Here is a 144,179-nt window from a genome sequence, read left to right on the forward strand (position 1 = left end):
GACGAATTTGCATGTGGATCAGTGTAAGGGCTCAAAGGGTTAGGACAGTTTTTTGATCTCCCTTGTCCCTGTGCTGCAATGTGTGTATTAATGACTAAAAAACCGTGCATATCAAAATTCCTCTCTTTTTTGTCGTCCTCCTTAGTTCTATAACATTTCAAAAGTCAGTGTTTTCACTGGGCGACTGCACGATGTTGTATCATTCTATCGACGTATGGATGTTTGCGTGTAGGCTAAAGGTCATATTTAGTCAGCTTTCTCAGCGTGGTGATTGTCTGTCGTCGTGTTTTTAAAAATTCATGGTGAATTTAAAAATTCAACTTGATAGCAAGGGCAAACAGAAACGGAAAACAAATAGGCATGTTTACTCATTCTTAGAGCCAAGTGGACGAGCAAAACATGTCTGGCAAAAGTATAAAATCGTCTCTATGAGAGCGATAGACATTTAGCCCGATATTCAGCAAGATTCTAGACTTACTAAGGCCCCTGTTATTTGTAATACATAACTCCGCCTATCCAAGTTCCTCTATTGATTGATCCTCTTGTCACAGGCGCGTCCACATCCTGGCCCGCCATGGCAGCGGCCTTTTTTTCAGGAGTTAGAATCATGTCTCCTTCAAACAGATTGGGGTCCGTTGATCCTATGTTCTCTGTTCGTTGAAAAGTCCATGAACATTTCACAAAGAAAACAAAAAATAAATTACACTGAAACCGATAAAAAACGTATAAGGTTCTAGCTAAATGTTTCTCGGGAAAATTAATATAAAAATAATAACGATGAAGATTCTAGACTTAATAAGGCCCCCGTCTATTCTGTAATACATAACTCCGCCTTTCCAAGTTCCTCTATTGATTGACCCTCTTGTCACAGGCGCGTCCACATCCTGGCCCGCCATGGCGGCGGCCTTTTGTTCAGGAGTTAGAATCATGTCTCCTTAAAAAAGATTGGGGTCCGTTGATCCTACGTTCTCTGTTCGTTGAAAAGTCCATGAACATTTCACAAAGAAAACAAAAAATAAATTACTCTGAAACCCATAAAAAACGCATAAGGTTCTAGCTAAATGTTTCTCGGGAAAATTAATATAAAATAATAACGATGAATAATGAAAGAACGGATCTAAAGAAAAGATTTCAAGCCTTTTTATTCAAGCCTAAAACATTCGCGCCTCGTGTTTTAAAATTGATAAGACATTCCTACTCGTTACATATTAACCTATCCTTAAAACTGGCTCTAATGCGAGACCACCGGGTGTGAGTTTTCCTAATGGAAAAAGAACATTTGTTTTTCACTGCTTATCCTGTATCAATAGATAGACGTTTATTTTTGCGGTCAGCTCAATGACTTAAAAGATCATCCATTCTCTCTATTAATCCATCTTCAACAGCTTCAAAAGTAATAGGACATCCAATATGAAACGTTAAGAAAATATCCAGAGGGCGGTTCATGACACTGTAGAGCTGAGTGTAAAGGCCAGGGTGCCAGTTCAATGAACTGGTAGAAGAGGAAAAAGGGAATCAGAAACTAGTTCTTAAAGGCACAGTTTGTTGACTCAAGTTCTTGAAAAACTCCAATAGAAATTCTTGTATCAATGGAAATCCACCATCTGTCGCTGGATGCTCGTTGAAGGTACTACTAAGATTGTCTAGAAGCCATACTGATGGGAACTTAAGCAGCGACGATGAGGACAAAAACGATAACGGGAAGAAAAAAAGAAACTTTGCGCGTCCATCACGCTTTTTTGCATACTTCTTTGCCGTTTACGACCATGCACAACGTGAGACTGCCTAATTTTACTCTTTGTGGAGGATGTGAACCCAAGGCAACGATTTTCCTTTCTTTTAAACTGAATTAGATACAGAACACAGAAAAATTCACCAACAGTTGACAAATTGAACGACGTGGAGTCAAGAAGAGTGTGGTTGATTTTGACAGAGACAGAAGAGAGTGAATTCACTTTTCGTCGCCGTTGCTCAAGCTTCCTGGTAATATTTGATTAATTATAGGAGAGGGAAAGGGAAAGGCAAGGAATTAGCTCTAACTTGAAATTATTGGGCCGATGTTTTTTCAAGTTTGATTAACAACGAGTTAGTTGGGAAAATTGGCCGAAAAACCATTGACAGATCTTGTTTGTTTAAACCTTGCTTGGAGGAATGAATTGATTTCTTCAGCTTACTGAGACTGTTTCGAGGGTCAGTGAGTGAACCTTCTTTATAGAACGATTCTCATGCCTGTGAGCAAGCCCCTGTGATTATTTTTGTGATGATTCTCCCTTTACAACCTGGCCTTTTTTGAAATACCTTCTGGGTTGCTGGAGAATGTCGCCCCTAGAATGGCTACAGCAACAACGAGTGCAGTTGCCCACATCTTGATACCGTCTTCAGGAAATATTATCTTGTTACCGCAAAAGTTTCTTTTTTTTGCCTAGTACAACACCTTCAGCTGCTTTTCTCTATATGATTAGCTGATAAGACGTTTTGATTCTGTGCTATTCAAAAGCGGAAAATATGACACAAGTGAAAAGTTGCATTTACCTTCACGAGGCTTATATAAAGAAAAATCCTTAAGAACAATATTTCTGCCTCTCTTTACTCTACTGAGCTAAACAATATTCTTATTCTAAGTGTAAGAACGTTATCAAGTCAAAACTTACATTTATGGCAATGAACGGAACAAGGACTGGATGATTTCTACTTAAGACACAGCTAGCTAGACTATCGAAATCTCTTCCTCTTTTTCTCTTTCAAATAGTCTATCAGTGCCAGTATCTTGGAAAATATTTCACATCGTCTGGTCTAGCTTATCAAGTACAATGTAACAAAGCGGGAGGACCATAGAGAAATAACCTTGGCAGTCTTTGCATCCCATTGCAGCTTTATATGGAGGATGAAGTGCCATTTATAGGGAAGAACATTGTTTATATGCAAAGGCTCTTTTAACAAAACGTTTAATAACTAACAGAACTACATATTGATCTAAGAGAAATAGAGTGAGCTAATGTGAAGTTAAAGACCTCTCGGACTGATTAGGCTTGTCATTCAGTGATATGCATGACAAAGCACATGATACAGCATCTCATGACAGAATATCAGAAACTACTGAGACACAAATTCAGTATCTCACTAGTATATCTGAAACAACCTCAGATCTCACAGTATCTTTAGAAAAGTCATTTTCCGTTTGGAATAGAAATATATTTATCTTCAAGCCTGATATGAAACAAGCAACTTGTTCTTCTTGTTGGCTGCTTTTGGAAGTCTGTGAACTGGACATCCTGCCGTTCGTTCTTTTTCCTCTTTGGCGGTTGCAAAAATGTCCTGTCTTGCTTGCTTGATGAGTAAGCCGCAGAGGACGACATAGATGATGAAATTGAAAACGTAAATAATGTAGTCCATATGAATAACCATCGCCTGCATGAAACGAGGACAGCCAAAAATAAAAGCAATGAGCAGGAGGAAATGGACAAATACTGTCTATCCTCTTGGACATTAAATAAGATAAAAAACACAAGCTACCCACGGTAATGTTATTTGCTCCTTAGCTCCGCGTTTGTTCGCAACTACTTCATGAAGCTGTGTCCAGCTGTAATTGAGTACATTAAAATTCAAGAAAAGAAAATGAAGCTAAAAAAAAGGTTGGATATTGGTTACTAATTATACTAACAGTTTGCGAACTTAATCATTAAGGTTTATGTTTTCAGTAATAATTATTTATTTGAGAAGACATATCAAATACTATACTTATAGAGTTTTTCATAAGATATTCAGTCGGCTAGAAGTCTGTGTTAAATAAAACACTGCCTCTCCTGTTTGATATATTACCCTGTGGAAATCTAGCGTTTTGTCAACGTCAAATCAATGTCTCACTGGGTGGAAAAGTTGACTGACCAGTCGAAATTATCATACAAATTATTTTTTTCCGCGAAGTTTTGATTGGCCTTACCTTATGCAGATAATTGCGAAAGAACATTTAAGTACAAGCATGCGCAGTAGAAAACAGTTGTTTTGCAATTAACTCCATCAGTGTTCATGGTTCGTGGAAAATGGCGGTTTCTCTTTTCTACATTAAGTTACATAAAAACACAAGCATTCTTATTGCATGATAACACAACTCTCGCAATATTTACCTATGCAATATCACTTTTGCTCAACTTCGAGAAACTGCTTTACAACATCAGCAAATACACTCGGCACCACATTTCCGAGTAGTCTGGAGAAACTTTATTACGTTTTCATTTTTCGTGGATTACCATAATAAAAAAAAAATTCTTCACACATAAAGAAACGAACAAAAAAGTGAAACAAAGTGTCAGATCGAGCTTCCGTTATCCGAATAGCTTGACATTTCTCGTTGTTTTTGTCTTATGTTTTCTTGATATTAACCCTTTCGGGTATCAAGCTTCTTTCATCATTAAATTTTTCTTACAAACCAGCCAGTTTAAATTTAACCCTAAAGGCTGTTTTGGAAGTTTTTTCTTCAAGCCTGATATTTTTGAATTAATGACTTATTAAACCAAAGGAAGAAAAAAATTCCAGTGAAAAAAAATAAACACGTACAATTTTGATGACATTTTATCTTGTTCAAGCGAAGGCCACTGAGAAGTAAAGATACTAGAGTTAAATGAATTTATTATCCTATATGTAAAATGTATGGCTAAGAGTTCCAGTTCAGTTCTTTGGCAGTTTCATCTTGTTTGTAGTATAGTCCTAGATGCACATCAGTTCCAATCGGATCCCCACTAAATAAATCTATTAAAATATAAGACGACGTCTACTCTGTCTTCTTTTCCATCGGAGTTTTGGGCTTCTCAGTCTCCGGATAATAAGATCGCCAAATATCTTTGATCATCGGCCATAAATGATAACACAAGAATATACCGCCTATTCCATAAGAGATAATGATGAAATAAACAAACAGGTCGAGTTTCCAATCCACTTTGTCTTTTTCGCTAGTAGACATGGTCCGGCTGCCAGTTGTCCACGGTTCGAAATGTGCCACGCAACAGCCTTAAATTTGTGCGAAAACTTCACGATAGAACGTTAACTTGATACAATTAAGATACTCTACAAGTTTAACAGTTGTCAAAGCTAGCCTTTTGCAAACTCATCTGTTTTTACATATTGCTCGGCAATAAATTTACTTGTTTAATCTTAATTGAGGACACGCGTGCTATCATGATGTCATACATATCAAACCAATCAGAACCGAATATTCTTACCTTGCCAGCCAGCTGCAGTTACCCTTTTTAGAACGAAAACATTTAAATAAAGTGTTCAAATATAAATTACCCTTCTCGGATAAATAACCTTCGCAGGAGACTGCCTATTTATTTCCTGCATGCTGCCTAAATTTTTTTTATATTTATTTTATTAAACGCTTAAAAAAGTCTGGCGTTGGGAAATAGAACGTTTTTGATCGTTTTTGTTTTTTATTTTCTTTCGTTCTTCTTATAAGAACCTTATTCACTGAATACCGAAAAAGTTTTCTATTTGTGTTATAGCTAAAGAAAATGTACCTGCTACAACAGGGGCATCTGGCATGTATGCAACGTTAACCGGGCTTGGTTAAAACAAGCGTCGACAGCGATATGGTCGCGGCATCAGTTTCCCACTGTGTTGACTGTATTTTTGGGACGAGGAATTTGCATTTTATTGGACACATTAGCAAGTAATTGTAAGACATCTTGCCATTTTTTTAACCTGAATTTTCCAGTTGGAAGAAGTCATATGGAAATGAATGACGGTCACTGGCGTGATAAACACAAGCAGGAAATTCTAACGCGCATGCGAAATATGAATTTTGTTCTCTTCCGTTGCCCATCAAAGCCAATCTCGTCCCCAGAGCCTCCTTTACTTTTGTCCAGCGGATGGGGCAACGTACATCCCCGTCGCTGTACAAAAGGATCGCGGCCTCTGGGAACAAGATTGCACCAAAGCATATTTTAATCATGGAAAAATCTTCCCCTCCCCTCACCAAATTTTCTTCTTCCAAGACATGTCAGAAAGGAGGGCTTAATTTAAATATGAAGCGAAGAACATCGCCCTTCTATGCAGGAACCTAAGGCCTTTTTCCGTCAGAGTCATACGGCTGTAAATTTAGATAGCTATTAAAAGTAATCCGGTCAAAAAAGTGACTAGTTATCCGGACTGCAGCTTTGGATTGTCGTCATAAAAATGACTTGGGGCTTCTACGATGATGACCCCCAATCGCAATGTAAACAGAAATGCTGAGCGTTGTGGATCAGTTTAGGTTTCTAGGAAACTGCCTACCTACCCCACCCCTAACTCAACGTTAACATTTGCGTCTCACTTGGTTCAAAATGTTGGGTTAGGGGAGGGGTAGGTAGGCAGTTTCCCCGAAACCTAAATTGATTTAGCGTTCTCAAACAAAAAGCAAGGCACGCTCCATGTAAGGTTATCCAAGACAGTCGATCTTGGATTCTGTATTCCACGCTTTGGATTCCTCATTCCAGATTCCTGATTTTTGTCAGTGGGACTTGAATTCCAGATTCCAGTCGTTAGCAAGACTCCAGATTGACCGGATTCCTTGAGCTGTATTCTGGATTCCAAAGCCAAGGATTCCGGAATCCATAAGAAAAGATTTTCCGAACTCCAGAATCCGGGTCAACGTCAAATGAGGCGAGAAGGTCCTTTCCTTTGAAATTGCAGGTCTCTGAGAGCTAGGTGTTCATTCCTGCTATTGCTTCTATAATAACCCAACTTATACTCAGTTTGTTTCGCTGCGAAAAGATGTAGCTCGACGAATAAATAATAAATTGCAATCTTTGAGAAATTTATGTGCCAATTAAAGATTCATAAGTTTTGCTGGTGGCTGTTCTTATTTGGCAGCGATAGATACGTAATTACTGCCGAATAAATGTTGTGGGAAAATAGTCTAATGACAGGTCTAAGGAACAGTTCAAAGTATATTTTCTCCAAACTGTGTAAGCTATTTCTTTCATTGGCAATCGTACATATTTTCTGGTATCGTTATGAAAGGTACATCTAAAGACTTATTAAATGTAAATTTTTTTGGAAAAAAGGGCAGAAACTTAGAGTTTTCCTGTCCAAGAGAATTTGTGAAATTCTTAGAAGATAACTTTCAGACATGATTATTCCAGTTTTAAATATGGATGTCACTCCAGCTGTACAACTGATGATTGTTATTTCGTATATTGCACTTGTTTATGGGCTCTCTGTTGAAATAATTGGGGCCCATCCATTTGGCCGTACGATAAAACCAAAAGATGTTGATGTCAAAATTGAGAATCCTGCGACAGAGACTGCAACAAAACAAAGGAATACAATTTCTCGGGAAGGTAGGTTTCTGAGCATTAAAAATGTTCGTGAATATTTTGAAGGAAAAAGGAAATAAGAGAAGCAGTATCAAAAGGGATCCTTACCGAGCTTACCGTTGCTTATTGCAGACAACCATTGGTTAAAATGAAGGGAAGCGAATCTCTTTTTACACGAAATTTTACACGAAATAGAGAATGAATTACTCACTAACGTTTCTCGATTTTCTGATGTCTGCTATTTCCTTAGATATTACGTGCAAAGTGCTGAAATTGTACCCTGACTTTCTCACGTTATCCAGCTCTTTCTGAGTAATTTAAAAACTTAATTTGTATACAGTGTTTACGGCGGCACCCTCTGCTGGTTTTAACCTTTGCTACTACTTACTTATTTAAGCCGGGAATACAGTGGAACCTCTATTAAGCGGACACCTTCGGGACCTTCCCGTTATAAAAACTGCGCAATGTTTGTTAATGATTAACATGCAACAGTTACTCTGTATTATGAAAAAGTTCCGTGTTGTTAAGGAAGCTAAGGAAGCTGTGCTGTACTTTGTGCCAGACTTTTAGGTGAACTTTTGACAGCTAAACGTATTGATTTATCTTTATTAATCGACTACAGTACGTATTTCAAGGAGGTAATCACCACTACGTTGTCAATTCAGTCCGTTGTCTGCTTAATAAAGGTTTTTAACAATAGAAGTCAGCCAAATACAATTTATTTTAGCCTGCAGTGCAGGCGTTTTCTTTGAGCGCGCAATTTGCTCGCGAAAGCGCCATGTTAAAACTTCCCGAAGAGGGAGGAGATGGGGCGAGTCAAAGGGAGCGGGGAGGGGGCGGGGAGAGAGAAGAGAAAACGGCGTATTTTTTATCTCCCCTCCCCTCCCCCCTTTCCTTCTTTCGCCCTCGCACCTACCGTAAGGGGTTACTATTTCTACTCTCTCCAATCTTCCGCTGTCATAAAATCAAAGATGGCGGCTACAACAATAATACGAACACGAACAAGGTTTCGCCCACCCAAAATACGCCTGCACTGCAGGCTAAATTTATTTTAGTGTCCGCGTCCGCTTAATAGAGGAGTCCGCTGAATAGGGGTTCGTTATAAAGGAAAATATAAGACGTTAATTTCGGGACCCAGAAGCGTAGTGTCGGCTTAGTAGAGGGTGTCCGCTTAATTGGGGGTCTGGTTAATAGAGGTTTCACTGTAAAATCTTTTCTTACGACCTGATTGAGCATTGCATCTCTTATCTCTTCGGTATTGTCCAGTCCTTGCTAATACAAGCAAAAATGTAAACAATAGAGTAATTAAGTGTGACGTCATAAAAATGAAATTTCTGAAATTATGGGATTTGTCAGGATATTCTGAAAGAATAATGTCCAAGAGGCCTACTTGCCAAAAATGAGCATTTTGCGGCAAATTGTCTCTGAGATCGTAGCCCAGTTATGCTTACAAAACTCCATACAAACCCTTCTAAATTTTTTTTGGGTCGACCCCCCCAAAAATTAGAAGGGTTTGTATGGAGTTTTCTGAGTATAACTGGGCTACGATCTCAGAGACAATTTGCCGCAAAATGTTCATTTTTGGCAAGTAGGCCTCTTGGACATTATTCTTTCAGAATATCCTGACAAATCCCATAATTTCAGAAATCTCATTTTTATGGCGTCATCACTTTAGTACTCTATGACGTCAGGAAAAAGCTTAATGTAGCATTACTGAGCCGACATTTTGGTTTTCCCGCGAAACGAAGTCAGAGGAAAGAGAGCAGAAATTCTAAAATTATAACGTGTCGATACCCAGATATGCATGGATATTGCTGGTGACTGTGATTGGTCGTACGGCGAGGAAAATGTGCCTCAACGGCAATTCAATGAAAAGCGCTACCCAGATCTGGTTAGTGACACGTCATCAGTATGGAATTTCTGCGCTCATTTCTCAGACGTCATTTCGCGGGGAAACCAGTGGTGGCGTCGCTAAATGTCGGCTGTTTTCCCATATGTCACGATAGTTAGACTAATACATCTATAAGACACGCTAGTCCGCTGATTACTATGGATCAGCTTTATCGATCATTTAACTTAACTGTACTAGAGACAATTTTTTTATTTGTCTTTTCGTAGGTTGCGATTCCTCATCCTCAGAAAGTTCAACAGAAGACTTAGCAGGGAAGACAAAAGAACATTCTCACTGACCTCCGCCTTCTATAATAGTATAAACATCTTAAGTTAGCTCTTTTTATTTTTGTGATAATTACTAAACTTCAATGCATCGACTTCAGAGTGCTTCTCCGTTTTTTTCTTCTATTGAGAACATTAAATACGAAGAAGCAATAATATCACTTGAACGAACAGTCTCTTTTGTAACATCTGTAAACCTGAAGAACGCTGTTATGGTCAGCCGAAGTATTGTTATGAAAAAGCAATACACCGTGCTATGATCAGCTTTGCAGTAGTCTTTGGCATAGACTTCTCGTTTTGTGAATTCTTTTTTTGTAAGGTAAATTATTTCTACTTGTCGCTTTACTAATTGAAGTAAGATCTGCAGTAAATAAACAAAAAATTTTCTTTGCACTGTAACCATTATAATGAAATGAAAACTGAAAGGAAAGGAGAATTCGAGGGAAGGACAATTTTAAACCAAAAAAATATACAAAGTATACACTGTACACTGTATGCATTAGCGATGAAAGAGTTGCTTAATCCTGCCATAACGGACAATTTGAATAAAACGAGAATTCATCAATTCACAGAATAGAAAAAACGTATTATACCGAAGCTTTCGATTCCATCCCGGAATCTTTATCAACATTGTATCAAGTGATGGAGATGGACGGCAGATCGCGGGGAGCTCATAACCAGCGCCCCTGTTCAATAATGTTGGAGCCCGACAAATTATTTCCATGGCCTGCTGACTATTCTCTTGAACAGATCCTCCTCAGTTTTTCTATCCTGTGAATTGAGTACACTGTATGTGTTTGTGGCAAAAGACAGGCTGGTCGAGCCCTTCTGCAAACGTGGCTGGCTTCTTTGCGACTACAGTTGACCCCGGGGACTCCTGGGAAAGAAATTGCTGTACACATTGGCTGTGTTTTGTTATCATACCTTTAATTTCCAATTTCTTAGTTTAAACTTTACATCGCTAACGATCCATTGTACGAATAAAATTCACGAAATAAGATAAAAGAAACCACCTAACAAGAAATTCACTCGATTTGTTAAGTTAAATTAACTATACTACACACATTTGGTTTGGGGGTTTTAAACTTAAGAAAATACCTTTAATGTCTCGTGTGATTTCGCGGTTGACCTCAAAAAAATACTGAAAATCAGCCAGTGACATAGCTAAATTGAAATAATGCAATTGCAAAAAGGAGGAATATTTTTCGTCATAATATTCCAACCCGAACCGAAATTTGGACCGTAAGTGTAAAAATCGAAATCAAAAACAAAAGTGTTCTTTTCTCATTTTTCTCAGTCAGGGTTGTCACTAAGATTTCAAGTTGCCGGGTAAATACAACAAGTAGGTGGGGAATCAAACGGCTAGGGATTTCTTTTGGTTCTATTTTTGTTCTATTTTCCAGTAAAAGTAGCCGGGGGCCACTCTCTTAGTACCCGGGGAAAATCCCCGCCCCCCGGCTCTTAATGACAACCCTGTCAGTGGTCTGCTGATTAGTATTAACAACTCGATTTTTCTTGAGCAAAGGGTACAGGATTGACTCGAACCTGAGCCCCTATTTGAGGTGGAGAAGTTTCAAAAAGGCTTTTCTGAAATGCGGAAGACGCCAAGCGTACAAATAGGGGTTGACGGCAGAATTTAAGCAAACAAATAATGCCTGAATATCTCTTAACCAATGTACCAGTAGACAATTACAGCTTGAACAGAAATTAAGCAAGTAAATTATCACACAGGCAGGTAAAAAGGAAGCAAGAAAAGCAATAAGAACACTCGATAACGCTTTGGCTACTTTTCTTTCTTTCTTTATGTTCCTTATCTTCTTCGCGGATTCTCGTTTCTCAGAGATTGTGCTTTCATCAGTTCTCCGATCTCGCAAATAATTCGAGCGCTTACGCAAGTGTCTGAGAATACTTCTGTGAGTAAACAGAAGAATAAAAAAAGTGCTTAAAACAGCAGTGTTGGCAAAAATGAAAGAGTACAAAAAGAAATCGACTTTGAAGTATAAAAGAGAAAAGCCCAGCGCCGCAACCCAAATGACCACCGAAGTTACGATGGCGCGTTTACACGTAATGTTCGTCTTGTATTTGACTGGCGATGTTACCGAGACATACCGGTCCGCCGCTAGTGCTGCCAGCGTTAAGACTGATGCCGTACCCAGAATGAAATAAAGCATATGGAGCATCTGAAAGGCCCATAAGAGATCACCTTTATTTGGCGTGCCATGTGCTTCTCTAATGTGGACATATATCACGGTGGGGTCCAATAATAATCCCACAAGTAAATCTGTCCCGGATAAGCTCAGCAAAAAATAATGGAAAGGCGTTTTCATTTTTCTGAATGGATCCCGTACAATGGCTAAACAAACGAGAACGTTTCCAATAACAGTTACAAGGCAGAAAACAGTTGCAAGTGAAGCGGTAAAATACGAAATTTCTGTGTGCGAATGGGTTGTGTTACAACGGCTTTGATCAGCTAACGCCATTGCATCGGAAAAAAATAGTCCAAAAAATGTTTGACGTTGAATTATTTTGTTTCCTCTGGAAGATTTATCTGCAAAATAAAAACAAAGAATTTAACATAACTAATTTACATGTTCGTAAATGGATTCGTGTTAACCACTACATAGGTTTTATCAAACTTTAGTTGTTTATCTGCATCAAAGTTTCCTCCGTGAGTTTTTTGTTATGGCTTGCTCAGGAAAAGTCTGAGATCTCGGAGCTTCCAAAGTGAACTTTTTCCAGCTTCTGTGACCAACGTTATGAGCTACGCCTCACAACTGGCGAAATCAAGTACTTTGCCGCCGGTTTTTGTGTCCAAGAATTCTTTCCCCGACGATGGCTAATGTAAAAAGTCTGTTGTGACTTCAATTCGTTGATGCTTACCAGAAGATAGCCAGAAGTTAGCCGAAGGGGGCGCTATCACGACCTCGGACGCTGAGACCTGCCAGAGAAGCAACTACAAATGGCTTCTTATAACTCCAATTTCTTCCTGAAAGCTGCCTTTGTAGCTGGTTGTTACTGTATAAACGTTAAACGTCCCAACTGCGAGGAAAAAAATGACAAAGTAACGATCACCCCAGTCAATTTTTTCATTTTAGTTTGAGAAAACACATGTCAATGAGTCATTCCTTCTCTCCTTTGTAAAAGTAGCACCTGCGCGCAAGGTTATTTAGGATAACAAAGAAATTATGAACGATTTTTAGCAAAATGATCAGTGTTTCAGACGCAATGACTAAACTTTGACAGGTTCAAGGTGAATTCGTTTAACAGTGGCTTCCCTAGTCTTTGTTAATTTGGAAAGACAACCTTAAATAGCTTCAGTACATTTCTTAAAGAAACAGGAACAATATATTTAAGAAATATCTTGCTGTTTAGATGTAAGTCAAAAGATAGTGTCATTGTGATCAGTAAATACATTTGTTTTTAACCTCAAATGTTTTTTATTTTAAACCGTTATTGATATTCGCCGCTCACATGTTTAGAAGACATTCATTCATATTTAGAGTGTAAGGGGCCTTATATTAGTCAAAAGCGTCTTTTTTACTGATTTTGTTTCAAATTTAACACTACACATGCTTGTCAAGATGGGTTTACTATATAATGGAAAAGCCCAATAATTTTGGAAAAAACTATATATTCACGTCCAAAATCCAACAGCCTTCTCCAAAGTTTATACACATAATTGTCATCAAATACACATTGAGCACAATCCTTTCCGAAGTATATATCTTTCGGTGGCGGTTAACTGTGAGCATTAGGACCAACTCTTTCGAAGAGAAGTGTCATTCAATATATAGGCACCACGGAGATGAATGCTCTGTTCTAACAAGAGGTTCATTATTCTTTAAAATCTTATGCTTATAAATAACTAGTACCTTTGTTAATCAAAAGCATTTTTAACCAACAAACGTTAACTCTACCCTACGAGCAGAGCTTTCTCACTTGCATGGCTTTTAGTAGCCTGAATTTCAGACGATTACTTCGACGAGTCGTTTTTAGTCCCTAAGTACTAGGGAGCTTAAGCAACTACGACGAAGACCACAACGACGACTTCAAAAAAACAATTGGTTTTACTTAAATGATCAAATCAACAGCTCTGCACGTGCATCACGTTTTTTAGTACATTTCTTTGACGTCCACTGCACGACTACGACGTGAAGCTTCCCAATTTGACGTTTTATAGAGGACGTCTGTCAGAGGACATACCGACGACGAATTTTCCTTCCTCTTTTTGAACCTGAATAAAATCCCTTAAGAATTCAACTCCGGGGAAAGTCGCCAGTATTTGGCATATTGAGGGGGTCCAAATCTGAATCGACCGCAGGGAGTAAAACCACTCGAAGTAAACGTCTAAAATTCAGGCTAGGCTTGTAGAGTTTCTGCGAACGACTTCGTAACCTGACGCTGAAAGCCATGCAAGAGAGGAACCTTAATTGCTCGCAGGGTAAACAAACCCCAATTCTAACTTGTTAAGTAGGTTTGTTCTTTAATATTCAGCCTTAGTAAGAAATTTAAAAGCAAAGAATTTGGGTATACTGAGCAAACATTGAAAACAAGAAGTCACACCCTGTTCGGGAATAAAATTATCGCACTCTATGGATAGATGGCTGTCGCACTTTCCAATAATAGGCTGAGTCATAATTTTATTCAAGTAAGCTGTCGCGTGAATTGGTAAAACAGCTCCACGAGTCATCACCAACTGTATATTTAATAACATCACTTATTTCAAAATGCAAAAATTGAGGCGAGGGTCAAAAGAGGAGCACAGATGTTAAAAATTAAGAATGGCAAATTTATTATAAAGTTCAGCAATAGTCATGAATAGTTAGTATAGTTAGTTTGTATTAAGACATAGGTTAGAATATAGTGCTCGCTTCTGTTTTATTGGGCTAATGTAAAGTTAAAATGCAAAACTACTGCTCAAACCGTGTACAATAATTGAACCCTGTTGCTCAACGTCAGAGCAGAACAAAAATAAACAAGCTAAGTATAATTGTCAAAAACTAAACGGAAGACAACTGACGTCAGGGACTGATGATCTAAAGCAACGCCGATTTGTATGCAGTTGAGGAAATTACCAAGCATGCAGTTAAAATTACCGATTTGCATGCAGTTGAGAAAATTACCGAAAATACCGTTAACTGCAAAAGAAATTAATGCGTAAAAATGTTATAATCAACATGTTATTCAAATTTGCAAAAAAAGAAAACTTTCACGTCTTAAGCCGTCAGCTAATTCTCTAAGTTTAAAGTGAAGAAAGAATTTTAGAATTTTCAAAGTCGGTTAATTTGTGGCCACCAAAAGTTGGAAACAAAGTATTTTAGCGGTTGAATTCAATACCGGAATAACAGTCCTGACACAATTCCAAACCTTTGCATCCATTTTTTTAAGGCTCTTGCAAGTTGCTCTAACGTTCGGTTAACATTTTCGAAATTACGTGCTTAACATTTGTACGTTCATATATTTTTTTACGAAAATGACTCCAAATCATTCTGAAGTAATGCATGCTTTAGTTAACAGTTTTCCACGCCAAAATGAAGTTAGTTTGGCTGGACCTTTTGAGCTACAAAAAGCGTTGCAGTTTACGTTTTGATTACCTTTTTCGTTTCAAATTTATTTTAGAATATTCTCGCGCAAATTTTGCTATCAGAATATCTTGTACCAGTCCAGCAAACACGTACTTAAATATGAATCCTTACCTCAGCTTCGTTCAAGGAGTGTGTCTTCTACTAAAGCAGATTGTTCTTTGATATCAGCCAGAACAGCCAGAACACACCGCCACTCTGTGGCTGTGTGGATTGATTATCTATACTAATAGGTTGCTTCCCGTAATTACCTTGCCTTATGGGAGGGTCAAATTTCAGCGGCACCCAAGGCCAAAGTCAATTTTCGGAACACATCTGTTCGGAAGACGATTTGACATCTAGAATTTTCGGAACATTTGTTGTAACATCTCTTGCTTGCCTGCCTCTCCTAGGATTTTCGAACATCTAAAACATGGAATAATTGTCCATTTTTAACGGATTTTTACCCTAAAAAGGTCACCTAGAATTTTCGGGAGCCTTTTTTCTGGCTGAAATTTTCGAAAAGTTAAGATTTGATCCCTATATTTTTTGGATCACTAGACTTTCAGCTAGGAAATGCAAACAGATAAAATATTTTTAGGGGATAAAAATATGCCTTTATCTACCGTTTTAATAGTAAGATACGTTTAACAATGCTATGTTTAAGTGGTTTTGAGCTATATCCTCGCTGGGTGCCCCTGAAATTTAGCCCACGACTGTCTTCATACTCGAAGTGATAGATATTCTTCGGTAATAAACTGGAGCCTAACTGGCGATTCTGCTCTTTGATTATGAAGCGGTGGCCCGTCGAATTTTTATCTCGTTTAGCTTGTCAACTCAAAAGGACAGACAATTATTTTGAAGACGACGCGACACCGCTATGTAAACTCAAGGTGACTCTTAGAGCGGCATCTTTTAGAATTCAACAAGTTTTGAACCGCGCCCGCCGGCCAGGTTGGTCTCCGCAGAGGGCACCCACGCTCTTATTTATCAACTACAAATGGAAATTAAATAAGAGATAAAATCTTACCTGTTTTGTTCTATTCTTGAATCTACTGTGGTGGGAAGTGAAATGGAAGTTGTTTTACGATGCGAAAACTATGTTCAAGCCATTTCACTATTGTTGGTCACGCACCGGTTGTTATTATCGTCACGCGTTTCATCGTTGGTTATTAATTAAATAACAATTCGAGAGAGAGTTTTTAAGGGAAGGACCATTTGAAAACTTATCGGGGGGGGGGGGGCGGCGAAGTACAAAAAAATTTTTGCGCCAGGGAAAATTAAATGAAAAAAAATTCTTGTACGCCAGTTAATCCGAAAAAATATTCATGCTATGGCCTAAAAAAACTTCATACAAGGAATTTGATAACGAAAAAAAATTCTTGCGGCTCTAAAATCCCCCCCCCCCCCATAACTTTTATAATGGTCCGTCCCTAAAACTTAAATTAATTGTTAATAAATTTATGACCAACGATGAAACGCGAGACGATAATAACAACTGGCGCGCGACCACATAAAGCATTGTGAAATCAACAACGACTAAAGCGTCGACTTGAACATAGTTTTCGAGTCGTAAAACAGCAGATTCAAGAATAGAACAAAACATGTAAGAGGTGGGTTCCCTATGGTCTCCGCAAAGAATTGAATTACAACTTACCTCAAATTTCAAGTGGATGCCAGCTGATGCCTCAGGACCGGTCCTTGAATTGTCAGCTGCCATGTGCGTGCCCTTCCCGGATAGTCATTTTGAAATATGGGATATACGGTCTAGAGGTAAAGGTACGTGAGCGAGGAAACCAAGCGAAGCGAACGACGAAAGCCAGTCAAGGGGGGAAACTGGATAGAAGGCGAAAAGCTGAGGAAGTAAGGTTTCCAGTTCTCCCCCCGGCCATTTCGCTCTGTCCTGTCGAGCCTCGACTCGACTGCCGTGAGTGAAAAAAGAGTTGCGATTCCTCACCCTCAGAAAGTTCAAAAGAAGACATAGCAGAGAAGACAAAAGATCATACTCACACTGACCTCCGCATTCAGCAATCTATAGTAAGATAAACAACTTAAGTTAGCTCTTTTTATTTTTGTGATATTTACTAAACGTCAATGCATCGACCTCAGAGTGCTTCTCCGTTTTATTTTTTATTCTCATGAGAACATTAGATACGATGAAGCAATAATATCACTTGAACGAACAATCTCTTTTGTAACATCTGTAAACCTGAAAACCTGTAAACCATTCAGTAACATCTGTAAACCTGAAGAACGCTGGTATGGCCAGCCGAAATATTGTTACGAAAAAGCAATGCATGTTGTTATAATCAGCTTTGCAGTAGTTTTTGACATAGACTTCTCGTTTCTTGAATCGTTTTTGTAACGTAAATGATTTTAACTCGTCACTTTAGAAACGAGAAGTAGACTAAGCCGAGTAAACTTTCGCAAAGACTTCTGGGATTGTTACTGAGGCTAGGGAAAACAAATTGGTCCATAACTGACCCGCGCATCCCCAGTATTTGTAACGTTCTAAAAAACTACTCGCGGAACGCATTTCGGCTCAAATTCCTTTCTTATCAATTAAATTGGCGAATTGAAATGTAAACTGACTCTAAACGTGTTGTCCCTGCCATGCCCTACTAATGGAAGTAAGATCTGCGGTAAATAAACAAAAAATTTTCTTTGCACGGTAGCTATTATGATGATATGAAAACAAAGGAAAGGAGAATTCGAGGCAAGGACAACATTGAACCACAAAATATACAAAGTACACTGTACTCTGTCTGTATTAGCGATGAAAGAGTTGCTTAATCCTGTCATAATGATATTTTGAATAAAACGAAGATTCATCAATTCACGGGATACAAAAACGTATTGTTGTACAGAAGCTTTCGATTCCATCGCGGAATCTTTACCGAGTGATGGAGATGGACGGCAGATCGCGGAGAGTTCGTAACCAGCGCCCCTGTTCAATGTTGGAGCCCGACAAAATATTTCCATGGCCTGCTGACTATTCTCTTGAACAGATCCTCCTCAGTTTTTCTATCCTGTGAACTGAATACACTGTATGTGTTTGAGGCAAAAGACAAGCTGGTCGAGCCCTTCTGCAAACGTGGCTGGCTTCTTTACAACTACAGTTGACCCCGGGGACTCCTGGGAAAGAAATTGCTGTACACATTGCCTGTGTTTTGTAATCATATCTTTAATTTCCAATTTCTTAGTTTAAACTTTACATCGCTAACAATCCATTGTACGAATAAAATTCACGAAATAAGATAAAAGAAACCACCTAACAAGAAATTCACTCGATTTGTTAAGTTAAATTAAATATACTACACCCATTTGGTTTGGGGGTTTTAAACTTAAGAAAATACCTTTAATGTCTCGTGTGATTTCGCGGTTGAGCTCAAAAAAAATACTGAAAATCAGCCAGTGACATAGCTAAATTGAAATACTGCAACTGCAAAAAGGAAGAATATTTTTCTCCATAACATTCCCTGAAGGCAACCGAAAATTGGACTGTTAGAGCGGTTTTCACTTGACTGTCGTAAAACCAAAACCAAAGTAAATACACTAGCCAACCAAAGGACGTAGTAAAACCAAAACCAAAACCAAAACCAATCCCAATTCGACAGTCAAGTAAAAGCCGCTCTAAGTGTAAATATCGAAATCAAAAACAAAAGTGTTGTTTTCTCATTTTTCTCAGTGGTCTGCTGATCATTATTGACAACTCGATTTTTCTTGAGTAAAGATATACAGGCTTGACTCTACCCTGAGCCCCTATTTGAGGTGGAGGAGTTTCAAAAAGGCTTTTCTGAATTGTGGAAAACGCCAGGCGTACAAATAGGGGTTGACGGCAGAATTTAAGCAAACAAATAATGCCTGAATATCTCTTAGCCAATGTACCAGCATACAATTACAGCTTAAACAGAAATTAAGCAAGTAAGTTATTCCACAGACAGGTACAAAGGATACAAGAAAAGTAAGAAGAACAATCAATAACGCTCTGGCTACTTTTCTTTCTTGCTTTATGTTCTTTATCTTCTTTGCGGATTTTTGTTTTTCAGGGATCGTGTTTTCAACAGCTCTCCGATCTCGCCAATAATTCGAGCGATTACGCAAGTGTCTGAGAATACTTCTGTGAGTAAACAGAAGAATAAAAAAAGTGCTTAAAACAGCAGTGTTGGCAAAAATGAAAGAGTACAAAAAGAAATCGACTTTGAAGTATAAAAGAGAAAAGCCCAGCGCCGCAACCCAAATGATCACCGAAGTTACAATGGCGCGTTTACACGTAATCTTCGTCTTGTATTTGACTGGCGATGTTACCGAGACATACCGGTCCGCTGTAAGTGCTGCCAGCGTTAAGACTGATGCCGTACTCAGAATGAAATAAAGCATATGGAGCATTTGAAAGTCCCATGAGATATCACCTTTATTTAGCGTGCCACGTGCTTCTCTAATGTGGACAAATATCGTGGTGGGGTCCAATAATAATCCCACAAGTAAATCTGTCCCGGATAAGCTCAGCAAAAAGTAATGGAAAGGCGTTTTCATATTTCCAAATGGATCCCGTACAATGGCTAAACAAACGAGGAAGTTTCCAATAACAGTTGCAAGGCAGAAAACAGTTGCAATTGAAGCGGTAAAATACGAAAGTTCTGTGTTGGAATGGGTGTTCTCACAATGTTTTGCATAAGATAACCCCATTGCTTCGGAAAAAATAGTCCAAAAATTGTTGGACGTTGAATTATTTGTTTCCTTTAGAGGATATATCTACCAAATTACAAACAAAGAATTTAACATAACTAATTTACATGTTCTTAAATGGATTCGTGTTAACCACTACATAGGCTTTATTAAACCTTAGTTGTTTATCTGCATTAAAGTTTCTTCCTTGAGCTTTTTGTTATGGCTTGCTTGGGAAACGTCTGAGATCTCGGAGCATCCAAAGTAAACTTTTTCCAGTTTCTGTGACCAATGTTAAAAGCTACGCCTCATAACCTGCGAAATCAAGTACTTTGCCGCCGGTTCTTGTCCAAGAATTCTTTCCCTGACGATGACTAATGTAAAAAGTATGTCGAGACTTCAATTCGTGGATGCTTACCAGAAGATAGCCAGAAAATAGCCGAACTGGGGGCGCTATCGACCTCGGACGCTGAGGCCTGCGAGAGAATCAACTACAAATAACCTCTCTTAAATCCAATACCTTGCTGAAAGTTGCCTTTATAGCTGGTTGTTACTGTATGTATAAACGTTAAACGTCCGAACTGCAAAAAAAAAAAAAAAAAAAAGACAAATTAACGATCACCCCAGTCAATTTTTTCATATTAGTTTGAGAAAACACAATGAGTCATTCCTTCTCTCCTTTGCACAAGTAGCACCTGCGTGCAAGGTTAGGATAACAGAGAAATAGTGAAAGATTTTTAGCAAAATAAACAGGAACAATATATTTAAGAAATATCCTGCTGTTCAGCTGTAATTCAAAAGATAGTGTCATTGTGATCAGTAGAAACATTTGTTTTTAACCTCAAATGTTTTTTGTTTTAAACCGTTATTCGCCGCTCACATGTTTAGAAGACATTCATTCATATTTAGAGTGTAAGGGGCCTTATATTAGTCAAAAGCATCTTTTTTACTGATTCTGTTTCAAATTTAACATGCACTACACATTCTTGTCAAGATGGATTTACCATACAATGGAAAAGCCCAATAATTTTCGAAAAAACTATATATTCACATCCAAAATCCAACAGCCTTCTCCAAAGTTTATACACATAATTGTCATCAAATGCACATTGAGCACAATCCTTTCCGAAGTATATATCTTTCGGTGGCGGTTAACTGTGAGCATTAGGACCAACTCTTTCGAAGAGAATTGTCATCCAATATATAGGCGCCACGGAGATGAATGCTCTGTTCTAACAAGAGGTTCATTATTCTTTAAAATCTTATGCTTATAAATAACTAGTGCCTTTCTTAATCAAAAGCATTTTTAACCAACAAACGTTAACTCTACCCTACGAGCAGAGCTTTCTCACTTGCATGGCTTTTAGTATAGCGTGAATTTCAGACGATTACTTCGACGAGTCGTTTTTAGTCCCTAAGTACTAGGGAGCTTAAGCAACTACCACGACGACCACAACGACGACTTCAAAAAAACAAAAGGTTTTACTTTAAAATGATCAAAACAACAGTTCTGCACGTGCAGCACGTTTTTTAGTACACTTCTTTGACGTCCACTGCACGACTACGACGTGAAGCTTCCTAATTTGACGTTTTATAGAGGACGTGGCATACCGACGACGAATTTTCCTTCCTCTTTTTGAACCCGAACAAAATCCTTTAAGAATTCAACTCCAGGAAAAGTCGCCAGTATTTGGCATATTGAGGGGGTCCAAATAGACGCGATTTAAATAGTAAGTTTGAAAGAACGCAAATTCATTTTTTTACCGACGGTTTCACTGCCTTGCTTAAGGTCCCAGTAGTAACTAGTCTGAATCGACCGCAGGGAGTAAAAACGATTCGAAGCAAACGTCTAAAATTCAGGCTAGGCTTTTAGAGTTTCTGCGAACGACTTCGTACATGCAAGAGAGGAACCTTAATTGCTCGCAGGGTAAACAAACCCCAATTCTTTGTTCTTTAATATTCAGCCTTAGTAAGAAACTTAAAAGCAAAGAATTTGGGTATACTGAGCTAACATTGAAAGCAAGAGGTCATCACACCCTGTTTGGCAATAAAATTATCGCACTCTATGAATAAATAGCTGTCACACTTTTCAATAATACTCAGGTTGAGTCACAATTTTATTTAAGTAAGCTGTCGCGCGAATCGGTAAAAAACAGCTCCACGAGTCATTACTAACCGTATATTTAATAACATCAATTACTTTAAAATGCAAAAGTTGAGGCGGGGGAGTTGACAAAGGAGCACAGATGTTAAAAATTAAGAATGGCAAATTTATTATAAAGTTCAGCAATAGTCATGAATAGTTAGTATAAATTAGGACACAGGTTAGAATATAGTCCTCGCTGCTGTTTTATTAGGCTAATGCAAAGTTAAAATGCAAAACTACTGCTCAAACCGTGTACAATAATGAACCCTGCTCAATGTCAGAGCAGAACAAAAATCAACCAGCTAAGTATAATTGTCAAAAACTAAACGGAAGACAACTTCAGGGACTGATGATCTAAAGCAACAGCCGATTGGCATATAGTTGAGATAATTACCGAGCATGCAGTTAAAATTACTGATTTGCATGCAGTTGAGAAAATTACCGAAAATTACCGTAAACTTGCAAAAGAAATTAATGGGTAGAAATGATGGCTTTACAATCAACATGTTATTCAAATTTGCAAAAAAAGAAAACTTTCAGGTCTTAAGCCGTCAGCTAATTTTCTAAGTGTAAAGTGAAGAAAGAATTTTAGAATTTTTAAAAGTGATTGACTCAAGTCGGTTAATCTGTGGCCACCAAAAGTTGGAAACAGTGTATTTTAGCGGTTGAATTCGATACCAGAATCTTATCCTGACACAATTCCAAACCTTTGCATCCCCACGTATTATTTGGGCTGCCACTTTTTCAAGGCTCTTGGTTGCTCTAAAGTTCGGTTAACATTTTTGAAATTTACGTGCTTAACATTTATACGTTCATATATTTTTTTACGAAAATGACTCCAAATCATTCTGAAGTAACGCATGCTTTAGTTAACAGTTTTCCACACCAAAATGAAGTTAGTTTGGCTGGACCTTTTGAGCTACAAAAATCGTTGCAGTTTACGTTTTGATTGCCTTTTTCGTTTCAAATTTATTTTAGAATATTCTCGCGCAAATTTTGCTATCAGAATAGCTTGTACCAGTCCAGCAAACACGTACTTAAATATGAATCCTTACCTCAGCTTCGTTCAAGGAGTGTGTCTTCTACTAAAGCAGATTGTTCTTTGATATCAGCCAGAACAGCCAGAACACACTGCCAGTCTGTGGCTGTGTGGATTGATGATCTATTCTAATAGGTTGCTTCCCGTAATTACCTTGCCTTATGGGCGGGCCAAACTTCAGGGGCACCCAACGTCAATTTTCGGAAAACATCTTTTCGGAAGACGATTTGAGATCTAGGATCTTCCGGACATTTGTTGTAACATTTCTTGCTTGCCTGCCTCTCCTAGGATTTTCGAACATCTAAAAACTGGAATAATTGTCCATTTTTAACGGATTTTTACCCTAAAAAGGTCACCTAGAATTTTCGGGAGCCTTTTTTCTGGCTGAAATTTTCGAAAAGTTAAGATTTGATCCCTATATTTTTCGGATCACTAGACTTTCAGCTAGGAAATCCAAACAGATAAAATATTTTTGGGGGATAAAAATATGCTTTTATCTACCGTTTAAATAGTAAGATACGTTTAACAATGCTATGTTTAAGTGGTTTTGGGCTATTTCCTCGTTGGGTGCCCCTGAAATTTAGCCCACGACTGTCTTCATACTCGAAGTGATAGATATTCTTCGGTAATAAACTAGAGCCTAAATGCCGATTCCGCTCTTTGATTATGAAGCGGTGGCCCGTCGAATTTTTATCTCGTTTAGCTTGTCAACTCAAAAGGACAGACAATTATTTTGACGACCACACCGCTAAGTAAACTCAAGGTGACTCTTAGAGTGGCATCTTTTTGAATTCAACAAGTTTTGAACCGCGCCCTCCGTCTAGGTTTGTCTCCGTACAGGGCGCCCACGCTCTTATTTGTCAACTGCAAATGGAAATTAAATAAGAGATAAAATCTTACTTGTTTTGTTCTATCCTTGAATCTGCTGTGGTGCGAAGTGAAGTGGAAGTTGTTTTACGATGCGAAAATTATGTTCAAGTCGAGTTACGCCTTAACTGCTCTCATTTCACTGTTGGTGTCACGAGACGGTTGTTATTATCGTCTCGAGTTTCATCGTTGGTTATTAATTTAATAACAATTCGAGAGAGAGTTTAAATAATTCAAATTGTTAATTAATTTTAAATAACCGACGATGAAACGCGAGACGATAATAACAACGGGCGCGTGATCACATGAAGCCTTGTAAAATCAACAACGACTAAAGCGTCGACTTGAACATACTTTTTGCGTCGTAACACAACTTCCAATTTACTTCGCACCACAGCAGATTTTCAAGAATAGAATTAAACAGGTAAGATTTTATCTCTTATTTAATTTCCATTTGCAGTTTACAAATAAAAGCGTGGGTTCCCTGTCTCCCGCAAAGAATTGAATTACAACTTTACCTCAAATTTCAAGTGGATGCCTCAGGGCCGGTCCGTGTGCTAGCCTCCCACGTAGGCGTTTTTTTTGGAGGGTAGTTTTTCACCCCTCCCCACCAACGCCTACTCAACCGGAGACATGATTCCTTTCCCCACAGGGCACCCACACTGTTATTTTATAGTAAATTAGACTGCGAGCAGTCTCTCTTTTTCTTCAGATTTAGTAAGGAGAGTGCACGCGCGCGCGAGCGTTGAGCGGCGAACTCGCGAGACACGATTGCGTGTCTCGGGCGTTTTGCGCGACGCACCAAGAAAAAGAGAGACTGCTCGTAATCTAATAGTAAATGTACTGGATTTACCGTTTGCCTCACCTATACCGATATATCGCTAACTATGTATATAAATCAATGATGAATAAACGTTGAATTTCCTCACCTGTGGTATATAGTCGTTCTTTTGCCTCAAAAGCGGTTTTTTGAGCCATTTTGAAGGAGAGGTAGCCCAAGCTCGAAATATGAGCATCGGCGAGCATCGGCATTGTTGCGTAACATTCGAAATATAAGGATTTGTTTGGGAAAAAAACCTACCGTTTCTGTAACCTAGAAAATGAAAGGATTTCAATAAAAAACAGCTTACCTTACTTAACATGTGTGTTACGTCTTTATATAGAGAGAAAACACGGTTTACATAAAAAACCATAAAACGGCCACAAATCGGCCCGTGGACCACACAAGAGAGATGTAACACATGTTACATAATTGCTGCCGAAAACATGTCGTGGGAAAATAGTCAGTAATAACAGGTCCAAAGAACAGTTCAAAGTATATCTTCTCCGTAATGTTTAAGCTATATCTTTCATTTGCAATGGTGTTTCTATTAAAGGTACATCTAAAAATTTATTAAATGTAAATGTTTTGGAAAAACAGTTCGAAAACTTACAGTTTTCCTGTCCAAAAGAAATTGTGAAATTTTTCGAAACGGATAACTTCCAGACATTATTCTTCCAGCTGTACAACTAGTGATTGCTATTTCGTACATTGCACTTGTTTATGGGCTCTCTGTTGAAATAATTGGGGACCATCCATTTGGCTGTGAATTGAATACACCATATGTGTTTGAGGAAAAGGCAAGCTGGTCGCACCCTGCTGCAAACGTGGCAGCTGACTGCTTTACAAATACAGCTGACCCCGGGGACTGCTGGGAAAGGGATGGCGTACACATCGCATTTCGGCTCTGTTTTGTATTCATACCTTTAATTTACAATTTCTCAGTTGAAACTTTACATCGCTAACAATCCATTGTACGAAATAAGATAAAAGAAACCACCCAACAAGAAATTCACTAGATTTTTATAGTTAAATTAACTTAAACTACTACACACATTTGGTTTGGGGGTTTTAAACTTAAGGAAATACCTTAGTGACCTTAAGATACACCATTTCAGCCTACGAGAACGGATAAGCGAACATGTTTACCTCGTAGTTTTATGAAAGGCAACCATTATTTACCAGACGTGATAATGGCGTAACCATTCTACCAGGTAACGTACCCGTTTCTTGCGGGTAAGAGGCTGTTTACCCGTGCTTACGGCTACGTGTACGGATAATTTACCCGTACCTGTACCCGGAAACGGTGTATCTTAAGGTCTGTAATGTCTCGTGATACCGCAGTGGAGCTCAAAAAGCAAATGACATCCTTGAAACAATGTTTGTTTGCTATCTAAAAAATACTGAAAAAAGTGCTACTTAAAATCAGCCGGTGACATAGCTAAATTGAAATACTGCAATTGCAAAAAAGAGGAATATTTTTCTCCATAATATTCCAACCCGAACCGAAATTTGGACCGTAAGTGTAAATATCGAAATCAAAAACAAAAGTGTTCTTTTCTCATTTTTCTCAGTGGTCTGCTGATTAGTATTAACAACTCGATTTTTGTTGAGCAAAGGGCGTAGGATTGACTCGAACCTGAGCCCTCTTTTGTGGGTGGAGGATTTTCAAAAAGGCTTTTCTGAATTTTGGAAGACGCCAGGCGTACAAATAGGGGTTCACAGCAGAATTTAAGGACACAATTAACACCTGAATATCTCTTAACCAATGTACCAGCAGACAATTACAGCTTGAACAGAAATTAAGCAAGTAAATTATCACACAGGCAGGTACAAAGGATACAAGAAAAGCAATAAGAACACTTGATAACGCCGTTGTTACTTTTCGTTTCTTCTTTATCTTTTTTATGTTTTTCGTGTATTTCTGTTTTGCTATTACTGTGTTTTCAATTGCTCTCTGATTTTGCCAAAATTTTGATCGCTCACGTAGGATTTTGAGAGTGGCTCTATGAACAAACAGGAGAATGATAATAGTGCTAAAAACAGCAGTGTTGACAAAAATAAAAGAGTATAGAAAAAAACCGAGCTCAAAGTATAAGAAGGACAAGCCTAACGAGGCTACCCAGATCGACACTGAGGTAATGATGGCGTGTTTAGACGAAACCTTCGTCTTGTATTTGATTGGTGATGTTACCGAGACATACCTATCCGCGGTAAGTGCTGCCAGAGTTAAGACTGATGCCATACCCAGAATGAAATAACACATATGCGAGGTCCATATGATATCAACGATATTTACCATACCACGTGCCTCGCTTATGGCATATGCTGTTAATGTGGGGTTTACTAATAATCCCACAAGTAAATCTGTCCCGGATAAGCTCAGCAAAAAGTAATGGAAAGGCGTTTTCATATTTTTGAATGGATCCCGTACAATGGCTAAACAAACAAGGACGTTTCCAGTAACGGTTATTAAGCAGAAAACGCTTGCAAGGGAAGCGGCAAAATACGAAAGGCCTGTGTACTGATGAGTGCTCGCACAAAGTTTTGGATCAGAGAATGCCATCTTCAGATAAAAAACTTTTTGATATCCAGATAAGACTTTCACAGAACGTTTTACACTGTTACAGTAAGCGAACTTAGCTGTCTACATACTAGTCATGATATTCTATATATTTTCACTTCAATTCTTCGGGGCAGTTATCGCTTTGTTCCGCGTATTTTAAAAATGGTTCACTTTATCCGTGTCTTACTTTGAGAAATCTTTTTCTCTCGTGACATGGATGGTTGAACACATCTCGGATTCCACAGTGTGTTACTTATTTTTCCCTTGTTTGACTCAATAAACCGGGAAATTTTGCTTCGCCTCAATAATACCACTGAAAACTAATTAATATACTTTTGCTCCACTTTCCCGAGTCCTGGAATTCTTCTTTGACTATCATGACAAAAGAACGTTGAGACTCCGCTTTCACTGAGTTGCCAGAGGGAAGTAACAAAACTCAGATTTCCAATTCCTTCTTGACATGAAAAGTAGTCTTCCTCTGTCGCTGTTACTGTAACACTGTTCGAACTGTGAAGAAAATAAAGCGGAAAATCAAGGCCTCTTTCTTTTCCTCCTGCTGGCTTTTTTCTCGTTTGAAGGACTAAATACTTTATCCATTCAATAACAAAAGGCAACCAAACACCTGTTTAACTAGTAATATCTTGCCTTTTTGGTCTTAAATAAATAAGTGTCTTTGTGAACTTTCGTTATATATATTCATGTTCTTTGTCACAAGATCAGCAGAAATATTACGCCGTATCTTACTAAGAATGCTGAAGGGAATAATCGAGCCTAGTAGTCATTTAGGACTAGTCATTAAGAGTCAGCTTAAAGAATCTCTGTATTCAACATAAAATTGAGAAATGTTAAATTTTCTTGGTTTTAATAATAGTTTGTATCATGCTGATGAATAACTAGTACCTTTGTTTAATTTTGCTTTCTTTCTTGAACTAGCCTTGCTCCAAAGCTTCTTTCAATAAGGATCGCCAGGTATCTTCCTTTCAGAACAAGTACGAAAGTTAAAATCCAGTGAGTAGACTGAATTGACGAGTTGACGAATTGACGAGTTTATTCCTTGCTTTGCAATAAACTATTCACACGTTTTTGAAATTAAATAGATGTCACAAATTTTGATAGAAGAAGCTGTCACACCAATCGGTAAAAAATATTCAGGTTTACCAAGTTTGAAGACATTCATTAAAAAACGTGACAGCCTCATACATTGCGATTTGCGCAAAGGGTTATTACTGAAATTTAACGTATACAAAGTGGCAAGGATGTTACAAATTAAGAGGCTGAAATTTATAACAAAGTGTAGACTACGTGACCCGGGGGCGAAAAGGGAGGACGAGGGAGTGATTACGATGAGGGGAAAACTAAAACTAAAACTTGAACCAAACGGAAATTTACAGCCACCAGCGGCCGCAGAAAGGAAGGTAAGGTGGTTCTTATATATCAGGCGTCCCTTTTCCTCTTTTTCACCGCCCCCCCCCCCCCCCCCCCCCCGCTTCCCATTTTCCCTAATAGTTAATTCCTCCCCGATCCCTTTCGATGCTTGTTCGCATTGCTGTTCTGATGAAGCCAGAGAAAGTGGCATATGTAAAGCACATATCAGGCATGGAGAAAGGGACTCCACTTCGTGGAGAAATTTCATCTTCGGGCTCAAAAAATGATGAAGAGGATAGGATTGTAGGCTCTGAAACATTGTCAACATGCGAGCAGTCTCTCTTTTTCTTCAGATTTAGTGAGAGCAGTGCACGCGCGTGGGAGAGCGGCGCCTTCAGTCACGCTCGTGACCATTTGCGTGTCTCGCGTTTTGCTCCACGGACTACAGACAGGGGCACCCAACGGGAAATTTTAAGAAAAAGGCCCAAAAACAGCAACAAAGCATGAATAAAGCTTTCTGAAGCCATTTTAAGCATTTTGGGAGTTTTCTGGGAAACATTTATCTGTTCCTCACTCCCAGCAAGACTGACGGAAGAATTCCCAGCCAGCAAGGTACACCTACAACCGCTGCAAACTGATTTACAGGGAAGTTTCCTAACAAACGCATGTCCAGATAGTTACTGGCATGTTTGGGTGTGGTCGTAGGGCACAATTCAACTCTTCAGTGGGAGGAAGGGGGTACTGATAAATTCCACATAGCAGGTATTCTAGACAACAAATCCCCCCCCCCCCCCGTAGCTTTCCCAGCAACACTTTCCTTCCAAGGAACACATCATTTTCCCCAAAACTCCCAGCCAGTAAAAATTTGCATGCAAAACAAATATTAGGAGGAACAGATCCATCGGGTGCCCCTGTACAGAAAAAAAAAAAAAAAGACAGCTCGTCGTCTACGATATAAGTGACAGCTCTGTACTACATACAGTGGTCTCATCAACGTCAAAGTATGGCCGAATGAGAACACGGGTCGTCCGAGACTGTTACGTGCCATGGCAGAACAAGAAGAAAAAAGAAAGACAGAAAGAGTGAATGAATCTGATGAATGAACTGCAATAGAAGTGCTGTTTAACTGGAATCTTGGGTAATTACAAGTTCCTGTCTGGTACGAATCTTTAGAATACGAAAAAAATGACATCAAAGTGGTAACTGAACACATTTACACTAACCACTGTGAAAAAAAGGCTTGACTCTCCCTTAATACCTTTTAAGATAAGGGTTGACCCCCCCAAAGGGTCCCATTGTTTGGATGACCCTCCCCCCTGAAGCCACAACCCTCTCCCCTTATAAAATACGTACATTCCCTTACTTATAGAACTGTATCTATAAATAACGACCATGGATCGTTCTTTTGTAGATCGCGCGCATACTTTCAGGCACATCTCAGTGCCACGGAGTTTGAAAAGTAGTAATTTTCGTTTAGCTGTCAATGTTTCCTTTTCTAAAGGGCTAAGAAATGTTTAAGTTTAACACCGGCATCCTAATCCTATATACCAGCAAAATGACGTACAAGTACTGTCCTTACCTCAGCTTATTTCAATGAGAGTAAATCTTCCGACTAAAGCAGGATTGTTCTTTAATATCAAAGGCACACGAATTCATAAAACCCAAATTAAACGGAGTCGTATTTCAGTTGTACAATCAGGTCACACCTGCAAGCGGTCAAGGTGAGGATGGGTAATTTATTCCTAGTTTCTTTCCTTAATTACCTGCTGTCCTGTTGGGGGTGACATTTTAGCCAATGACAATCTTCACACTCGAAGCTATGCGTCATCCGAAACCAGTCGTATATAAACTGAAAACTATGTACCCGCCTGTTCTCTCGTTTGAAGCGGCAGGCCCTTTCATTGTTTCAGCTTGTTGCTTGGTGTTGCGAGCAGGTGCTATCACCAAATGACATATATGATACAATAGACTGAAAAGACACGATACGCGTTAAACTCTGCCGCTAAGCTAGTTATATTGTTTAGGAAGCATGATCACATATCGCCCGGTACTAATGGAGCTTCCTTGGTTGCCAGTTGAGCAGCTGGTAGAATTTAAGATCTTATTATCTACGTATAAAATGGTAAATGGTATGGCACCTGTTTATCTCCAGTATCTGTTAGACGTTCATAGACCTTGCCGGCAAAGATCTGGAAACATGCAGCTTTGCAGACACAACTCTCTTCAGTTTTCTACATGTGCTTGCAATGCCCTTCCACGGGAGCTAAGAGCGTGCGATTCTGTAAGTAGTTTTAAGAAAGCCCTGAAAACGTTTCTTTTCAAAAAGGCTTGTTGTTGAAGACAAACATTTTAAGAACGTAGGTTAAAGATTGGTCCCAAGATTTCGAGATTTCATTTAAGTTACCGTAAAATTCCGAAAATAAGCCCCTCCATGTATAAGCCCCTCCAAATATAAGCCCCCTAAACCGGTAACGCAAAAAACCCTCAGTTAAATCGCCCCTCCAAATATAAGCCCCCCGGGGGCTTGTACTTGGAAATTTTGCCCTCAAATACAAAGTAAAACAAAGCAAAACCGGTAAATTTCCTTCCAACTATAAGGCTAGCTCAATCGATTTGGAAACGCAAATTTCCCTCCATAGATAAGCCCCTCCGAATATAAGCCCCTCAAAAAATAAGCCCCTCAAAAAAGGTCTTTGAAAAATATAAGCCCCAGGGCTTATTTTCGGAATTTTACGGTATATTTTATTTTTTTAAGGCAATTTTTAATTGTTATTAATGTGAAACGCTTGTGGACTCTTAAGGAATAACTGCTATATAAATAAATTGTTATTATTATTACTATTATTATACCGACACCTCCAAGGCAACACGAAAGCGAACCCGGGGGATATTCCTGGGAACTTGTGGTGGGGATGTGCCGCCCCATTCTCCAAACCCTGACCCTATTTCAGACCAAAAAATTGTCCGTTCAATTTCCACACCCGTTTTCAGACCTGGCGTAGGGAGAAAAGTTGTATTATCATTACCTAGATTAGAACGCAAACAAAACGATTTCTAAAAATCCATTTAGAATTCGCATATTACTCTTTCCTTCTTATTCATTTGAAATTGAAACAACAAACACGTTCATGCACTCCCGTATTTCCCGAAAAACCATACCCGAACTCAGACCAAAATAGGTGAAGTCCATACACGTTTTCAGACCAATTAAACGGCGCAAAAGCCAGACGCTTTGGGGCGGCACATTCCTGTAACGCAAATGCAAGGGAGTACCCCCCCCCCCCCCCCGGGAAGAGAACCAACAATGATTTCCGCTTTACCAAGGTACACCCGTCACCCTGCTTTAGACAATTAGGCAATTAAAATTTGTCAGCACAGTAGGTCAGAAATGTCATTGACGCCACCACTGTGTAAACCTTGCAGGTGAATTTAGTGACTGAATATTAATTGCGTCACTTTTAACAATACTTGACTACCATAAAAAGGTTACAACAGCTGGGTTAGAGAGGATTACCGCTGTCGCATAATTTTTACGTGCGTAAATGAAAATACAGAGTCAATGTATGAAAGATTGCGCTTAAAAGTTGAACTTCGCTCCCTTTTCTCGGCACCTCATGAAAAACTAGCCTCGTTATGATTGCACGGTTTGTCTGGATTCTACCAATGAGAGTATTATGAAGGTTAAAGATAGTTAGAAACACGACGAGAAATAAACTACCTTAGTGATCGGCCAGTACTCTATGGACGTTTTAGCGCTTTGAAGATGCTCCGGGATAGTTTCTCACCCAAAACGGCTTATCAGACAAAGCTGGTGTCCCACCAGTCACCCTGGGCATTGTTACATCCTAGTCTAACCAAGGACAGGATAATCTCACCGACAGATCTCAGCTGTTTATTGATTCGATTTTCCATCGATTTTCCAGACAGACAAGCAGTGAAAGCAACATCTTATTCAAATCGGCTGATGGTAAATGTATTTAGACCTTGTAGTAGACAACTTCACAAATTTTATCGCTGTGATTCTTTACCACCAATTCTGACGAGAAATAGGTGGAATACTTCTGTAATTTTAACAGGAAATTGTTTGTGAGCAACAGGGCTAATAATGTGGCATGAATACCGGCTGATACACATGATTTAAGGATAGTTTTTGTCCATTTTATTTCAGTTCTCAGTCGTTTCTCCGTAATGTAAAGCCTTGAAATTTCCTACTTCCCATTGCGCATGTCTGTTCGGAATTTCTGGTAATACGATTCTGTTATACACCTATTTTGAAAAAGGTTGTCGGAGAAAACGGCGAATGGCAATTGTTGAATGGAGATTGTACGACCGAAAGGAAATTTCCCACGCGGCACAACCAATCAGATCTGGGTAGATCTGGGTGGTGAAGCGTCATCAGTATGGAATTTATGTGCTCGTCTCTCAGACGTCATTTGGCAGGGAAACCAGTGGTAGCACCGCCAAATGTCGGCTGTTTTCTCAGGCTAGCTTGTCCTGAGAGTTTTCTGTTTGGAAACAGTGTTTGACAAGACAGCAAGAGCTGGCATGGTGTACATGTAGGAGGCAAGAATCAGACCCTGGTCCAAAGAAAATGTCTGGTACACTGCTTTCTTTTTCTCACACTTTTCACTGATTTATTACCTTTAGTTATAAACGTCACAGATCAGTAACAACCTCGCACGGTTGAAATTCAAATTCGCCAAACCATCATTTAGATAAAAACTTTTTTCCAATTACAGTAGCTAGTACTACCATAACAGCACAAAATTTACTGAATATTGCAAGGTTCATTTTGACTTAATGTACACGATAATAAATGTATGCTAATTACACTACGCACTTCCTATGAGGGAATTTTATCCTGAGTACACTTATAGATGAACATATTACACTTAGCTGTAAAAATAATACACAGAAACTGCCTCAAGTATTGCTTGATACAGAAGATCCAGGCCTGTTGATCAAACTCATTTCGTACGTTCTACGATATCGTCTCAGTGCCTCGCTTATTTCCCTGTCAGCTAATTGTAACTGAAAACCAAAACCAGTTATTCACAACTAGCTAAAGACTTATCTAGAAAAACTGTATTGTACAATTAAAATTAACATTTGTAATGTTAAATCATAATATCGGGTCTCAAAAGGACAAAGGAATCGGACGAGGGTGCCTATTTCCCTTTCGTAAGAGATCTGCACCCTATTTAGCGGCCAATGTTTACGTCCTGTTAGAATAACAATTTTCTAGAATAAGGCAAAAAATACATTTCTAAATACAGTCAAAGCGCCCCGCTTTACGAACACCAGCTCAATACGGATACTTCATGCTTTGTCCCTGGGGAAATAAAGCTCTTACATTTTCTCTAATTTCAACCCGCGGGACATCCCGTTAATACTGACACTTTCTATGGCCTATACCCAGTGTTCGTATTAACCGGAATTGACTGATATCCAAGGCTAGACTTGCTACAAGTCGACCTCTTATAAGTTCTTAAAGGTGAGCGAAGAGAGCTTCAATGCATGAGGTCGCGCAGCGACCGAACGAGCGACGAAGTCACGAGGTCGACTTGTTTCGCCTGATCTCAATGGATTTGAATAATATAAATTCACGCGGGTAAGAAATGACTGACATATGCTGCGTCGGGAACGGCGTGAAATATCACTCATTGTCCTATTGATCAATTGTCATGACGTCACCGGTAGAATTTTCGACCGGTACGTGAGTTTCGCGCCAAACAGGTACGAAAAGTCCTTTAAAATGTCATAACCAACCAGGATAAAAATAAAGGACTGAACTGGATTTTACTTGAGGTCTTGGTTACAAACTGAAGAAAGTTGCATTTGATTGGTGTTATCCGGTTGTCCAACTGAGGAGACCAGTGCAGGACTGACCTGCGCTTGAGCCCTTTGTAGATGTAGGAGTTTCGAAAAGGCTTTTTTGAATTGTGGAAGCCGCCAGGCGTACAAATAGGGGTTGACAGCAGAATTTAAGGATATGGTTAATTTCTGAATATCTCTTAACCAATGTACCAGCAGACAATTACAGCTTAAACAGAAATTAAGCAGGTAAATTATCACACAGGCAGGTACAAAGGATACAAGAAAAGTGAGAAGAACAATCGATAACGTCTTGGCTACTTTGCTCTCTTTCTGTATGTTCTTTATCTTCTTTGCGGATTGTAGTTTTTCACACATTGTGTTTTCAACAGCTCTCTGATCTTGCCAAAATTTCGAGCGCTCACGCAAGCGTCCGAGAATACTTCGGTGAACAAACAGGAGAATGAAAAAAGTGCTAAAAACAGCAGTGTTGGCAAAAATGAAAGAGTACAAAAAGAAACCGAGTTTGAAGTATAAAAGAGAAAAACCCAGCGACACAACCCAAATGACCACCGAAGTTACAATGGCGCGTTTAGACGTAATCTTTGTACTGTATTTGACTGGCGATGTTACCGAGGCATACCGGTCCGCCGCTAGTGCTGCCAGCGTTAAGACTGATGCCGTACCCAGAATGAAATAAAGCATATGGACCATGTGAGAAGTCTGTAAGTTATCAGCGTTATTTATCGTGCCACATGCTTCTCTAATGTGGACAGCTATCATGGTGGGGTCCAATAATAATCCCACGAGTAAATCTGTCCCGGATAAGCTCAGTAAAAAGTAATGGAAAGGCGTTTTCATTTTTCTAAATGGATCCCGCATAATGGCTAAACAAACAAGAACGTTTCCAATCACAGTTGCAAGGCAGAAAACAGTTGCAAGTGAAGCGGTAAAATACGAAATTTCTTTGTGCAAATGGGTGTTTGCGCAAAGTTTTGGATCAGAGAATGCCATTGCGTCGGAAAAATTTGTCCAAAAAAAAAATGTTTGACGCTGAATTACTTTGTTTCCTTTAGAAGACACATCTACCAAATTATAAACAAAGACTTTAACATAACTAATTTACATGTTCTTAAATGGATTCGTGTTAACCACTTCTGATAACATAGACTATATTACACCTTAGTTATTAGTTGCATCAAAGTTTTTCCGGTGAGCTTTTTTGTATTGCTTGCTTAGAAAACGACTGACATCTGGGAGCTTCCAAAGTGAACTTTTGCCCGCTTCCGTGACCAATGTTAAATGCTACGCCTCATAACCGGCGAAACCAAGTACTTTGCCGTCAGTTTTTGGGTCCAAGAATTCTTCTCCTGACGATGACTAATGTAAAAAGTATGTCGAGACGTAAATTCGTTGAGGCTCACCGGTAGATAGTCCAAGGGGCCGCTATCGACCTGGGACGTCTGAGGTTTAGAATCAGGCCTGCCAGAGAAGCAACTACAAATAGCTTCTTTTACGTCCGATACCTTCCTGAAAGCTGCCTTTGTAGCTCTTAGTTGTTACTGTATGTATATACGTCAAAAGTCCGAACGAACTGAAAAGAAAAAAATGACAAATTAACGATCACCCCAGTCAATTTTTTCACATTAATTGGTGAAAACACAATGAGTCATTCCTTCTCTCCTTTGGACAAATAGCACCTGCGCGCAAGGTTAGGACAACAAAAAAAGGATGAACGATTTTTAAGTCCGCAGTGACTGAACTTTGATAAACCACACATGCTTTTCAAGATGATGATACCATTCAATGGAAAAGCCTAATAATTTTCGAAAACACTATGTATTTATCCAATCAAACAACCTTCTCCAAAGCTTATATACATAATTGTCATCAAATGCACAATAATGAGCTCAATCCTTTCCGAAGTATATTTCAGTGGCACGGTTTATAGCCTGAGCAAACAGTTGACATTTGTCGACGCTATCACTGGTTTCCCCGCCAAATGACATCTGAGAAACGAGCGCAGAAATTTCATACTGATGGCACGTCACTACCCTGATCTGATTGGTCGTGCCGCGAGGGAAATTTGATTCAACCAATCAGAAGCACTACCCAGATGTGGGTAGTGACTCGTTATCAGTATGGAATTTCTGCGCTCGTTGCTCAGACGTCATTTAGGTTAACTTCGAAACTTACTTTTTCGAAAATTTGAGCCAGAAAATTAAAAAGGCTGCCGAAAATTCTAGGTGACTTTTTTAGGGTAAAAATCCGTTAAAAATGGGCAATTGACTCCTTTTTGGTCTAAAAATAAGGGGGGCGGGCCCCAGGCCCCTTCCCTGATCAGCCGTTGGGTTTCTCTTTTGCGTGGCTTTTAGTGTTTCCATGGTTTCTGCGAACGACTTCGTAAACGCTAAGCCATGCAAGACAGAAACCTCTGCTCGTAGGTTAACAAACTTTAATTCTAAATTTTTCCTCAGCTTATCAATATGAATCACCAGGCCGGTTTCCTACTGCCCGCTGGGTTAGTAGGTTTATTCTTTGATATTCAGCCTTAGTAAGAAATTTAAAAGCAAGAATTTAAATATGTAAACTGAGCTAAGTTAATCATTGAAAACAAGACTGTCACAATAATCTGTTCGACAATAAAATTATCGCACTCTATGGATGGATAGCTGTCGTACTTTTCTATGGTAGGCTGTCACAATTCTAATTTAGTAAGTTGTCGCGCGAATCGGTAAAACCGTATGCACGAGTTATTATCAACTGTAGATTTAATAACAACACATATTTCAAAATGCAAAAATTGAGGCAAAGGTTGACAAAGGTGCACAGATGTTACAAATTAGAGTGACAAATTTATTATAAAGTTTAGCAATAGTCATGAATAGTTCGTAGTGGAAACAGTGTACAACAAAACCTGCTCAACATCAGAGCAGAATAAAAGTCAATAAAAAGTTAATAATAATTGTCAAAAGGTAAACTGAAGACAACTTCAGGGACTGATGATCTAACGCAACAGCAGATAAATTTGCATGCAATAATCTGTCGAGAAAATTACCTGTAAACCGGTTGCAAAAAAATTAATGCGTAAAAATGATGGCTTCACAATCAAAATGTTTTTCAAATTTGCAAAAAAAAAAGAAAAACCTTTAATTCATTAGCCGTCAGCTAATTTTCTAAGTTTAAAAAGGAGACAGAATTTTAGAATTTAAATGATTGACTCTTCGGTTAATTTGTGGCCTCCAAAAGTTGGAAACATTGTATATTTAGCGGTTGATCGATACCAGAATTTTATCCAGACACAACTAAAACCTTTGCATCGCCACGTATGATTTGGGCTGCCATTTTTATAAGGCTTTTGGTCGTTCAAATAGGTACTTAGATATGCATCCTCACCGGCACCCAACGACTCGTCTGTTTTCTGTGAAATATCTGTTCGGAGAGGCAAATCTTGCCTGGAAGTTTCCATAGGTTGAGGAAGGCTAAAAATTCCTGGATGACCGTTCCATTTATAGCTCATTCATGTACAATTTTCGAAGCTTAATGTCTAATACATTTCCTACGATTTTCTGAAGTTTAATTTTTCCCATTTCACTCCCCAGGTTAGGCTGTTTTTAGAGAAAGGAAACCTAAAATTTTCGGAATGGAAAATGCGATGCAGAGAGGAATAAAAAAAACTATCACTTTCGTAAAACTTTAAATTGCAGCTAAAATTGTCGGGAAAATAATTCTGAGTTATTCTGAAGCCCTTGTAATTTCGAAAAGACTCAAGTTGCCCTGGGATGACAGAACAGATATCAATTTTTTAGCCCCACTGAGAATACATTTCTAGAGATCTAAAAGTACTCTGGATAACCTAAAAAGAGTTTTCAACCTTCTTTGAGCCGTGCATCCTTACCTCGGCCTTTTTCAATGAGTGTATCTTCTACCAAAGCAGATTCGCCCTTGATATCAGTGATATTTAACCGGCAAGAATTTTGCAATTTAACGAGTGGGAGGTCAGTTCTTAAACAGCCAGAATACACCTGCCAGTGGTTGTGTGGATTGATTATCTATTCTAATACGTTGCTTCCCGTAATTACCTTGCCTTATAGGGGAGGATCAAATTTAGCCAACGACTGTCTTCATATTCGAAGTGATAGATGTTCTTCGGTAATAAACTAGAGCCTAAATGCCGATTCCTCCCTTGTTTGATCACTAAGCGGTAGCCGGTCTCATTTTTATCTCGCTTAGTTTGTCAGGTCAGAATTTAAAGGACAGACAATTATTTTGACGATGTCACCGCTATGTAAACTAAACGTGACTCTTAGAGTGGCATCTTTCAGGTTGGTCTCCGCAAGGAATTGAAATACAGTTTTACCTCAAATATCCTGACCCCTTTCAAGTGGGTGCCCCAGGGCCGGTCGATGTGCGTGTCCTCCTGGGAAACTCATTTAGTGTATGGTCTAGAGGCGAAGGTGCGTCAGCGCGGAAATCAAGCGAAACGAACGAGGAAAGCCAGCCAATGGGGAAGCTGGAGCCGGAAGGGGGAAAGGAAGGAAGGTTTCCCCCGCCTGTCACCAGTTCTCCCCTCGGCCATTTCGCTCTCTCCAGTCCTGCTGAACGTCGACTCGATTGGGTGGAAAAAGACTGCTCGCAGTCGCGGTTTTACGGTATTGTTATTTATTAAAATAATAGATATTATAATAGTCATTAAATCCAATTATCGTTATCACAAAAAAGGAAAACACTTTTTAATTAAGTTACTGCAGGCTATAGGATAAAAATTGTCTTCTTCATACGTAGGTTATTAGGAAACTGGTCCATATAGACGGTATAGACGATGAGGGGTTGCAAAAAATACGAATATTTATAAAGTAACTTACTACACTAACCGAGAATTAAAAAGGCAGGTGTATTACAGAACATCATACAATAAACAAAGCAGTCAGTTAGTTTACATTGCCTAATTGTACTCCTTAAAAGAAGAATGTGTGTTATGATTTCTTTACATTGTGATATCTTCATTCAAAAAAGAAAACTAATGAGCCAGGAAAATAATTTTTCTTTAACTTCATTGCCGAATTTGGTAGGAAATAGACGAAATACGAAAAAAACCCCAGCTGCCCGAAATAGACCCTCCCTATACACCCCATATCATGGTCATAAGCTTTGTTTTGTCGTACTGTGACAAATGATAAATTCTACCATGATTTAGCAAATAGGTTTTGTTGTTTGAAACCTGACATGGTTGATTACTTCGGTGCCAAAAATAAGAGCTGTTTATTGTTCTTGCTTGGGTAAATACAACATCAAACTAAACAGAAACCAAAAATAAATTAAATAATATGTACACACGCACAAAAGAAAAGAAAAGAAAGGAAAAGCTATTATATATAAAGGCTCGAAAACGAGACTTTGATTTACACGACGACCATTTTAAATTTTGAACAAAAATTCAGTCTAAGATTTTTATTTATTTAAGTCTGTTAGCTACAGATTAACAATTTTTCGTTTTCACATCTTTTTACGTTTATAAACCTAATCCTTACCGCTAAAAACGCGATGTTTTGCATGTGTATACATCTGTACATTGTGTTTTGACAAGTCAGATTTCGTTGACTCTACCTGCAAATCAAAATCATTGCACTGACGTGCAGAACCTTGTAATAAGAAAGGCTAGCTTAATTTAAACCTTAAGAAGAAATTAGATTTCGTAAATGAATAATGTTGAGCGGATTTGGGCGTTTTCAGTATTCCTTTAATACCTCATAATTTCAAATATTGGTGAAAACCTGAAATCATGATTTTATATGTCGAGATGGCTTGAAGCGGTCATCGATCTTATTGTTTTCCATGTTGACCATGATTCTCCCTTTATTTCTAAGTTACGATCGCGACTTTTTGGACCTTCTGTGCCCTGCGTTGTTGATAAGGAAATATCAGACACTTTCTTTCTGTTCTGTTGCAGTTGGAGAAATTTTAAAAAGGCTCTTTTAAACTGGGGAATTCTCCAGGCGTACAGATAGGGGTTAACACCCGAGTTGCACAAGACGATAAGGAACTGTAAATCACGTAACCAATGTATTGATAAACAACTACAGCTGGAACAAAAATTTAGCAAGTAAATCATGACACAGGCAGGCGTAAACGAGGCAAAAAACACAAGAAGAACAATCATCAATGTCTTCGCTGCTTTGCTCTCCTTTTTGGACGTTATAATGTTGTTTTGATTTTTTTGCTTGCCATATTCCGAGTCTTCGATGAGTCTTCTATTTCGCCAGTATTTGGACCGCGCTCTTAAGCGTCTGATTATTCCAATGTGTACGAAGATCAGAACAGCAAACGTACTGATCACAGCGGTGTTGGCAAAAATAAGAGAGTAAAAGATGAATCCGATTTTTAAGTAGATAAAAGAGAAGGCCAACGAGGCTATCCAAATCGTCACCGACGTATTTATCGCACGCTTTGAGGTAACCATGGTCTTGTATTTTACGGGTGAAGCTACAGCGAAATATCTGTCTGCCGTAAGCGCTGCGAGCGTCAAGATTGAAGCGGTACTCAGGATAAAGTAAAAAATATGTAGAATTTTGATAGATACTATTGTCAATTGTAGAGCCTCGCTGATGTGGTATACGACCGAAACAGGATCCATGACTAACCCCACCAGCAAATCTGTCCCGGCCAAACTCAGCAAGAAGTAGTTGAAAGGTGTTTTTAGGTTCCTAAACGGATCTTTTATGATGGCTAGACAGACGAGAAAATTTCCAGGGATGGTTAGAAGACACAGAAATGCTGAGAAGGATGCGGTGAAATAAGACAGCCCTGTTGGAGGACGAACAGCCGCACAAAGATTCTGATCGGAGAACGCCATCCTCATTTAAGAAATTGATCCGTTGATGTTTACGAAATCTCCTCCTTATTACATCCCTTCCTCTTCAATTTATGTTTGGATGGGATTTAAAAGCAGTCTTCTATTTTATCGCAGTAGGCTGTCAATTCAGACTCCGATTCGATTCACCACACGAAGTTCACGTGACGGCAAGGTGCTCTTAGTAGGTTTAGCTACGTAGCCGATTTTCCCAAAGTAAATGGTCTTCAGTGGCACTGCAATTAAACGTCTTGACACCAACTTGAAAATCACCGTCGATTTTTTTAAACTCGCTCCTGTATATTTTTAATCCTTAAACTCTTTGAACAAACGCCTGCACTTCGGCTTATATGGGACAAGCTGATTAGTTAATATAAGTGAATACGATTTGGTGAACACTTTCATCTGCACTGACATCAATCGTTTTCGCAGTCCATTTTACACTTTTACAAATGATTTCTTCACGAAATCTATGTTTGAAATGATTCATTACATTGAGGACTTAATTGACTTTTACAATCCAGCTGCATGGCGAATATATAATCAAACAACAGGATATAAAATAGATTTATGCTACATCTGAAAAGAAGTAATTGCAAAATAAAACACATACTGTCTATCTTCCGCAAAAGGAAATAAAAATCATTTTTTTTACTGAAACGTGTGAGGATCTTGCTGTCCACATGAAAAGACATGCGGTATAAAATGACACTTCTACTTAGAAACACTTACTGACGCTTAAATATTGTCATTTTATTTAACCAGAAAAAAAGGTAAATAAGATTTTCGACAAGCTTTGCCAGCGTTGACAATCACGACTCACAGTGATTATTGCATGATTCATGCATTGGCCCACCCGTACAGTTTGCTGTGATTTGTTAAGCAGTCAATGCATATACTTTCCGATTCCCTCGGAAGCCCGAATTCCTTACGTTATTGCGCTTTTGATGTTTTTCATTTAGTTGGTAAAAGTTATAAAGGTAGTAGAATTAATTGATGTCAGTGTTGAAATGGTTTTATATCATTCTTTGCCCCATGAATAAGTTTTACGACGGAATCCACCAGAAAATTGAGTAATTTTAATTCTCAGTGGACAAAAGCCTTGTACCAAAATAATTTAAAGAATATATTGCATTCTTTTTTACATTATTAATTTCAAGACCTAAAGAGGTACTTAGTCATCTGTAATAACTATTTCTCATGAGAGCCCGAGAAAATAAATGTCAAATTTCACAAGAATTTTGAAAACACAGGTAAAATTGTGAAAATTTCATGTGTAACTGGTTTGACATTCATTTTCCCGGGCTCCCATGAGAGATTTTCTTTGGTGTTAATACAGATGACTAATTTCAGACACTGATTTCATCTTTAGCCCTTGAAAAATGTAAAAAAAAAAGAATGCAATATGCTTTAAATGATCATTGTTCAAGGTTTTTGTCCACTGAAAATTAAAAATACTCAATTTCCTGGTGGATTCCGTCTAAACCCTTTAATTTAACCCTTTGTCTAAATACAAGATTATCGGTTATGTTGACGGAACTTCTTTCGGATCAGCTCACAGGAAAAAGGAAGTTATCATGTTACCTTGTTATTTATTATGGCTTTTTATCTTGTAACTTTTACAGTTTGATTCCATGTAACAGCAATCTACTCAGCCAAAAGATCTTTGAAAAATATTTTACTTTAAATTTTTACTCTTTTAAAGCTGCATGGCGGCTTAAGATCTGTAAGATTCAAGTTGTTTTACTTTTTTTATTAATTCCCTTTCTTTAATAGAGTCATCGTTTTAAACCACGAGTCTAATTAGCCCCACACGATTTGATGTTTGATGTTCTTGGTTCGATAGTGAAGGCTTATTGGTCCGATTTTACAAGTGTTTTTTTTATTTGTACTTTCAGGATTGCCAGGATAATGTATTTACATTGTTTAACCTCAGTTCAACATCCAGGGGTGACAATAATAATCAACTTGGAAATGACGCCAATTCCGTTTATCGCCTTTCACTGAAGACAATTCTTTATTGAAAAAATTCTAAAAAATTCAATCTTAAATGTTTTTAATATTTGGCTCTCAATGGGGAAAACTAGCAGTACATGTACTTGTAGTTGAAGGCCGAAAATAGATAACAAAAATAAAAAAAGAAATACGGCTTATTCATGCTGTAAGAAACCAAACAGTTGTATCACCGACAGGCGCTAATAGGCAAATCAGTAATTATGTTAATTAAAAAAAAAGAAGTAAATAAACAGAAAATTAAATAAATAGAATTAAAAATGATAAAAACTAAAACTGGTAAGCCTTTTTTCTATACTTATGCTGTTCTGGCTGTTGCGCTGATATACACCGTATTCACAAATGGCGGACACGCGGGAAAAAACTGGTGCCTAGTCATGAAAGCGAGGCGTTGGAGGATAACAAAAAATTGCAAATGAAGACTTTCAGTGAACTTGCAGAGTGTTTAGCACGGATTCCACCTAAAATAACTTTTTACGGACTTCTTTTTAAATACAATTACGTGGGATGTCTTCTGCTTTTAATGTTTAGTAGCTATTTGCTGTTTGCAATCAAAAGGGACGCGTATATCTTCAGGAAACAGGATGATTTTGTAGGTTTCCGAAGCATCGATCAGAAGCTCGAAGAGTAGGCGATCGCTGGAGAAAAGCGGCAAACATGTTGGCCCAAACTTCACACTGAAACCGAATACGAAAGCCGGATCACTACAATTCTGTATTGGATTAGATTAATTCCGTCGCTTTGGAGGAAATTGTTAGAGGTACGTTGGCAGAGCTTAGCAAACATCTCATGATTTCTTTGTCATTGCGAAACAATTAAAAATAATTTTATCAAAATTAGAAGCTGTAGTGTGTGAATCTTATGGCTTGCTATTTGCCTGGTTTCTTTTAGGGCATTATCTCAGAGAGCTCTTGGTAAAAAAGTGGTATAAAGCTTACATTTTACTAGGTTAAAATTTTAAGGCAATGTTTTTGTCAGGACTGAACACGGCAAGCTTCTGTTTCGAATAATTGAATTCGAGTCTGGATCAGTTTAAGAAGACCATCATTTTATTTATTTATGTATTCTTCAACTTTAAAATATTATGAAACATAAAGTTAAAACTCTTAACAGCTAAAGGTAAGAAATACGAAATTACTCGCTGAAATGATATGTGGCCGGCTTACCGAGTCTGCCGAGTAACAAGTTGAAATTTTGAGCGTACTCCTCTCGATCGCTTCCGCACATTAAAAATAAATTACCGAAAAACCGCTTAAAAAAAAGGTCAACCCCGCTGTCTAATTGATGTTCTTCATTGATAAAGACCAGAGAATAACGTCCTGGCAAACAAAAACCAAACATAACTTCATCGAAACCTCAGTCACCTCTTCTTTCCTGTCTTCCTTTTTTCCATCTCGACTTGAACTGTTTTGTTCAACGGCAGACGTCTCTTGCGTTAACAGTTGCAAGTAGGCCATACATCTGTCGCTTATTTCCTTTTTTCTTGCCACCAAGATTTGTTTATATTTCTGTTTCACCGAATTGCAGTGAGCTGGCTTTCGTACTCGGTTTCAAAGTGAAGTTTGGGTCAACATGTTTGCCGCTTTTCTCCAGCCATCGTCCACTTGTCAAGCTTCTGATGCTTCGGAAGCCTACAAAATCATTCTTTTTCCTTGAAGATATACGCGTCCCTTTTGATTGCAAACAGCAAATAGCTACTAAACATTAAAAGCAGAAGACATCCCACGTAATTGTATTTATAAAGAAGTCCGTAGAAAGTTATTTTAGGTGGAATCCTTGCTAAACACTCTGCAAGTTCACTGAAAGTCTTCATTTGCAATTTTTGTTTATCCTCCAACGCCTCGCTTTCATGACTAGGCACCAGTTTTTTCCCGCGTGTCCGCCATTTGTGAATACGGTGTATTGCTTGACCCTTCTAAAAGAAAGTCTACAATTCTAGTGAATGAACACCTTATAGCGGCTGTTTCATTTATTTTCGTTTATGGAACTTTGTTTTTATCAAATTTTATGCAGATTTGAGCTAATTGAATTGTGTGGCGATTTCCGCATTTTTTTTGTTGTTGTGATAGGCTTAGGTGTCCCCGAGAATAATTTATAATGGCAGGAGTAGTTTAGATTAAATACATCCCAATTAGCTATTCTGGAGGTTTTATTGACCAGTTGGAACTAGCTGAGGACTCGTTTTTAGCTGTTGAATGATGTAGTCAATCTGTGGGCTTTCCGTGGAGGCGGTTGTAGGCCACTCGCTCAGTCGATCCTCATTAATTTTAATCATCAGTTAAACTGTACTTAGTCAAGATTAAACATTTTTCTTCCGAACCTCCCTTTATAATTAAGGAGTTTTCCACAAGTCTTTCTCGCATTGTACCGCAGATTCTATGGGGATAATAGAAAGGCGTGTAAATGTTTGCCTTGCAGATAAAGTATAGGTCTTCAGTCATGAGAGAATCTCCTCTTGAGAGAATCTCATCGCGGCCTCTGAGATGAAGATAGGGCCATGGAATGAATATATCAGTAGGGTTTGTGGTGAGTGAGGCCGTTTTAAGTTGACTGGTCGTGTAGAAGAATCATTGACTGGAGAGTTCCTTTTTTACATTAACATACGTGTTTCCTTTCAGAGATTGGAGTGCTTTTCGTTTTTCTGATGACAGTTGGTTTTTGGCTCTTCAAAATATCTTTCAAGAGTAACAGATGGTTCTACTTGTGCCATCCACTTTGCTTTAACGTGATGAGGATGTGGTTTCGTCATTTTGCCCTTGATAGTGATTTATTTGTGGAAGTCAAAATAGAAATACGAACCAAAATAGCGCCATCAAACCAATGGAAAAAGTACAAATAAGATGATATCTTTTATCTCTGGAATCCCTCTCATTAAGACCACGTATATTGTTAAACTACCCCCTTTAACCTTAGTGGTTTAATCATATGGAACATCCCACGCAAAGCAAAAGTTCCCAGTACATCCACAGGTAGCCCAAGCTCGAAATATGAGCATCGGCATTGTTGTGTAACATTCAAAATATAAGGATTTGTATGGGAAGAAAAACCTATCGTTTCTGTAACCTACGAAAATCAAAGAATTTCAATAAAAAACAGCTTACCTTACTTAAAATGTGTGTTACGTCTCTCCTGTGTGGTCCAGGGGCCGATTTATGTCCGTTTTATGCCGGTTTTATGTAAACGGTTTTCTCTGTATATAAAGAGAGAAAACCGAAATATACTATTTCTTTTCTCTTTTTTTGTTGTACGTCATTTCCGCCTCTCCCTTTAAACAATTTTTATTGCAACATTCTCCATCTATACAATATTGTAATTTCTATCATAAATTCAGCAACATCACTAAACCTGAAGAAGGCTGGTATGGCCAGCCGAATATTCTGAATATTGTTGTGAAAAAGCATACTCGTTGTTATGATCAGCTTTGCAGTAGTCACTGGACTTCTCGTTTTTTGGTTCTTAATATTTCAGCTGATTAGATCTCTTTTCGAGAGATCCAACCTTCATACATTCTCTACCTTAAAATAACAATCAATATTTTGTTCACAATACCAACTCTAAGGGACCGGTCATTATTTATCACCTGGGGGGGGGGGGGGGGGGGGGGGGTCGGAGGATTTTGGGGGGGATCACTTGATTTTTAGGAGAACAGAGGGGGGGATCAGTCGTAACTGAGAGCTCAAAAGGGGGGGATCACTGAAAATTTTGGAAGGATTCAGAGGGGGGACCACTCAAATCTGCTTGAACAATGCCAGTTTGAAAGCATACAACATAAATGTGCCCATTCTGCTGGGAGATGATGGCATTTGCAATCTCAATTTGTTCTATTAACACAACTTTATTTAAAAAACGCAAGTCTGTCACTCTGGCGAATGTGTGCATTTCAATTTATATCGAGAAAGCTTTGTTTTAACGCTTTTATATTTTTCCTTTTATAACGTGCTCATGACTTAGCTAATATTCATCTTTAAAAAATGACAGGTGAATTCTAAATTGTGAACTATATAAACTTCTGATAACTGAAACATTGTAAAAAGCGTGTTTGTTTAAACATAAACCATTTATCGCCTCTCCAGGAATGGGCGTCCGGTGTCAGCTCTATACTAAATTCGATTCAACTGCTTCATCTGCCTCATCTTGAGCCTCATCATCCCATTCAACAACTTCATTTGCCTCTTGAGCCTCGTCATCCGATTCAACAGCAACATTTAGTCCCCTTCGGCAGGTTGACCCTGGACTTTGTGCCCTTAAAATGGCCGCTACTTGCTCTATATTTTTTGCTAGGGTCGTGCTAAAAATACCCTTTTCTAGTAGCCATAGCAAAGGGTCTAGATGCAAACGCGTTGTTAGTTTCTTAGCAAAGTCAGCATTGATGCTATCTACAGGAGTAACTCTATCATTCTCTTCGATTGAACCGAAAATTTGCCCCGCGACCTCGATTGAGGTCAAGTTTCCTAAGAGATGACGTGCCCTCTGCTTGAGTCGCTTGTCCTTGGTTTTACGGACCTTCCTCTTATTTTCCTTCTTTCTTCTTGACATTGTTGATTGTCTCGCGCACAAAGGAAACTTCTTTGACAGGTTAATATGCGCTGTTGTCAACTTGTTGGATGCGGACTGAATTTCCTCGTGCAGTGTAGTGATTCGCCTATGTGCTTCTTCTAAATAGGCCAACTCATCGCCTGCAAATGACTTTAGAGTGTGGTCCTCTGAAAACAGCTCCTTACGTTTGCTATCGATCAATGACCGTAAATCAGACGCACTGTTCAAAGTGTCATTTACAGTGCTCAAGCAAGACTCGCACTTTGCAACGTCACTGCTGTTGCAGGTGTTTGTGCCTGAAATGAACTTTTTAATGTTTTGGCACACTCCATATCTCTCATTCTTCAGTAAATTGTTCGCTTTGTTTGACAGCTCCTCTATCTTGTTATTTAGCGCCCATCGCGTTTGCTGTTGTTCAAGCAGGTAGTTCCTGAACCCAGATTGCTTGTGACGAAACGCAGACTCGTAAATTTGTTGGACAATGCTGTTAAAAAACCTCAGTTTCTTGGTGTGTGCGTTTGAAAAAGACACGGATCAAGAGACACTTTTAAAAAAAGACTGCGCGATAACGGCTTTATTATGCTGTAAGTACATCATAGTTAGAAATACTACCTGTATATGAACGTTTAAAACACTAAATATACACGTCGAAAGCTGAATATGGGTACAAAGACATGGGGGGGGGGGATCACGAAAGTTATATATAGTTATGAGGGGGGATCACTTCAATAAAATAACATTTAAAGGGGGGATCGGCTAAATTTCATCGTGTTTAGCCCAAAATCCTCCGACCCCCCCCAGGCGATAAATAATGACCGGTCCCTAAATCCCTTCCCCAGGGTCTCCTCTTTATCCAAAATAAGAAAACCCTGGGGACAAGTTGAAATCCGCTGAACATAGTAATGCCGTCACAGCAAATGTATCGGTGGGATTGCAACAATATCTGAGCTCTTCTGAGCTCTCTGAGCTGTGGACAGTTTCTCTATTGATCTCTGTGATTACACTTTCCACCACTAAGAAAGTCAATAGGTGAAAGCTTGTAGATCTCAAGGCATGTGACAGGTTGAGAGAACCAGCGTCTGTGAAATGATGGCGTTTCGCTTTCACCTCCACTAAATCACGAGGATCGGCCGCTGTCATCATTGCGACCTCGAATTTCAACTTCATGGCATCTTTCTCTGTTTATCAGATAGACGTCTTTTATTCTCATAATGGCGAGCAATATTAGCGAAGATTCAGTGGAAAATAACAGTCCAGAAACCTTAGGCCTTAAGCCTCCCTCGCGGTCGAAATCGCGTACAAAGTCCGTGGACGAGCTTGTTGCTAAACTGGAGGAGCAAAACAGGTAAGAATATCTAGTACAGCCTGCACTTTCCTCTTCTCTTGCTGGTAGATAAGATAAAACGCGTCTTAATTCTCATTTCAAGAGGTAGCCGAAACAGAGAGAAAGCGAAAGCAATTTCAGTTTGACGAGTTCGCATGCTTTGAGCTTCATAATAAGCTTATTTTCTTTCTATTTCCTCGGGTAGAACCTCTCGTTTAGCTTGACAGAAATATGCATAACCTTATATTTAACGTCTTTTCTTCTGCATTTTAATGATTGAATTGTCAATATCTCCCCTTCTCTTATCTTTATACTGTTTTGAGAAGAGAGCTACTCAAAATACATTATTCATTTCGGTGAACATGAACTCTTATGCATTCGATCAGTGCCAGTGCGGCTTTCATGCACTTCAATGTTATTAGTAACAAATAATTATTGAGAGCGCTCAATTATTTTTAAAAATAGTTTGTCATCCTTGGGTGACGCATTTCCGGTAAATAGGCATGGTCAAATTTTTAGTTCCAAACATTTAGTACATTTAACATTTCATGTTATTATTATTTTTTTGCAACATCTATGTTGCAGGTAATTTTTTTATCCCAGGTAATATTTTGTTTTTCTTTTGTTTTTTTGGGTATGGTAATGTATGCTAATGAAGTTGAACAAAGGAAAAATAAAAATTATCTAGGATAAAAAATTAACTACAACATCTACAAAAGCTTTTCAATATTTAAAATTTTCTCTACTCAACACTACATAAACTCAATTTGTTTAAATCTTAGACCTTGAGTGGTGGGAGCACTTTTTAAAGTGATTGATTTTTTTTAAAATGTTATTTTGATTTCTAAGGATTGACGGAAATCTGTAAGAACCCTGAGTTTTCTCCCACATTAAGCATCACACAAAGCTGCATCATACAAAGTACAGTTGTAATAATCATTGTAATCAGTAAAGGTCATTAAAGGTCATTTTATTATTTTTCACTGTTTCCATCATTAATCCAAGGGAGACAGACTAAAAACAGATGTTGCTGTTAAAAATATCTTACTGATTACTGTATGTTAATTTATTTGTGCAGTTTTCTTATAGGCTTTTTTCAATAACACCACTAGAAATATTTGTATCACAGAATTTCTCTAGGGACTTACAATCTCTTCAAGAGAAATATTGAAAACAATGCTTGAGCAAAATTTTGGAGGGAAAACAAAAAGTTTTATGGCATTTTTGAAAAAGGCTTTTAGTATTAAATATTGCACTCACTAATGCGTCTACAGATTAGTTGGATATCCGCTTACAGATACAGATAGCATGCACAGTATGATTGTCATTTCCAAGAGCAATGTCAGCCTGCCGGTCATGTGACAGTCTGTTTTTTGTCATTTTCTTCACGTCTAAGAACTGAAATCACATTCCATGCAATGTAATTCACCTCGCACAGGAAACGAGACGTGACTGGTAACATACTTTTGAGTGTGTAACTCTCACTTATTTGCACTAGATTTGGCAAATGGGGAAAATGTGGGTATCCAAAATAATATAAATACGTAGTGTAAAGCTCTTGGTTAATGTTATCAGCCTCAGATTTGGCCTGGGCAGATAAAACGTACCTAGACCTTGATTATTTTGTGAACAGACCTTGCCACGGTTTTCAACGCCATCTTGACTAGTAGGCAAACCCTTGAGAAATTACAGTGTTTGTATGAGAATCTAATGTCGAATAATTTCTGTAAAACAGCTGTTTTAAAAAATATGCAGGGTTGTCACTAAGATTTCAAGTTGCCGGGTAAATACAACAAGTAGGCGGGGAATCAAACGGCTAGGGATTTCTTTTGGTTCTATTTTTCTTCTATTTTCCAATAAAAGTAGCCGGGGGCCACTCTCGTAGTAGCCGGGGAAAATCCCCGGCCCCCGGCTCTTAATGACAACCCTGAATATGTCAACTGTAAACTAAAGCTTCACTCTTAAGGATTCTGCTGAAAAAATTTGAGGGCATTACATGCACTAGAATACCTTTTCCTTTACATTTGTCTTTAAAAATTTCCTGGGAAAAATTGCAGACAATCGGGTGATGAGGGATTTGTTGACCGCCAGCTCAAGGGGGTAGTCGCGCTCGAACAGAACAGAAAGAAAAATAAAACAACGTCTGGGTACAGGCTAGATTAGGCGTAGCTATTGAGTTTTTTTTCTCTCTAAGCATTCCTTGCATTATAATAAGTGCTGTTTTCAATAAATATGAGGTCTTGAGTGATGACTGTTCTCTCTCATAGTAAAACTCAATGACAATGTTTCTGTTAGTTTCCATACAAAGCTCTATAAATCTGGGTAAAGCATTTCTCAGAATATCTCACCTACAAAAAAAACGCACTGACCTGAATTTTGGCGAGAATGTTCGCATATTTATCTTCCAGATTCTTGATTTTATTTGTGTGATGGTTTCGACTTTTATTTTTGATTGCATGACAGTGAGTACAAAGTTGTTCGATTGAGTTCAATGGCGAATGTGCAATTTGCATGCTGTTGTTTACTCAAGATTTTCACCTGGTTTTTGTTTCCCAAAGCAGGTCACAGCATCGTCGATGTTTTCGGCCCCTTCCAAATCGACCTGTCCATCGCATAGCGTAAGTGAGGATAGACTGAGGTCATCGTAAACGACTGCTATCAGTGTCTTGGGAACGCTTGATTTAGCGTTTTGTCAGTGAGCGTTTTATAATCATTATTAAAAGCGAGGAAGGAAGGGAAGTGACATCACAAGCATCACGAATCAAATGAGCGCGCGCTCGCTATTGATTTTTTTATCTTCTTCCTGTCGTCTGGTTGGCTACAGAATAAGTAAGAAAGAACATCTTCTGGATAATTGTAACCCATCACAATCCCACCAAGCGATGACCTAAATTTCTGAGCTAAAAAAATTGTCTTTTAGGAACGATTCAAAACAATCACACGGGAACCAAGAGAGCGTGATTTTATTCGATTTCACCAAATCCGAAACAAGATCAAGTACAGAACCACGGTCGCCACACTCCTGTGAACAAATGGCTTCATCGGCTCTCGATGCAATACGTTTTAACTTAAATAAGTCTTATTTAACTTTTTAGCCGTTTCTCGAAGGATATGACGATTACTCGCTTTCTAAAAACAAGGATTAGTTAGAACTAAAAATACGTAAAAAATACTTTACGGTTGTTCAGTAGTTCACGTTTCGGCGAGTTTCGAGCGACCATGCTTCATAGTAAGTGTTCTGCTCGCAGTTCTTAACAGCTGCTTGCTTTCCTCTTAAACGGATAAGCAAATCGTTTAAACGTTTTCCCTAGAGCGTTAAACGGATGAGCAAACCGTTTAAATGTTTTCACGAATACATGAAACGGATGCAATTTTTTTTAAACGGATAAGCAAACCGTTTAAACGTTTTCGTTAAAGCGTTAAACGGGTGCAACTTTTTTTAAACGGATAAGCACACCGTTTAAGCGCTTGCATGAACCTATTAAACGGATTTAAATGGATAGTAAACGGTTTCCTCGTTTAAACGGAAAAGCGTTAGTGTCCGTTTTCCCAAAGAGGGTCACATATATGGAAAATCTAAAGCAAGCTTCTGGGGAAATTTAAGCACAGTAACGGCCTCCAAAATTTGTTAGTAAAAACCTTTGCTGTGTAGCTTTAGTTTACAGTTCATATTTTTCCCAGAAAAGCTGTTTTTTGTTGGATTCTCATACAAACACTGTAATGTCTCACGCGTTTGCCTTAACTGGTCAAGATGGCATCGAAAACCGTGACAAGGTCTATATCACAAGAATCTCATCCAGTAATAATATTGTTTATGGTCTTATTTTCCATGCCAGGTTGCTTAGTAATGATGCAAAAGCGTTGACAACAATTCCTGATGGTGTCGCAGTATCACCAGCCACCAGCAACAACAAAAGATGGTCATCATGCAGTGTGGGAAGTAATTCCTTAGATGGTGCCTCCGCAGATTCCCCAGAGACACCAGAAAATTACGAAGAAATCTGTGTGGAGGCGGACAGCTATCACCAATGGGGACAACTCATCGGCAACTGGAATGACACACACAAGAAGAAACCCAAACTAGTAAGGGAGATGGTGAGGAGAGGAATTCCTAATGCTTTACGTGGAATGGTGTGGCAGCTGCTTTGTGAAGCAAGGGATCTTCCACTCAAAGACCAATATCCTCAACTTATTAAGGTGACTAGTTGTGTTAGTGAAGTGTAAAACTCCAAAAATAAGCCCCTCCCTGTATAAGCCCCTCCAAATATAAGCCCCTCAAAATCATAATGCAAAAAACCCTCCCTTAAATCACCCTTCCGAATATAAGCCCCCTGGGGGGCTTGTACTTGAAATTTGCCCTCGAATACAAAGTAAAACAAAGCAATAATGATAAATTTCCTTCCCACTACAAGCTAGCCCAATTGATTTTGAAACGCAAAATTTCCCTCCATACATAAGCCCCTCTGAATATAAGCCCCTCCTAAAATAAGCCCCTCAAAAAGGGCCTTTGAAAAATATAAGCCCTGGGGCTCATTTCGGAATTTTATGGTATGTTATTTTTGTGCAATTATACCCAATGTGGTGTTGGATCTCAAAGTCAGACGACAAATATTGATTGTTAAATTTATTTCCAACAAAAAAGCTAAGGCAACTTGGAAGGAGAATACTTCTCTTTTCAAAACACACTAGAGAAAACTCCCCATTTTCCAACCACGTACTGATGTTCGAATCCTATAGACGTTAATTTATTGCTACAGTTAGGAGTAAGGACATGTCTTTTTTGGGGAGTGAACTATTAGATAGCAGATTCATCTTAAGTTTGCAAAACCTTCATTACATGCTCTCTGTTCAAATAGGATGTAAAATTTTGTAATATTTGATGTACATGTATAATGTCAGTTTGTTATCACAATATTGTTTGAGCCAGCAGACTTGTGAAATTGACACAGACAATTAATATTTATAATTTCTTAATTCACGCTCAAATTTGGTGTTTTAGGCACTTTAATCTACGACAGGTGGATGTTTTACAAATAAATAATTTTATTAAATTGTAGCTATTCTTGCTTGGAGTTTTTTTAGTTGTTGTATCATGATACATGTACAATGTACTGTATCTGTTATTTGTGCAGAGCAACTCAGCCTGTGAGCGGATGATCAAACGTGACATTGCTAGGACTTTTCCTGATCATTCATTCTTTAAAGACAAGGATGGAATTGGGCAAGGAACTCTCTTCAATGTCATAAAGGTAACTTGATATGAAGTGGTTGACTTATGTTTGTGATAAAGTGCGCAATGTACATGTAGTTACAGGAATTCGTAGCATGAGTGTAACTTGGTAATCATTAATATTGTTTGTTTTTCCAGCTTAGTTAAGATCTTCAGTGTTCTGAAGACAATATTGTCAGACAATTTATTGTCAGTCAGCAAAGTTTAGATATTGTTTCTGCAGCCTTCTCCTTGATTGAGCCTAGCATGGTTGTGAACTTTTTGTGGAACTGGCTCTTTTTCTTGGTTTGATGTATTCTGACAATCAGTCATTGAGTTATTATTTTATTCGAGGACATTATTATTAATTCGTTCTACAGAAATAATAATATTAGAACCATCTGGGGCAGCGGTGTATGTTTTCTTCAGATTAAAAAATGAATATTTATTGGCAGTTTTAAAATAGTACAATGTATTTTATAATAATGACATGTAACTTCCCCGGTAAATAGTGCCAATACCATGGATACTAATTGTTGGGCATCACTACATTGATAAACATCTTTCCTAAAAGTGCACGTAGCTTGTCACACAGGAAAGCACCATTTTATGAGAATGAATGTGTTTATACAACAACTCTTTGTTTGAGAAATGAAGGTTTTATTTAATTTAAATTATTTAGTGGTTAACCCCTTAATCCCCCTAAAGATTCTCATTTGTAGCCTCTATTCATTTCCTATAAAGCTAGTGGGTTGAAGTTAAGAAAAGATCAAGTAATTCCTTCTTGTATGATCATACCCTTAATTCTCAGTATCCCACTGTTTTATAAAACTTACATGTACATGTAAGATATTACAAGGAGAAATTGAACGCTGATCACTCTTAAGGCTTAAAGGGTTAAATCATGTGGATGACTGGTACAAAAAATGAAAAAGAAAATTTAATTATGTTATTCATGCTAAATTGTAATAGGCTTACTCCATTTGGGATAAGGAGGTTGGATACTGTCAAGGAAGTGCATTCATTGTTGGCATATTGTTAATGCAGGTAAGATTAAGCTTGTATAAATTTGCCTCTGTTGTACATGTAGGATAAGCAGAGTTGGTTTGATCTATTCTTGATAAGTCAACTTCTTTCCTGACTTACATGTACAGCAATGCTGTAATATTGAAATTGCTGTGCTTTAAAACTCAAAAGTAAAAAGCTAACCAAAATTTGCTGAATTTGCGACACGTCTCAAACTCACAGCTTGTTGAACTTGACTGCTCTGCCTGGCTGTCTATTCCTGATAATTATTCAAGTCAAAGATTAATTTATCAGTAAAAATTATTTCATGGTTGTCGCAAGATTTGGAGTTCAGCAAACAAGTTATTCGATTCAGGGTTATACTATACAGTGTCTCGCACAAGAAACATCTGATCTACAAGCATTTTAATCAGGTTTTAAATGTCACTCTCTTCACTTAATGCAAATTTGCCAAGCCCCATCCTCTGCCTTAGTCTCAATTTTCAATCTCACAGTTATTTACATGTAGTTGCTGTTTCACCTGTGTTAAAAAATTCAAACAACTCCTCCTCTGTCAGTCAAAGTGGTTCATGTCATGAACGCTGATTAAGAAAACTATGTGGTTAAATAGTCAATAGTATTCACTTGAGATCAATTGACAGTAATTTATGTACAGCACTAAGTTGAGAGTATGTATAGTAACTTCCTTCTTAGTGAAATTAGAGATGCTTCACACTTACATGTACCTATTGTAAATACTTCTAATTACATTAATTTTCTATTCTTCTTTTGTAGATGCCCGAGGAAGAGGCATTTTGTGTATTTGTAAAACTTATGCAAGATTACAGAATGAGGGAAATATTTAAACCAACAATGGCAGAACTGGGCCTTTGTATATTTCAGCTAGAAAGCTTCTTACAGGTACATTTTGGACAGAGGAGGCAACATTTTGTTTTGTTTTCTTGTATGCACATACATAGCCTGAGGAAACAGCCATTGTTTTGCGATGCCACCACTGGTCTCACCGTCGAGGAAATGACTTTTGAGAAATGAGCAAGGAGTTTCCATACTGATGATGTGTGACTACGCAGATCTGGGTAGCGCTTCTGATTGGTAGTACCACTTGGGAAATTTGCCTCAGCCAATCAGGTTGGAATGATGATTTGTCATCAGTATGGAATTTCTTTGCACATTTTTCAGAGGCCATTTTCGCGGGGAAATCAGTGGTGGCATTGTGTAATCTCGCATGTTTTATCATGCTGGTACATAAACAGACAATAATAGCTGTATTTACCGGTACTCAATAAATCACTCCAGAACGTGCAAATTCATGCTTATTGCTGTGATAAAAAAAAAATACAATAATAAGGCACTGCCTCAGTAAGGCACTGCCTCAGTAAGGCACTGGTCATTGATTATGGTTCTTTTGTCATTGCTGTTGCCTTTTTTACTGAAATGATTGCTGAACCTAGTCATACCAGTGCTTTAAAAAAATGGTGCTTTCACCTTTAAGAACTGGAAGAAAGACTAGACCAGTGTTATTTTGTGTCTTTTATATAAAAATATCAGTGGTGCTGCCATTGTTGATGCCACTGATTGGTATTAATCTAAGTTTATTTTTTATTCCTTTAAGGAGAGTCTGCCTTTATTGTTTTCACATTTTCAAGCCCAGGTTAGTTCTGTACATAGTTATGGAATGAACATGATCTACTGCGGCTTTTTTTTTCATTATACCTACTACCTAAATTGATAGAAGTACATGTATATGTGGAAATGTAGTTTGATACATGTAATACATGTAATTATTGACTGTCATCCATTCACTATCCAGGTTTCTGGCTCCAAGTCTCCCCTCTCCCCTCCCCTCCCATGCAGGTTGAATCACTGAAAATTCCAATGGCCTGGGAGGAGGAGCAGGGTCTTAGTGGCCAAAATTGTGGAAGAAAAGTATGACACCCACCAGCATGTACAAACCAATAATCCCTTCTTGGGAGGAGTATGGATATTTTTCTGGAGTAACTCATCTACAGGCTGTATGTAGATTTTGACATGACATCGTAGAAAGGAACGTTGTGATGGAAGATTAATTTTTTTCGTTATAATAATTTAAAAGAGCTAGTTACACTGTACGGTTTCTTAATCTTGAAAAACTTTAGCCAAAATTAACTTTTTAAGTGAAGTGTCTCTAATTGCTTTTAATCTCCTTTTTCCTTGTCGTAGGGTTTCCACACAGCTATGTATGCATCATCGTGGTTCTTGACACTGTTTGCTTCTGTGTTTCCCCTGAATGCTGCGTTTAGGATAATGGACGTTTTTATTTGTGAGGTATGGCTCCAGGATGGTTTTGCAATGCACATGCCACTTAAATAAATTAAAATGTTGAAGTGTTTGACACTGTCTTTGTTCTTTCCTAGTAAGTGTGAGAGGCAGTTTTTTTTCTTTTTCTGTAACATTTTTGCATTCTAGCACATGCACAAATAATTTGAGTGTCCCAGGACAGGAAAGTATACTTATTAACAATTACAAGGCAATGAAAAGCCTATTCATAGCGAAGCTCTTCTTCGGTGTTCTCTCGGATGGGAACCCCGTTGTAATGAATGAGAAATGGCCATATTATTATTCTGTTGTCGTTGTTACGTGACTGCGTAGGTACATCAGTAAAGGAAACGTGTACTGCGCGTGCGTAATAGCAGCCCCAGGCAAGCCGTATTTATCTCGGCGGGAATTCGTATGTCCTTAGAAGAAAAAAGTGATTTTTCCAAAAAAAAATCCGTATACTTTCCGAGGTTTCTAACTCAGGCTTTTGGAACGTGTTATTTTGCTCTTTTTCAGTTTAATTGCCTTTTTTTTTTTGCAAGGTTTTGATCTTTTAACTTGGGATTTCGTTTGTTTTGGAACTGTTCGTAGACTGAGTTTGATGTGACGTTGCCTTAACTTAAGCGTTACCGTCAATGGTTCTGTTCTTCTTTTATAGGGAAGAGAAGGTCTCTTTCGTGTGATATTGGCTATGCTTACACTAGGACAAGAGGAAATACTGGAACTTGATATTGAAGGAATGCTCAGGGTAAGTCAGTCAGACAATCGATAATTCTCTGGCCTGGGAGCAAGCTCTCCGGGGCGCTCTGGCGGCGGGGCGGGAAAGGGAAGGAGAGCTTGCAATTACATGTACATGTACTTTTCTGGAATTTGAAAACCTGCATCGAAAATTTCGATGCGAAATGTTGATTGGCCGAGATGACATTAGTAATGACGCCATTACCCTTGCTAGTTTTCGCTTGGCGCTGATTGGCGGAAATCTGACAGCTCAGTCGACGGGGAGCCACAGGGGAATTGGAGGTGGAATTCAAATTCCAGAGATGTACTTGCAAGCTCTCCTTCCTTTTCCCGCCCCGCCGCCAGAGCGCCGTGGAGAGCTTGCTCGCAGGCTTATAATTCTCTGTAACTCACAACACATCTCAGGCTATCTTCACTCTATACCGGAGACATAGCTTTTCCGCCCGCAGGAAAACCAGACCGGATAGGGCTACTGTTCACACATAAGAAAGGTGATTTTGGCGCGATTTCTGTAACTGAGCAAAGCTGCGCAGCGCCGATCGCTCAAGTGGAGAGTCACATATCGGTTATAGGTGGTCATACGATACCGGATAGCTTTTGGTGTCAGCGCGAAAAGTTATGCGGTATAGAGTGAACATACCCTTAAACTTCTGCTGTGTGTGCCGTACGTAGTGGCAAGGTTTTTTTTTTACCTTATCTGTCGTGTTTTTTGTTCCTTTTTTAAGTATTTTCAGAAGGATATGCCGGACAAATATGAAAAGGACATGACTGTACTTATGAAGGCGGCCGCTGAAGTAAAAGTGAGCTCAAAGAAATTAAAGAGGTATGTTATCACTTAACGCAAAGTTAGTGAGTACGCGTTGATTGCTGTTAGTCTGAGTACTAAACTCACAAAGAAACGAGTTAACCCTTTAAGTCCCGATAGTGACCAACAGCAATTTTCTCCAAACGATATCCATACATTGTCATGAGATGAGGTTATGAGAATTAATAAAATGATCACCTAAGAGAAAATGCTTTGATCTTTTATCAAATTCTCTTAACTTATTCTCAAAGGAAATGTATGGAGATCAGTTTGGAGAATTTGTATGTGGATATTGGGGCTTAAAGGGTTAAGTGAAGCGACCATAAATCAGACGACATGTCTCTGTGTTCGGGAAAGATGACTTTAGGTTCCGTTTTGATACGAGTGGGTTTTTTTTCCTAGCGTTTTTACGAGTGACATTATGGGACGGTTGACCCCAGATTTCGACTTGGCACCTTTCTCTCGATAGAGAGATTAAGCATTGCGTTTACGGCAAACGTGAATTTGTACCATATGACCAAGTTTCCCGACACGAAAATCGGTAGATTCATGCCAATTCTATCCTTAAGAATTGTTTTAAGCTGTTATCATCAGCTCATTTCTCAGTTTTGAAAATTTCTCAACTTGAATCTCACGTTTGCCGTTTGCCGTAAACGCGACGCTTAATCTCTCTAGTCTTTTTTCCTGGTACGGGTAGAAAGAGATACGTTTAAATATTTTTCTGCTTTTAAAGGTTAGAGAAAGAATACACACGTGTAAAGCACAAAGAAGCAGAAGATAATGAGGAATTGCGGCGATTAAAAACCGAAAACAGACTACTACTTCAGAGAATAGACGAGCTTGAAAAGGTAGGAGACATGGGTGTGCTGGATATGTTGGCTATTGCATGAACTCATTATTTATTTTCGTCTTCTATTTTTTGTTATTATATTATCTTTGGATTCCTTATGCGTTTTGGAATGTTTTGTTCAACAACTTAAAGTAAACCGTTAACACAGTTACGCAATCAGTCCATCGGAGACGTACTAACGGTAGCATTTTTAAGTGTATTTTGAAATTATCATTGATCTTCTTTGGCAATCAATTGCTTTACCTATTCTCAAAAAATCTTAAAACGAGTGTTGTTGATATACATACTTTTTTCATTTTTTTTTTGTTTTTATAGGAGGGGGCCAATTTAGCCGATAGATTAATACAGGTAAACGGCTTTTTCTGTGCAGATGGGCAGTGTGTAAGTTTAGAAAACTAGGGCGCAAGTTTGCATCACAATCTTGTTTGTCTTCAGACTAAATTTATGTGGCGACATAGAGCCATGTCCAGCCCTGGCCATGAAATCCAGAGTTTCGTCACTTCTTACTTGGTTCTGTAAACTTCTCAGAGGTGTGGAAGTAGTGAATAGTCCGTCAAAGTCAGGATATTGTCACGCTTTTACCCAGTCACGAACCCCTTGTCATTCTTTACTTCGTTCGGTGTGGAAGAATGGAATAGCGTGGCGACATAAACGGCTAAGTAAACGCACATGTACTCTGATGTAAAATGCCAGTTTCAGTGCAGGCCAGGTAAGGTCTAAGAGACCACATCAAGCTTGAGTTGCGTCGGTTTATGAAGCAATACATCTTGAGCCTGCGTGCAAAGATTTTGGCCGGATTCTTGTGTCGGCACCCCACTTCTCCTCTAGTCAGAGCTCGATAGTCAGTTAATCCTTGTTTGTTGAACTTTACTCTGTTGTTAGGTTTCTCACCTTATGGCGATCTAATTCCTCTTATTTTAGGGCCAAATAACTCGAGCTGAAGAACAAGAGCAAATTTATACTCTCAGGAGAGATCTTGTACTTATAAGAAAACACGACGAGGCCACAACGGTGGCTCTGTTGGAGGCCAACAGACGCATAGAGGAACTCGTCATGTTTAAGGTTTGAAACATAGTTGCTTTGTAAGCTGCCGGTCTTCAGTAAGATGTAAAACTGATTATGAAAAGTCAAAGTTGATGTGAAGAGATCCATATTAAGCGTTGTCCGTCGTTATATGTGAAAACTGAAAAGAGACTCATTTTGTTGACTTAAAAAAAATGCACTTTATTTGAGTGTCAAAGTATTTAGCACGAAAGTACTAACAGGGGACACTTTTTTTTTTACGTCTCCAACTGGAGACGGGACCGCCATTTTACGTGGTCATCCGAGACATGCGAAGGTTTAGCCGCTTTAAGTGCAAAAGGAGAACCTACTTTCTTGCGACCGGGAAATATCGAAGTGGACGGGGGGTTTGCCTGAAAGCCGCCCTCCGATTTGCCACCACGTGGTCCAAAATAGCCTGTAAAATTGCGCGAAAATAAATCGGTGGCCTGGATTATAAGTACATACAAACTACTGATCCAAACGCAACCCGATTCGTGATTTTCATAGTCAGTTTCGTGAAAAATTAATCAATTTGTACCGATTAGTTAAAAGTATTATTATCGTTCAGAAGCTCTGCATCTTTTTTTGTTGGTTTGACTTACGTCTGTTGACTGAAACTGTTAATGAAATGCCTTTCTTTGTAGAATCACATTATTAATGAGATGGCCTCACGCCAGGACGCCTCTCCCCCCTCCCCAAGGGATGTCAAGCTTATTGCATTAGAGGCAGAATTGGAAGAGTGCAAGAAAAGGGAATCCAATACAAATCAAATTATTAACGATATGACGAGGAGAACACGGGATTTAGAAAACGAGGTTGGTCATTTTGTTTATTTTCCGAGAACCTATCCTTAAGACGCAAAGGTGAATGCTTACTCGAATTTTTGTATCGCATCTGGGTACGTGCCATTCTGGGGCTCATTTAGTTTCCTTTGAAGACGAATAGTATATTCCAGTAGGCTATTGCACGTACCCTGCGCTTTGTTTGTTGTTTGCTATTAGAGATGGTCATGCAACTTTTGAGTTGAAGTTAAAGAGCATTTGTGAGCAGTTAAGGTAAAATTGAGACTGCTTGCAGTCGCTTTGGCTCACAAGCGGGGAAAGCTGGCTGAGCTGCAATCAGCGAGTGACCGATGCAGTGTATAGTTCACCTGCGGTCGATTTACTCTCGCTGTGGTGTAGCATCCAAAGTCAAATTATGCACCAAAACAAATTTACGGGACTACCTTATTATAGGAAATTAACGCTCCATGAAATTAACGCGAATCGTTAAAATTCGCGTTATTAAATAGAAGTCGCGTAAATTTTGTTGAGCGTTAATTTCCGCGACCTTAATAAAGTGCAGCGTTAATTTCCGCGCTCTTAATTTCCAGACTTTAACCTCAATCCAGACATTCTTGACACCTAAAAACATTTACTACAAGCTTTCTTTTTTTCCATTTACCCTCTATTTTTCATCTTTCACAAAAGCTAAGGCGAAGGTTTACAATATTTCGAGTTCATCCTTCATCGTTGTCGCTGTCAGAAGTAATGTCAGCTCAGTTTTGTTCAGTTTTGAATTTTTTTGCATCCAGTGTTGAAATAAATTTGTTCCAGTTGTCTCCACCAACCGCTTCTTAATCGCGTTAATTTCCTTTATTATAAAATTCTACCTCCTCTTTCACGTTAATTTTTTTATTCGAAAGTCGTTTTCCATTAAATTCGCGTTAATTTAAGTCGCGTTAATTTCCAATACCTTAATTTCATGGAGCGTTAATTTCCTATAATAAGGTACACGTCTTAAATATGCGTGGCTGTTATTCAAGCTTAATCTAACTCTGCAACGAACAACCAATATTTAGGGATTTATGGATTGCTTGGAGGCTAATTGGTCCCTAACAGACTAAACTAGGCTAATTAACAATTATTCCTCAAGGCCATGAGGGCGAGAGGAATAATTGTTTTAGTAAAATCCAACTAGTGGGTCAAACATGTCGAGACAAAACACCTTTAGCTCGTAAAACGCGATTTAGCCGCCGTTGTTTCGGTTTTCAAAGCCGGCGCTTTTCGCTACTAGTGGGCTATAACATAAAGCCTAGTAGTAGCTCAACCAATCAGAACGCAGCATTGATAATGGACCACTAGTTGGATTTTACTAAAAGGCGTTATACATGCACTGAGTAGACCCTGTCCAATTCCTCTAGCTCTATCTTGCAAAGGAAGATGCATCCAAGGCAAAGTTCCCTCAAGTGACCTTCACAGGATCAAATGGAACTGAGACACAAGAAAATGGAACTGAAAATGGCATGTCTGAAAACAATGCAAGCTGATGGTTATAGGTACAGTTTTCACCTGTTAAACTGTTTACTTCAGTTATTGAGAAATTCTAAGGTTCCTTTGGACTTCTACTGTCTTTTACTTTGGTACAAAAGCCTCTTTAACGTCCTGGAGATTGTCTACGATTTAAACTCTGTTGCTTGGTATGCTTTATGCCACCTAAAAAGAATATCTAGATGTATTTTAAAGGCAAGGTAGACTACGAGCAGCCGTTCTGTTGTGTTTCGCGGCGTTGCCTCTTACCGCTCGGTAGTTACGGTGCCACTTCACTTACTTTGAAGCAGAATATAAAAAGACAATTTTAGGTTGGGTTTGTTTATTTTAGTTGTGCATCTAGTACAAAATATTGCCACTTGAGGATGAAGCAAATTTTTGATAATCGATAGTTCTCTGCGCCACTGAAGTTTTTGGTGGCGAATGTTTCACTTTACTGGAGGATGTTAAAAATGTAAGTTTTTCAAAACGTATTTTCAGGAATAATATTATACGAGCGGTTTTCGGTTGTGTCGACAGTCGGTTAATTTCCCGCTTAATTTGCATTTCTCGTGCAGGTCAAAATATAACGTAGGAGAACCTGGACCGTTTTTGTATCATGTATCAGATTTAAATGGATAAAGTATTAATTCAGTTGTACATAGTAAGCATTGTTTTTGCTTCTTGAAGTCTCTGAATAGCAAGATGCTTAATGACAATAGTTTTCTTGAATTTATAAAGTGGAAATGGTATTGTTGAATTTTTCTGCAAGTGACAGAAAGCAATATAAGTGAAGTAAACATTGTAAGCAATTTTGAAAATATTGTATTGAAAAAGAATTTAAAACTTGAACTAGTTAACATAACAAACACTTGATGAAATTCAGTGAATTGAATTTATTTTGTATCGTTTTAACAGATTATATTATTTAAAAAAGTAATAATAAACATTTAATGCGAAATGGTTGATGGGGTTCTTGCTTTGTCGTGGCAAAACGTTATACAATCGAAGCTCGATATAACGATCCTCTTAAGTCTATATAACGAAGTCCTCGATATAAAGAACCTTTATATAACGAAGTCCTCGATATAACGAACCTTTATATAACGACGTCCTCGATATAACGAACCTCTATATAACGAAGTCCTCGATATAACGAACGATTTTTTTCAGCCCGGTCTAAATTACAATAAAATGTATGGAACAGAACCTTGATATAACGAGCCTCGAATGAACGAAATCCTCGTTATAACGAACACAATCCTGTTCTTGTGTTTCTAGTGGCGTAGCTTAGACTTTCTAAAAGTCCTTTATTTTTTTTCCTGGTTGGTTATGCCATTTTGACCTCGAGACTTCGTCGCTCGCTCGGTCACTACGCGACCTCATGCATTGAAGCTCACCGCTCACTTTTAAGAACTTTGAGAGGTCGACTTGTAGCAAGTCTAGGCGTAGCTATGTACAGCTATAGCTTCGTATTCAAATGTTTATTACAGAAATTCTTCACATCCGGAAATGCAGGGCGTTGGAAATTACTCATTAACTGTACCTCGATATAACGAACATTTTGCTTGTTTTCCTAAAAATTCGTTAAATCGATGTTTTCAATGTAACGAACCCTCTATATATCGAACAAATTTCCCCAGTCCCTTTGTTCTTCGTTAAATCGAGGTTCCACCGTGAAATGATTTACAAAATACTGATCACCAGTGGAAGCTGGTCCTTTAAAAATGTATTTCTCGGTATAATCATAGCTTAATTTGTCGTCCTGCTCTGAAAGAGGCTTTTGGGAAAAGGAACTAAACCATCGGTTTATTTGAAAACCACCTTTACCTCCCGTCCGATTTTGGCTGATTTCGGCCCTCTAGCGTATGACGCGGTATTCCCTGAGCAGCTCTACCTTTTCTTAGAGGTTGTCACTTTTCGAAGCCGAATGCCACATGTGACCACGAACCCCGCCCTGTCTCGTTACTGACTGGTACTGCATTTTGGTAGTACGTACTTATCACTAGCGCAAAGAGCATGAACTTTATTCTGCAGCATTCCGGTGTAACATCTTGTCTGCTAGGTAAACCATACTTTGTATTGTTTAGTTCTGTGACATCGAAAGAAATGAGTCATATTTCAAGCGCTTTATCTCGCTGATCGCCCTCTTCTTGGCCCATCCTCGGAGACCCAGGGGCAGATAGTGGGGGCGAGGGAAAGTCTAAACGGGCGTGAAAATATGGCACGAAGAAAAGTAAAGAACGGCGAGAAGAGCCCCTGGGGACAATGTCTTACCAGACCAGTTCCAAACGGTCGCCGCCGTTCTGGCTTCTGATTGGGCAGAAAAACACAAAAGTTTTCTGGCACCAATCAGAAGTCAGGACAGGGGCGACCGTTTGGAACTGGTCTGGTAAGACATTGTCCCCAGGGGCTCTACTCGCCATTCTTTACTTTTCTTCTTCGTGCCATATTTTTCCGCCCGTTTAGACTTTCCCTCGCACCCACTATCTGCCCCTGGGTCTCCGAGGATGTTCTTGGCCTCGAATGCACCTGAAATAAGCCAACCCCAAAACAAACATAACACACTAACAAGAACTACAGACGCAAAGTGATTTGCAGTTTTGCGTTTAATTTATTGGCCACTGTCCGTATGTTTACAACATTGCATTGAAAGCAAAAGTAAATAGTGTCTGGAGTTTCGGAGCTATTCCCTGAGAAATGTTGGTGTCCCTGTAAAGAAAGAAACGAAAAACAAAGACACAAACAAAAACAAATCAGGTAAGCTTAATTGTGTAACGTTTTCATGCTTTGGTTGGTGTAAACCTTTTGCTTAATATTTTGTTAGTATTTATGTTTGGTACTGAACCAGGTAAGGACGAGTTTCTTAATTGCTAACGTTAGATCCACGTACGTCATAAGCTTTCTAGATACCTAGTAAATTCCACATTATAGTTATCAAATATGAACTTCTTGCCAGTAGTCGCAATCAGTGGCAGATTCAGTTCTTCAAGTAAATAAGGTTGGCGCTCATAAGGAAATATTTTTCTGACTCTGCAGGCCTCTGTTAGGCCTAAAAAATACGGTAGATTGCCCCTAGTTCCGCCTTGGCACATCCTCGGAGGCCCAGGGACAGTCAATCGGATCCTTCTACGCACCGTTTCTGCCGACCCGACTGACTGCCCCTGGGTCTCCGCCCAGTGGCAGTAAAATGAACTCACCACGTTTAGACGTCACATCCGTAAAGTTCAAGCCTCATGCATGGATATGCCGACTTTCCAACAAGGATCTTGACGTATCTTGCTGTAACCGGGTTGAATGTGTTGATCACAGGTGTGAAATGGTCACAGTTACCGATGAAATTCTAGAAGAGAGTGGTCAATTTATCCGATTTTATCCGATGTCCCATTGCAGTCTTTATTTTAAAGGAATGAGGTTTTTGAAGTTGCTGTACTTATTAATGTACTATTGTTAAAGGCACTGTGTCACAAAATTTACCGAACTTCAGTCATTTATTTTCAGTAAGAGAACATTTCACCAACGCAGCCAACAACTAATGAAGGCACGGTTGGACAAAATTAAAGTTAGTTTAAAACGGATTTCAATAAATGGGGCAGTGAAAAACTGTTCAGCCTGACGGAGTCGCAATTCGAATTGCAAAGCGTTATGATCCAGTAAAAAAGCGTCCCGATTCCGCTTACTATTCCGTGGCTTACGGTCTTGTGAAAACTAGGTTAATTTCTTCAAAGTCGCGTGTAAAAGAGGAAGAACTCGAAGCTAACTCGACCAATAAAAAATCGTGGGACTGACCGTTATATTCTTCCTACTCCGATAACCTGGTTTCTCACTACGAGATCTTAAGCAGTGGAGTCGAAAGAAAGTGAAAACGTTCTGATTTTTTCGACACCGATTTCGTGGTTGTGTTTTTTGTAACTTTGAATTATAACGCTTTGGAGACCTATTTGTTTGTTATGAAGCCATGAACTTCTCAGTTAGAAGTGATTTCTTCCCCTCAAGTTAACTTTCGTAACCGACAGAACTAAACAAAATGGACTAAACGAGGGGCTTCAAGTTTATCATTTCTTATTATAACTGTCAGGTGTTACCTTCTTTAAATAAAGTTCTACTTCACTCCACTAAGGTTAATTTTCCCCTGGCTGAGTGAAACGAAATAAGTGGGAAATGCTTTTCTCACGCACCACGGGGGGCCTGGGGATAGGTCATGTGACCGAAAGGCGGGCAGTTGCTCTTGTTGCGCTTGCCATCACTGACCTTCCCACCCACCCACCCTACGATTTCAGTTTTGTAGATTGAATGTAATGTGTAACTTTGTAATTTTGTTCGTGTCCCACCTTTCTAGGGGTATATTATGTGTATATTTTTATGAATTTGAAATAAAGGTCAGGCTGCGGCGGTCGGTTTGGCATGGCTACCAGTGCTGTGTGAGAAACCGCATTCGGATACACTTATTTCAAGTGCCACATTACCCTCTCATTTCCATTTTCTTTGTAAACTTCGAAGTTGGATCCGTCATTACTGAAGGCCAGTTTGTACTCCTTAACATGCTCATGGAAAACATCACGACCTTCAAAGACATCAAAGGGCGATCAAAACGCTGAATAATCCCGTCATAGATGCAAGCCCCAAGTTTGTTACTGTTTACTTTTCGCAGTTGATTTAAATGCGTATATAACTGCGATTTTTATTTTCTTGAGTTAAAATACACACAAATCATGAAGTTGTCTACAATGAGAATAGCTTGCTCAAGGGAAAACAGAGACAAGACATGTAGGCTTTTCTTACTTTGCAAATGAAAAGAACAACAAGCGAACAAAAAAAACAACAAAAACAAAAACAAAAAGAAACAATAACAACAACCAGAAACTCATAAGGGTTTCTGCAACAACCAAACACCACCACCAACAACAGTAACAAGAAAAAAAAAATACAGACAAAGTGAACTTGTAAATTTTATAAACGGGCGTTGGTTAATTGTGTCTTTGACGTTGGCCTAACGGTGTGTTCAACTGCATTATTTACCTTGTGTCGCAATTGCTCGTATTTTCCTTGTTTTTCCTAAGTCAACCCGCAGCCACTGGTTTTCTCGATCTGTTGCACACCAAGCCCCAATTCGTTTTTTATCCTGATCGTCCTCAAAGTAAAGACGAGCATTGTCCGCAGATGCTCTCCAACCACCTGAAATAAACCCGGTGTGAATACACTCGTTAAATATGAAAGCGCTGAAGACGTTTAGATTGGTTCTATTAGTAAAAGCAGATAATTTATGCAAGACCTCTAAATTTGACTAGGCGGGTGCCCTTTTCCATATGTGGCCGCTATAGTTATAATCTTATGAGACCACTTTCATTTAGACGGTATTTTCCTCTTCCTTGGGTTTTATTTACATAGCAAAATCATCACAGTTTCTTTTAGGTGATATTTTTTCCAAGACCATTTTTTCAGATGGCTTTTGAAAGAGAATTGGCGGACCATACACAAGTCTATGGTATCCTGGTATTTAATGGTAATACAGTCGAAAATTCCATGTGCGACCACCTGTCATGTAAGCGACCACCTTCCATAAGCGACCACTTATCCAGAACACAAAAATTTTCCCTGTCAAATCCCTATAATCAGAACCTCTCGTAAACGACCACATATATTGTTATTATTATATATTCAATATTTGTACTGGATGCGAGGTAGCTTTAAACTCAAATCGAAGTGTTATTGATATTATGTGGACTTACTTGGTCTGTATTCTGTCGAGGCACTGAAGGCCTTATCGGGAAGTGTGAACCCTCCAGGCCACCCAAGACCAAAAGCGTCGGAGCAGGTCCCTTAAATGAAAAAAAGTGGAATTAAAGGCGACTGATCGAGATAGAGAAAGAGAAAGGATCTCAATAGTGGAAGTGGCGAACTGGAGTGTGGAAATCAAGAAATGACATTATCAGTTTATTGTCCTTGGCGTATTTGACGGCAGTTAATAAAGTTTGTTTATACTCCAGGAAAGGAAATTGTTTACCAAATGCCCGTTGAGATCCAAATGAAAGTTTGAAGTTTGGTTCTTGAGTGCGGCAGGCTAAAAGGCCTTCTGGATCAAAGACGGTAGAGAACTAAAAACAAACTATCTAAAAAAAAGGAAAGAGACCTGAGTTTCGAACTCTGAGTCCGTTATGCGCAGACTTTCGTCTCGAATTTCACGCCACAAATTTTCTCCTTGGTTTAAATTTTACTTCCGTTTTTTTTACTCATTATTCTGTTCAATAACCTGGATAACTGATTAAATCAGAAAATGTTTACAGATTTGAACTTTGGAAATCCAGGGTCCGTTCGGTCAAGACTTAAGGCTGGTTTCCACATGATAGCTATGATCGCTGCGAACGCTGCGATCGCTTCAACTCGCTTCGATCGTTGGAGATGAGGTTTCCACATGAGCTCCGATCGCTGAACGTTTTTTATCAGCGATCATAGCGATCATATGGAATCCGGGTTAACTTACTCACAAAATCGGAAAAGTTGTAACCAAAGATATCATGATCTCCTGTAAGTTGTGACTTGTTTACCGTTTGGTTTAATAGGATACGTATCACACTTGGTTTTGCAGCTGATTCGACAGTTTTCCTCAGTCCAGCCATTAGTGACGCACTGCCCCATTGCAGCATATTGTTGGCATTCCTCCCTTATGTCCTTACATATCAGACCTATTAAAATTCAAAGTGATTGAAAAGATTAAATAATTAGGACGGCCTTTGCTTTCGGACCTTGATGTTATTTCCGTAACGTATCAGAAGATTTGAGCTGAGTTTGAGGTTTTGAGGTGTTAGTCAGTAAGGATACCCTTTTTCAAAGGTAGTTTCCGTTTTATAAAATCTCGGTGAAAGCTTTCAAAGAGTTCTTTTAAAGAGTTGGTCGGTTTTCTTACGATCAAACCATTACCTTTCCCGCATACATTAATGCCGAACACTAACACTCGACGGCTGGTAGTTTTTATTACTGTCAGATGTTGAAGTGGTGAAGGTGTGAATCGTAAACCACATGCGGAGGTTTGGCTTAAGAGTCGTAACTAAGGCGAAATTGAATTGCCTCATGTTTGTTGTTATTAATTTGACTCACCCACTCCAGTCCTGTTGGACAAATGTGTTGGAAGAGTAGGAAAGTTTGTTGGTCCCACGGTTGGCTTTGGCTCTACACGAAAGAAAACAAAACAAACAAATGCTGCAGACTTAAAACGAGTTTAATGGGCTTTTATTCTGAGTAGACCAAGGGTTAATGGTGTTTAGAGAAACCTCAGTTGTTTGCTCTTGAAAGTGTTAGCAATTTTTTTTACCAATCAAAAATGAATGTGACTTGATGGGTTTCTGAACCGATTTGCTTAAAGTCTGAGCTCTCTTCACTTTGATCATTCTTGCAGTGTTACAAGTGACTTACTAATCTTGACTTAGCTAATATTAATTTTTTCAGTGCACGGATTTTTACTTGATTGAAACTATTGTTTGAGCTTGAGCCTTCTAAATGGTAAGAGAAGGGAGATAAGTTATACTTTTGTTCAATCATGATTTGAACTTTATAGAGCTTGTTATACATGGATTAGGTCAAATAAGGGGAATCAATCTGTAACGGTGCCTCGTCACCAGAGCATCCATATTAAATGAGCACTTGTCTGAATCGTTTGCTCAAAAGTATTGCCCTTTTAGAAAGTTAACTTTCCTAACACTCACTTGAACACTCATCACAGAAACCGCATGTGTGGGGACATTCCCTCTCCATTTTGGCTGAGTCTGAGGAGCAATCACCTCGCTGAGCTCGCGTTTTGCAGTCAGACTTAAGATCGACACAGTAATCTATTGTATTCATAAAGGAAATACAGAATGAGTTCACTTGTTATGTTTATTAGAAGCTTCCTTTCTTTGATATGGGAATCTCGTATTTTTAACTTCAGAAGTCGATTAAAGTTTATGCGCACTATTAAAAGGTCTCAATAGCTATGGTGGGCTGGGGCTTAGCGTTGGAAATGACAACATTTAAATTTATTTATTACCTTTACCAAACCTGATTGTTGGTCAGTTCAACTCTACGAGACAAAGTACCATGTTTTTTTGAAAACTCCCCCAAGTTTGCGCACGCACTCGGACGTCGACTATTTTCGTAATACCCCTATTGCTGGCCACGCCAGCAATACTAACTTACTTAGTACCAACTTCTGAGGGGGAGAGTTAAATTGACGCAGCTTCGTACCCAGGCCAGTTTGCGCTATTCGAGTTACCAAAGGAGGCTTGAAACCTAGTGCGATAGCTGGACAGGTGACGTCACATCCGAAATCGCCGAGGACGACTGGGAACGAGGCTGACATCAACGAAGTTTTCTAAACAATAAATCGCTCAAATTAAATTTAATATTTCTGAACGACGTGCCGACCGCTTAATTCTCCATTAATGTTTTTCCCGAAGAATTCACATGTTCCATCACAGCGCGACTACTCGAACCGGGGCACTTGGAAGAAGATTATCCAATCACGAAGGTTTTTTGAAAACAAAAGATGTTAATTTTTTTTTTTGCAAGTGGACCAATTAGATTCATAAATTTGAGGCCTTTTTCCTGAGAGGTCAGGAAAGTTCAAACGGTTTTAACGTTTTCAACAGTTGCATAGTTGAACCTTGAATTTAATTGGTCCGTTTGCATAAAAAAAACAAAAAAAAACGAAGTGCCTCGGTTCGAGTAGTCGCACTATAAATTACGCCGTCGTTTGCTTGCAGCCGGTATTATTGCAAAGAAAATCGTTTTATTACCTGACGAGCAAAATCCACAAGTTTTCTTACAGTGAACAATCATAGCAGGATGCTCCGTACAAAAGCCAGCCCGCTTCCAGCCTTCGCAATCAGCAGTCTTGGTATTGTCTTTGCAGACTTTCGGGTCTGGGTCTGTAAAGGAAAAGAGAAAGTGTCCGTTTAGGCCAGTGTCTCGATTCACGCCGTCTTATGTAGTTTTAGAGAGTATGATTTTTTAATTCCTCCCCTTTTTGCTCAAAACCTAAATGGATTTTGTATATGTAGATTTGATAACCTAATGTGTAAAAGATTATTTGTTGAGAATATTTTCATTTATTTATTTTATTCAGTGAAAAAGGAGACTGGGAATAATAATAATAATAATAATAATAATAATAATAATGATGACGATGATGATGATGATGATGATGATGACGATACTAATAAACATGAGTTCTTCCTACAGGAAGCCAAACCTATGAGCTAACGTCGAGTTCAGGTGCTTTAGTACCCTCTACAGGGAATTGTTGGAACTCAAGGTTCAGTTATTAATTAACTAATATAACAAATCTTTTAAAACTTGTTTAACTGAAATTTTACCAATGTAAGAGATAACTGACATTTTAAAGATGAAGTAGCTCACGCGTTCACTCCAGTCAAAAATTGTTCAACTTACCTGTGCATGTTTTGCAGGTGTTACAGGAATGAGGACAGTTCTTGTCCATATAGGCTTTATCAGTTTTACATTTCCCCTCAGCTGCCCATTTCTTGCACAGCTTGTTGTTGTCCATACAACTATCTGCAGAAAAGGGTTTTTCCTGATAAATGCCATGAATATTTCTTCAAATCTATTTGTTTTCTTTTTCTAGTAATAGTAGTAGTAGTGGTAGTGGTAGTGGTAGTGGTAGTGGTAGTGGTAGTGGTAGTGGTAGTGGTAGTGGTAGTGGTAGTGGCAGTGGCAGTGGTAGTGGTAGTGACAGTGACAGTGGCAGTAGTAGTAGTAGTAGTAGTAGTTGTTGTTTAGTTGACCACCAGTTCCTTCACTAGTTTGAAGGATCGTCAACTATTGTGGAACCTGACCATGGACTCAACTATTTATCTCTTCGTAACACAACTAATCGAACGCATGTTCAAATAACGTTTATTAAAATTCAAACATACTTACTAGAAGAACAGAAACCACAGGTTTTCTTGCAGTGATAAATCATAGCATCGTGCTCTTCGCAAAACCCATCCTCCTTCCAGCCCTTGCATTTAACTTCCTCAGCTTTGTCACCACAAAATTCTCTTCGTGCTGCAAAGAATTGGAAGAAGTAGTTCCATCTAGTTCTGTAGTTCTGTACAAAGTCTATACTGAAATCTCATTACTAGGAAACCACTAACTTAATCTATGTTTTCTGAAGAAGTCCACTATCCAGCTCTGTCATCAGCTGTTTACGAAGTGTTCGTCAACGTTATTATAACAAGTGATTCTTGCCATGGTAGAATGATAAATTTGCAAAAATTCAAGGGCAAAATTATTCTGTGAAAAAACTAAAAACAAAAAATTCAACTCGTCAGATGTGATACCTGGTGTTCGTTGTTCCTCAAGTGAAGAAACTTCGCTTCGGGCTGGAAAAAAATGAAAAATAGTAAATCTTTGAACAGAATAATAACATCAGAATAGTAGGAGTGAAAACAGGTAAACAGGACTTTGTTTTGAGCTCTGCTCCAGTGGTTATACTATCCCTTGCGTGGCAGTATTTCGAACAATAGCAGTGAGAGAGAAGCGTGGGTGCTAGAAAACGCAGCTTAGGCAAGCGAGGAAAAGTTAGGAGAACACTCCTCCCCCTCGCGTGCTCCGTTCTCCCCCTCTCTTTTTTTCTTTTGAGTACCAGGTAGACCGAGGCTAATAACAGAGCTTCACGAACGCACATGAAAGCGCGACCTGAAATTCCTCTTATAAAACATAAACAACCAATTTCGTTTGGTAGCAAAGTGACTTGACGTTCAAATTTTGCTATGGAAGCAAATGTAACGTAGGTGGATAAAATTTTACGCAGCTCCGCTTTTAGACTTGGCTAATTCCATATATTGTATCGTCAATGAATTTTTACCTGGACATTTGTACATCCTACGCGCCTGCAAAGCATCATCGTCGCTGAGTTTTACATATGGGGTCTTTCCATGTAGAGGCCTGATCGGCTCCATTGTGTCTTGGCCATTGTTCGAAAATGCATTCCAAGGGTAGTGCATGATTGAAGCGTAATCATACGGAACTCCATAGTCAACTACTTCACTTCCTTGAACTTTCTTCTTGAAGTTGTACTTCATGTCTAAAAATATAGATATAAATATCATAGGAACATTATTCTCTTGTCCCACGGCTTGATGTAACTTAATGGTTGCTTTTCTGTTGTGGAAAACTTGGAAAGAAGTTAAGAGTGGCAATGTTACCTAGTGATATAGTTGGAATTTTTTGCAAGAGCACGAGCTGTCGTTAGCTTACTTGAGATCACATACAATTTAAATACTGAAACGTTTCTCATTGCATAATATTTGATGTCATCGGCTACTGCGTACTGTTAATCTATGACTGCTATTTTGTAGTGATACGTTGTTTTCATTTTGGACTTCGAATGTTCACTATATTTCTTGGAACCTCTAAGTTCAATCGGTTAGAGTCGAATGCTGCCCCTCTGTTGAATCACTAATTCTGTTCCCTTTAATGTCTCTCATTCCTCGGCTTTGATAAGTATTCCTAGCCCTAATAGAGTCTATATACAGTTCTCTTATCCCTTGGGTATCATGCTTGAAACTTTGCTATCAGCTGTCTCTTACTTTCGTCAATGTTTTCCCAGTGTATCTTCAGGTAGTTGTCCCTATCAGGCCTGCTTTGTTCATGCCAAAAGCCAATGGCATGACCGAGCTCATGTGTCATGACGTGTTTGTATTCACAGCCATGACCAATGGAAAGCCAGGTTTCTCGTCTTGGAATCTTACCAACCTCACACCAACAACTGTCAAAAGTCAAAAGTCGTAATGAGCAATAAGATTCTGTTTAATTAAAAAATTTTCATTAAACATGGACAAATAAAAGGACAGCATCGAATCTCCTCAGAGTTTTCATGTAAAATATATTAAAAATGGCGTAAACTCGTGCCAATTATGACGTCATATCGCGTGACCTTTCAGAACTACATTCGTGCAAGGTGTTTCTCAGAGATTATTGTAATGCTACGGAAGAGAAGATGTTTTAGCTTTAAAACCGTTTTGGACAAAAAAAAAACACAAACAAACAAACAAACAAGGCAAATCGAAGGAGCTCATGACATTTGCCCCCCTTATACGCAGCACTACTAGGTGTACTTATGTCTCAAAGAAACAGATTAACATGTACCCCATTTAAAGTTTCGTTTTTACTGATTCTATTTTGAATTCATAATATATGATCATACCCTTGTCCTCGATAAAGCCATAAGAACTCCTTCTCAGTTGTTCTCTTGACGAATCTGATGCAGGTTTTGCTCTCCCACTCCGCCATCGCTTCCAGTGTTGTTCGTACCGCACGATCAATACTTGCTGGGAAAATATTTAATAGTTTTAGTGTTTAACCTTAGTCACATGACGATAATTCGGATTTCTGAGCTCTCATTGTCATGCCTTTAATTCAGTAATTTTCCTCGAGGATCGGTAACAGTTGTTGTTTTAGCCTGGCCTACACGCGGGAATGCGTAGTGTGAGATGCAATATCTTCCCCTTCGTAGAGGAACTATTACTGAGATGATATATAGGTTTATCGGCAAAAGGCGCTGGAGTATGGTCTTATTGTCCATGGATTGGTGCATTCATATAAGATAGTATGTAGCTGGTTTCATTGGAAGCCTGGCCTCCAAACATGGAAAATGTTGAAAGGCCGACAAATGTATGGTTCTCCCACCCTGGAAAAAATAACTTTCCATGGCTCTGTTAATAGCCTTATTAACCAACATTTCTATATATATATATTTTTATAAACTCACCTACACTACAATCAAACTCGTACGGAATGACAGCATTGGGCCACTTAATCTTGTCCACATTAGTTGCCGCACGTGAAGGGGAACCATCCGGGTCACCAAACACCAAATCATTTAGTCTTTGTCTCTCTGTCAGCTTTATGTCTCCTTCGTATAAATGAGACAAAAGCTGCGGACTCTCCGTGTTATCTGCAAAGGAGGTACATTGGTATCACAAGGTTATTTTATAATTGACATAAAGATGATGCCTTTAGCAATGCAAAGTCAGGTAGTGGATGTTACATTAGGAAATAACCAGCAATAAATCGAAAACTGCATCGATATCTTAGAACAAAAACTTGCAATGAAGACATTCTATGTGGCCCTAAAACCAATGAAATACTTTGCTCAGTTTCCTCGAATAAAGATTGGTGTTGATATAACCTTTGAAATCTTGATCTTTTTGTCCTTTCATTCAGGTAACAATTTACCATTTTAACACAATTACACTGATTTGAAGATGGAAGTTTATATCTTTGATTAGAAGATAAACATTGTTATCATTAATTGGCTGACCTTTTTTTGGGAGGGGGAGGGGGGGAGATTTCACCATTTGCATTGGCCATTTTATGGTTGATTGGAGACTGGTTCGGTGTTGTGTCGAATTGCATTGTGGGACTGTTTGGTGGAAGCTATGGCTTCTTTTCTTGGCTAATAAGAAGTTGTACAGGAAACTGGGTTAAAATTCATCCCTTAAAACAGTTCCACAGCACAATATAACGAAATACTGCAGTTACACCACTGTACTGACTCAAAATATAACTTACTCCCAGTTAGCTCCAGTTACTCAATGGTCAAGCCATTTAAATCGGCTACTTGAGCTCCATAAGTTAACGCTAATTTCACTGAAACTAACCTTTTCCTTGATTGATATCTAGTATCCTTTCAAATGCTCCTTTCTTTCCTGTACTTCCTGTGGCCATTGAGAGAATAACAAGACTAGCCAGCAAAGTAAACCGTTGCGTCATCGTGGAAGACAATACTAGTTTCAGTCTCCTGGTAGAATCAAAGGAACTAACTTCTTCTCTGAATTCTTAGTCACCGGGTCTTCTAGTAGTATCCAATTAAATGGAGAAATGTTTTTTCCCAAGAAAACAACCTTTGGAATACTCTTAAATATTATTATTTGATAATAGGTTTTTTGAAGAGTTATTGTTAGTATTTTAAAATCGTCTATTAGAGTAAGGCACCATAGCAACTCGCAGATATTCTACGTGTTTGCTGATATGATAATGAAATATATAATATCTGAGTTTCTCTCCCTGCCTGAAGAAATGATGGCTAGAGATGATTTAAAAAGATGACAGTTTTGTTCGTTAGAGTACGTGTCTCATTCTTTTATTCCAATTCGCAGGTTTGCTCAAAAATAAATGGCAAAAGTCTTGAAATTTGATCAAAGAAAGAAAGCTTTATAATCTGCAAAAAAATTAAATTAAGAAAAAGCGCACTCTATAAATCTAGTAGTTAAAAATTAAGTCAGCACCTGCCAGCCTTGCTCTGCGAAGTTTTCCAGCCCGTGCCACGTCTTGAAATAAAGTGAACATACACCTTAAATCCTGACCCTCATTTAAACAGACGCCTTCCCGGTTTCTTTTAGAACAATCAAAAGCTTTCTCAGGAGCACGCCTGTGTTTAAACAGAAACAATGCCTGGATCCTGCCTGAGCACTTATTTACCGTCTATATTTTTTTGTTTTTGTTTTCCACAATAAATCTGTAATACGTCAACGCACAATTTTCAGATGTTTAAGTGTAAATTCCTATTGTTTCTTTTCTTGATGCTAGTGAGAACTTGTGGGGATAATTTATCCGTTTATAGTTGTAAATTATTTCCATTTTTTTCACAATTTACAAGCAACGCACACAAAGCGGTTAAAAGGCAAAACAATTAGCCCCCAAACACTGTTTCAATATTAAAAGAAAAGCTTTATTTATTTACTTAACAAAAGCATTCTTTGAAATTCGGTCCAGTCTCTAACTCCTAAAACCGTTTTTATAAATGGGGACATTATTGCAATACTGAGTGTATCGTGATCAATTTTGCTCTAAACTAAAGTTAATTTCTTTAATAAATAGAAACTAAAGGATGCCTAATTGATCTCTTTTTTTGAACAGATTGTGAAAAAGAGTGCTGTGTCACAATCATATATCTCATACTGCGATTCTATTAAGGAACAATTATACTATAAACTGAAATATACTTCAGCTGATGCTGCAGCGGACACTTTGCATATCTTCGATAAAGAGGTTTAATTTATGGTTTTAATCCTTTAAACCCTAAGATCAAAATTTGAATTCTCATTTGTTGCTCCTATTCATTTCCTACACAAGTAATGGGGAGAAGTTGATAAAATATCAAGCAAATTCGTCTTGTGTGATCATGTCCGTAATTCTCATGATCAGTCTGTGTTACAAAGCATTGATATTACAAGGAGAAATTTGATGCTGATCACTCTTAGGGCTTAAAGAGTTAAACTACGTGTCTCTTGCTTTATTTACCAGTTCAATGCGTCCCCCCTTTCTCACACACAAGTATGATAACTTAGTTTTCCCCTCGCGTAAGAAGAATTCAGGTTTACTTCACTGACAATTCTACGGGATATGGGAAACTAATGCATAAAAAAATCCCCATTCACTTTTAATAACAATGAAATTATTTTAGGAAAAAACTGCACTGTTCAAACCAGCCTTTTGTGTTTATTATAATTTGAATGTGCTTCCTTATGCTGTTGTAAAATAAAACCCTGTCGTTAAACGCCCCGGTTTTCTGTTAATAGGTAAGCATCGATAGAATCCATCAGCCCAGCGATTCTCTAAATACAAGTCGTCTAAACCAGATTATCAAAGCCGTCTTAAATAGTTTAGGAACGCTGAGGAACAAGAACAAGTCTTCCCCATACTTGAATGTTACGGTACGGTTCTGCAAGTAACTTCCTGTGCAATTTACATGTAGCTAGGGAACACACTGTAACGTGAAAACAAAGGCAAGGAGAACTTTTAGGCAAAAGGCGTCAATTTTATCGAGTTTATCAACCTGTGTTTCGTAACTTATAAAAGATAGATAAAGTTCTAATACTACTTCAGAGTCAGATACAACCATTTAAAACAACTAACTGTGATGTAAAAGAAAAGAAAATCTTCTTTCGGCTTTCCCCCTTCTTTAATTAAATTACCTAACGTGATGTCCAAAACCTCATCAGATATGAGGTGAATTCGTTATGCCGACTAGAGACTGTTAACTAAAGCTTGTCCCAGAAAAGAACACGGCTTATCTGAATTATTTTTATTATAAATAATAGATAAATATATCATAACTAGGTTGAGTATGATCGTCCGGGTGAACGTAGACCTGAAGAGGACGCTGTTGTTGACAGCGACTGACCTTTCGACAACCTGTGCAGTATTCATCGTTAGAGTTAAATTGAGTTGTATCACGTCAGTTGATCGTATTAAACTATGGTTATTGATCCGATTGGTTAATTAATTCGTGATGTTATTGATTTTTGGCTTGGGTAAACGTTCTCCTTGTCTTTGTTTTCACCATTAGATAAATATAACTTAGCACAAAGCAAAAGAAGTCTTAAATTGTGTTTTTTGATGACCCTAAGTACATTTCGAACAATTGGAAGTAATGTTGGGGTAATACCCTAAAGGATTATTTCGGAGTTCATACTAATAATGGAGATTTTTCCCCATGAGCTTAAAGGATGGTGGGTTAAGGGTTAGGAAAGTGTGTTAAACGTTTGCGTCCATTTTGAACGTTCATCTTTTGTTTTGTACCTTGTCATCTTAAACGCCACAGAAGAGCAATTTTCCCCATGTTACGAACAGTAAATAAATGGAAACAACCGTTATTAAACGTTTCCCCGCCGCTGAGTTAAGGTACTTATAAAAATGGTCATCATTGCTGTTTGGAATACATTCAATGTTGAGAGTAAGTAGATTACTTGGACTTAAGAACATCAGTGGATCTTAAAGTAAAAACTCAGACTCACAATGGTAAAGGTATGTTGTTTCATCAATGTTAATTGAAGATCTAGAATATCAGTTTCTTGACAAAACAATTTTACTCGAGTGGTTGTCCTGGTTGAACGCTTGTTTAAGAACTCTCCTAGTTAAGAGCATAATTTGTCTTTTTTTTTTCTGCCAATAGTCCAGTTTCGAGTTCGCTATGACTGCTGAATAAAAGAACTGAAGACGCATTTTTTACAGCCTCTAAGCCTCCATCTGAAGTAATATATTCACAAATTCCAACGAGAAAAAGACCGTTTATTACTTTGTCTATTGTGTATATTCAAATTTCAAACACTTACTTGCCGGAATTTCTGAATATTTTACTTTACGTCGAGGTTAACCCTGTATGAATGTATCGTTAATGACGTCTGTATTCAGCGGTAATTTTTAATTCGAAACTAGACTATTATGACCGGAAGTGAAACGCTAAGAAAGGAAAACCAATCGGCTTTACGAAATGAGATAGCTGATTTGAAAGGAAAACTACAGAAAATTTCTGAAGATTTTTCGTCAAAGAAAGCGTTTTTCCTGAGATGTAATGGTAATTACAATAAAACTATGATAGAAATAAGAATTATTGTAACTGAAAAATTAATATTTTCCTTCCTTTCATTTTAAGTTTTTTCTTTTAACTGGGCCGGCTAGAGAATCAATTGCTATTTTGCGGGCCAGTCTATTGTAATACCATTTTTAATAAATGAAGTTGAAGTTGAGGTCAAAGATAAGGAGAAAAGGTGTTCAGATAGTGGGCAGCGGCGCAAAATTGATCCTTTCTCACCCCTCGCTGTTTTGCCTGCTCAAATCTCTTCAGCCGTTCCCAAAATCTGCGCAATTCTCCACTATTTGAACGCCTTTTCCTTCTAACTTTTTTGACTCTCTTAATCTGAATTCGTAACTGAGTCAGCGGACGCAATCTGTGTTAACACCACTGCTTGTAACAGGGCTCTACCAGCGAAATGGGACTAGAGAACAATACTGACGTTGACGGGACTTCCTTTTTACAGGAAAATATTCTTCTGGCCCTTTTTCTCCTGTTGTTGTCCTACGAAGCTTCTAGCAAACCACGAGAGGTCATTACAAAAGCCATTCATTCAAGTGTGTTGCCTCCGAGTCCTGCCTTGTCGCCCAACTCTTCACGAATCCATCCTTCGTCACGTTTCAAGCGACATTCACTTTCTGCGTGTGAAAAGCCAAGGTTTATGGTTAATGGAAAAATGGTTCTTGAATGTAAGAGAGGTTGTTTTGATTGCTTTGATCCTCTGCTTGGAGCAGGAGATGGGAAGTGTATGAGCATAAGAGATAGAAACAACGTTGTTGTAGGATGTCGTTGCAATCAATAATATAACTGAAGAAAGATTGTACAAGTTAATTAATTGTGTTATGGAGTACATACAGGATTTATTTAAGCTGAGTAACTTAACAGCAGGATCGAGAACCCACATGTATTTATGATAGAAATTTGTCAATAAAATGGATTTGAACAGCTTTCGATTTGTTCACGAATGTTTCATCCCATAAAACTAGTTACAAAGTAACTTCAAGTTGTTCGTAGCATTGATTGCAGAGCACCCGGATGTAAGCGCGCAGTCAACCTGCTACGTTTTTTGGATTAAATCAACTATTTCTGTCAAGTGAATATACTTAACGTCGATGACGTCATAATCTATTTGCCCCCAGTCCTATTAAAGGAATGTACAGAAATATCATAAGAGTGTGATGGAATAAGATTGGCTAATAACGTGTTCTATGTGAGAGTTATTAAATGGTTTCTTGATAGTTTTTATCAAAGAAATGTATATCAGAAGGGTTACAAACCAAAAGTTTTGAACCGCAAAAATCCTGTGTTGATTTTTTAAGCTGGTAATATATATGAAACGCGAGCAACTATTGGCTAATTCTGACATAAAATGTTATGAAGTTTGACACACACGACGAGTCGTTAGAGAGCGACTATTCGATTTGGGGCACTTGGAAGAATATTATCCAATCACAACTTACGTTTTTTAAAAACCAAAGATTCTCAAGCTTTTTCTTTTTGCAAACAGACCAATAACATTCATAGATTTCAGGTTGGTTGAAACGGTTTTAAAGTTTTCAATGGTTGCATAGTTGATCCTTGAATTTTTAAATTCAAGGATCAACTATGCAACCATTGAAAACTAATTGAAAACTAATTAAAATTAGTCCGTTTGCAAAACATTTGAGAATGTTTTCAAAAAGCGTTGTCTTTCTATAATCTTCCAATTCAAGTGCCTCGGGTCCAGTAGTCGCACTGTAATCATAGCGGTATGTTGTAATGTTTATTCTTGATGGTGAGCTTATGGTTTTTGCGCCTGCGCAATTCAGTTATACGACTGCAATGTGCATATACTGCGGTTCATTTTCATATCGCTTGGTCATCAACCTATTTTTATATCTCTTTGTCGGTGGAACTAATTAAAAGCAAACAGCTCATTGCAACCTGGAAACATTAACCTTTCTTTAAAAGGACATTATTGCATTGTGCATATCGATGAGAAGTGTGTTGATACTCGCGTAACACCGTGCATAACATTCTGCCTTAAGTGGGTCCTCCCCTAAGCCAAAAAAGGCAAACAAAAGAGTAGTTTTACACTGAGCAGTTTATTTGTCATTTAAGTTACCCTTAGACAGCATCTACCATAACTCTAAAATATTTTACAACTTTGCTTCGCTATCAGTCTAACTGAAAAAATTCCGGTGGTGGATCTGTGAATAAGAATAGAAAAAAAATCAGACTTCCAGTTTAAGTGTCTTTTCTAAAAATCGTTCATGTTAGCTTTGTTTTCTTACGTGACACAACATTAGAAATAAAAATTTGAGTTTTCGTGGCAGGTAAGGAAAACTTAGGGTTGATTGATTGATTTATAAAGTAACTTTTTTATAGGTGCGCACGCGCCGACTTCAATGAAAACCTCTCCTGCTCTACTGTCAAATAGGCCTTTGGCGAAGACATCTCACGATATCAAAAACTGAGGCCGATCCACAAATAGTATCTCTCTTAAACACCGATTTTGTCATAAGAAATAGGGCAACGATACAAACAAGTCGAGTAGGGGTCTACAATGATTCATGACTCTGTAATTGCATCCATAATACTCAAGTCGGAGCCATACATTTCAACCCTCATGCAGATAGCTGGCCTTGACGACAATGATTTTGACGTATCTGGCCGTAACGGGATTATAATAAAAATGTATTCAAAACAGGAGTGAAATGGTCACAGGTTCCAATAAGGACCCATAAATTAAAGGAATAAGTAAAATTAAACCTAAATAAATTATTTTTGTGGTCATAAATGACCACGAACAAAAGAGTGCATCTTTCATATTTCATACAATACACAAATCTAGTTATAAATGCGGGAAGCGATAAAAAGAATCAGTTGAAGGAACGTTCACTGGAAAAATTTGACCACTCACTGGTCCGTTAACAGGAACCCGTTTCGCTCTGTCCGCACGTAAACTGACGAAGCAGATTGAATTTTTTTTTTTGCGGTTTTATTATCTGCTCATGCGCAGGGCTAGAGCGCTACTTCTCAGCAAATCCAGTCGATGGCGTCTTCCAGCTGAGTTTTCACGCATCCATGCAAAGATGACCATGCCTTTGTAGTACAAACGTAAGACAGTTATGGTTTTTCAAAGCGGCTAAGAATTTGGCCTCTTATCTATTTTGGCGTCCCAATTTTTGAACGGCTAGGCGTCTAAATTTTCGGACCGTTAAGGTGTTTCCGTGTGAGCGGATCACATAAATGTACGAGATTCAGTCAGTCGAAATGTCCAGCGGTGTCTTGTGAACATAATTTGCTTGCACAACTTCGCCCTTTATGAAGGAAAGATGGTGCAATATTTTATCGATCTATTTTAACACCATACCACTCGATTGTTTTGTGTTTCATTTGAGTAAGACCGTTGAAGATGTTAAAGTTATGAGAGCATTAATTTGTTGTTCTTTTTTTTGTCTGTCTTGACGATGAGCGCATTTTAAGCTGTCTGAACCTGCGCATTTGAGTTATTAAAGATAGATAAAAGTTAAGTCTGTGCCTATAATGCTACTTTTGAGTCCGGTACTGCCAACAATTTAGAACAAATAACACTGATGTAAAAGAAAATAATGTCTTCTTTTGGGTTGCCCCTTTTTTAATAAAATTACTTAACGTGATGACCAAAACCTCATCAAATATGAGATGAATTCGTTATGTTGACTATAGACTCTGTTAACTAATGCTTGTCCCAGAAAAGAACACGGCTTATCCGAATTATTTTTATCATAAATTATAGATAAATATATCATAAGTAGGTTGAGTATGATCGTCCGGGTGAACGTAGACCTGAAGAGGACGCTGTTGTTGACTGCGACTGACGTTTCGACAACCTGTGCAGTATTCATCGTTAGAGTCAAATTGAGTTGTATCACGTCAGTTGATCGTATTAAACTCTGGTTATTGACCTGATTGGTTAATTAATTCGTGATGTTATTGGTCGTCTGTTAGTAAAACCGTTTTGTTTTGGCTTGTGTAAACGTTCTCCTTGTCTTTGTTTTCACCATTAGATAAATATAACTTAGCACAAAGCAAAAGAAGTCTTAAATTGTGTTTTTTGCTGACCCTAAGTACATTTCGAACAATTGGAAGTAATGTTGGGGTAATACCCTAAAGGATTATTTCGGAATTCATACTTTCAGGATTCCTTGCAGATTTTTCCCCATGAGCTTAAAGGATGGTGGGTTAAGGGTTAGGAAAGTGTGTTAAACGTTTTGCGTCCATTTTGAACGTTCATCTTTTGTTTTGTACCTTGTCATCTTAAACGCCACAGAAGGAGCAATTTTCCCCATGTTACGAACAGTAAATAAATGGAAACAACGGTTATTAAACGTTTCCCCGCCGCTGAGTTAAGGTACTTATAAAAATGGTCATCATTGCTGTTTGGAATACATTCAATGTTGAGAGTAAGTAGATTACTTGGACTTAAGAACATCAGTGGATCTTAAAGTAAAAACTCAGACTCACAATGGTAAAGGTATGTTGTTTCATCAATGTTAATTGAAGATCTAGAATATCAGTTTCTTGACAAAACAATTTTACTCGAGTGATTGTACTGGTTGAACGCGTGTTTAAGAACTCTCCGAGTTAAGATCATAATTTGTCTTTTTTTTTCTGCCAATAGTCCAGTTTCGAGTTCGCTATGACTGCTGAATTAAAGAAATGAAGACGCATTTTTTACAGCCTTAACTTAGCCTCCATCTGAAGTAATATATTAACTAATTCCAGCGAGAAAAAGGCCGTTTATTACTTTGTCTATTGTGTATATTCAAATTTCAAACTGTTACTTGCCGGAATTTTTTAATATTTTACTTAACGTCGAGGCTAACCCTGTATGAATGTATTGTTAATGTCTGTATTCAGCGGTAATTTTTAATTCGAAACTAGACTATTATGACCGGAAGTGAAACGCTAAGAAAGGAAAACCAGTCCGCTTTACGAAATGAGATAGCTGATTTGAAAGGGAAACTACAGAAAATTTCTGAAGATTTTTCGTCAAAGATTAGCGTTTTTCCTGAGATGTAATGGTAATTACAATAAAACTATGATAGAAATAAGAATTATTGTTCTCTCCCTTAATCTGAATTCGTAACTGAGTCAGCGGACGCAATCTGTGTTAACACCACTGCTTGTAACAGAGCTCTACCAGCCAAATGGGACTAGAGAACAATACTGACGTTGACGGGATTTCTTTTTTATAGGAAAATATTCTTCTGTCCCTTTTTCTCCTGTTGTTGTCCTACGAAGCCTCTTGCAAACCACGAGAGGTCATTACAAAAGCCATTCATTCAAGTGCGTTGCCTCCGAGTCCTGCCTTGTCGCCCAACTCTTCACGAATCCATCCTTCGTCACGTTTCAAGCGACATTCATTTTCTGCGTGTGAAAAAAAGCCAAGGTTTATGGTTAATGGAAAATTGGTTCTTGAATGTAAGAGAGGTTGTCTTGATTGCTTTGATCCTCTGCTTGGAGCGGGAGATGGGAGGTGTGAGAGCATAAGAGATAAAAACAACGTTGTTGTAGGATGTCGTTGCAGACAGCCTAATTAAAGAAAGATTGTACAAGTTAATTGTGTTATGGAGTACATACAGGATTTATTTACGCTGAATAACTTAACAACAGGATCGAGAACCCACATGTATTTATCATAGAAATTTGTCAATAAAATGGATTTGAACAGCTTTCAAAGTGTTCACGAATGTTTCATCCCATAAAACTAGTTACAAAGTAACTTCAAGTTGTTCGTAGCATTGATTGCAGAGCACCCGGATGTAAGCGCGCAGTCAGCCTGCTACGTTTTTTGGATTAAATCAACTATTTCTGTGAAGTTAATATACTTAACGTCGATGACGTCATAATCTATTTGCCCCCAGTCCTATTAAAGGAATGTACAGGAATGTCATAAGAGTGTGATGGAATAAGATTGGCTAATAACATGTTCTATGTGAGAGTTATTAAATGGTTTCCTGGTAGTTTTTATCAAAGAAATGTATATCAGAAGGGTTACAAACCAAAAGTTTTGAACCGCAAAACTCCTGTGTTGATTTTTTAGGCTGGTAATATATATGAAACGCGAGCAACTATTGGCTAATTCTGACATAAAATGTTATTAAGTTTGAGACACACGACGAGTCGTTAGAGAGCGACTACTCTATTTGGGGCACTTGGAAGAATATTATCCAATCACAACTTACGTTTTTTGAAAACCAAAGATTCTCAAGCTTTTTCTTTTTGCAAACGGACTAATAACATTCCTAGATTTCAGGTTGGTTGAAACGGTTTTAAAGTTTTCAATGGTTGCACACTTGATCCTTGAATTTAATTAGTCCGTTTGCAAAACGTTTGAGAATGCTTTCAAAAAGCGTTGTCTTTCTATAATCTTCCAAGTGCCTCGGGTCCAGTAGTCGCACTGTAATCATAGCGGTATGTTGTAATATTTATTCTTGATGGTGAGCGTATGGTTTTTGCGCCTGCGCAATTCAGTTATACGACTGCAATGTGCATGTAATGGGATTCATTTTTATATCGTTTGGTCATCTGCCTATTTTCATATCTCTCTGTCAGTGGAACTAATTACAACCAAACAGCTCATTTCAACCTGGAAACATTAACCTTTCTTTAAAAGGACATTATTGCTTTGTGCATATCGATGAGAAGTGTGTTGATACTCGCGTAACACCGTACATAACATTATGCGTTACTTGGTGTCCCTCACTAAGCAAAAAAAGGCAGACAAAAGAGTAGTTTTACACTGAGCAGTTTATTTGTCATTTAAGTTGCCCTTAGACAGCATCTACCATAACTCTTAAATATTTTACAACGCAACTTTGCTTCGCTATCAGTCTGACCGAAAAAATTCAGGGGGTGGATCATTCTGTGAATAAAAATAGAAAAAAAAATCAGACTTCCAGTTTAAGGGTCTTTTCTAAAAATCGTTCATGTTAGCTTTGTTTTCTTACGTGAAAGAACATGAGAAATAAAAATTTGAGTTTTCGCGGCAGGTAAGGAAAACTTAGGGTGGACTGATTTACTTATAAACTAACTAACGTGCGCACGCGCCGACTTCAATGAAAGCCTCTCCTGCTCTACTGTCAAATAGGCCTTTGACGAGGACATCTCACGATATCAAAAACTGAGGCTGATCCACAAAATAGTATCTCCCTTTAAACACCGATTTTATCATGAGAAATAGGGCAACGATACAAACAAGTCGAGTAGGGGTCTACAAGATTAGTGACTCTGTAATTGCGTTTATTAATACTCACGTCGGAGCCATACAATTCAACCCTCATGCGGATAGCTGGCCTTGACGTCAATGAGTTTGACGTATCTGGCCGTAACGGGATTAGAATTAAATGTATTCAAAACAGGAGTGAAATGGTCACAGTTTGCAATACAGACCTATAAATTAAAGGAATAGGTAAAATTGAACTTAAATACTGAAATTATTTTCAGCTGTTGTCATAAATGACCACGAACAAAAGAGTGCGTCTTTCATATTTCATACAATACACAAATCTCATTATAAAAAGAATATTAAGGCTACGTTAACTGGAAATATTTGACTACTCACTGCTTCGTTAACAGGGACCCGTTTCTCTCTGTTCAGACGGGACCTGACGAACCAATTTAATTTTAACTTTTTTAGCGGTTTTATTGTCTGCTCATGCCCGGAGCACTATAGCAAATCCACAATGGTGTCTTCCAGCTAAGATGACCGTGCCTTTGCAGTACAAAACTTAAGACGGTTATGGTTTTTCATAGCGCGTGCGTCAAGATTTTGACCGTAGCGGCTAAAAATTTGGCCTCTTCTTTATTTTGGCCTCCCAATTTTTAACGGCTAGGCGTCTAAATTTTCGGACCGTTAAGATGTTTCCGTGTGAGCGGAACACCTAGACGTACGAGTTTCAATCAGTCGAAAACTCCAGCGGTGTCTTGTGAACATAATTTGCTTGCACAACTTAGCCCTTTATAAAGGAAAGATGTTGTAATATTTTATCGATCTATTTTAACACCATACAACTCGATTGTTTTGTGTTTCATTTCGGTAAGACCATTGAAGATGTTAAGGCTATTGGAGCATTAATTTGTTGTTCTTTTTCTTTTATCTTGATCATGAGGGCATTTTTAGCTGTCTGAAACTGCGCATTTCAGTTATACGATCGGCCCGCAATGTGCATGTAGTGTGACTCATATCCATCCTTAATTTCATTTATATTTCCCTTTTTTTTTTAAACCATTGCACCACAGCACATTAGAAACATAAAGTTTGCCTAAAACCCTACACATACGGACTTGACGTTAGTAACTAAGACAAAAAGGAGACAATAGAGTATTTTTACAGCTATTTTTTCACTGAGCAGTCTATACCATATTTACGTTGCGCTTAACCTATATATAGCTCAGTGCTATAAAAATCTCTATACGGTTGCTTTATTATCAGTCTAACTTCCGGTAGTGGAAATGTGGATGAGAATGTTAACATTGCCGGCGGTTTGTGTTAGCTCCACGCGTTGGGCGCCGGTTTTTTCGAATTAGCGGTGTTTTACGTTCAGGCTTCAGGCCAAAACTCATAAAAGAGAGCAAGTCTACTTGCGGGTTCAACGGCTGACTTTCCTCTGAGCTAATATCTGGCATTCTTAACCTCAGGCAACATGTTGTGCAGCGGGTGGCCCTCTGAGCTCAATTTATATAACTTTAAAGCATATCCTGTTTAAGATAACTTCCAATAACTGAAGCAGTTATGGACGTGAGAGCTCTTTCCGCAGTAAGTATATAATGATATGAAACTTCTTTTATTCGGAATCCACTCGTGTGTTTCCAAGTTTTTCACAGAGTTAGATTTGAAGAGGTTCAAAACAAGTACTTATACTAAATACTAGCTACTTAATAACTCAGACTGATTTTCTCAGAGTGTTGTTTCCGCTAAGCTCGCCCCTATAACAGTACTGTACATCACATTTTTATTGAAAACATGCCTTCATGATATAAAAAGAAGTTTTTTAGTAAGATTTAATTCCATTCACTCTTCGTCCTTCAGTAATACGGTCAATGAGGACGCGACTTAAGTATCGCAAGCTCAGGGGCCTCAAAGCACGGCTGCATGTAAAAGAGTTCTATCTCGGCTACCCGCTCAATCAGTCTGGAGAAAAGCACACAATTCCATCTAACAAGCCGTTCCTTTTTACAGGAAAATATTCTTCTGGCACTTTTTGTCCTGTTGTTATCCTACGAGGTATGTTGTAAACCAAGGGAGGACATTACAAAAGCCGTTCATTCAAGTGGTGCGTTGGCTCAGCGGAGTTCTGCCTTGTCGCCCAACTCTTCAAGAATCCGTCCTTGGTCACTTTTCAAGCGACATTCATTTTCTAAGTGTGAAAAGCCAAGGTTTATGGTTAATGGAAAAGTGGTTCTTGAATGTAAGAGAGGTTCTTTTGATTGCTTTGATCCTCTGCTTGGAGCAGGAGATGGGACGTGTGTGAGCATAAGAGATAGAAACAACGTTGTTGTAGGATGTCGTTGCAGACAATAGCATAATTGAAGAAATATTGTACAAGTTAATTAATTGTGTTATGGAGTGCATACAGGATTTATTTAAGCTGAATAAGTTAACAACAGGATCGAGAACCACATGTATTTATCATAGAAATTTGTCAATAAAATAGATTTGAACAGCTTTCGATTTGTTGACGAATGTTTCATCCCATAAGACTACTTGTAAAGCAACTTCAAATTTTTCGTAGCATTGATTGCAGAGCACCCGGAAGTAAGCACGCAGTCAACCTGCTACGTTTTTTGGATTAAATCAACTATTTCTGTCAAGTGAATATACTTAACGTCGATGACGTCATACTCTATTTGCTCCCCGTCCTATTAAAGGAATGCACAGGAATATCATAAGAGTGTGATGGAATAAGATTGGCTAATAACGTGTTCTATGGTTGCATACCTGATCCTTGAATTTAATTAGTCCGTTTGCAAAACATTTGAGAATGTTTTCAAAAAGCGTTGTCTTTCTATAATCTTCCAAGTGCCTCGGGTCCAGTAGTCGCACTGTAATCATAGCGGTATGTTGTAATATTTATTCTTGATGGTGAGCGTATGGTTTTTGCGCCTGCGAAATTCAGTTATACGACTGCAATGTGCATATACTGCGGTTTATTTTCATATATCGTTTGGTCATCTGCCTATTTTTTTCTTGTCGGTGGAACTAATTAAAACCAAACAGCTCATTGCAACCTGGAAACATTAACCATTCTTTAAAAAGGACATTATTGCTTTGTGCATATCGATGAGAAGTGTGTTGATACTCGCGTAAAATCGTACATAACATTCTGCCTTAAGTGGGTCCTCCCCTAAGCCAAAAAAGGCAAATAAAAGAGCAGTTTTACACTGAGCAGTTTATTTGTCATTTAATTTGCTCTTCGGATTTTCAGAATTAGCGGTGTTTTACCTACAGGCTTCACTAGGCCAAAACTCATAAAAGAGGGCAAGTCTACTTGAGGGTTCAACGGCTGACTTTCCTCTGAGCTAATATCTGGTCAGTCTTAACCTCCAGCAACATGTTGTACAGCAGGTGATCCTCTGAGCTCATTTTTTATAACCTTAAAGCATATCCTGTTTAAGACAACTTCCAATTACTAAAGTAGTAATGGACGTGAGATCTCTTTCCGCAGTTACGCAGTGCGCAGTTAATCTGCTACTCTTTTTGGAATTTCTGTCAAGTGAATATAGTTAACATCGATGACGTTATAACCTGTTTGCTTAGTCCCATAAATACTAAATCAGTAGTGATGGAATAACTTAGATTGGCTAATGTCATGTCCTTCGGTAAGGCGTTAGAGTTAGACTTGTTTTATAGTTTTTACTAATTAAAATCTTTGTCAGTTGATTGCCTGACAAAACAATTTGTTTGGTTGGCAAGCGAAAGTCGTGATTAAAAATTAAAAATTAAGCTTCATATTTTTTTTCCAAAGTTGTAAATCAAGTGTTTTAACCGCAAAGTTCTAATTTAACTTTTTTTGTTCTTGTAATATAAAACTCAAGCTCCTATTGGCCAATTCTGTAATAAAATGTACTAAGCGAAAGCGACATGTTGTGCATACGCTCCTACTCTGCTGCACAGCCGTTTTCAGTGTCATCACGCAACGCTCCTTCCCACAAACGGCTGCCGAGAACGCACCACATTCCTGGGAATTGTGGGGAGGAGCGTTGCGTGACGCCACTAAAAACGGCTGTGTAGCAGACTAGTACGCTCTCAGCGCTTGCACAATTCAGGTTTACGACCGCAATGTGCATATGCTGCGGTTCATCACTTTCATTCTTATTATAAACTTTTATTCCCCTTTGTTGGAACCAATTAAAACCAAACAGCCCATTGCACCCTTGACACATTAACAACATTATTTTATAGCACTGCTTTGGGCGACAAAAAGTGTGTTGATACTCTCGCAAAACCGTACACAAAGTTCAGCCCTATGAGTGGTGCTTTCCTCCCAAAAAAAGGCAAACAAAAGAGCAGTTTTGCGCTGAGTAGTTTATTTGTCAGTTATGCTGCCCTTAGACAGCATCCACCATAACTCTAAAATACTCTACAACTTTTCATTAATGTTATCAATCTGACGGAGAAATTTCCGGTGGTGGATCTGTGGATAAGAATAGAGAGAAAAAAAAAAGTAAGATTTCCTGTTGAGGGGTCATCTTTTCTAATCAGTCAGTCATTATTTTCTGATATTAATGAAGAGGCCTGGGGGTGGGTGGGGATGTGTTGCCGGGAGTCAAGTGAATTTTGCTACACTATACTAGCCTAAACTCCCCAAATCCCCCTCCCCCTATCCTAGAGTAGCTGTTTTTTCCAGAAACTACTAAAGTCGCTAGCACAGTCGAGCCAAAACAAAACCGATTTGATTTTTTTATATTTTTGATTGGCAATTCCCGGTTTCCCTAGTCTAAAATGAAATCTTTAACCAATTGATCAGTTTCCTGGAAAATGATACTCTTTACTAGACCCAAACTCCCTGATGTATTTACTATGTCCTAGAGTAAACTGCTTGAAACCCGTACTCTTCACAGCGGCACACTCCTATATAACCCATATTTTGGCCGTAATCCCCTCCCTCCCTCGGCTTTACAGGCGTATTTTTTCTTACAATAGGTGATGGAATATCAAAAGGAAAAATTTGAGTTTTCTTGGCTAGTAAACTTAAGACAAGGTTTGGCAGATCGTATTATCAATTTGTGATTTCTAGATCGTGTTCACTAATATACTCACCATCTTTAGACGTCGCAGCCATACAATTCAACCCTCATACATGGATAGCTGGCCTTAACGACAATGATTTTGACGTATCTGGCCGTAACAGGATTAAATGTATTCAGAACCGGAGTAAAATGGTCACAGTTTCCAATAAAGACCTATAAATTAGAAGAAGATATCATAAGCTAAACTTAAATAAGTTATTTTCAGCTGTGGTCATAAATGACCACGAACACGAACAAAAGAGTGCAAATTGAATTCGTAAACAAATACACAAATTTCATTATAAATGTGGGAACTAGGGAATATTGAGGCTGCGTCCACACCAAATTAGGCGAATTTTCAACCGGCTGAAAAATTTGACCGAACACACCTTTAACATGTACACGGAGCCGAATGACAAGTACACCGTACATCGTATTCGCATTTCTTGAACAACTGTTCGCATTTATAATTTTATATATTTATATCGCGTACAGTAATTGAAAAAACTACTTAAAATTTTCCTCTAGTGCATAAAACACTTTTCAAATTAAGCTATAAAATCGTAGAAAGTGCACTTTAAATTGTGTACTGTAGTCTAGACTGACAGTACAAGAACAGACTCAGAGTACTAGGTCAATATAATTGACATATCACAGACACTTTAATTTTCTAAATTTCGAACAAGTGGCCATATTAACGGGGTCGAGGTGAAATTATAAGAGATTCTACCGTTTGGAATTTTAAAATGTGGCCGCTGGTCGTATCAACGGGTCACTGTATTTTTTACTTTGTTCACACAGAACCTGACTAACTATATTTAATTTTACCTTTTTTAATGGTTTTATTATTTGTTCATGGACAAATCGTTAATTTAGCAAATCGAAAATGGCGTCTTCAAGTGATTGACCACGCATCCATGAAGCCACGCCTTCGCTGTACAAAAATTTAGACTGTTATGGTTTTCACACCGATTCGGCCGTAGGGGCTAAAAATTTGACCTCTTCTCTATTTTGTCCGTTTTAATTTTTGAACAGAAAGGCGTCTAAATTTCGGACCGTTAAGATGTTTCCGTGTGACCGGAACACCTAAACGGAGGAGCCCATCAAGATGGGCTCCTGCTAAACGCCAATCGAGAATTCCAGGGGTATCTTGTGAACACATCAAAGATAAGACAAACTTAAAGCAAGGGGCACACATACACCAACCCACGGCCTGGCCAGTACCTCACGCACGCGCACAGCTATATCACTCGGGCAGTGGCAGCCATGGAGAGCTGTTCTGCCCGGGTGATATGGCTGTGCGCATGCGTGAGGTACTGGCCAGGCCATGGGTTGGTGTATGTGTGCCCCTTGCTTTAAGTTTGTCTTATCAAACATAGGCTGAGAATAAACAAAGAAACTTACCCTGTCTTTCCCATTTTCCTGATACACCTGGTAGTTTGAATCGTTGTCACTGAAGGCCAGTTTGTACTCCTTGACATGTTCATGGAACATATCACGACCTTGAAAAACAAACGCATTAAGTTATATTGAATAAAACTCGTTTAAACTTTGTTACAACATTTCTTTTGACCCCAAAACTGCAATAATTTAAAACCAGACCTTCACAGCAACTCACGACTTTTTTGAAGAGTGCTGTTAACTATGAACATCCGCTCTAGAAGAAAAACTATGATTTTGTGTTGGTAAACATGATCATCCTGGAAGGATGAAGGGATTCTTTAATTTTACCGACACTGTCTCAACACCCCAGAAGTTTTCGGTCTAATTAGCTCACAAACATGATGCACTCCATTTCGTGATATACTTGTCTACCAGATCACGTGTAAAAAGGCAGGAATCTGGTGTTCCTTCTGGTTGGCTGGACATTAGGTTTTATGTTCTTCGAACGGAATTCGAATTCTATCTGGCAATATAATGGTGTTTCAGAATGTTCGGTAATCGATTTTGGTTACATTTACCCGATTGCGATACTATTCCGTAGCAAACGCGACGTGTAGTTTTTCGCGTCAGTCATAAGAATGCGAAATGTCAGTCATGATCATAACAGGTCCACCAGAAGTTGCGATTTATTTAAGGTGGAGGGCCTGGCGGTTCTTGAAAAGAAAATGTAAGATCAAATTAAAATAAAAAATATATACATTAGAAAATACAAACCTCAGATCTTAGGTTAAAAGTCAATTTTAGCCCCCTGTCCATAAAACAACAAACAAACCCTCTTTATATTTATTCTTGACTTATTCGCCCTTTTTACCTTGTGTTGCAATAGCCCTTATCCTCTTTCTTCTTCCCAGATCAACGCGTAACCACTGATTATCTCGTTCATTTCCGCACCAAGATCCAATCCTCTTGTTCGTGTGATCATCCTCGAAGTAAAGGCGAGCATTGTCGGCGGAAGCTCGCCAGGTGCCTCCTAAATGTATTTCAGCAAATTAATAAGTACAGTAGAACATCGATAACACGAACTCGGATAACTCGAATCCCCCTCGAACTCGAACTAAATTTCCTTTCCCTTAATCAAAATTTCACTGACATTTACCCTGATAACAAGAAATTTTCCCTAACTCGAACTGGCTTTCGTTTCCCTTCAGAGTTCGAGTTACCGGATTTCCTGACTGTATTCACTATTTTAGAAACGGAAAGGGAACTAGAGTCGAAATGCTTCCCGCAAGTGTTTCTGGGATGGTTCAGGCTGGGAACGCTCCAGTCAGCTAATGGCCATTTTTTCCCTGTCGCTTACAGTCCCAATAGTCTCTGCAAAAGTTAACCCGTTTGACATTTCTCTTCTTGCTTCTAAAGGGGCAATCCCTTGTTAAGGCCACTTTCAGTCTAACAAAAGTTGTCATTCAGGACTTGGAGCAGGAATCTGACGGTGAAAAGGTTTGAACCCAGGAATCTGACTGTTACCATGTAGATAGTAGCAAATGATTAATTATAGAGCCAACGAGGGTTTTCTTTTAATGCTATTTTGTACAAATGGAGCAGCGTCTATTTTCCCCACGGTATCTTAAATCATACGTTCATCTTGACGTCCCTGAATGTATGAATCACAAAATTTAAGTTTATGTTATAGTACCAGACATGCGTTCTTGTCACATGATCATGACATGCTTGCTTATTGCATATATCTTCTCAATTGGTGACAGGTGTAGAATACATAAATCGCAAATTTTTCAGTGGGTGCTCGTATAACATTTTCTTAATTTTAAACATATTCCTTACCTATTAATGATTGCATATGTACTTGATTTTCACGTTATGCTTACCTGGCCTGTAGTCGGTCGAGGCTCTAAATGCACTGTCAGGCAGTTTATAGTCCCCAGGCCACCCTAGACCTAGGCCATCGGAGCAGGCACCTGAACACAAATTATATACGTTACTCTTACTTCAATCTCGTTCTAGAATCTTCGTCTCATTCTGCGCATGCTCTCTTGGCAAAATCGTTTCCCGACCGCCAGTTAAGGCTGGAAACCAAGACACTGGTCGGTAACCGAAAGAAGTGGCAAATAGGGATAATGAAGTCGTCTGCGATCCACTGAGAACTATCACCATAATTTGCTACACGATTCAATTGTTTTATCGTTCAATCATTACGCTCTTAATCCCGATCTTATTTCAGGAGAAGCGTGGGGCCGCGATTATCTTGAAAGAGAGGGACCAAGCTGCGCATGAGCATGACCTTATCTGTTTTACACGAGTGAGTACATGAGCAAACTGTTATCTGTAGGCTGTTTCCTGTAGTTAAGTACTGATCTCTATACCTATCAAAAGCACAATTTGAAGCTATGTTCATCACTGCGGCTCAGTTGCACAAGTTTGGACTATATTCATGTTTGAAGCCCCGTGCAAACAGACGCAACATTGTTGGCCAACAACTCCCAACATTTTTTGGATGTTTCATGTTGTTCCTTTTGCACACCAAGTTGAATGTTATTGGAAGTTGTTGCGTAAAGTTTAAAACCGGTAAGACTTTTAACTACGTGCAAATAGACGCAATTATGTTGCTTCCACAGCCTCCATTCCTATCGTCAGTAAATATATAGAGAAGCTGCTTGTACCTTTCGGCTTTACTGGCTGGTTATCACAGCGTGTTTTGCAGCTGATCCGACATGTTCTCTCAGTCCAACCATTGGTGATGCAGTCACCTCGATCAGCCCAGTCTTTGCAACTTTTGCGTTTGTCCAAGCACCTCAAGCCTATTTAAAAAGGCGATGACAGAATAAAATTTAGCCTGATATTAAGCATAAGATCTTCACGACGGCGAGGTCAACCAGAACGGCGAAACAGTAGCCGTTTTAATATTATTTAGCAAAACGATAATTCTGTGTGCACGTGCAGCGCATTTGTTGGTATATTTCTTTGCTGTTAACTGCTTTTCGATGAAACTGGGTGATTTATGCGTCAAAAATCGCTCAAAAAGAGCGCCAGTTTATTTAATATATTTTCCTCCTCATCCCCAAGACTTACAAAGAGATGACTTTAAATTCCATCAAAGATCAAAGCCGTGCAACCAGCACCAACAACATTTTTGGCAATATTTCGCAATTCTTACTCTGCGAGCAAACTCAAACGCGTCTTTTTCACGATGAATACTTACGAAAAAATAGCCTCTGCTCTCAAGAGTTGTCTCTCCAGTCGCGCGGCAAATCACTGGCACGTCGATATTTGACGGAATAGGACAATTGCACAACGACATAATTTTATTACAACTACCAGAATTCTTCATTTTTTTTTTGTACAAATTAGAGCTATTGTTCTGTCAGCGGGATTGACAAATTTAAATAAGAAAGCCAAAAAAAAAAACAATGAATTCTGGTAGTTGTAGTCAAATATCGGCATCGTGAAAATGGTTTATTGCCGCTTAAATCTTGCCTAGTCCCTAGGCTTCATTATTCCACGCGGCCAAAACGTTAAATCGAGAGAGACTGGAGAAACGCCGTACAGGGACTAGGCACAAGGCAAGGACTAGGCAAGCTTATTGAAACTAGGCTTTGCCAACCACTGAGAGTAACGCTACGATTACGAATTTACAAGCAATACAGTATCTAGACTCGCCTACTCCAGTGCTGTTTGGCGATATGGGTGGGTTTGTTGGTTGAGATGTGGCTGGTTTATTGGTAACAGGAGAGTTTGTTGAGGGCGTCGTCGCTGGTGGTGGAGTTGAATCTACAATAAGATAGAAATGGAATATTTTAGAGGAACTGATGTCGAGTAATAGTTAGAATAGTATTTAACAAATCGACCACAATTTTCTAAGGTCTATACTCCTACAGACCCTAGAAATGACGTCATGAAATGTTCAAAACTCAAGTGGAACCACGAGCAGCAAGCGAGTGATTTCACTGCAAAGTTTTTTACAATTTTACGATTTGTTTTTTACAATAACATGAATTTTTTTTTACGAAAAACCAAAAACAAAACTACCGGCACTGCGTGACATGTTACATCGTTTCCATGCTCTAAACTCTCATAGACGTTAGCTCTCGACCAATCAGCGGGCGAGGATTCTCTCAGTTATTGTAAACAAAGTAGTTGACATGTGATTAGGACTCCGATATTTTTTGCGCTGTCTTCATTGTTAATGAAAAATATTAAAGCGAGTTCCCTGTCTGAAGTGTTCTTCAGCTAATTATTTTTTCATGCATCTCTCAGAATCGATTTTTCAACGAAACCTTTCGTTCTGTCGCTAAAAGAAAAAAGCTAAAGCATAACGTGGTACTACATTTAATTTCAACTGACACACTTACTACAGCCTGTTCCGGTATTGCCGCACGATCCACATGAATGTGGACAGTCTTTCTTAACTTGATCGTCTGTACATAAGTTTGAGTCTTTCCAGTTAAGGCAATCTATTTTTGTGTCCATGCAACTATCTGAAATTGAAAATCGGATATATAACCATTCACTTAATGTAATACCTTCCCCTAAGACCACAAAACAAGCTCATTAAATTTAATACCAAGAGCCTCCATCACCAAGAGTGGTTTCAGGAGGGTCCTCCATTAAAATTAAAATACTAAAACTAAAATAACATTAAAAATCCTAAAATTAAATATTCACAGTGAATAGCATAAAAATTAAGAACTTCTTTTAAAACATGTACAAAAAGCTAACCCAAGAAGAACTGCCTAAAAACCTTGCGCTTAGTCAATAACGCATATATGTTGAAGCTATATTGAAATGTTGGAATACTATAAAATGCTCTAGGTTAAAAAGTAATTACGTGAGCGAAACCTTTTCCTCACTGTTGTCTATACACATTGCATTTGTAGGTTTCCTAGATTCGATTGCTAAGCGGCTAGTCCTTATCAACCAGCTGCTTTCCGAATTGAATGATTTTTCTATTATTTTACGATTTCTCGCCCCAAGTAAAGGAATCCAATACAAACTTGGATTCTGGATTCCAAGCCGTGGATTCCGGATTTCAGGTAATGAATTCCGGGTCTTTGGATTCCGGATTCCAATCTTTAATCGGATTTGAAATCCCAGGTTTCCGGATTCTAAAAGCAAAAATTTTCCGGATTCCCTTGCATGAGGCGATAGGATTGAGGTCAGTAAGAGAAAAATTGTTGGAAAATTGTCGTCACAAGGAGACAGCGGCGCGGGTGGACAACACCATAAACGACGTGCACAATTCTTCGTATCATTCTTAGCCTCATCGCTAAAATTTTCACTTTTTCTTACCAGAAGAACAAAGGTTACACGTTTTTTTGCACCAATATACCAGAGCTTCGTGTTGGCGACAAAATCCCGACTTTTTCCAGCCCTCGCATTCACTCGTTTCTGCAATATCCTCGCATCGTTCTTGTTGCTGATCTTCAAAAAACCCAAATTTAATTGAGTAATATAGTACAAAAGGTTGTGTTGAACTTGATTAAATAAAAACATCTATTTAAGTACAAATCAGTTGCTTTCGGGGTGGTTTCGTTAATAAGTTTTATGTGGCTAGTTAGTGTCTATGTGGCCTTTAGAAAAACAGGGTCACCCTCGAAAAGTCAAACAACTTACATAATGTAAATTTGACAGATAAAAGTGTCAAAAAAAGACTACTACCTGAATTGATTCTTTCGATTCTTTTATCAAGTGCAACGGATCTTTTGCGTCCTATAAACAAACACAGCGCATGTAATAGTGTCAGTTATTAGTCGGCAAACGCACAACACAAACATTAGCTTTAAGCTTAAACAACGTAACTTCTCTATTAAACAATACTCAGCAATTTTTGCTGTAAGGAATCAATAACTTCATTTACAACTTGCAAAACGAAAGGCTACATGCAGATGTAAAATAATTATAAAGAAGCGAGGAAGAAGCTGTCAAATTTGACCGGAAGCTGAACTTGCATTCCGGACCCAACTGTTAGTGGGAATCCGGATTCCTTGATCCCAGGATCTCGGATTCCAAAAACAAAATTGGCTGGATTCCTGTACATGGGGCGATTTCTTATTTTCTCACCAGAACATTTATACATCCTGCGCGCCTGTAATGCGTCATCGTCACTTAGTTTCACATACGGGGTCTTTCCGTTAAGGGGTCGGATGGGCTCCAAGGTCTTTTTGCCATTTTTGGAGAAAGCCGTCCACGGGTAGTGCATGATAGAGGCGTAGTCGTACGGGACTCCATAATCAACTACTTCACTTCCGTAAACCTTCTTTTTGAAGTTATAGGCCATGTCTTAAAAAAAAAACAAATAAATAAATATTAACAATATATTTTTTTTTTATAGTAAAATAACTTTATTCATAGATTCAAAAAAATAGACTATTTACAGATTCAAGAATATGAATATTAAAATATATACCCTATGTACATTCTTCTTGTGTACGAAAGAGAATTGTCGTAAAATGACTATCTAAAAACTACTAATAACAATTATAAAAAGCATCAAAAATTTAATAAAAAAAATAAAACTATTCAAAAAATAATTCAAACTGATAAAAAGTTACTACTTAAATTCTGGCTTGCGCACTTTCCGATGTAATGTCAATGTCAGATATATTGACTGCTCTTCTCTTTCTCCTAATAATAATAATAATAATAATAATAATAATAATAATAATGATAATAAACGATGAAATGATGGTAACATCATAACTTCAGTTTCGTCGCAGGCTGGCTTGATTGACCTACAGCATAGCATTTGTTTCATTTCCAAAGAATGCGAATTGCGCGGGAATTGCGAACATGGGATGGGCTATAGAGTGCCGGATAATTCATTATTATTATTATTATTATTATTTTTGATGGGCAATTCAGTTAAAAAGCACTTTTAGTCACTTGGTTCGCCGTTGTAGATATACAGCTATTTCGAGAAAGGTTGTCGGAAAAAGTGCACGCGACAATCCCGAAAGGTATTGTGGGTGGTTTTGAGTTCACTCTTCTACAAAGAATTTTGAAAGAAAGGCACGAGAGGCCATGGACATATGTTTGTGAGTGCTAAAGGAAAGCAAAAAAAGTAGGTTCCACAGTTACAATCGTTAGGTAAAGTGTAATTATCATATCCCATATTACCTTTCGGGATTGTTGCGTGCACATTTTTTTGCGACAACCTTTCTCCAAATAGCTGTATATGTATTTATGATCTGATGGCTCCTTTCTGGGGGACCTGAGGACCTAGACACCCCTCCCCCCGCCCCGCAGACCCGTCACTGCTGTTTGTCTAGGTTAAAGCTTTATCATGGCTTCGTTAGATTATAATAAGATAACTGCTATTTTTCAGTTAAAAACGTACTGTCCAGAATGTTTTCCCAGTTGATTTTCAAGTAGTTGTCTCGGTCAGGTCTGCTCTGTTCATGCCAAAAGCCAATGGCGTGTCCAATCTCGTGCGTCATCACATGCTTGTATTCACACCCACTGCCAATGGATAGCCACGTTTCACGGCCATACACTTTACCAACCTCACACCAGCAGCTATAAAAAAGTCGTTAAAACACTTCCCACTTCGGTATATATACAACGGGGTTTGAGAAGTGGATTGGATGCCTCCAAATCCCCAGACTACTCTTAGAGTGCTTTCAGTTTTGTGTTTTAGCTTGTATGTTGTACCCATTCTTTTCTTTAAACTATTCTCTACAGTAGCTGCACTTTAAAACTTAAGGAAAACCTCAGCAAAATTTAGAGACATTTACTTCTTTATGGTTGCAGTGATATAACGTCATAAGTAACATAAGTCTGGTCACGTGATAAATGTATCAATACAAATCTCAGATGTTATTGATTGACTTTAAAATGAAATCGGTCAACAACGCGCAATTTGATTCCTACCCATTTCCTCGATGAAACCACAGGTATTCCTTTTCAGTTGTCCTCTTCACAAATCTAAGACATGTTTTGCTCTCCCACTCAGCAATGGCCTGCATTGTAGTTCGCACTGCACGATCCATGTTAGCTGAATGAAACACAAACGTACACAAATAGTCAAAATGATTATGTTCGCCATCTCTATTGTTTCCCAATTGGCTATTCATGGAGATGGCAGCCCTCGATTTTTTCTCCAGATATGTATGAATAATCCTGGTCTGGTTTTATATAGTGACATTCATTATGGAGCATAAAACTTAGCAATATATAGAGACACTCACTGAAGAATATCTTAGCTTTTTTTTGTTCTTATGATATTTCTGAGTTATTTTAACGCAGGGTTGAGACTTGGACGCCCCTGGAAAACGGAAAAGAAAGAATATACTGTAGGAAATTAAGGCAGCATCTAAGATGTCTAAAAAGGAACAACAGCTTAGAAATTAATTTGGACAGAACAATTTTTGCCAACTACTCGTCCCATACGTAAGGGAATCCAAGACAGTCTTGCATTCTGGATTCCAGGCCATGGATTCCGGATCCTTTTTCAATGGCGCTTGGATTCTGGGTTCCAATCAGAAGCGGGATTCCGGACTCCTTGAGCTGTATTCCGGATTCCAAAGCCTGGGATTCCGGGTTCAAAAAGCAAAAATTTCCCATTTTTACGGAATCCGGATCCATTCTCTGACATGGAGCGACAACTGCGGCTCTGTGTGGGTGGCAGATCTGTATTTGTAAAAGCTTGAGAAACCCCTGAGGTACTTACCTACACTACAGTCAAACTCGTAAGGGATGACTCCATTAGGCCATTTGATTTTGTCCACATTAGTTGCAGCTCGTGACGTGCCTCCCTCTGGGTTTCCGAATAGCATGTTATTCGTTCGTTGTTCCTCTGTTAATTTAATATCTCCTTCAAAGAGACTGGCTGGGGTGTGCGTACTCTCTCCATCATCTGTATGTTTATAAGCCAAAATCACGTTTAGCGCGGCATGCAGTTCGTGGTGATCATTATCTGTTATCATTATTATCATTATTTTCTTCTTCAAAGGAAATTGGAAATCAACGTAACTAACCTTTCCCAAGATTGATGTCTAAAATCGTCTCCAAGGCTCCTTTAGGTGCCGGGCCAGGCTCGCTCGCTTCCAGAGGAAGCACGCAAAGCATCAACAGCGACAGCAAGGGACTCATCATCTAATGACGGAAAGAATAAATTAATGCAAAAAGAAAGCGGTCATTTTATGTGTAAAATAGAGAAAAAGTTTGCATGAAACAGCACCTTCTTTCATTTCATTTAATGCTATGAATCTAAACTAGTTTTTTTTTCCGGGGTATCTTAATCCAGAACATTGTTCATGCTTTTTAAAGTTCGTAGAATGTCCTCACACCTCAATTAAAATCATGATGGCTAATGATCATTACTCAGGAAACACACCCCTCTGTAACAAACCCAGTGAAATCTAAATCTTCACCGGGTTCTCGGCAAAAAAAAAAAAAATCACCGGTCTTAGTTGCATTGTGTATCTCCCGTAAACGTTAAAATGGGGTGGCAGGCCTTACATCTTTAACGGTATGAAAACTTATTGTTCTACCGAGAAGAACTAAAAGATTTACATTTTTTTAATGCGAGATCGATTACCTGTACCCTCCGATTTTTCTGACAATGGTAAAAATGTTTTATATTTTTGCTCATTTTAAACAAAAATGAATAACAAAATACACTGGTTTTGTAGAAGTGTCAAAAGGAAAATCAGTGACCGGGGAAGCACAAAATTAGCTGGGTAGAAACGGACTATCTGCCAGCTACTGGGGAGGCTAAATTATCAGTGGGTAGACTGGATTAAACCACCCAGTAAAGTTCCACCGGGTCCGTTACAGAGAGATGTTTAAACTGACGGAGCAGCGCCTACCTTAATCCCTCCTTGCTCTAAGTCGATTGCACTAGAAATGCTTCACAAACTGAGGAACATTATCTTTTAATCAAAGCTTCGACCAATCAACTTTTTCTCGGGCAGGCTGTGTTTAATTCCATGTACGTTGGATGTACTTTTCGAGACAAAAGCTCCGGGTTTAGTTTCATATTAGACACGACTGTGTTTTCATTTTTATTGCGAAAAATGATGGGGGAAACAAACGCAGTAAGAGTGAAAATACAGCTGATTGAAATAATGAAGACAGATCCGGGTAAAATAATACATTTCAAGGACATGAAAAGTTGTCCCTTTTCTGTGTTATTCAGCGCAAATCTGTAGTTAGTCAGTCAGTGTATCAATGTTCGATAATCTTCGGGGAATTTTCCTTGAATCTGTTATGGGATCCACCCTATTTCAAGGCTAAAATACACTCCGTGAAGACAGCCGATTTTTGTTGCGTATTAAGGTTCTACAGGGATAAGTTGCGTTGTATTTTATTGAATCAGCTTTACAAGAATAAGAACATGATATGACCAGGGCACAAGAAAGCTTCTTAGGAGAGCGATGTATTTATTTTCACTAAAGTTTCATGGATGCAAATAGCAGTGACATAAGCGTTAACTAATGTGAGCTTTCAACTGACAACTGTGTAAATGCAACCGATGACATGACAGTTTATTTCGAAGATCTATTACTGGTTTATATTTTGGTTAATATTCGTGTAATCTCAACTTTCTTTCTCATTAAAATGGGGGTTCTTTTCTGACCAGAAACGGACGGATTTTGCAGTTGCGAAGTACAATTTCATCGGGGAGAACCTTCCAATTTAATTAAGAAATTGGTTTGAGGCTTGCTATGATGAGTATCAGATTGAATACGAAAATAAAACAAGTTTTTGAGACTCACATGCTCATGTACTTAGTGTTACTGCCGACGCCATTTGTCAACAAAAAGTTCGACTCGGTCGCGAACGGTCCTTTTTGCGAAAAGATGCTCATTATTTGGGGGAAAATGCGAAGATATTCGTATTAACTAATTCTTTTATAACACCCTTTTCAATGTTAACACAAAATGGTGAATGAAATTCCTCTAAATAAAATAGAATCTCCTCGGGCGTTTGACCGCAGTGGACGTAGAGGTAAACTAAAGGTGGGGTTCCTGGGGCAATTCAAATGGGAAGTAGCGAGTTAAAGAGAAGTTAATTTACACATGTCTTTGAAATTAAAAAAGTTTTCAGTTTCAAGTAAATTGAACGACAAGTCACATAAGGGTGCTACGTCTTTAGGCTTAGCTAAATTTACATTTTATATGCATCAGTTTTGCGGTATTTCGTTTTTTGTTACTTTCAATATCACCCTTTCTTTTACCGACGTTACTACATTTCATGTGATAATCTGTACTATTAAAAACAGAATCATTGGATGATGCAATTCTTATAGAGCTCTGATTGGCTTAGCCATCATGGTATATGAGCCATTATACCATGCTCTCCAAATATGGTAACTGTACGCGACCGCTCAAAAATAAAAAAAGCTGAAAATCGTTTTTTTTTTCACAAATTAAAAGTCGGGAAGAAATCTCGATATTTTGTGGGCGTTTTTAATGGAACAATTCCAGTCGCGCTTGTTGGATATGAGATGATTATAGCCAACTCATATCCAACACGCACTCGTGGAATAATTGTGGAATAATTGTTAAATAATACTTACAAAATGTAAGGAATATAGGGCTGCTGGGGACCTGTGACGTCATTCAAAATATGAATTCATTCAGTCTCATTCCACGGTTCAAACAAGTGTAAGATCAGGTGTAAGAGATGTTATGATTTACCATTTTGCTGCTTCTATAAATGTGCTTTTTGATACGTTGTTTGTTCAAAAAAGGGCCAATTAACACGGTATTTTAACGACCTTACGTTACTTACGTTAAAAATTTTTGGACAGGAACTACATAAATGTTTACAGGAATTCTTTTAAAATAAACAAGTGAAGCGAAGAGACCAAAAAATCTTCTCAAAGAAAGAGAGTTTTAAAAATACTTTTTTATTGAGTGCATCTTTGTTAATCATTTGTAACCACTTTTTTAAACAACATTCACCTTGAAACAAATTATGATATGGCAGCCTTTCGTTTTAATATTAAGTCTGCATGGTTTTATGCGCACCGGCAATTCGCAATATATTTAACACGTATTCTTCCTTTCCTGGATAAAGTTATCTCTGTAATGTTAGTAACTGGAGAACAACGCATTAAGCCAGTTTCCGGTATTCTGTAAGAACATTCGTGACTTTGAATTTCACATATAGCCTCAGTTATGTCATACTGTAGCCAATAAAACCACGCCTTCACGCAAGAATTTGGCGAGGACAGTTTAGGTGTATAACTGGGGCACCCCAATTCCTCTCTCAGGTCATATGTCTTCTGTCGTTTATATCGTACATTCACTTCTTTTCTCGTCTCTAGTGCTTCATCTGCAACCCTCTGAGCCCTGGCATGTACGTCTTGTAACTGGTACGTTTCAACCATGATTATGGCGTTTTGTAGCAAAACACCAGCGAGGAGAACAAACCAAAACTGTAACGAACAAAATAAAGAGTAGCTGAAAATCCAGCTATCTATCAAGAAGAAACGTCATATATTTTACTTCTAATCGTTTCCTTCGAATAAATGTCTCCTTTTAAGTAAACTAGCAAGACAGTTAATAAGTCCCTTTATTATAATTATTAATATTCTAGTCATTATTCTTAATATTCTTTTTGTTATTATTACTACCATTATTATTCTAACTTTGTGCTATATTTCGAGCAGAAACTTGTGTTAGTGTAATTTGGGTCGAGCCGGAGCTAGTCTGGAGTTGCCTGATCTAAAAAGTGTTTTGCAAATCATTTCAGTCCTAATTTCAAGCAGAATAGAGCGGAGTGTGGCGTCACATTACCATCAGGTAGCAAAATTTCTGGACCTCAACAATCTTTGTTGACAGAGGCGGACATTTTTATTGTAGAAAGGTGGGAAAACGTATGGCCTACCCTTTTGTTTCTTACTCAGTGCATCGTGCAAAGGAAAGTCATACATGTCGGACTCAATTTTTTTCTGTAATATTTGCAGGACCAGGATGGTTTGTCAAGAAACAGAAATTTTGCTACCTTGACGTCTTTGTTTGAGCGGTTGGCCATGTCATAGTTTTGTCGCTTGCCAGTGTTAACGTTCGGAGAACCAGCAACAATACTGTTTTCTTTTTCTGAACCTCGTTGAAGAGTGCTTAGCCACAAGCTTTCCTTTGGGAAAATTATTTTCAGCCCCTATTTCCGAAAAAAAAAGTTATTCAGTTCTTTGTTATTATAATTTATGGTTTACCTCTGAACGCATTCTTGGACAGGAGCTCGTTTCAATCAGTAAGGTAAAAATGCAGGTTGAAGGCCTCGTTTGATTACGATGATTCTCCAAGAGGCTAGCCAGTCTTATATATCTACCATATAGGACCATACAGGAACTTTTGTCTATATTTGAAATTATGATTTTTGTCTTATTTTTTGCTCTACGTCGGTGAGTTACCACATGGAGTATCACATCCCTTTTAGCTAAACACCTTTAAGTCAAAATGTGTTCCGTTACATTGGCGTTATATTTTTTTTCAGTAATGTTACATTTATAATAAACTTAAAAATAAATAGATAATCATAATGATAACTTAATTAAAATACACAACATAGCAAATCGATAATTAATCTACCGACTTTTCAGTCATAAGGCTGACATTTAATATGTGATTTATTATTCTTTGTAAACAAAATGTACTTTATTTGTGGTAGAATATTGCTTTTTACTCTCTTTCTTTTCCTCTTTAGCTGGGAGGAATATAGTTTCAGCCATACTCCAGGAATAGATACAACACTTTCAGCAAACCGCTCAAACGTAAATAAATCACTGTGTTTTTCCTCCGAAGGGGAAAATTAAGTTATTTCATAGCTAAAATAAATTAAAAATAATGGTAAACAATAATACTACTACTACTACTACTACTAATAATAATAATTGATAATTATTCCACGACTGCGTGTTGGATATGAGTTGTAAAAGTTCCCTTTTACAACATTTTTGAGCAGTTTTTTGGAAACTGCATGCATCTTTATGTTACTAGCAATAGAGTTTTGCAAAACTGTTAATCTTTTCCTTTCACGTTTGTCATTAAATTTATAGAAATAGAGTTTTGAACTTATGTATATGCAAATATAAAGCGTTTATTTTAGAAACAATATGTATTTACGCCCTATTAATATTGGTGCTAACAGGAATTACGAACCTATGACCTGGAGCGAAAATTCGGATTTCGCAAACTGAGTTTACAAAACACGCATGTCTAAAATCATATAAGCCGGTCATTTTAACCTAGTCTCTGGTCTGTTGAAGTTATTTTCGCGCTTTTTAATCCTTTGTGGCCGCCTGTCTACCGCGGCTTTCATTTATTGTTTGTTTTTTTTGTTTTTTTTGTTATTGATTTTGTTTTTTTGTTGTTGTTGTTTTTGTTTTGTTTTTTGTTTTTGTTTTTGTTTTTTTTTCTTTCCTTTTTAAGATGTGTACGGTAGGGTTATATGTAAGCTTGTGCTTAATGATATTCTTATGTCCTTTTTTACATTGTAAAGCGCTTAGAACAGCGATGTATGAGCGCTATATAAATTCCATTATTATTATTATTATTATTATGCTTCTATTTGTTAAGAAAAATGTTGTGTTTGAAAGTGTTGCTGTCGTTGGTGACGCTTTAACATTTTTGTGCTCGAGTGGCTTGACTTATGACGTCATATCTCGTAGCTAGGGCAGGTGACTGTCACCAAGAGCCATAATGGGATTATGTCACCAAAATTGTGCCCTGGCACAAAGTCGTTTCAAAAAATCCGCGAAAAAACCTAGCAATTAGTTATTAGAAGCACCAAGAAGACTACCAATTTGATAACGAGGTCGCTTAATTATCCTCGGAAAAGACAAACCTTGTAGTAATATTTCCATCATATTATACCAAGCTCACTTTTTACTTGATTATAAAGCTTGATCCGATGTAGATAAAAAGAACACTCTACAACTGAAATAAAGTTGCAACGAATGAGACTCAGAGAGAAAGGAACATTGTTAAAAATTCAAATTTTGTCATTTTAAATTTCACGCTGTCAAGTCATCAAGTCAGCTTTAATTACAACACCATTCTCGTTCCCAGAGCTTCGATCCTTTTGGTCAGCGTCGGGGATAGAGAAGGATCGAAGCTCTGGGAACGAGAATGTTACTACACAGGTATGAAATATGGCTAGTAAAAGTTAAAGTTTAAGGTAATAATGAAAAATAAATTAATTAGGAAATTTAAAAGTAAAACGCTTTTAAGGCGGCCCGAACCCTATTTATATGCACGTTAGTTATGTTTTGGAATCGCGTTTTTCGGCAGGAATAAAGTAGCCGATTTCTATGACTTTTGGCATCCTTAACAAAGAATGGTTGAAAATTAAGAAAATGTTGTTTATTTTGTTGTAGGTATAAAAACGTATGAGATATTGGCATATGTTGAAAACCCCATTTTTACAAAAAAATGTCAATAATTTCGAAACCCTACGACAAATTTTTCTCGGTCTTCAGCAAATAAGCCTCAGAGCTCTCTAGTTTTATATCTGCAAGTTTGAAGTCAATCGTGACCGTAGAACTCGTAGCTATTCAAATTTAACCTTAAAATGCAACGCCAACACATTTGTGAAAGTTGACGCACAAATAAAGGAAAACTGCCGACGGACCATCTAGTATCTGTAAGGGTATTCTTGTCCAAAGCTTCAGTTGCAAGAAACTGGGTAATCAGAAACCATCTACGGCGAATACAGTTATGCATGTGTTATTAAATGGATACAAGGTCTGAGAGGACCTTAAGAGCGCCCCTTTCCCCCTCCCAACCCATGCCAGAGTCTGAATTTTGAACAACCTCGACAATGAAGAGTCCACCATTGTCTGCTTTGTTGTACGTTGTTGTTTTTGTCTATTTATTCATTCAGTTATTTGGTTTTAGCATTTCCCTCTCAATATCAAATATTCTGGATAATTCTCAAAGCCATAAACAATAAAAATTAATAGAGTTCGTTGAATTCTATCTTCAACTTTTCAGAAAATAGCAGACATGCACAAGATTCTTCATGTTTCCCCAGAGAAGGGCAGGCAGGAGGTCGCTGAACGTTACTATTTTTAATTATTTGTTTTTATTTTTAACAGTCTTTGTTTCTTCATATCTTACAATGTGACTATACTAGGCTGCATAAATGATAATTTTCACACGATCCAGCTTAAATTGTGAAAACATTTGTCTAATTTTAAATAAATATGTACTGAACATAAATTATGTATTATTCAAATACAATAATTACGATATATCTTGTAGATGATCAATATAATCTACTCGAGATTTATGATACTATTTCATGCACAAGTGCAGCCTGTTGTGATCTCCACCTTTCTTTCATTACCCTTATACATCACACCCACTTCAGACCAGCTGGGTACGCAGCTTGGCAAATCAGTCCTGGCAATGCTTGAGAGGCAACTGAAATCTAACCTCTTACATATATAGTGGGTCAAACTATATGCTGGGCAATAAACGATTCTTTTTACACATGGCAAATTTGACGGAGGAGGCGTAGGATCGACTTCATATCTGCACAGGTCATCAAATGTCATGACCTGTCTCTTTTCTCGACTTGGGATTGTCTCATTCAACGTTCTGCCTGGCTCGAACCACAGAGTGTTGCTATCTAGGACGTCCTGTGACTGGTAAGGCTTACTCAAGACTTCTGTTTGTAGAAGTAGGCCAACAAAAACGACGAATAATGACTGTCATGAATAAAACAAAACAAAGAGCGAGTTGAAGTTGGTTCGTGTAATAAGATAGGGAAGATGAGAAATATATCTAAAAATTAATTCTAATGGATATTAAGTGTAAACTTAACTATGGGGCTAAAGTGGGTAAATTGTAAAAACTGTGTTTAGCTGTATTTGTAGGCAAGTTATCTCATTTTCAATTTTTTTTTAAGCAAAAAGAAATGTTTATAAATTTATCTCTTTTTAGTGTTCGATTATGTATAAACGATTATTACCTTTGACTGCATGATGAGGTTCATCCGGCTATACCGCTTATTTTAACTTTAGTTGGGTAATCTAAGTGGAAGAATTTCTCTCTTTCTCTCTCTTCGTGCTTCTTCCAAGTCTTTGCAGCTAAATCAATTGATACTACTCAACAACGTGTCGGTCTTTTATATCTAGTGCATTGCTTTGTAGTAGTCTATATTTAATGGTATAGCAAAACCTTTTTTTTTAGATTCGTACCAGAGAAAGAGAAGTCTCAGTATGGGGAATCACAAGCTATTTCCTTGCCTGGAACCCTTTCCTTAGTGGAGCATGTTCCGTTGCAAATTTTTTAACTATGTGCCATAAGTTTTTTTTTTACCAATTAAAATAAAAGGTAATTTTACACTTCCGTTTCGCAGTTTGTCTGGTCAAATTTCTTTCTTTTTTTTAATAAGAACGGAGATGAAATACTTTATCAGATCTTATAAAGGCTATTATGATAGGAATTATTTCGTAGTATAATGACACTAATAAGGCGGTTTTTTAATTGTTTTGGGATACTCAAGACCCTCATTTGAGGAAGTCCAAGCTAAACACACACCTTCAGCAAGCTACTTAAACAGTCACAACATCAAAAAATAACGAAAACTAAAACGCATCGACATCGCTAATTCAGTTAAAATAAGAACATATACCACTGTTTGGAATATAAATTTTCATCTTATTTATCTTATTCGTCTTTTAGGTTTAAATTTACACTATCAACAGATGGAGCAACTGAAAGTGTTGTTAGTACTATGTTTCGAACTTATTTAAAGCTTTCGCTTGCTGGTAAAGATTTCTCTTAATATGCTATTTTGTTTCCTTTAATGATTTTAATTCTTAAAAGAGGAAATACTCCATAATCATATTAACAAATGATGCTACTGTTATTTTAAATTTTAATAATATATGATTAATAGGCCATTTCTGTGCTGCCCTATGCCGCTGCTTCTAAGCGATGCTCAGTTCAAAACTACTGACATGAAAATAGATTCTTATTCTCATACGCCACTTACACATTTCCCATAATGCACCTTATTTGCCCCCCCAAATTTTGCTTAATCTTTGATTTTCATTTCTCTTGGGTATTAAAGCCATCCCAAGAGAAATTGAAAGCAATTTTGATGCTTTTGAAAAACTTTGGGTGCCATAATAAGGTGCATTATGGGAAATGTGGAAGTGGCGTATTGAAATAAAACATATTATCACGAAAAAGTTTTGCACTTGGCCTCGTTTTGAAAGTAACTTTTAATTGGACCTCGGGTCGAGATGTTTTAGAGTTTTATTGAAGCTTGAAGTTTATTGATTGATCTTCATAAGTCATTGTTTAGATTGATTTAAATTAAAAGAAATATATACACACAAACATCCTCTGCTAGGCGCTCGCAAATAGTTTGGCTGGTCTAGAGTAGGCGGGCGGAGGAAAACATACAGTACTTTATAACTAGGAAGAAATTAAGGAGAAGAAAGGAAAAGGAAGATAAATCTACATGTATATAAATGACACAGGAAGATGGACTAAAGTTATTACCAATGCACTGTTTATAAAATATCCAAACTTATTTTACATTTCTTATCATGATCTTATCTCCGTGAAGACAGCCGATTTTTGTTCCGTATTAAGGTTCTACAAGGGTAAGTTGCGTTGTATTTTATTGAATCAGCTTTAGAAGAATAAGAACATGATATGACCTGGGCACAAGAAAGCTTCTTAGGAGAACAATGTATTTATTTGCACTAAAGCTTCGTGGATGCAAATAGCAGTGGCCTAAGCGTTAAATAGTGTGAGCTGTCAACTGACAACTGTGTAAATGCAACCGATGACATGACAGTTTATGTTGAAGATCTATTACTGGTTTATTTTTTGGTTAATATTCGTGTAATCTCCACTTTCTTTCTCATTAAAATGGGGGTTCTGTTCTGACCAGAAACGGGCGGATTTTGCAGTTGCGAAGTACAATTTCATTGGGGAGGACCTTCCAAATTAATTAAGAAATCGGTTTGAGGCTTGCTATGATGAGTATCAGATTGAATACGAAAATGAATTAAGTTTTTGGGACTCACATGCTCATGTACTTAGTGTTACTACCGACGCCATTTGTCAACAAAAAGTTCGACTCGGTCACGAACCGTCTTTATTGCGAAAAGAAGCTCATTATTTGGAGGAAAATGCGAAGATATTCGTATTAACTAATTCTTTTATAACACCCTTTTCAATGTTAACACAAAATGGTGAATGAAATTCCTGTAAATAAAACAGAATCTCCTGGGGCGTTTGACCGCTGTGGACGTAGAGGTAAACTAAAGGTGGGGTTCTTGGGGCAATTAAAGAGAAGTAAATTTACACATGTCTTTGTAATTAAAAGAGTTTTTAGTTTCAAGTAAATTGAACGACAAGTCACATAAGGGTGCTACGTCTTTAGGCTTAGCTAAATTTACATTTTATATTGCATCAGTTTTGCGGTATTTCGTTTTTTTGTTACTTTCAATATCACCCTTTCCTTTACCGACGCTACTACATTTCATGTGATAATCTGTATTAGTAAAAACTGAATCATTGGATGATGCAATTCTTATAGAGCTCTGATTGGCTTAGCTATCATGGTATATGAGCCATTATACCATGCTCTCCAAATATGGTAACTGTACGCGACCGCTCAAAAATAAAAACAAGCTGAAAAAAAGTTTGTTTTTACAAATTAAAAGTCGGGAAGAAATCTCGATATTTTGTGGGCGTTTTTAATAGAACAATTATTCCAGTCGCGCTTGTTGGATATGAGATGATTATAGCCAACTCATATCCAACGCGCACTCGTGGAATAATTGTGGAATAATTGTTAAATAATACTTACAAAATGTAAGGAATATAGGGCTGCTGGGGACCTGTGACGTCATTCAAAATATGAATTCATTCAGTCTCATTCCACGGTTCAAACAAGTGTAAGATCAGGTGTAAGAGATGTTATGATTTACCATTTTGCTGCTTCTATAAATGTGCTTTTTGATACGTTGTTTGTTCAAAAAAGGGCCAATTAACACGGTATTTTAACGACCTTACGTTACTTACGTTAAAAATTTTTGGACAGGAACTACATAAATGTTTACAGGAATTCTTTTAAAATAAACAAGTGAAGCGAAGAGACCAAAAAATCTTCTCAAAGAAAGAGAGTTTTAAAAATACTTTTTTATTGAGTGCATCTTTGTTAATCATTTGTAACCACTTTTTTAAACAACATTCACCTTGAAACAAATTATGATATGGCAGCCTTTCGTTTTAATATTAAGTTTGCATGGTTTTATGCGCACCGGCAATTCGCAATATATTTAACACGTATTCTTCCTTTCCTGGGTAAAGTTATCTCTGTAATGTTAGTAACTGGAGAACAACGCATTAAGCCAGTTTCCGGTATTCTGTAAGAACATTCGTGACTTTGAATTTCACATATAGCCTCAGTTATGTCATACTGTAGCCAATAAAACCACGCCTTCACGCAAGAATTTGGCGAGGACAGTTTAGGTGTATAACTGGGGCACCCCAATTCCTCTCTGAGGTCATATGCCTTCTGTCGTTTATATCGAACATTCACTTCTTTTCTCGTCTCTAGTGCTTCATCTGCAACCCTCTGAGCCCTGGCATGTACGTCTTGTAACTGGTACGTTTCAACCATGATTATGGCGTTTTGTAGCAAAACACCAGCGAGGAGAACAAACCAAAACTGTAACGAACAAAATAAAGAGTAGCTAAAAATCCAGCTATCTATCAAGAAGAAACGTCATATATTTTACTTCTAATCGTTTCCTTCGAATAAATGTCTCCTTTTAAGTAAACTAGCAAGACAGTTAATAAGTCCCTTTATTATAATTATTAATATTCTAGTCATTATTCTTAATATTCTTTTTGTTATTATTACTACCATTATTATTCTAACTTTGTGCTATATTTCGAGCAGAAACTTGTGTTAGTGTAATTTGGGTCGAGCCGGAGCTAGTCTGGAGTTGCCTGATCTAAAAAGTGTTTTGCAAATCATTTCAGTCCTAATCTCAAGCAGAATAGAGCGGAGTGTGGCGTCACATTACCATCAGGTAGCAAAATTTCTGGACCTCAACAATCTTTGTTGACAGAGGCGGACATTTTTATTGTAGAAAGGTGGGAAAACGTATGGCCTACCCTTTTGTTTCTTACTCAGTGCATCGTGCAAAGGAAAGTCATACATGTCGGACTCAATTTTTTTCTGTAATATTTGCAGGACCAGGATGGTTTGTCAAGAAACAGAAATTTTGCTACCTTGACGTCTTTGTTTGAGCGGTTGGCCATGTCATAGTTTTGTCGCTTGCCAGTGTTAACGTTCGGAGAACCAGCAACAATACTGTTTTCTTTTTCTGAACCTCGTTGAAGAGTGCTTAGCCACAAGCTTTCCTTTGGGAAAATTATTTTCAGCCCCTATTTCCGAAAAAAAAAGTTATTCAGTTCTTTGTTATTATAATTTATGGTTTACCTCTGAACGCATTCTTGGACAGGAGCTCGTTTCAATCAGTAAGGTAAAAATGCAGGTTGAAGGCCTCGTTTGATTACGATGATTCTCCAAGAGGCTAGCCAGTCTTATATATCTACCATATAGGACCATACAGGAACTTTTGTCTATATTTGAAATTATGATTTTTGTCTTATTTTTTGCTCTACGTCGGTGAGTTACCACATGGAGTATCACATCCCTTTTAGCTAAACACCTTTAAGTCAAAATGTGTTCCGTTACATTGGCGTTATATTTCTTCAGTAATGTTACATTTATAATAAACTTAAAAATAAATAGATAATCATAATGATAACTTAATTAAAATACACAACATAGCAAATCGATAATTAATCTACCGACTTTTCAGTCATAAGGCTGACATTTAATATGTGATTTATTATTCTTTGTAAACAAAATGTACTTTATTTGTGGTAGAATATTGCTTTTTACTCTCTTTCTTTTCCTCTTTAGCTGGGAGGAATATAGTTTCAGCCATACTCCAGGAATAGATACAACACTTTCAGCAAACCGCTCAAACGTAAATAAATCACTGTGTTTTTCCTCCGAAGGGGAAAATTAAGTTATTTCATAGCTAAAATAAAATTAAAAATAATGGTAAACAATACTACTACTACTACTACTACTAATAATAATAATAATTGATAATTATTCCACGACTGCGTGTTGGATATGTAATGGTAACAGGACTGAGTGGAGTCCAATTCGGTCTGTAATCATACGAGTGATTAACAAAATCGGACGACCGCGTAGCGGGAGTCCGATTTGTTTAGTCACGAGTATGATTACAGATCGAATTGGACGACACGAAGTTCTGTTACCAATTAATCATAACTTTAACAAAATTTGTGATATATAGGGCTCTTTTTAAATCAAAACACAAGAAATTCCAAGATTTTTTCGCTAGCTATGAAAAAAAAAGCCATTTAAGCGCGCGCGTGATGGCGCGTACTGTCCAATTACTTAAGCATGACGCGTAATGTCCTATTAAACTGTCCTATTAAGGCTGAAATCAGGGCAGTTGAGAACCAATCAGATTTGAGAATTTTGTTATAGTTATGATTAGAGTTGTAAAAGTTCCCTTTTACAACATTTTTGAGCAGTTTTTTGGAAACTGCATGCATCTTTATGTTACTAGCAATAGAGTTTTGCAAAACTGTTAATCTTTTCCTTTCACGTTTGTCATTAAATTTATAGAAATAGAGTTTTGAACTTATGTATATGCAAATATAAAGCGTTTATTTTAGAAACAATATGTATTTACGCCCTATTAATATTGGTGCTAACAGGAATTACGAACCTATGACCTGGAGCGAAAATTCGGATTTCGCAAACTGAGTTTACAAAACACGCATGTCTAAAATCATATAAGCCGGTCATTTTAACCTAGTCTCTGGTCTGTTGAAGTTATTTTCGCGCTTTTTAATCCTTTGTGGCCGCCTGTCTACCGCGGCTTTCATTTATTGTTTGTTTTTTTTGTTTTTGATTTTGTTTTTTTGTTGTTGTTGTTTTTGGTTTGTTTTTTGTTTTTGTTTTTGTTTTTTTTTCTTTCCTTTTTAAGATGTGTACGGTAGGGTTATATGTAAGCTTGTGCTTAATGATATTCTTATGTCCTTTTTTACATTGTAAAGCGCTTAGAACAGCGATGTATGAGCGCTATATAAATTCCATTATTATTATTATTATTATTATGCTTCTATTTGTTAAGAAAAATGTTGTGTTTGAAAGTGTTGCTGTCGTTGGTGACGCTTTAACATTTTTGTGCTCGAGTGGCTTGACTTATGACGTCATATCTCGTAGCTAGGGCAGGTGACTGTCACCAAGAGCCATAATGGGATTATGTCACCAAAATTGTGCCCTGGCACAAAGTCGTTTCAAAAAATCCGCGAAAAAACCTAGCAATTAGTTATTAGAAGCACCAAGAAGACTACCAATTTGATAACGAGGTCGCTTAATTATCCTCGGAAAAGACAAACCTTGTAGTAATATTTCCATCATATTATACCAAGCTCACTTTTTACTTGATTATAAAGCTTGATCCGATGTAGATAAAAAGAACACTCTACAACTGAAATAAAGTTGCAACGAATGAGACTCAGAGAGAAAGGAACATTGTTAAAAATTCAAATTTTGTCATTTTAAATTTCACGCTGTCAAGTCATCAAGTCAGCTTTAATTACAACACCATTCTCGTTCCCAGAGCTTCGATCCTTTTGGTCAGCGTCGGGGATAGAGAAGGATCGAAGCTCTGGGAACGAGAATGTTACTACACAGGTATGAAATATGGCTAGTAAAAGTTAAAGTTTAAGGTAATAATGAAAAATAAATTAATTAGGAAATTTAAAAGTAAAACGCTTTTAAGGCGGCCCGAACCCTATTTATATGCACGTTAGTTATGTTTTGGAATCGCGTTTTTCGGCAGGAATAAAGTAGCCGATTTCTATGACTTTTGGCATCCTTAACAAAGAATGGTTGAAAATTAAGAAAATGTTGTTTATTTTGTTGTAGGTATAAAAACGTATGAGATATTGGCATATGTTGAAAACCCCATTTTTACAAAAAAATGTCAATAATTTCGAAACCCTACGACAAATTTTTCTCGGTCTTCAGCAAATAAGCCTCAGAGCTCTCTAGTTTTATATCTGCAAGTTTGAAGTCAATCGTGACCGTAGAACTCGTAGCTATTCAAATTTAACCTTAAAATGCAACGCCAACACATTTGTGAAAGTTGACGCACAAATAAAGGAAAACTGCCGACGGACCATCTAGTATCTGTAAGGGTATTCTTGTCCAAAGCTTCAGTTGCAAGAAACTGGGTAATCAGAAACCATCTACGGCGAATACAGTTATGCATGTGTTATTAAATGGATACAAGGTCTGAGAGGACCTTAAGAGCGCCCCTTTCCCCCTCCCAACCCATGCCAGAGTCTGAATTTTGAACAACCTCGACAATGAAGAGTCCACCATTGTCTGCTTTGTTGTACGTTGTTGTTTTTGTCTATTTATTCATTCAGTTATTTGGTTTTAGCATTTCCCTCTCAATATCAAATATTCTGGATAATTCTCAAAGCCATAAACAATAAAAATTAATAGAGTTCGTTGAATTCTATCTTCAACTTTTCAGAAAATAGCAGACATGCACAAGATTCTTCATGTTTCCCAGAGAAGGGCAGGCAGGAGGTCGCTGAACGTTACTATTTTTAATTATTTGTTTTTATTTTTAACAGTCTTTGTTTCTTCATATCTTACAATGTGACTATACTAGGCTGCATAAATGATAATTTTCACACGATCCAGCCTAAATTTTGAAAACATTTGTCTAATTTTAAATAAATATGTACTGAACATAAATTATGTATTATTCAAATACAATAATTACGATATATCTTGTAGATGATCAATATAATCTACTCGAGATTTATGATACTATTTCATGCACAAGTGCAGCCTGTTGTGATCTCCACCTTTCTTTCATTACCCTTATACATCACACCCACTTCAGACCAGCTGGGTACGCAGCTTGGCAAATCAGTCCTGGCAATGCTTGAGAGGCAACTGAAATCTAACCTCTTACATATATAGTGGGTCAAACTATATGCTGGGCAATAAACGATTCTTTTTACACATGGCAAATTTGACGGAGGAGGCGTAGGATCGACTTCATATCTGCACAGGTCATCAAATGTCATGACCTGTCTCTTTTCTCGACTTGGGATTGTCTCATTCAACGTTCTGCCTGGCTCGAACCACAGAGTGTTGCTATCTAGGACGTCCTGTGACTGGTAAGGCTTACTCAAGACTTCTGTTTGTAGAAGTAGGCCAACAAAAACGACGAATAATAACTGTCATGAATAAAACAAAACAAAGAGCGAGTTGAAGTTGGTTCGTGTAATAAGATAGGGAAGATGAGAAATATATCTAAAAATTAATTCTAATGGATATTAAGTGTAAACTTAACTATAGGGCTAAAGTGGGTAAATTGTAAAAACTGTGTTTAGCTGTATTTGTAGGCAAGTTATCTCATTTTCAATTTTTTTTTAAGCAAAAAGAAATGTTTATAAATTTATCTCTTTTTAGTGTTCGATTATGTATAAACGATTATTACCTTTGACTGCATGATGAGGTTCATCCGGCTATACCGCTTATTTTAACTTTAGTTGGGTAATCTAAGTGGAAGAATTTCTCTCTTTCTCTCTCTTCGTGCTTCTTCCAAGTCTTTGCAGCTAAATCAATTGATACTACTCAACAACGTGTCGGTCTTTTATATCTAGTGCATTGCTTTGTAGTAGTCTATATTTAATGGTATAGCAAAACCTTTTTTTTTAGATTCGTACCAGAGAAAGAGAAGTCTCAGTATGGGGAATCACAAGCTATTTCCTTGCCTGGAACCCTTTCCTTAGTGGAGCATGTTCCGTTGCAAATTTTTTAACTATGTGCCTTAAGTTTTTTTTTACCAATTAAAATAAAAGGTAATTTTACACTTCCGTTTCGCAGTTTGTCTGGTCAAATTTCTTTCTTTTTTTTAATAAGAACGGAGATGAAATACTTTATCAGATCTTATAAAGGCTATTATGATAGGAATTATTTCGTAGTATAATGACACTAATAAGGCGGTTTTTTAATTGTTTTGGGATACTCAAGACCCTCATTTGAGGAAGTCCAAGCTAAACACACACCTTCAGCAAGCTACTTAAACAGTCACAACATCAAAAAATAACGAAAACTAAAACGCATCGACATCGCTAATTCAGTTAAAATAAGAACATATACCACTGTTTGGAATATAAATTTTCATCTTATTTATCTTATTCGTCTTTTAGGTTTAAATTTACACTATCAACAGATGGAGCAACTGAAAGTGTTGTTAGTACTATGTTTCGAACTTATTTAAAGCTTTCGCTTGCTGGTAAAGATTTCTCTTAATATGCTATTTTGTTTCCTTTAATGATTTTAATTCTTAAAAGAGGAAATACTCCATAATCATATTAACAAATGATGCTACTGTTATTTTAAATTTTAATAATATATGATTAATAGGCCATTTCTGTGCTGCCCTATGCCGCTGCTTCTAAGCGATGCTCAGTTCAAAACTACTGACATGAAAATAGATTCTTATTTTCATACGCCACTTACTCATTTCCCATAATGCACCTTATTTGCCCCCCCCAAATTTTGCTTAATCTTTGATTTTCATTTCTCTTGGGTATTAAAGCCATCCCAAGAGAAATTGAAAGCAATTTTGATGCTTTTGAAAAATTTTGGGTGCCATATAAGGTGCATTATGGGAAATGTGGAAGTGGCGTATTGAAATAAAACATATTATCACGAAAAAGTTTTGCACTTGGCCTCGTTTTGAAAGTAACTTTTAATTGGACCTCGGGTCGAGATGTTTTAGAGTTTTATTGAAGCTTGAAGTTTATTGATTGATCTTCATAAGTCATTGTTTAGATTGATTTAAATTAAAAGAAATATATACACACAAACATCCTCTGCTAGGCGCTCGCAAATAGTTTGGCTGGTCTAGAGTAGGCGGGCAGAGGAAAACATACAGTACTTTATAACTAGGAAGAAATTAAGGAGAAGAAAGGAAAAGGAAGATAAATCTACATGTATATAAATGACACAGGAAGATGGACTAAAGTTATTACCAATGCACTGTTTATAAAATATCCAAACTTATTTTACATTTCTTATCATCTTATCTTTCCTAGTTTATTATTTAAAGAAGGTGTGTCAACAAAAAGTATCCTCCAATTCCTAAATATATGTAATGTTATTTCGTGATATTTTTAAATAGTTCGGACGATTATGTTCCTTACATTAACAGCTTAGATCAAACAAGGAGAAAAATGAAGGTTACTTAAAAAAAGCACTCAAAAGTAGATCCCTATAAGCCTCAGAATGTTTGTAACAGCTCTAAAATGAGTTGACAAGAAGCAGGGGCACTCTGCTCAGGAGGCATCAAAAAACAGTAAAAAAAACTTCGATCTGATGGCCGACAACGAGAACAACAACAATTTGGACATTTCCATTTATCTGGCTAACTTAAACCCACCATATAAGAATGTGCTTTTTTGTGTGACGAGTTTTGAACATCTTAACTGTCAGAAGCACGCTAGCTCTACAAGACAAACTACATTTACCCTAAACTCCAAATAGTTACATACACTGTATGCATACAGCACAAGGTTCCATTATGTCCTCAATCTTAAATTGATCAACTTTTCTCTAATATAATATCAGCGTAATGACAATGTTAGCAAAATTAGTACAAAACTTTGTGTCTCGGAATTTATATACCATTTCAGAATGTTGCAGCCAGCCAGCCAGTCTCTTTTTATTTTTTCTAAGAGTTCAATTTTAGCCGAAAAGTCTCAGAGTTTAACAGGAGTGAAAAACCTTGGCCCACTAGAGCCCCTGCTTGTAATCTGCAAAATTTGTTAGCTGACTCTGTTTTTAGAGATCATGTTCATCAGATACATAGGACGTTTTAACACTATAAGTCCAATTTACCCGGGCGAGCATGCGCTATGAATGTGTTCAAAAAGAAAATGTTTCCTTTAAGTTATGAGTTGTCATTAGAACAAAATTTTTCCGGCAGCTGTGTTTTTCCCTTTCTATATTAAAACTCCCTGCTCGGCTGTGAAATGTTGTAGTGCATTGCCATTTTGCCAAATTAAAGCTCTTGCTATCCTTTTTGAAGTGAAACTCTACTTTGGATCCATGCACCCATTTTTGGGGAATTCATGCATACATGCATGCATCAATAATGCATCCTTCAGAAATCGTCATTAATTTGAAAAGTGGGTTTATGTAAACATCAAACAAAAAGAAGAGTTTCGAGTGTTTTTACAAACATTTTTTAAATTATTTTTTGTTATTTGATAATTAAAAGCGATGTATTCATTTTACATATACACTGGCTGATAAATATAAGATAAATAAGTTGCTCATATACATTACATATGTGTTCATTTATATATTATCATTTTTTTCACCACAAAGGCTGTTAACATGTAGGTTTGATTGTAAAGCACAAGTGCAAGTTTTATTTAATCTCACACGCTTCTCATTGTTAGTGCCTTGATTTATTATCACAGTTTTAATAATGGGCGTGCATTTCATATATCCATGCCTGGGTATACTCGATAAGCAGCTCCACGTACTTGACTGGCATTCAGCTTCATACAAATTGCACTTTGAGCAAAAATACCATCTTTTCACACATGAATGGCCATTTGACGGCGAGTTTGAAGATCCAGTCGAAGTGATAAAAGCAGGGCAGACGTTTGCCAAGGTAAACGTCTGTTGTCTTTTTCCTCCGGCAAGGACCTCGGTTTCATTCAATTGTAGGCTTGGCTCTAGCAAAACGACAAACAACAACTGCAATGGATGAACGATTGACGTTGAGTAGTGCAGCAAACATAATGCAAGCGTTTAAGGACTTTGTTACCTTCAATATACTTGATACCCAATCAGAGATCGAGCTACGACTGTTGCGGAACATTTGGCGAAAGAGACTTTGCAAGAAGGAAGTTGCCATAGCAACGCTTCCATTGCTCAGTAGTATTTTAGCCATCTGATTGGACGTATATATCTCGTGCAATTTAACGAGCCATTAAATTTGTTGCTCTTTGGCGGGAAACAATTTTACTCTGACTTATGTCATGAGATCTGGAAGAAACAAATCAAAGGGCGCACTACTGCGGGAAAAGCATAATTTTACCAATACACTTTTAGATTTGTGCTAAAAATTTAGATTTGTGCTAAGAGAATAACAGGACTTGATCTTATAACTTAGTGTTTCATTTCGGATTTGCGAGGTTTTCGTCAACTATCTACCCAGAGGGATATCAAATTAACTTTCAGTACCCGTGTAAACTGAGCAGGCATACGTTCAAACTTTGCGAGTTTCAGTTATTGCATTGATATTCAAACAAGATTTTTGACAGGCGTTACTTTATATGTTTTGTCCTCTAAGTTTGCTGTCGAGAGTTTAATTTTGTACAGAAGAAATAATTGTTTGTAACATGCGTCCCTTCAGAAAACAAGTCATTCCTATGATAAGCACGATCTCTTTTCCGTCCGTTTTGTAGAAAATTTAATTGTCAAAAGAGTCAGTGTAGTAAGTGCCTAACGAAGCTGATATAGGAGTGGATAACATATACTTAGCTGTTGTCCTAACCAAAATTAATTGGCATAGAAGCATTGCTTCAAAAATTACCTTTATCAAAGCATATTAAGTTCACTGGTTCGAGTATTACCTTTGATTGCATGGTGAGGTTCACGGTGTAAGTTGACTCTCTGTTAGCGTTTCGCGTACTATTTCTTCGCAGCTAAAAATCAGTGATACTTCACTAGAAATTTGCCGGTCTTTTATATCATTCTATCATGTACATTATTTTCAGTAATCTATATTTAAAAGAACGCATTAGCTTTATTTCAGATTTCTACTAGGAAAAATCTCAGTTTGGGGAATTAAAATTTATTTCCTCGTCTGCGGCGTTTTCCCTGTTGAAGGGTATCCCGTGACATGACTTTTTGAAGGTAATTTTCAACTAACGTTTGGCAATGTTGTGTTGTTGAAAGTCTGAACTTTAAGATGGTTCAGTGATAATATACTTTATTTTTGGGAGTTCCCAAAGCTTATCATTTTCTTAAAATATCAGCGAATTGTGTGGCTAGCATGCTATTTCACTGTTTCTATGATTCTTAAAACTGCATTTCAAAATGTTTCGAAAACGCTCTCATAGAATTTGTTCAAACTTTGCCATAATGGAGGCAATTATGGCAGGTACATACTCCCTTACGCGATTTCTTCAAAAAAACTCCTGGTACAGAGAAACACAAAGATAAATGAAAAACGTAATGGCGTCATTACGTTGCGATGGCGACTCCGATTGCAAAAAAACCCAGATCATAAGAAATTTTCATCTTTATATAATTCGGCTGTGGTAACCTTTTTTCCATATCATTACCCATGCCGACGTAGTTAATGCTCAAACTGGGGAGGTATCAACCCCAAAAAATCCAGTCGAGCCACCCTAAAGTAGAGATAAAGTTTGCATGAAACAGCACCTTCTTTCATTTCAATTAGTTTTTTTTTCGGTTTATCTATGGAAACGTGATAGAGTAGTGCCTACCTTAACCCCTCCTTGTTCTAAATCGATGCGTTAAAAATGTTTCACAAATTGAATAGAAACGTTATCTTTTAATCAAAGCTTCGACCATCCAACTTTTTCTCACGCAGGCTATGTATAATCCCCCATACGCTGGATGTACTTCATTTGAGACAAAAGCTCCGGGTTTAGTTTCAGATGAGACTCGACTGTGTTTTCGTCTTAATTTTATTTCGAAAAATGATGGGGAAACAAAAGTAGTAGAAGTGAAAATACAGCTGATTGAAAATAATGAATATAGGTCCTGGTAAAATAGAACATTTCAAGGACATGAAAAAGGTTTCCCTTTTCTAAATTATTCAGCGCAAATTCCGTCGTTAGTCAGCCGGTGTATGACAATGCTTCAAGTCCTCGGACAATTTTCGTTTAAATCTGTTAAAAGATTCACTTAGCTTTTTCACGCTTTTCAAGGCTATTAAGTCGTGAAAGCCTCCGAACACGGTTAACTTTTTCAGCCTCATTCGTGGGAAACAGCAGGCTCAAGATAAACCCCCGCTCTGATTCCCACCCCAAATCCTAGTAGTTATGTTTTTGAATCGCGTTTTTCGGCTGGAATGAAGAAACCGATTTCTATGACTTTTGGCATCCTTAACAAAGAATGGTCGAAAGTTAAGAAAATGTCATTTATTTTGTTGTAGGTATAAAAACTTATGAGATGTAGAGGATATTACATGGCCACGCGGAGATACGAAATTTCTCTTATTTTTGAACACGAGAAGAGAAATTTTGTATCTCCAAGCGGCCATGTAATGTTCTATTTATTATACAGACACCAATGAAATACCAAACCATTTCACTTTAATAGTTTTTTGGTGTGAAAGGCGCGAATTATAATGTAGCCATAGCAACGGTGATATTTTCACATGTGAAGATAACATGTTATTTTTACATGTGAAGATATCAAGTTTTCGCGCGAAAGCTCACCTGGTATTTCACTGGTGTTTATATAATAAACTGGCATATGTTTAAAACCCCAGTTTTACAATAAAATGACAATTTTTCTCTGACTTCAGCAAATAAGCCTCAGAGCTCTCTAGTTTTATATCTGCAAGTTTGAAGTCAATCGTGACCGTAGAACTCGCCGCACAAATAACTGGTCAAATTTTAACATTTATGAAAGTTGACGTACAGATAGAGGAAAACTGCTGATGGACCATCTAGTATCTGTAAGGGTATTCTTGCCCAAAGCTTCAGTTGCAAGAAACTGGGTAATCAGAAACCATCTACGGCGAATACAGTTATGCATGTGTTATTAAATGAATACAAGGTCTGAGAGGACCTCAAGAGCGCTCCTTCCCCCCCCAACCCATGTCACAGTCTGAATTTTGAACAACTTCGACAATGAAGAGTCCACCATTGTCTGCTTTGTTGTACGTTGTTGTTTTTGTCTATTTATTCATTCAGTTATTTGGTTTTAGCATTTCCCTCTCAATATCAAATATTCTGGATAATTCTCAAAGCCATAACCAATAAAAATTAATAGAGTTCGTTGAAATCTATCTTCAACTTTTCAGAAAAGAGCAGACATGCACAAGCTTCTTCATGTTTCCCCAGAGAAGGGCAGGCAGGAGGTCGCTGAACGTTACTATTTTTTATTATTTGTTTTTATTTTTAACAGTCTTTGTTTCTTCATATCTTACAATGTGACTAGGCTGCATGAATGATAATTTTTACACGATCCAGCCTAAATTTTGAAAACATTTATCTAATTTTAAATAAATATGTACTGAACATAAATTATGTATTATTCAAATACAATAATTACGATATATCTTGTAGATGATCAATATAATCTACTCGAGATTTATGATACTATTTCATGCACAAGTGCAGCCTGTTGTGATCTCCACCTTTCTTTCATTACCCTTATACATCACACCCACTTCAGACCAGATGGGTACGCAGCTTGGAAAATCAGTCCTGGCAATGCCTGAGAGGCAACTGAAATCTAACTTCTTACATATATAGTGGGTCAAACTATATGCTGGGCAATAAAAGATTCTTTTTACACATGGCAAATTTGACGGAGGAGGCGTAGGATTGACTTCGTATCTGCACAGTTCTTCAAATGTCATGACCTGTCTCTTTTCGCGACTTGGGCTTGTCTCATTCAACGTTTGGCTTGGCTCGAACCACAGCGTTTTGCTATCTAGGACGTCCTGTGACTGGTAAGGCTTGCTCAAGACTTCTGTTTGCAGAAGTAGGCCAACAAAAACGACGAATAATAACTGTCATGAATAAAACAAAACAAAAAGCGAGTTGAAGTTGGTTCGTGTAATGAGATAGGGACAGATGAGAAACATATCTAAAAATTAATTCTAATGGATATTAAGTGTAAACTTAACTATGGGGCTAAAGTGGGTAAATTGTAACAACCGCGTTTAGCTGTATTTGTAGGCAAGTTATCTCATTTTCAACTTTTTTTTAAGCAAAAAGAAATGTTTATAAATTTATCTCTTTTTAGTGTTCGATTATGTATAAACGATTATTACCTTTGACTGCATGATGAGGTTCATCCGGCTATACCGCTTATTTTATCTTTAGTTGGGTAATCTAAGTTGAAGAATTTCTCTCTTTCTCTCTCTTCGTGCTTCTTCCAAGTCTTTGCAGCTAAATCAATTGATACTACTCAACAACGTGTCGGTCTTTTATATCTAGTGCATTGCTTTGTAGTTAAGTCTATATTTAATGGTATAGCAAAACCTTTTTTTTTAGATTCGTACCAGAGAAAGAGAAGTCTCAGTATGGGGAATCACAAGCTATTTCCTTACCTGCGAACCCTTTCCTTAGTGAAGCATGCATGTTCCGTTGCAAATTTTTAAACTAACTTAAGTTTTCTTTTTACCAAAACGAAAGGTAATTTTACACTTCCGTTTCGCAGTTTGTCTGGTCAGATTTCTTTCTTTTTTTTTTCTGAATACTAAGAACGGAGATGACACACTTTATCAGTTCTTATAAAGGCTATTATGATAGGAATTATTTCATAGTGAAATGACAATAATAAGGCCGTTTTTTAATTGTTTTGGGATACTCAAGACCCCGCATTTGAGGAAGTCCAAGCTAAAGACACACCTTCAGCAAGCTACTTAAACAGCCACAACATCAAAAAATAACGAAAACTAAAACGCATCTACATCGCTTATTCAGTTAAAATAGGAACATATACCACTGTTTGCAATATAAATTTTCATCTTATTCATCTTATTCGTGTTTTAGGTTTAAATTTACATTATCAACGGATGGAGCAACTGAAAGTGTTGTTACTACTTTGCTTCGAGCTGATTTAAAGCTTTCCCTTGCTGGTAAAGATTTCTCTTAATATGCTATTATGTTTCCTTTAATGATTTTAATTCTTAAAAGAGGAAATATTCCATAATTATATTAACAAATGATGCTACTGGTATTTTAAAAAATAATAATATATGATTAATAGGCCATTTCTGAGCTGTCCTATGCCTCTGCCTCAAAGTGATGCTCAGTTCAAAACTACTGACTTGAAAATAAATTTTTATTCTCATACGCCACTTACACATTTCCCATAATGCACCTTATTTGCCCTCCAAAATTTTGCTTAATCTTTGATTTTCATTTCTTTCTGGGTATTAAAGCCATCCCAAGAGAAATTGAAAGCAATGCTTCTGAAAAATTTTGGGTGCCATAATAAGGTGCATTATGGGAAATGTGGAAGTGGCGTATTGAAAAAAAAACATATTATCACGAAAAAGTTTTGCACTTGGCCTCGTTTTGAAAGTAACTTTTAATTGGAACTCGGGTCGAGATGTTTCAGAGGTTTATTGAAGCTTGAAGTTTATTGATTGATCTTCATAAGTCATTGATTAGATTGATTTAAATTAAAAGAAATATATACACACAAACATCCTCTGCTAGGCACTTGCAAATAGTTTGGCTGGTCTAGGGTAGGCGGGCAGAGGAAACATACAGTATTCTATAACTAGGAAGAAATTAAGGAGAAGAAAGGAAAAGGAAGATAAATCTACATGTATATAAATGACACAGGAAGATGGACTGAAGTTATTACCAATGCACTGTTTATAAAATATCCAAACCTATTTTACATTTCTTATCATCTTATCTTTCCTAGTTTATTAGTTAAAGTAGGTGTGTCAACAAAACATATCCTCCAATTCCAAAATATATGTAATGTTATTTCGTGCTATTTTTAAATAGTTCGGACGATTATGTTCCTTACATTAACAGCTTAGATCAAACAAGGAGAAAAAAGAACGTTAAATTAAATAAAGCACTCAAAAGTAGATGACCCTATGAGCCTCAGAATGTTTGTAACAACTCTAGAATTAGTTGACAAGAAGCAGGGGCACTCTGCTCCGGTGGCATCAAAAAACAGTAACAAAAACTTTGATCTGATGGCCGACAACGAGAACAACAACAATTTGGAAATTTCCATTTATCTGGCTAACTTTAACCCACCATATAAGAATGTGCTTTTTTTGTGACCAGTTTTGAACATCTTAACTGTCAGAAGCCTGAAGCTAGCTCTACAAGACGAAATACATTTACCCTAAACTCCAAATAGTTACATACACTGTATGCATACAGCACAAGGTTCCATTATGTCCTCAATCTTAAATTGATCAACTTTTCCCTAATATTATATCAGCTTAATGACATGTTGGCTTGTTGACAACTTTGTGTCTCGGATTCATATTCCATTTCAGAATGTTGCAGCCAGCAGTCTCTTTTTATATTTTCTAAGAGTTCAATTTTAGCCGAAAAGTCTCCGAGTTCAACAAGAGTGAAAAAACTTGGCCCACTAAAGCCCCTACTTGTAATTTTCAAAATTTGTTAGCTGAATCTTTTTTCAGAGATTATGTTCATCAGATACATAGGACGTTTTAATACTATAAGTCCAATTTACCCGGGCGAGCATGCACTATGAATGTGTTCAAAAAGAAAATGTTTCCTTTAAGTTATGAGTTGTCATTGGAACAAAATTTTTCCGGCAGCTGTGTTTTTCCCTTTCTATATTAAAACTCCCCGCTCGGCTGTGAAATGTTGCAGTGCATTGCCTTTTTGCCAAATACAAAGCTCTTACTATCCTTTTTGAATTAAAATTCTACTTTGGATCCATGCATCCAGTTTTGGGGCATTCATGCATGCATGCATCAATAATGCATCTTTCAGAAATCGTCATTAATTTGAAAAGTGGGTTTATGTAAACATCAAACAAAAAGAAGAGTTTCGAGTGTTTTACAAACATTTTTTTTATTATTTTTTGTTATTTGATAATTAAAAGCGATGTATCCATTTTACATATATACTCACTGATAAATATAAGATAAATAAGTTGCTCTGATATATTACATATATATGTGTTCATTTATATATTATCATTTTTTTTTTCACCACAAAGGCTGTTAACATGCAGGTTTCCTATATCTCCTTGATTATTAAGCACAAGTGCAAGTTTTATTTAATCTCACACGCTTCTCATTGTTTGTGCCTTGATTTATTATCACAGTTTTAATAATAGGCGTGCATTTCATATATCCATGCCTGGGTATGCTCGATTGGCAGCTCCATGCACTTGAGTGGCATTCAGCTTCATACAGATTGTACTTTGGGCAAAAATACCATCTTTTCACGCATGGATGGCCATTTGACGGCGAGTTTGAAGATCCAGTCGAAGTGATAGCAGGGCAGACGTTGGCTAAGGTAAACGTCACTTGTCGTTTTCCTCGGTTGAGTACCTCGGTTTCATTCAAGTCTTGGCTTGGTTCTAGTTGTTCATCCGGGGCTTGGGCGGTGTAAGCTGGTTTCCCCCAGGTTTGGGTTTGGATAAGTAGGCAAACCAAAACGACAAACAACAACTGCAATGGATGAACGATTGACGTTGAGTAGTGCAGCAAACATAATGCAAGCGTTTAAGGACTTTGTTACCTTCAATACTTGATACCCAATCAGAGATCGAGCTAAGACTGTTGCTGAGCATTTGGCGAAAGAGACTTTGCAAGAAGGAAGTTGCCATAGCAAAGCTTCCATTGCTCAGTAGTATTTTAGCCATCTGATTGGACGTACCTCGTGCAATTTAACGAGCCATCATTTAAATTTGTTGCTCTTTGGCGGGAAACAATTTTACTCTGACTTATGTCATGAGATCTGGAAGAAACAAATCAAAGGGCGCACTACTGCGGGAAAAATAGCAGCTAATTTTACCAATACACTTTTATCTCACTTTGTGCTAAAAGAATAACAGGTCTTGATCTTATAACTTAGTGTTTCATTTCGGATTTGCGAAGTTTTTCGTCAACTATGTCAGTACCCAGAGGGATATCAAATTAACTTTCAGTACCCGTGTAAACTGAGCAGGCATACGTTCAAATTTTGCGAGTTTCAGTTATTGCATTGATATTCAAGATTTTTGACAGGCGTTACTTTATATGTTTTTTCTTCTAAGTTTGCTGTCGAGAGTTTTGTACAGAAGAAATAATTGTTTGTGACATGCTTCCCTTCAGAAAACAAGTCATTCCTATGATAAGCACGATCTCTTTTCCGTCAGTTTTGTGGAAAATTTAATTGTCAAAAGAGTCAGTGCTAAGAGCCTAAAGAAGCTGATATAGGAGTGGATACTTAGCTGTTGTCCTAAACAAAATTTATTGGCATAGAAGCATAGCTTCAAAAATTACCTTTTTCAAAACATATTAAGTTCATTGGTTCGAGTATTACCTTTGATTGCATGATGAGGTTCACGGTGTAAGTTGACTCTCTGTTAGTGTTTCGTGTACTATTTCTTCGCAGCTAAAAATCAGTGATACTTCACTAGAAATTTGCCGGTCTTTTATATCATTCTATCATGTACATTATTTTCAGTAATCTATATTTAAAAGAACACATTAGCTTTATTTTAGATTTCTACCAGGAAAAATCTCAGTTTGGGGAATCAAAACCTATTTCCTCATCTGCGGAGCTTTCCCTGTTGAAGGATATCCCGTTACACGACTTTTTGAAGGTAATTTTCAACTAACGTTTGGCAATGTTGTGTTGTTGAAAGTCTGAACTTTAAGATGGTTCAGTGATAATATAATCTATTTTTGGGAGCTTCAAGGAAGTCAAATCCCACACCTTCAGCGAGCTCCTTAAACAATAATAAGAAATTATAACACATCTGCGTCCTTTGAAAAAATCTCCAAACGAAATGCAGAATAACCAGAAAAAATGTTAAAATAGTCTTTCTAGATTTTAAAACATATCGATCTTATGAAGTGGCAAATTTGGATTTTTCCAAAGAAGTGAACCCATTATTTTAGCCAAAAATTTGAAACATTTTATAATTTCATATTTCGTTTTTGGTCTTCGGTTATATTTTAGATAGAAACAATCCTTTCAAGACAAGGGTTTAATCAGGAGCTCCTGGGTTAACCCATGACTTTGACCAAGAATTTGAAACTTTTTCATACTTTGGTTTGGGCAAAAAATGTGAGAAAATTATGCTTGGTGTCTTTCTAGATAGAAAACAAGAATTTCACTGTAATTTTCAGGGAGTTATAATAACTCCTCTAGTGGGGCTAATTTAACTCCTTACAGTGGAGTTATTTTTCGTGGAGTTATTTTAACTCCAAAAAGGAGTTTAAAGAACTCTTTTTCAGGAGTAAAAGTGACCCCAGATATTGAGGAGTTAAAATAACCCCAAAAAAGGAGTTATCCTGTACCTAAAATTTTTACTCCACTTTCAGAGTTAAATTAACTCCAAAAAGAGTAAAAACAACCCATGTAAGGAGTACAAGTAACCCCATTTTGGAGTAATTTTAACTCCAGACTGGGAGTAAAAAGAACTCTTTTTCAGGAGTAAAAATGACCCCAAATTCGGAGTTAAATTAGGAGTTAAAATAACCCCAAAAAAGGGGTTATCCTGTACCTAAAATTTTTACTCCATTTTTGGAGTTATAACAACTCCCTAAAAATTACGGTGTTCTAGGCTACAAAATACATCGGTCTCATACAGTCGCGTAATTAGATTTTCCAAAGGGGTTAACCAAGCGAGGATAGAGCTTTATCCTCTCTTGGGTTAACCCATAACTTTCGCCAAAAAATTGAAATTTTTTGGTGGTTCATTTTTGGCCTTCAGAATGTACGGATTTTATATAAAGGCAAAATCGGATTTTTCCTAAGGAGTTAAACCATGATTTTGGCCTAAAATTATCAATTTTCAGTAAATTAAGTTTGTTTGTTTAAGTTTTTCGTGGAAGGTTGGATTGATTGACCTGCATAGCATTTGCTTCATTTCCAAATCATGCGATTTTCGCGCGGGAATTGCACGCATGCATGGGCGGGGCTACAAAGTACCAGCTAAATAAATGTGTTTTTTTTTTTTCGATTGTGGTACAATTCAGTTTAAAAGCACTTTGAGTTACTTAGCTGGTAAATTTATGGATTCACGATGTGACGGCTCCCCCCCCAGCCCCCCTGTCCAAGGACCAAGAACTCCCCCGGATCTTTCACTGCTGTATGTGTCTAGGTTAGAGCTTTATCATGGCTTTGTTAGATTGAGATAACCGCTACTTTTCGGTTCAAAACTGAAGAATTAAAAAGGACAGATCAACGTACTGTCCAGAGTGTTTTCCCAGTTTATTTTCAAGTAGTTGTCTCAGGCGGGTCTGCTCTGTTCATGCCAAAAGCCATCCAATAGCGTATCCAATCTCGTGCTTCATCACATGCTTGTATTCACATCCACTGCCATTATAGATACCTCACACCAGCAACTATAAAAAAAGTGAATAAAACACTGACCACTTTAAATTATATATTTAACGGGGTTTGGGAAATGGATCGGATGCCAGGCTACTCATTTAGTACACTCATTATTGTGTTTTCTGTTCTTTCAATAAACTGTTTGCTACAATAGCTGCACTTGAAAACTTTAGGAAAAACTCGGCAAAATTAGCATCATCTGGTTGTTATGGTTTAATTACGTGATATAACGTCATAAGAAACATAAGTCCGGTCACGTGATAAATATATCAAAAGGAATCTCAGATGATTGATTTTAAACGGAATCGGTCATCAACGCACAAATTACCTGGTACCCATTTTTTCGGTGAAATCAGAGGTATTCCTTTTCGGTTGTCCTTTTCACCAATCTATAGCTAAGACATGTTTGTAGTTCGCACTGAACGATCAATGTTGGCGGGCTGAATAATGAAACACGAGCGTACACAAATAGTCAAATTGAGCATTAAGATATTTTCTCCTTGGGTATTGTCTCCTAATTAGCTTTCATCTTTTATTTCTCTATCTGGAAACAACACTATGGACTTTTATACGTCAGGAGGTGGCAACTGACCCTCGATGTTTTCTCCTGATATGTTCACTTTCTATGACTTTTGGCATCCTTAACAAAGAATAGTCGAACGTTAAGAAAATGTCATTTATTTTGTTGTAGTTATAAAAGCTTATGAGATATAGAGGATATTACATGGCCACGCGGAGATACGAAATTTCTCTTATTTTTGAACACGAGAAGAGAAATTTTGTATCTCCAAGCGGCCATGTAATGTTCCATTTATTATATAAACACCAATGAAATACCAAACCATTTCACTTTAATAGTTTTTTGGTGTGAAAGGCGCGAATTATAATGTAGCCATAGCAACGGTGATATTTTCACATGTGGAGATAACATGTTATTTTTACATGTAAAGATATGAAGTTTTCGCGCGAAAGCTCACCTGGTATTTCATTGGTGTTTATATAATAAACTGGCATATGTCAAAACCCCAGTTTTACAATAAAATGTCAATAATTTCGAAATCCTACGACAATTTTTCTCTGACTTCAGCAAATAAGCCTCAGAGCTCTCTAGTTTTATATCTGCAAGTTTGAAGTCAATCGTGACCGTAGAACTCGCCGCACAAATAGCTGGTCAGATTTAACCTTAAAATGCAACGCTAACACATTTATGAAAGTTGACGTACAGATAGAGGAAAACTGCCGACGGACCATCTAGTATCTGTAAGGCAAGAGAGGATAAAGGGGACAGAGAAGGCATCCCGAAACATACACACACACCATACATACACACCCTATTACTTAGGTAACTCGTCTCGAGTTATTTTTAGAATCGGAATAAAGTTACCTCGCGCGCTGCGTGGATGTTTCGTGAAGGTTTCGCATGACTAAATACCGTGCAAAACATGTCGGGCGAAAGGCAATGAAAGCGTGAAGAGATCGAGAGCATTTCTGAATATTAGAGCGAAATGAGTCGGCGCTCACCTGGGAAAAGGGAATCGCTGGACTCTTTGACAACCCGTGAAATCAGTTTAACTCAAAGTTTTCGCTACCTCAGTGCTTTAATAAAATGAGAAATTTCGTCGCCGGTCTTTTCAAACCGGTCGTTTGTACAATAAAGCAAGTAGGACGCCAAGTGTTATTTTTGTTGAATAATAAAAGACTAATAGAAGAATAAATATCAAACCAGAAATTGCTCTCTTCAAACTGTAAATTATAAATGATCCTGAGAAAATATTCAATGTGTTAAGGATTTCCAGGCTGTACTGTTAGCTCTATATAAGAGAGGAAGGGCCATTCTTTTTTAATTTCCGTTTCGCTGACACAGCTTTAGCAGAAATCTCACTTTAGTCGTTTTCGTCGACAAAACGAATAGCAATATCGCTCTCCGCGTCTTCCGCCATTTTTTTCAGCGTCAATTCGTGAAGGACGCGTGGCTCTGAGCGTGGGTCATCCACGCGGAACACATTCGCGCTATGTGATTGGCTGTTGTCTAATCTCCCTTGAGATCTGTGGTGTAAAAAATAGCTCGAGACGAATTACCTATGGAATAGGGTTTGTATGGTGGATTCCTTCTCTGTCCCCTTTATCCTCTCTTGCTGTAAGGGTATTCTTGCCCAAAGCTTCAGTTGGAAAAAACTGGATAATCAGAAACCTACGGCGAATACAGTTATGCATGTGTTATTAAATGGATACAAGGTCTGAGAGGACCTCAAGGGCGCTCCTTTCCCCCGCCCAACCCATGCCACAGTCTGAATTTTGAACAACTTCGACAATGAAGAGTCCAACATTGTCTGCTTTGTTGTACGTTGTTGTTTTTGTCTATTTGTTCATTCAGTTATTTGGTTTTAGCATTTCCCTCTCAATATCAAATATTCTGGATAATTTTCAAAGCCATAACCAATAAAAATTAGTAGAGTTCGTTGAATTCTATCTTCAACTTTTCAGAAAATAGCAGACATGCACAAGCCTAATCTTCATTTTTCCCCAGAAAAGGGCAGGCAGGAGGTCGCTGAACGTTACTATTTTTAATTATTTGTTTTTATTTTAACAGTCTTTGTTTCTTCATATCTTACAATGCTACTAGGCTGCATAAATGATAATTTTCACACGATCCAGCCTAAATTTTGAAAACATGAATCTAATTTTAAATAAATATGTACTAAACATATGTATTCAAATACAATAATTACGATATATCTTGCAGATGATCAATATAATCTACTCGAGATTTATAATACTATTTCATGCACAAGTGCAGCCTGTTGTGATCTCCACCTTTCTTTCATTAGGAGTACCCTTATATCTCACAACCACTTTAGACCCGCTGGGTACGCAGCTTGGAGAACCAATTCTGGGAATGCTTGGGATGCATCTGAAATCTGACTTCTTACATATATAGTGGGTCAAATTATGTGCTGGGAAATAAACGATTCTTTCCACACATGGCAGAGTTGACGGAATATCCCGCGAGGTATCGATTGATCGATATTTTGGTTTCAGGTCTTCAAGTGAAATAACCTGTCTCTTTCCTCGACTTGGTCTTGTCTCATTCAACGTCTGTCTTGGGTTTTGTCTCGCCTCGAACAACTGCCTTCTCATTCTATTAAGTGAGTTCTGTGACTGGTAACGGGCTTACTCAAGACTTCTGTTTGCAGAAGTAGGCCGACAAAAACGACGAATAATAACTGTCATGAATAAAACAAAACAAAAAGTGAGTTGAAGTTGGTTCTTGTAATAAGATAGAGGAAAATGACGAATTTATCTATAAAATTCTAATCCATATTTAAGTAAACTATTCGGCTAAAGTGGATTAAATTGTAACATACGCGTTTAGCCGTCGCATTTGCCCGAATTAAAATAAAACTAATCTCATTTTCAATCTTTTTCTCCCCATTTTTTTTAAAGGTAAAAGGAATTGTTTTATAAGACTATCTCTCTTCTCAGTGTTGATTATTAATTGATTATTACCTTTGACTGCATGGTGAGGTTCTTATTTTATCCAAGTTTAGGTAGTTGAACGTCGTAAATCTAAGTTGAAGAATTTCTCTCTGTTCGAGCTTCGTGCAAGTCTTTGCAGCAAAATCAGTGATACTAGGAGAACGTGTCGTTCTTTTATATCTAGTGCCTTGCTTTGCATTGGTCTGTATTTAAAGGTACAACATAACTTTTATTTTAGATTCCTACCAGAGAAAGAGAAGTCTCAGTGTGGGGAAACACAAACTATTTCCTTACCTGCGAACGCTTCCTTAGTGAAGCTTGTTCCGTTGCATATTTTTTTACTATGTGCGTTTTCACCAAAGACAAGGCAATTTTACCCTTCCGTTTTTCAGGGTCATCAAGCGTTGTCTCAGAATTATGTCCTTTTTTTTCAATAAGAACGGAGATGAAATACTTCGCCAGTTCTAATAAAGCCTGTTATAATAAGTACATTGTCATAGTAGCCTATAATTCGTTTATTTTTTTAATTGTTTTGGGATAGTCAAGACCCTCATTTCAGGAAGTCCGGGCTGAAGTCACACCCTTAGCAAGCTACTTAAAGAACTTACCATAAGATCAAAAAATAACGAGAACTAAAACGAATCTTTATCGCTTATTCAGTTAAAATAGAACGTATCTCACTGTTTGGAATATAAATTTTCATCTTATTCATGTTTTACCAGTGTATTTATACTATTACCACATGGAGCGACTGAAAGTACTATTATCACTTTAACGCTTTCGTTTTCTGGTGAAGATTTCTCTTAATACGCTTCTTTTTTTGTTTCCTTTGATGATTTTAATTGTTAAAACCAAAATGTTAATGAATAATGCTACGTTGTTCTAAATTTTAATGACATTAAATGATTAATAGGCCATTTCTAAGTTGCCTCCCGAAGCCTCTGCTTCAAAGCGAGGCTCGATGCAAAGTTACTGATATGAAAATGATTTTTTATCCTCATTGAAATAAAACACAATGATCACAAAAAAGGTTTGCACTTGGCCTCGCTTTGAAAGTGACATGTGCTTAATTGGAACTCGGAAATGGCCTGTTTTTAATGTTATTTCATGATCTTCAGTTTTAATCGTTCGGATTATGTTTTCTCACATTAACAGCTTATATCAAATAAGGAGAAAAATGAAGGTCAAAAGCACTCATAAGAGATCTCCATAAGCCTTAGAATGTTTGTGACAACTCTAGAATTTGTTGACAAGAAACAGAAGCACTCTGTTCCGGTTACAGCAATGAACAAAAACTTCGATCTGCTGGCCGACAACGGGAACAAGAACCATTTGGAAATTTTCATTTCTTTGCATAACTTAAACCCACCACCGGTGTAAGCTGGTTTCCCCCAGGTTTGGGTTTGGATAAGTAGGCAAACCAAAACGACAAACAACAACAACTGTAACGAATAAAATAATGACGGTGAGTAGTGAAGCAAACATAATGCAAGCGTTTAAGCTTTGTTACCTTCAATACTTGATACCCAATCAGAGATCGAGCTAAAACTGTTGCTGAACATTTGACAAAAGAGACTTTGCCAGAAGGAAGTTGCCATAGCAACGCTTCCATTGCTTCAACGTTTGTATATCACAACTTAAGTCAGTAGTATTCTAGCCATTGGATTGGACCGTCGAAGGTCGTCTTGGCCTTTCGCTTAAAACTAATTTTGAGATATTGTCAGATATCAGCAAATTGAAAGGTGTTGTAATGTGTAGTTCCAGATGAAATATCCATACCCCCCACGGAGGAGGGCAACAGAAATTTAGAGGGGAGGGTGGAGGGGTCCAAAAGGACGCAATTCCCGAATGGGTGGGGGGGGGGGGGGGGGGTGTCTTCTCGAGGTCTTTTTCCGGGGGATCCAAGTATGACTTGTGAGTTATCAAAAAACTAACAGCCGCTCTGTTGAACAAACTCTCAGTTATTTTACTGTTGACGATCTTTTGGTTACATTCCTTTTAGCCAAACTTTTTTCGGATTTGGACAATCCAGATTGTTCGGATTTTCGTGTTAGCCGGAACAAAAATCTGAAATAAGATTGATCCATACAGCAGCTGCCTGCCGCTCAATTTCAACGCATCGTTTTTTACTTCTTTCTTCTAAATTAAGCGTCTTCTCGTGGAGAGACGGAGAAAAAATTAGCTCTTTTAAAACTAGTGGTGGTTCATACTGGAACTCATCAACTTAAAATTATCTGGAATTTGATTCAAGAAAATTCAGAAGACAATTACTAATTCTCAAGCGCTGAGAAGGGGGTTCTATACACACCAAGACATTGGACAGTATAGTTTTACAGGGAGCAAATCTAAGCGTTTTCTCTTCCTAACGGATTTAGAGTGATAGTGGAACTTGAGTTAAATATACTACAATCCTTTAGCGGCATAGAACAACGGGGGAATATAATAAACTTTTGCCTAAACTAACCTTGACCCGCCGTGTTTACTGATGAACGAGCATGTTTTTGAGATCGAAAAGCAGCTAAAAGCAGTTTCAGTAAATGGAACAAAGATATGAAACCAGATTGAGATACCAATCTGAACGATCCACGTTCAGAGGTAGATCGTTCGGATTGCAATCTTAGATTGGTTTGGTCCTTAAGGTGATTTCCTAGTTTTGCACTGCGCATCTCTTACTGCGCATAACAAGATGGCCGCCGTAAAAAAGAGCATGTGAAGTAATATTATTAAAATGAAGTTGACTGATGAGAAACGCTATTGGAATTTTTGCTTGCTGTTGTTTCTTGCCGAGGTGAGACTCAATGTGTTGGGAATCTGCATAACGTAAGCAGTACGCGTGTTGCTAAGTTCGACCTCCTCTCGGAGAACCTCGATATTGGATGTTTAACTTGTGCTTACTCACTTTGATTTTCATTTAAACACTTTCTTTATCAAATTGTGTCCTAAATGTGATATCTCGATGTAAATTCTGTAAAAACGGATTTTTTAATACTTTCTTTCCCCTTTCACATACATTCTATTTTGAAACTCGCCCCAGTCCTCTCTCAAAAATCGGAGAAAATGCGTTTGGTGCGCACTTTCTGCAGCTCTACCGCAAAAACGAGTACGGTGACCCCCATTTTTTATTTCATGATTATAATAAGGACAGTGCATCCTTTCGATGAGAAAAAAATTGGCACAAATCTATGTTCAGTTTTTTGGTAATTTTACTAAATTGTACGGATTGAGCCATCACGGGTCGAAAAGCGCGCGTCCAATTTAATTCTACTTTGGAGCGCAAAGTAAAAACAAGGGCATTAAAAGGCATTTTTCTGGTACGTAAGTGGATAAACAATACATTAAAGTCAAATTCTGTGTGATGTCACATGCATCATCGAAAAAATCCCTCCTTTTTGTCTAGTTTTGCGCTGCCCGCGGTTTTTGTAAAAGGGTCCTAAATAGCCGTATTTGTCAGCATTGTGACGTCAAAACGAGCACGGTGACCCCCACTTTTTATTACTTTTTTATCATCTTCTTGACTTGTTACATCAGTGTACCAAGTTTAAGCTAAAATCTATGTTAGGTTCTTTTACTATGGAATCACCTTAATGGGACAAAAAATCGAGTTTTCGATCGCAAAATTCGGACTTAGATAGTTGTTATCGGCATACAAACAAACTTTTGGAGATATAGCTGTAACGGTATTACACTAAATATTGTGGTATTCACCGTAATGTGGTCGCGTTATAAGCCTTCTTCTGACATATGCGTTTTTTTAACTGGAAGGAAGCAACTGAAGTCCACCCAGTGTTCAGTTACAGATGGCTTCATTTGTAACATGTAAGGTATCAACTTCCATGTTTCTCAGTAAATTACCGTTATTTATTAGAGGGTCTCAACGGGATTAACCAAAACGGCCAAAAATTAAGTCGATAGCCGTAAAAATTGAAAAATTTTAACTGTTAGCTGTAAATAGGGTATATATATAGATTTTTATAGATTTAGCCAGGGCTAAAAGCGAAGCTCCGGTTAATAATGCTTATAAACAAACAGGCAAACAAAAAATGGGTAATGCTAAATGGAGACGACCATGAAAATGGCTTCAGGAATAATATATCTAATTAGCAAAAAACAAATTGCACGTGCAGCACACTTTTTCTTCTAATAAGCAAAAAGCAAATTTGCACGTGCAGGACGCTTTTTTGTCCCTCCCTTGCCGTTGTTTTGCACGACTACAACGCTAGCTGTTTTGTACGACTAAAACGTCAAACGTTCTAGTTACACATTGTTTTTATGAAGGAATTGTCGTATGTGTTTACTGTACCCAATATTTTGTTTCCTGTGTTCATGTACGCTTTTATTTTTCACCGCCGCTCATTTTCACCTTGCTGGCCGCTAGTATTTCTCATTTTCTCACCGCCGCTTTGAATTTCCGTGCTCGTCTCGAGCTCCTTTGTTTTCAATAACTTTTCTGTTATCCACGTTAGTGTAAACATAAAAAATAACGGCGAAAAAGAAACGATTTTGTGTTGTTGCTTTTCTAAAAGTCCGGGCGGCCATGTAATTTTCTTCGAAATAAATTAAAACCTAACCTTGAATTGCATTTGGGTTGCCATACCTGTTGATTGAGTTATTTTATATTGGTATGCCCGTGGTGCGGACGGACGGTCGCTCGCTCGCTGGCTCGACCGTTGTACGTCACGTGATTACCAAATCTTCTCGGGTGGGCGGGGTGAAGGGGGGGGGGGGGGTCTGACAAGCACCCCCTGGAATGGAAATTCCAGGGGGTGGGGTTCTAAAGGAAAAGTGCCCTCCGTGGGGGGATATGTATATTTTTTGGAACTACATGGTTCAGCTAGTGTGTTTTTGATAACATGGGGACTGAGTTTACCTGTTCAGCGATTCTTCAGGAGTCGAACTCCGTGAAGATCATCTGCATTTTTGATGGTTGACGGCTTGGTAAAATATAACCTTTTTGGACGGTTGACGGTTAACCCCATACACACACTTCTCGTACCCAGAGTCCTAAGCGAGTGATCGCTAGCCCGCTGACCCTCCCATGAATTACTTCCCGGTAGACGTACGATATGCACGCTGGAAAAATCGAAGAAAAGCTGCCGCTTTACTTGAACAAGGGAGGAAATATCTTTTTGACCAAGAGATGATTAGGATTTCCGTCTTTCTTCCCGCAAGGTAGAAAGGAAAGAGCACATTTCTCGACCCTACATCGGCTCTGGCTACCTACATTTATGATTGATTCAGGTCAAGATGTACTTGTCTAGATACTGGTCTCTTTTTTATCGTTTTGCGTTGAAAGGCCTTGGCCCTTACAAACGTAAAATAAAAACATGGCCAGTATCTATGTCCATCTTGAATTTAGGGTAGATTTATATAAGGCGTAAAGTTTTTATTTGGTCATGACAAAGGATGCGTTACTCACTGGTGAAAGCCTGCGTCATCTTTGTTTCTTTATATGGCACCAAACAGTCACATGACTTCACCTTGTATCGACAATTTTCAACCAATGAGAAGGCGTGCTTGTGTTTTTCAAAGAAACAAAATACAAATCAAAATATCGCCCCAGTGATCAAAAATTTTCACAACAGCGGACGAGGTCGGACAGAATAAGTAATCGTTTCGAGGCTCTCAGGCATATTTTTAAGACTTTTCATGATCATGAGGCATACACAATTTTTTTAAGTGGACAGCGTATCGGAAGCCATATTGGAAGTGTCTCGTGAAATATTCAGTACATTTTGTGGATTGTTTCTTCTTTTAAACAACGCGATGTATAGGTGAGATTTTGGTCGGTTTTCAAGGTAGGTCAACAAGTATCTATTATTTTTTCGATTCACAGATATTTTTTCTTGATGGTCATATCAATTAACTTTTGTCATGTTGAATGTGGGGATGGTAGACAACCTACATGGACCTAGAAGTTTGGTAGACAATTTTTGAAATCCAAGGTCCAAAACACGCACGTTTTCCACTCCCGGGTTTCTCGCATAGCCGCAGTGTTATTACTTTTTTTCGCATTAGTACGAGCCTTTGCCTTTTGTCTTTTCAAGGCCAAAACAACTTTATTAGTCTTATGGATATTCACGTCCAACATCTCGCCTCACTTTGCCGAATTTGCGGGGATGAAATTGAAGATCATGAGCGCAAGGTAGAACCTTTTTGTTTCTGAAATTCACCAAATCTGGAAAGATTTAGTGTTGCTGGATTCTCTAGATGTTCATCCACAGTTAAAAAACAATCAAAGAAAGAAGGCAAATCTCAACTGTAAATGATGTATTTCGCTGTACTCACTGAACTTGCTCTGACTATCTGGGATAAAATTAAAACATTGCAGGACAGAAAGCAAAGAAAGCACCAGATGCGAGAAGTCAACACGAAACAACACACACACACACACACACACACAAAAAAAAAAAACAAGAAAAATTAATAAATTTGAACTACTTTTTATTCCTGTTATGATGACTGGTTCTTTAATTCTTGTCCTTTAGAAGTTAATAGGTAGTACCAATCCTGTTTTGTACGATCTCAACAAATTTTCACACTCTCGCTAAGGCTATTTTTACACGGGACCAGTTTGCTTCTATCAAAAATCTTGCAAGCCATGCCAGTGAAGCCACGACCTCTGCGATCGGTCCGGAATCAGTTCGAACACCCTAATGATTCCTTGCAATGAATAATGCTCTTATTCTCTCACATGAAATGTTTTCTGTGAAACCTAGACGAGTACTGTATTAAAGCTCATTTCTCCGGTCCGTCCGCTGTTATCACTGGGGCACAAAACACAAGCACGCCTTCTCATTGGTTGAAAAGTGTCGCGTGACCATGCAGTTGACCTTGTGCTGATTGCGTATCCTAAGCACAGTGGCGAATGTACATCGAACACTTATAGCAACTGCATGATGAAGAAAATCGTAACTCCTCTCGTTTCTGTAGTTGCATTAATAACCTCTCAGTCAGTGTTTGGGCCTGTGAAAGGTAAAAATTTAAGTCAGTGTGTACAGTTCAAGAGAAAGCGTTGTGTTTTGCTTAACGTGATCAGTGATCTGGAA

General features: G+C 37.8%; 10 protein-coding genes across 11 annotated transcripts in view; 1 reads left to right on the forward strand and 9 right to left on the reverse strand.

Moving 5' to 3' along the window:
• LOC140936861 (zinc metalloproteinase nas-30-like) overlaps positions 1–2,365 on the reverse strand; it is a 5,203-nt gene extending 2,838 nt beyond the window's left edge. Inside the window, 2 exon segments of the mRNA XM_073386367.1 lie at positions 833–970; positions 2,299–2,365. Of these exon segments, the coding sequence (XP_073242468.1) occupies positions 833–970; positions 2,299–2,365 (205 nt within the window).
• An 8,578-nt stretch (positions 2,366–10,943) lies between these two features.
• LOC140939104 (adenosine receptor A1-like) lies at positions 10,944–11,908 on the reverse strand. The gene has a single exon (XM_073388664.1). The coding sequence runs from the start codon at positions 11,792–11,794 to the stop codon at positions 11,021–11,023; it is 774 nt and encodes a 257-aa protein (XP_073244765.1). The 5' UTR covers positions 11,795–11,908; the 3' UTR covers positions 10,944–11,020.
• A 6,764-nt stretch (positions 11,909–18,672) lies between these two features.
• Positions 18,673–19,889, reverse strand: LOC140939103 (adrenocorticotropic hormone receptor-like). Its single transcript, XM_073388663.1, has one exon. It carries the CDS (start codon positions 19,715–19,717, stop codon positions 18,791–18,793), a length of 927 nt encoding a protein of 308 aa, XP_073244764.1. The 5' UTR covers positions 19,718–19,889; the 3' UTR covers positions 18,673–18,790.
• A 6,263-nt stretch (positions 19,890–26,152) lies between these two features.
• Positions 26,153–27,296, reverse strand: LOC140939101 (histamine H2 receptor-like). The gene has a single exon (XM_073388662.1). It carries the CDS (start codon positions 27,132–27,134, stop codon positions 26,160–26,162), a length of 975 nt encoding a protein of 324 aa, XP_073244763.1. The 5' UTR covers positions 27,135–27,296; the 3' UTR covers positions 26,153–26,159.
• Positions 27,297–33,116: 5,820 nt separating this feature from the next.
• On the reverse strand, positions 33,117–38,959 carry LOC140939100 (adrenocorticotropic hormone receptor-like). Its single transcript, XM_073388661.1, has 2 exons — positions 38,674–38,959; positions 33,117–35,907 (listed from the first exon to the last, which is right to left on the reverse strand). The coding sequence occupies exon 2, from the start codon at positions 35,325–35,327 to the stop codon at positions 34,299–34,301; it is 1,029 nt and encodes a 342-aa protein (XP_073244762.1). The 5' UTR covers positions 35,328–35,907; positions 38,674–38,959; the 3' UTR covers positions 33,117–34,298.
• Positions 38,960–39,780: 821 nt separating this feature from the next.
• LOC140939099 (adenosine receptor A2a-like) lies at positions 39,781–41,668 on the reverse strand. Its single transcript, XM_073388660.1, has one exon. It carries the CDS (start codon positions 41,170–41,172, stop codon positions 40,102–40,104), a length of 1,071 nt encoding a protein of 356 aa, XP_073244761.1. The 5' UTR covers positions 41,173–41,668; the 3' UTR covers positions 39,781–40,101.
• Positions 41,669–47,271: 5,603 nt separating this feature from the next.
• LOC140936862 (uncharacterized) lies at positions 47,272–48,234 on the reverse strand (the record flags this gene model as incomplete). The annotated part of the gene is made up of 1 exon (XM_073386368.1): positions 47,272–48,234. A coding segment is annotated over one exon (963 nt), but the record flags the coding sequence as incomplete, so codon positions are not given.
• Positions 48,235–48,631: 397 nt separating this feature from the next.
• On the forward strand, positions 48,632–64,163 carry LOC140939098 (EVI5-like protein). 2 transcript variants are annotated; one of them, XM_073388658.1, is made up of 14 exons: positions 48,634–49,057; positions 52,873–53,233; positions 54,169–54,285; positions 55,218–55,292; positions 56,046–56,171; positions 56,884–56,922; positions 57,471–57,575; positions 58,225–58,314; positions 59,030–59,127; positions 59,843–59,957; positions 60,275–60,307; positions 60,881–61,021; positions 61,648–61,818; positions 63,186–64,162. In XM_073388658.1, exons 1-14 carry the CDS (start codon positions 48,924–48,926, stop codon positions 63,309–63,311), a joined length of 1,731 nt encoding a protein of 576 aa, XP_073244759.1. In that variant the 5' UTR covers positions 48,634–48,923; the 3' UTR covers positions 63,312–64,162. The 2 variants fall into 2 exon arrangements, with proteins under 2 accessions (XP_073244760.1, XP_073244759.1); XM_073388659.1 differs by lacking the exon at positions 60,275–60,307 and having other exon boundaries at positions 48,632–49,057; positions 63,186–64,163.
• Positions 64,164–66,386: 2,223 nt separating this feature from the next.
• Positions 66,387–77,223, reverse strand: LOC140939097 (zinc metalloproteinase nas-15-like). Its single transcript, XM_073388657.1, has 15 exons — positions 76,932–77,223; positions 76,040–76,225; positions 75,476–75,599; positions 74,859–75,037; positions 74,087–74,353; positions 73,204–73,332; positions 72,715–72,837; positions 72,060–72,191; positions 70,992–71,114; positions 70,387–70,458; positions 69,837–69,974; positions 69,021–69,110; positions 68,311–68,466; positions 67,758–67,855; positions 66,387–66,634 (listed from the first exon to the last, which is right to left on the reverse strand). Exons 1-15 carry the CDS (start codon positions 77,041–77,043, stop codon positions 66,497–66,499), a joined length of 2,067 nt encoding a protein of 688 aa, XP_073244758.1. The 5' UTR covers positions 77,044–77,223; the 3' UTR covers positions 66,387–66,496.
• A 14,990-nt stretch (positions 77,224–92,213) lies between these two features.
• On the reverse strand, positions 92,214–106,616 carry LOC140936864 (uncharacterized). Its single transcript, XM_073386369.1, has 15 exons — positions 106,530–106,616; positions 103,255–103,372; positions 102,948–103,133; positions 102,149–102,272; positions 101,616–101,794; positions 100,293–100,558; positions 99,569–99,695; positions 98,632–98,757; positions 97,940–98,050; positions 96,943–97,080; positions 96,151–96,240; positions 95,139–95,297; positions 94,289–94,386; positions 92,916–93,058; positions 92,214–92,289 (listed from the first exon to the last, which is right to left on the reverse strand). Exons 1-14 carry the CDS (start codon positions 106,614–106,616, stop codon positions 92,921–92,923), a joined length of 1,947 nt encoding a protein of 648 aa, XP_073242470.1. The 3' UTR covers positions 92,214–92,289; positions 92,916–92,920.
• Between the last annotated feature and the right edge of the window lie 37,563 nt (positions 106,617–144,179).

Source organism: Porites lutea, chromosome 5, assembly GCF_958299795.1.
Source record: "Porites lutea chromosome 5, jaPorLute2.1, whole genome shotgun sequence".
Lineage (NCBI taxonomy): Eukaryota > Metazoa > Cnidaria > Anthozoa > Scleractinia > Poritidae > Porites > Porites lutea.

What these genes read in the sequence shown, in the direction of transcription:
- LOC140939098 (XM_073388658.1), top strand. Translation starts at nt 48,924, where the DNA reads ATGGCGAGCAATATTAGCGAAGATTCAGTGGAAAATAACAGTCCAGAA. An exon ending in AAACTGGAGGAGCAAAACAG is followed by an intron (nt 49,058 to 52,872) that starts GTAAGAATATCT and finishes TTTCCATGCCAG; the next exon opens with GTTGCTTAGTAATGATGCAA. An exon ending in AGGAACTCGTCATGTTTAAG is followed by an intron (nt 61,022 to 61,647) that starts GTTTGAAACATA and finishes CTTTCTTTGTAG; the next exon opens with AATCACATTATTAATGAGAT.
- LOC140936864 (XM_073386369.1), bottom strand. Translation starts at nt 106,616, where the DNA reads ATGGTTGAAACGTACCAGTTACAAGACGTACATGCCAGGGCTCAGAGG. An exon ending in CTGGGAAAACATTCTGGACA is followed by an intron (nt 100,559 to 101,615) that starts GTACGTTTTTAA and finishes TTTTTTTTTAAG; the next exon opens with ACATGGCCTATAACTTCAAA. An exon ending in CAATACCGGAACAGGCTGTA is followed by an intron (nt 98,051 to 98,631) that starts GTAAGTGTGTCA and finishes ATCTTATTGTAG; the next exon opens with ATTCAACTCCACCACCAGCG.
- LOC140939101 (XM_073388662.1), bottom strand. Translation starts at nt 27,134, where the DNA reads ATGGCATTCTCTGATCCAAAACTTTGTGCGAGCACTCATCAGTACACA.
- LOC140939100 (XM_073388661.1), bottom strand. Translation starts at nt 35,327, where the DNA reads ATGGCATTCTCTGATCCAAAACTTTGCGCAAACACCCATTTGCACAAA.
- LOC140939097 (XM_073388657.1), bottom strand. Translation starts at nt 77,043, where the DNA reads ATGACGCAACGGTTTACTTTGCTGGCTAGTCTTGTTATTCTCTCAATG. An exon ending in CGAGTTTGATTGTAGTGTAG is followed by an intron (nt 75,600 to 76,039) that starts GTGAGTTTATAA and finishes ATATTTTCCCAG; the next exon opens with CAAGTATTGATCGTGCGGTA. An exon ending in TGGCTTTATCGAGGACAAGG is followed by an intron (nt 75,038 to 75,475) that starts GTATGATCATAT and finishes GACTTTTGACAG; the next exon opens with TTGTTGGTGTGAGGTTGGTA.
- LOC140939099 (XM_073388660.1), bottom strand. Translation starts at nt 41,172, where the DNA reads ATGAGGATGGCGTTCTCCGATCAGAATCTTTGTGCGGCTGTTCGTCCT.
- LOC140939103 (XM_073388663.1), bottom strand. Translation starts at nt 19,717, where the DNA reads ATGGGGTTATCTTATGCAAAACATTGTGAGAACACCCATTCCAACACA.
- LOC140939104 (XM_073388664.1), bottom strand. Translation starts at nt 11,794, where the DNA reads ATGAAAACGCCTTTCCATTATTTTTTGCTGAGCTTATCCGGGACAGAT.